At 35.9% G+C, this 127,148-nt stretch overlaps 10 protein-coding genes, 8 non-coding genes and 1 pseudogene across 26 annotated transcripts; 5 read left to right on the top strand and 14 right to left on the bottom strand.

Moving 5' to 3' along the window:
- The first annotated feature begins 6,901 nt into the window (after window positions 1-6,901).
- On the top strand, window positions 6,902-9,184 carry LOC109794106 (Tetratricopeptide repeat (TPR)-like superfamily protein). Of its 7 annotated transcripts, none has more exons than XM_020353571.3 (3): window positions 6,913-7,064; window positions 7,149-7,403; window positions 7,888-9,184. In XM_020353571.3, exons 2-3 carry the CDS (start codon window positions 7,320-7,322, stop codon window positions 8,860-8,862), a joined length of 1,059 nt encoding a protein of 352 aa, XP_020209160.2. In that variant the 5' UTR covers window positions 6,913-7,064; window positions 7,149-7,319; the 3' UTR covers window positions 8,863-9,184. The 7 variants fall into 7 exon arrangements, with proteins under 7 accessions (XP_020209159.2, XP_020209160.2, XP_020209162.2 ...); XM_020353573.3 differs by having other exon boundaries at window positions 6,914-7,064; window positions 7,294-7,403; XM_020353572.3 differs by having other exon boundaries at window positions 6,915-7,064; window positions 7,156-7,403.
- Window positions 9,185-12,332: 3,148 nt separating this feature from the next.
- Window positions 12,333-22,969, top strand: LOC109794827 (vacuolar sorting protein 18). 3 transcript variants are annotated; one of them, XM_083066066.1, is made up of 24 exons: window positions 12,333-12,442; window positions 12,548-12,710; window positions 13,007-13,219; window positions 13,333-13,472; window positions 13,565-13,660; window positions 13,940-14,007; window positions 14,186-14,287; window positions 14,496-14,640; window positions 14,755-14,898; window positions 14,992-15,111; window positions 15,235-15,291; window positions 15,833-15,892; window positions 16,244-16,351; window positions 16,674-16,816; window positions 17,832-17,910; window positions 18,052-18,114; window positions 18,279-18,409; window positions 18,567-18,711; window positions 19,688-19,876; window positions 20,365-20,592; window positions 20,822-20,977; window positions 21,154-21,315; window positions 21,830-21,949; window positions 22,488-22,969. In XM_083066066.1, the coding sequence occupies exons 2-24, from the start codon at window positions 12,548-12,550 to the stop codon at window positions 22,656-22,658; spliced, it is 3,003 nt and encodes a 1,000-aa protein (XP_082922192.1). In that variant the 5' UTR covers window positions 12,333-12,442; the 3' UTR covers window positions 22,659-22,969. The 3 variants fall into 3 exon arrangements, with proteins under 3 accessions (XP_082922192.1, XP_082922191.1, XP_082922193.1); XM_083066065.1 differs by having other exon boundaries at window positions 12,337-12,710; XM_083066067.1 differs by having other exon boundaries at window positions 12,337-12,710; window positions 18,567-18,672.
- A 3,787-nt stretch (window positions 22,970-26,756) lies between these two features.
- Window positions 26,757-29,914, bottom strand: LOC145952666 (QWRF motif-containing protein 3-like). Its single transcript, XM_083065543.1, has 6 exons — window positions 28,592-29,914; window positions 28,256-28,375; window positions 28,045-28,161; window positions 27,866-27,955; window positions 27,669-27,779; window positions 26,757-27,419 (listed from the first exon to the last, which is right to left on the bottom strand). The coding sequence occupies exons 1-6, from the start codon at window positions 29,534-29,536 to the stop codon at window positions 27,324-27,326; spliced, it is 1,479 nt and encodes a 492-aa protein (XP_082921669.1). The 5' UTR covers window positions 29,537-29,914; the 3' UTR covers window positions 26,757-27,323.
- Window positions 29,915-32,076: 2,162 nt separating this feature from the next.
- LOC109817625 (putative galacturonosyltransferase 10) lies at window positions 32,077-35,948 on the bottom strand. The gene is made up of 2 exons (XM_020382939.3): window positions 35,374-35,948; window positions 32,077-34,029 (listed from the first exon to the last, which is right to left on the bottom strand). The coding sequence occupies exons 1-2, from the start codon at window positions 35,521-35,523 to the stop codon at window positions 32,578-32,580; spliced, it is 1,602 nt and encodes a 533-aa protein (XP_020238528.1). The 5' UTR covers window positions 35,524-35,948; the 3' UTR covers window positions 32,077-32,577.
- Window positions 35,949-43,943: 7,995 nt separating this feature from the next.
- Window positions 43,944-44,060, bottom strand: LOC114914931 (small nucleolar RNA Z278). Its single transcript, XR_003802758.1, has one exon. It is a non-coding gene; the product is annotated as a small nucleolar RNA Z278 (small nucleolar RNA).
- A 195-nt stretch (window positions 44,061-44,255) lies between these two features.
- LOC145952575 (uncharacterized) lies at window positions 44,256-46,935 on the top strand. Its single transcript, XM_083065141.1, has 2 exons — window positions 44,256-44,937; window positions 45,621-46,935. The coding sequence occupies exons 1-2, from the start codon at window positions 44,864-44,866 to the stop codon at window positions 46,615-46,617; spliced, it is 1,071 nt and encodes a 356-aa protein (XP_082921267.1). The 5' UTR covers window positions 44,256-44,863; the 3' UTR covers window positions 46,618-46,935.
- Window positions 44,282-44,371, bottom strand: LOC114914929 (small nucleolar RNA Z223). Its single transcript, XR_003802756.1, has one exon. It is a non-coding gene; the product is annotated as a small nucleolar RNA Z223 (small nucleolar RNA).
- LOC114914926 (small nucleolar RNA U36a) lies at window positions 44,451-44,538 on the bottom strand. The gene has a single exon (XR_003802753.1). It is a non-coding gene; the product is annotated as a small nucleolar RNA U36a (small nucleolar RNA).
- A 552-nt stretch (window positions 46,936-47,487) lies between the features above and the next one.
- LOC109794500 (external alternative NAD(P)H-ubiquinone oxidoreductase B1, mitochondrial-like) lies at window positions 47,488-52,622 on the bottom strand. Its single transcript, XM_083065142.1, has 10 exons — window positions 52,514-52,622; window positions 51,716-51,986; window positions 51,271-51,474; window positions 50,818-51,068; window positions 50,111-50,330; window positions 49,808-49,912; window positions 49,084-49,347; window positions 48,849-48,970; window positions 47,836-47,955; window positions 47,488-47,736 (listed from the first exon to the last, which is right to left on the bottom strand). Exons 1-10 carry the CDS (start codon window positions 52,591-52,593, stop codon window positions 47,649-47,651), a joined length of 1,725 nt encoding a protein of 574 aa, XP_082921268.1. The 5' UTR covers window positions 52,594-52,622; the 3' UTR covers window positions 47,488-47,648.
- A 7,963-nt stretch (window positions 52,623-60,585) lies between these two features.
- LOC109817624 (vacuolar sorting protein 18) lies at window positions 60,586-71,609 on the top strand. The gene is made up of 24 exons (XM_083064998.1): window positions 60,586-60,745; window positions 61,206-61,368; window positions 61,664-61,876; window positions 61,990-62,129; window positions 62,222-62,317; window positions 62,593-62,660; window positions 62,839-62,940; window positions 63,147-63,291; window positions 63,413-63,556; window positions 63,650-63,769; window positions 63,893-63,949; window positions 64,486-64,545; window positions 64,900-65,007; window positions 65,331-65,473; window positions 66,480-66,558; window positions 66,727-66,789; window positions 66,954-67,084; window positions 67,242-67,347; window positions 68,332-68,520; window positions 69,007-69,234; window positions 69,464-69,619; window positions 69,796-69,957; window positions 70,472-70,591; window positions 71,120-71,609. The coding sequence occupies exons 2-24, from the start codon at window positions 61,206-61,208 to the stop codon at window positions 71,288-71,290; spliced, it is 2,964 nt and encodes a 987-aa protein (XP_082921124.1). The 5' UTR covers window positions 60,586-60,745; the 3' UTR covers window positions 71,291-71,609.
- LOC114914927 (small nucleolar RNA snoR134) lies at window positions 60,783-60,921 on the top strand. The gene has a single exon (XR_003802754.1). It is a non-coding gene; the product is annotated as a small nucleolar RNA snoR134 (small nucleolar RNA).
- Window positions 71,610-74,577: 2,968 nt separating the features above from the next.
- On the bottom strand, window positions 74,578-79,088 carry LOC109817650 (QWRF motif-containing protein 3). Its single transcript, XM_083065577.1, has 5 exons — window positions 76,976-79,088; window positions 76,769-76,885; window positions 76,590-76,679; window positions 76,393-76,503; window positions 74,578-76,140 (listed from the first exon to the last, which is right to left on the bottom strand). Exons 1-5 carry the CDS (start codon window positions 77,003-77,005, stop codon window positions 76,045-76,047), a joined length of 444 nt encoding a protein of 147 aa, XP_082921703.1. The 5' UTR covers window positions 77,006-79,088; the 3' UTR covers window positions 74,578-76,044.
- Window positions 79,089-84,121: 5,033 nt separating this feature from the next.
- On the bottom strand, window positions 84,122-86,701 carry LOC145952509 (uncharacterized). Its single transcript, XM_083064881.1, has one exon. The coding sequence runs from the start codon at window positions 86,699-86,701 to the stop codon at window positions 84,122-84,124; it is 2,580 nt and encodes an 859-aa protein (XP_082921007.1).
- A 3,332-nt stretch (window positions 86,702-90,033) lies between these two features.
- On the bottom strand, window positions 90,034-92,522 carry LOC145952647 (putative galacturonosyltransferase 10 pseudogene; annotated as a pseudogene).
- Window positions 92,523-97,553: 5,031 nt separating this feature from the next.
- Window positions 97,554-102,878, bottom strand: LOC145952510 (uncharacterized). Its single transcript, XM_083064882.1, has one exon. It carries the CDS (start codon window positions 102,876-102,878, stop codon window positions 97,554-97,556), a length of 5,325 nt encoding a protein of 1,774 aa, XP_082921008.1.
- Window positions 102,879-121,087: 18,209 nt separating this feature from the next.
- Window positions 121,088-121,204, bottom strand: LOC114914930 (small nucleolar RNA Z278). The gene has a single exon (XR_003802757.1). It is a non-coding gene; the product is annotated as a small nucleolar RNA Z278 (small nucleolar RNA).
- Window positions 121,205-121,427: 223 nt separating this feature from the next.
- Window positions 121,428-121,517, bottom strand: LOC114917088 (small nucleolar RNA Z223). Its single transcript, XR_003805826.1, has one exon. It is a non-coding gene; the product is annotated as a small nucleolar RNA Z223 (small nucleolar RNA).
- Window positions 121,518-121,599: 82 nt separating this feature from the next.
- LOC114917089 (small nucleolar RNA U36a) lies at window positions 121,600-121,687 on the bottom strand. Its single transcript, XR_003805827.1, has one exon. It is a non-coding gene; the product is annotated as a small nucleolar RNA U36a (small nucleolar RNA).
- A 243-nt stretch (window positions 121,688-121,930) lies between these two features.
- LOC114917090 (small nucleolar RNA snoR134) lies at window positions 121,931-122,070 on the bottom strand. Its single transcript, XR_003805828.1, has one exon. It is a non-coding gene; the product is annotated as a small nucleolar RNA snoR134 (small nucleolar RNA).
- Window positions 122,071-127,148: the final 5,078 nt, after the last annotated feature.

Below are 127,148 nucleotides of genomic sequence, written 5' to 3' on the forward strand. Positions count from 1 at the left end.
ATATAAGATGTCTGCCGAGCTTCCTTGATCAACCAACGTCTTCTTAACCACGCAATTGTTGATTTCGACACTGATGACCATTGGGTCATCCTGTATCGGGTCTACCCCTTTGAAGTCTCGGTCGGTAAATGTGATAGGAGGCATGTGAATGGTTGCTCTTCCCACGGCATTTATCGACTTGATAGCTCTCAAGTGCCTTCTTCGGGCGGAGGACGTGCTTCCTCCTCCCGCGAAGCCTCCGGCAATTGTATTTATCACCCTCCTGGGTTGACTTCGTTCAGGCTGCCGGTCACTTCTTTCGGGGGTCCTGCTTCTTTCCCTAGATCGATGCCTTGGGGGTGTTCTATCACTGTTTCCTCTCCTTTCCCGAGAGTTGTGGTATCTCTTCCTTCCCGACGGCTGGGTGAAGTTCTGTAGATGGCCAGACTTGACAAGGTCCTCAATGCGGTCTCGGAGAGCCGTGCATTCTTCGGTGGTGTGTCCCCTGTTCCTGTGGAAATGGCATGTCTTGGTTTTATCCGCGTGGGGCGGAGTCATGGCTCGACGTGGGACTGCTAGGATTTCTGTGGCTAGCGCCTGCTCTAACACCTTAGCTCTGGTGGCGTTGAGCGGTGTGTACTGCGTATACCGGGGCCCCCTGTGGGCTCTTTCCCTGTCGAGGACGTCCTTCGGGCGTGGTTTTGGGTTGAGTTCCTTCTCAACTTCCTTCCTTCCTAGAAAGGAGTCGGATCGGTTCTGGTTTCGGAACTCGGCCAACTCTTCCATCTGCATGTACTTCGTGGCTCTCTGTCGAAGCTCATCCAAGTCTCTAGGTGGTTTTTTGCATAAGCTGTTCACGAATGGGCCTGGTCGCAGCGTTGTGGTGAGGTGGTGCAAGGCCACCGCGGGATCTAGATTTCGAATGGACAAAGTCATCTTTCCGAACCTTTTCATGAAGGCTCTGAGGGGCTCCTTCTTTTCTTGGCGGATATTGATCAACGCAATGGACGTGAGTTGGTGAGGTCGGCTTGTAGCGAACTGTATCACAAAGCGGGAAGATAGGGATGTGAAAGAATCTACCGTCCCGGGTGGAAGCCGAGTGAACCAATTGAGTGCGGGTCCTTTCAAAGAAGTAGGAAAGACTTTGCACATGATTGCGTCGTCATCGGTGTACAATCCGACCTGTGTGACGAATGCATCGAGGTGCTCTTCAGGGTCGGCGGTTCCATCATACTTCTCCAAGGTTAAGTTTTTCCAATTGTCGGGTAATCGAGACCCGGCAATGTCCGGTGTGAATGGTGTTCTTCCCTGCCTTCTTTGTTGATCTTGCGTTGCGGTGGTCGGCACTCCAGACGGCCGAGGAATACTAACTTCCTTGTACCATCCCGAGGATTCGCCGTGTTCCCGGGTTGACTGATTTTGCGCGTCGTGCGTGGGCTGCCACGTCCGGTTATCGCTCCTAAGCTCGGCGTTCTCTCTTCTTAAAGCTGATAACTCGTGAGCGTCCTTTTCTCGGAGCCTCCTGAGTTCCATCATTTCGGCCCTTAACTGTTCGAGGGCCGAGGAGGGATTAGGTTGCTGGGATCGGTCCACGTATGATTCTTCCATTCCGTCGTTCTGACCGGTTCGCCGTATGGGAGTACCTCGGGGCATCCCGTAAGGGTGCTCGGTGGCTACGTTCTCTTGCTGACTTCTCGTAAGTACCATCTTGCTCCAGGGTCGAAGACCGTTCCAACTTCGGGGTCGAAAACCGTTCTAACTTCGGGGTCGAAAACCGTTATAGCTTCGGCCCCACGGTGGGCGCCAAAATGTTCCGGGGTCGAGAACACTTGTCTCCTTACTCCTTTCTTAGCTGTCTTCCAGTCTTTCCGAGTCTTCCGTGCCGACCGAATCACTAACTCCGAATGGTGGGGAGGGTACCTGCAAAGGCACTCCGACGATCAAGTCAGTGTTCGGTTTAGAGCAATAAATGTGCTAGTGGGAGTAGTAACGTACCTCATTTATGTCATACTACCTGTATATTTATAGTGACACAATTGGGCCTGGTGGGCCTTCAGTCTTGGGAGACGGGTAACCCTTGAATTAGTCTTAATCTCCTCTTAATCTGTCATGGTAATCAGTGCATAATAAGTATCTTACTCGCCACGTGTTGTTTGTGACCTACTTGTCGAAGTCCTCGGCTAGGCGTAAGGCCGAAAGGGTGTTCGGCTTCCCCTGAGGCCGAAAGGGTGTTCGGCCTAGGTCAATGCCGAGGTGTTTGACTCGTCCTTGATGGTCGATTTGTGGAAGTCCTCTGCTAGGTATGAGGCCTAAAGGGTGTTCGGCCTCCCCTGAGGCCGAAGAGGTGTTCGGCCTCCCCTGAGGCCGAAGAGGTGTTCGGCCTCCCCTGAGGCCGAAGAGGTGTTCGGCCTCCCCCGAGGCCGAAGAGGTGTTCGGCTTGGGCACCCCTCTCGGCCTATTGCCTGACCGAAGGGGTGCCTCCTACGCCTCATGGTATGACCCTTCGGTTCGGGGCCCCCCCTTCGGCCTATCGTCTGACCGAGGGGGTGCCACACGGTATATTCCTTCGGTTCGGGTACCCTTCTCGGCCTGTTGCGTGACCGAAGGGGTATTCACAGGTACAAATATAGTTAATCAACTTATGTAAAGAGTCTAATCTCCCTTTTCTAGGCTATCAATTCACTTCTAAATTCTGTTATGTTCCTTCACTTTACTGTTTTCCACTCGTTCCTTATTCATGTTTTTTATTTTTAACTTTCTGAACATTGCATAAAATATATATAATTCAAATCTTCCACATAAATAACCTCTTGAAAATTACATTAAATATAGTTATGCCAAATGAAACAGAGAAAACAAGGCTAATTTCTATGCTAAACCTTTCAGTTATCATCACCAATTCACTATTAAAAAATTGCATTGAATATAATTTTCATAACCTGGTTTTAATTCTATTATGATCACAACTTGGTATGGGTATGGAAAATGAAATCCAATAGGCTAGATTCAACTACACTGTCCCCACAAAAATATCTAATAACATTTTATCCAAATTGTTCGATTTACAACACAGTTACTAGTATCTAGACCTTTCCCATATTAAGGGACTGTTGCTTGAAATGTAGAGGCAGTCATATGGTTTGTTGAAGTTCAAAAGCATAAATTATTAGGCAATCTTGTTTCCTCTACTACCTTTTATTTCAATGTTTACTATTGTTATTTTTATGTTTTATGTTGGAATTTTTTATTTTGGTATGCATGTGGCACTGTGGATATGAGATATGATACCCTTGATTTGATATGAGGGAGTGGCATAAGCAAGATAGAGTCAAGTGTGCATGAAATTCGAGGAAGTACTATGTTGTTGTTCAAGTGTTCATTGACATTGTAACAACTCATGATCCAAATCCTTTGAACTAGATGCTACAACCCCAGATGTTATTACTATCTTTAAATGCTACTTTTTTAGTCCGATATAAGTGGAAATATGAAGAGTATATTTTGTCACTATATTACTACTATGTATCATTTGTCACTTTTATCCATGTATCATTTGTCACTTTTATCCATTAAATTTGATTGATGTATTTTGTAAGTGTTTATTGAATCACAATTTCATTAAAGACAATCCATCCTTTTAGATATCATATACTTTTGTGTGATATTACTTTATTTGCATATTATTATTCGTTCTTCATTGTACTTCTAAATGAAGATAAATGGTATAATATATATGATGACATCATGTTCTGAGCTTAATTTTGAAAGAATCAAGATGAATGGGTTAGATTTGAAGAAAGAAAGTCTAAGCTCTTATCGAGTCTTAGGTCCCTTTTTAGCTTGTTTTCTCTTTCCATTCTTTATGTATATGTTTCCTAGTAAATATTTTTCTTTATTTTGATTTTATATCTTAGATCGAGTGCATGGATTTTTGTCCTTGTATTAATTCTTAGATTGGGGTGTAATTAGTAATTTAAGAAATGTGTAACTAGAAAATGACCATTTGTTAATCTTGGGCTTGGATGGGTCGAATGTTTTTTACACATGGTCAAACATGGCTTGGTTATAGATGTATGCATGGTTGGTCCAAGTGGATTAGATGACCAAGATATGTGGGGACCACACGTCTCCTAGTTCATTCAAGTGACCAACATGTCACATGATCTTGTCTAGTCACATCAAACACATGTGTCACTAGAGCTGTCAAGGCCCACCTTGATCTACTTTAAAAACGAGCCAACCCAACCTGACTCACTTTTGATTTTTTCAAAAAAAATTTGGCCCAGCCCGGCCCACTATGGGTTGGTGGGTTATACAGGCCAGCCCACCAGCCCACCAAAAATTAAAAAAAAATTATCAACAAGATTCAAAATTTTAAATTAATTATAAATTAACATAATAATCATAAAATTAGCATCATTAATAGTCATAAGACATAATTCATCATACAAAATTAAATACAATTCATGATAAAAGTCTAAAATAAAAAATTTTCAATATCCCATTATATAAAATTAACTACAAATCATACTTAAATTTTTATTGCAAAAAAAATGGTGGATTGGTGGGCTACCCGACCCACCAAGGGTTTAGCCCGGGTGGGCCAGGTTGGCCCACGGATCCCGGCCCACTTTGACAGCTCTATGTATCACATGTCAAGTTTTTATTGACTCACCTCGATCTAGATGTTGGCTTGTCCACATGGCAAGCCTCTATTGGCTACTTTAGATCTAGATATTGGCCTCTGGTTGGCTTATTTGGATGAAATTTAGTTAGCCATAGTTAAGGATTAGTTAGCTTAAGTATACACTAAACTAGCTTGGCTTATTTTTTAACTTAGGTTAGCTTAGTTTTCACTATAAGCTACTAATTCCTAGACAAGTCTTTTAACTTGTGTATTCAAATCACTTTTGAGTTTATATGATATTGAATTCATAAATTCTTTCTTCTCAAAGTCTTTGTTTTCTCTTGATGAGTAACTTCTCTTTAAGTTCTTTTATCAATGAATCTTTCTTGTGGCAAGAATAACCTTTTAGCTTATCTTTCTCCATAGAAAGTGGCATAGACATTTTTGTCCTTTTCCATCATTTTTTTTGAGTTTGAAGCTTCAAAAAATCATGAAAGAAGATATGGAGTTTAATGGAGACTAAAAGAGAAGAAACTACAACCACTTCTCCACTAATTTTCATCAACACATATAATCAATTTTTTAGAATGATATTAGGCCTACAAATATATATATATATATATATATATATATATATATATATATATATATTATTTTCCTCAACTAAAATAGTTGCTATGACCAAGCAACTATATAAATTTTGGCATATTTCTAATCGATTGAGCCTTACCTAGCCATATCTTTATAAATTTTTGGTCAGTTTTGGAATTAAATTGTTAAGTATATTGGATTGATACGTGTGATTGAATGATTAAGTATCTTTCATGTTAACTTGAGTAGTTTCTAATTTTCTATAAGCATCTCATAATGAATGTGGGGGATGATATAGATATGCACAAATTAAATTAATTTGCTTTGTGTCAAATGACTTTTTTTTTCTTTTATCCATGTGTTAAATATGGTTGATTTATTCGGTAGAAACTAATTTACGCCATCACTTTAATTTAGGCCATCACTTTGATCTTATTAAATTTGATTGATGCATGTTGTCTAAATCATGAAATAAAAATTATTTAAATATGTTTTAAGTCTTTAAAATTTAAAACTGATATTTTTAGTTTTTGTAATTTTAATTGATGTTGTATAATTTTTTTAATTTGTCACTTTTAAATATATTATTAATGACTTAAAGGATTAAAACAAAATTTTAAAAAATTATATAAATTAAAAAAATTATTTTAAATTTTAAAAAATAAAAATAAATTTATCTTAAATTTAAAAAATTAAAAATATATTTTAGCCGATAAAAATTCTGTTCATGAGAAAATTGAATGAGATAATGTAATGCTGATTAAGATTTTCTCATGATTTGTTAACTCTAGCGAGAATTCCTCTCATGAATAATGTTTTTTAAATAGTTGCTAGAGGGACCAAGCTACGTTGCTGGTATTTCATATACTGTAATTATGTAACATTATTAATTTTGTAGGTTTTGCATTTTTAGAAGGTGAAGATATTTGGCCTTGAAATCAAATATTATCCTATTTGTCTTAGTAATCAAAATGAATTTGTGATGTTGATATTTTAGATAAACTATTTTTAAATAAATATATATATTTTTATCTTATCTTGATATGAAAATACATGCAATTAAAATACCTATGATGTTTATTTTGAAATTTATGTGATATTGTTATTTTCAACGATTTATAATCAAAATTGATTTTTTTAATTTAAAATAATCATTTCGTATTATGAATGTATTATAGTAGTTAATGATATTTTGTAGGTTTTAAATACATTGTGAATTAAAAATATCTTGTAACTTTATTGAGGAAAAAATAATTAAATACAATGTTTAGTACTATTTCTGAATGATTAATTTTTTTTTAATATTAAAATTAATTTCAATTATTTAATATTTTTTAGTAAATTAAATATTAAAAGTTTAATTTCTTAATAAATATTTAAAAATAAAATTTTGCTTAGATAAAAGTTGAAATATTATATCTAAATAAAGTAATTGAAATGTATTAAAATTACTCTATCCAAATAATTTTTTTTAGAAAAGAAAAGAAATTTAATTGAAAGTAATTTAAATTTTTAGAATTTAAAATTATCTGAATCATTAAAATGCCTCATGAATTCAACGGTTTGATTCACTGTTCAGAGAATTCCTCCGGTGCACAAATCGGGATTGAATAATGACGTGTTCTTCTCCGCACCCAAATTACGAGGTTTAATACAGGGGCTTTTCTGTAAAAACACAAACATAAACAACATTATTTCTTGGGTTGTTTATGTGTGCACCCTAAAACGTAAAAAACACAAACGAGGTAATCTGATTTGATCTGCGAATGATGTTAGGAGGTGCAACAGTGAGGTGCTTTTCGCTGATTAAACTTTCTCTTTTCCGCTTTCGATTCAAACTCTGCTCTCCTCTTTCGACAACCATTCGGTACCTCTCTAAATCTTTTTTTTTTTCTTTTTTTTTTTCTCTCCATTTGTTTCTTCTAATTATTTACTCTGCTTTGAATGAAAGTATATAGAGTTCCTATGGTGGGTGGGTCTCAGAACCTCCGATCGTGAGTGATGATTATCAATATATTACTTACTGCCTTTGTAATTTGTTATGCACAATAACTTTGGATTTTACTGTAAGTTGAGTGGTTATTGTTGTTGTTGAGGTTCAAACTTGTTTTATCATGAAGAAATGACCAGTGTGAGAGTTGAGGAAGCATTGAAAATATTGTTTCATATGTTAAGGAGTGCAAGAGGACACAAAACTGTCTCTAAGGTGAGGTTGTCTATAAGTTCCACAGATAAAGGTGTATATATATATATATATATATATCACTTTGATATATAAATGAATTTTGACATATAGTATACTTCAAGTTCATGCCTAGGTCTACACTATGGCAAGTGGCAACTTATTTTAGTTTAGCTTTAGCCCCTAAATAGTTAATACTTGGCTTACTTTTTTATGGTCTCATGTCATTTTTTGAATGTTTGGCATTTGGCAGCATTATACAAGTAAATGTCTTTTGGATAAGCAGTTTTCAGTCACAGCTGTCTTGGATTATCATTGATTTAAACTTCTTTATGAAGAATGCACAATTAATTAACTCAAAATTTTTTTAGTCTAAATGATTATGATTTATGATTGCCGTTACAATATTGATCTGTATCATTCCCATCACAACCAAACTATTTTAAATACGACTGTTTTTAAATTTTAACCAGTAAAAGTTAATTCATTGGCACTTGGCAGTTTTCAGGTTTATTCAACAGAGGTGTCCCCTGGCATAGAGAGAGTGACAGATGAAGTCCTGAAAGAATTTCTTGCCACTGTTGAAAATGCACCAGCACCCAGTGTAAAAGTCTATTACACATATATCAATAAGATGTGCAAGGCTGGAAATCTTTCAGCTGCCAGTAAAATGCTACAAACTTTAAGTGATAAAAACATTTTTGTTACTCCTGATGTGTATAATCTCATATTAGTGGAGACAAGTCAGAAGAATGACATTGACCTTTCTTGTCAAATTTTCAAGAAATTATTGTTGTCATGTAAATCTCCAAGTGCAACTTCATGCCTTAAGTTTGCCCAGGCTTTCACAAAAGTAAATGATTGTGTGGAGCTTCTCAGGTTTCTTGAAGAAATATCAGAAATAACCACATCATCCTTCATCAACAATATCATTTTTGCCTTTGCCAAATGTGGACAGAAAGACAAGTCCTTAGTGCTATTTGAACATCTTAAAAGGCAGAGTTATGGTCTGGACTTGGTCACATATAATATCGTTCTAGATATCTTGGGTCAGACAGGCCGTGTGTATGAAATGCTTGATGTGTTTGCATCCATAGAGGAAACTGGTTTTATTCCGGATACTGTTTCTTACAATACGCTAATAAATGGCTTGCGGAAGGCTGGAAGATTTGATATGTGCTTTGCGTATTTTAAGGAAATGACTGAGAATGGGATTGAACCAGATCTGCTTACATATACTGCAATAATTGAGAATTTTGGCCGATCAGGAAATGTTGAGGAATCATTGAAATGCTTTAGGGAGATGAAACTGAAGGGGGTTCTTCCTTCAACATATATCTATCGATCACTAATCCATAATTTAAACAAAACAGGGAAGGTTGAGTTGGCAACAGAACTTCTAGAGGAGTTGAATTCACCATCAACTTGTCTGGCTGGTCCAGCGGATTTCAAGCAGAAAAGAAGGCAAAGAAGCACTTTATAAGTCAGAGTTTTTAGTTTCACTTGTCTGAGGTATTCAAGTTCCCAAGTTTACATTGGTATATCCTTCTCTGCAATGTCTTAGTTGGAACATGATGCTGATCATCGTGTGTGTATGTATGACTGTTGATGATAGAGACGTGCGAGGGATGGTTATAGTAATGATCAATTGAATTTCATCATTACTTCCAAGTTCCAAGCTATATAGGAATGATTAGCTAATTTGTCGAGGCATTCTTTGAATTTTTTCATCAAATAGAGACTGCTCAGTGTATAATTGTTGTTCAGTGTCTAGTGGGGAAAATGCATAGCATGGTAATTACTCATCTTATTGGCTCACTGGATTCATATCAAATGATGTTAAAATTCGTTGTTGAAACCACCTACTTTTCAAATTTCACTCTTTTTGTATAAAAAGAAAAAAGACACATTTGGTTATCACTCTGCGATGCTAGAACATGAACATTATGGGTATACTTGGTTGAGGAAGTTAAATTTGAAAATTAGTGACATGATTTTCTGTCTAGAATGATTACGAAGTAATATTCTTTTCTATATACCTGTGTTTTCGATACAAAACTTGTGCAAAGTGATTTTTATTCTATAATTTTCCGTCTTCAAACTTTTCACTTTCACCTACTCAACCAAGCACAACCGGCTTCTGCCAAAACTTTTTCTTGATGAATACACATACAATTAGTGAAGATGATGGATAGTTATCAAGAAATTTAAAGAAAAAATTAATACATCAAAAGACTTTTTTTTTTTCTTTTTTTTTTTTTACTTTTATTTATTATTATATAGTTTTATAAATGGTTAAAATTGTCCAAAATAAAGTGTACACAAAAATGAACAATTGTCTTTATATATAAGTATAGACAAAGAGTTAAAATTGTCCAAAATAAAGTTTATACAAAAATAAGGAATCACGTTTATATATAGATATGATTTACAAATTTAATTTTCTTGTATATATGAATTTTAACATTATTATAAAAATGAATATGATTGTGATAATATATATAAGAAAAACACATTGTAAATGTATTTTTAGTTAAATCATAAAAAAATATTTTCTTTTCTTGGTAATGCATGTTAATGATTTCAAAATTTTATCTAAAAATTAAGATTTTTCATTGTATTATATTTTAGTTATTATTGAGTGTATAGATCAATGATACAAATTTCAGATTAACTAATAGTATCGAGGTGAAATCTTGAATATATAGTTATATTAAATATTTATAAGTCATCTATAATGATATTACCATCTCACTCAAGCATAAATGTTTCATGTCCATAAAAAATATTATATTTTAGTTTATTTTATGTTTTTAAATCAAATTATATAATACTTTTTAGATGCTATTAATCCGGATTAATTGCTTATGTATTTAGTTTTTATTTATTTAAATAAGTAACGAGTTTGGTACCTTAATTATTACAAATTTTTGTGATTTTTTTTAATTTTAGATTGAATGTATTAATTTTTTTTGGTTACAAAATGTGCTAAGTTTTGTAAATAATAGTAATTTGTGAAAGACTAATGTTATATGTATAATAAAAAATTATACAAAAACTTTACAATATTATTTTTTATCTATTTCTCTCTATCATTTTATTTATTATGAACAGAAATATTGTTAATAATAAAAAAATACAAAAATAAAAATAATTATTAAGCATATAATATTACTTTTTATGAAGTTATGCACTCATATGTTGCGACAAGTGACAAAAATGTTTATGATCAAATAAGTTTAATGCCAATCAAAATACCATAAATTAAACTCTTATAACACAAAAATTTACATTATTCTTTAAAAATCGTAAATATCAATCATATTACTGTTTTTTCTTAAACAACAGACATATTAGTCTTAAAAAAAACTCGTGTAATGACATTGGCAATTCTTTGAAGTTATATATATATATATTTTAAAAAAATGTGTTTGTTATAAAAAATTTTAGGCTAAAAATCTATTTTAGTCCCTTATAATATTTGTTTGTTTCAATTTAGTCTCACTTTAATTTTTGGTTTCAATTTGGTCTCTAATAATTTAAATTATTGCAATGTCGGACTTCCGTCCAAATTATTTAAACGGAGTTAACTATTGGCCACGTGGATGCCACGTGGATGCCACGTAGATGCATAGGTGGATGCCACGTAGATGCATAGGTGGATGCCAAATTTTTTGAATGCACCTGGAACCAGAACGGTCCATTCTGATTGCACATGTTGTGTGTTAATTTTGCATCTGGAACAGGTTGTTCCAGATGCAAAATTAACACACCACGAGTACAGCAGAACAGACCGTTCTGGAACCATAACGGGCCGTTCTGGTTATAGAACGGGCCGTTCTAGATTCAGAACGGGTCGTTCCAAAACGCTAACCACATACATATGTTTAACAAAATGTCGCAATGTGATTCAAAAATTGAAAATAAAAATTCATAACATAACATAAATTCAAAAACAGAAATATGGTTCAAAGACTGAAAACAAAAATTTATAACATAACATATACTAAGAAAGTTCAAAAAAATTATTGAGAAGGGAAATCATCTCGATAATGTTGAAGGTGCCAATAATACATCTTATCCACCATATAACACTGAATGACTGATAAGATATCAACATTATATACATGTACATGTGGTTGTGTGGTGAAATGTTGGTCCTACGTGTCCTCTTTCTCTACTTCAGGTTGTACCTCTTTAAGAACAGATTGTTGTTGTTGTTGGGGTACATCGATCAATGACTTCAAGGGAAAACACCATGTCGTTTCATCCTTGACTGTATAGTGTCAATTTGGTAGTAAGTGATTCACTCCAGTTTGCCTAACAATGAAATAAAACCTGCTACCATTGTCCTTAGTGATACACTGCATTGTCTTTAATGATACACTGTATAGCCAAAATGTTTAGCAATTGAAGTTCTCAATCCCCATTGACAATATTACCAAATTTAGTATTTGAAATGCTTTGTACCTTGGGTCTTTTTCCTTGCACGATTCACAACCGTGAACTATAATCATCGACCGTTTGTGTTTGACATTCTAGAACCAGAACGACCCGTTCTGAAACGGGAACGGCCCGTTCTAGTTGCACTATTAGTGTGTTAATTTTGCATTTGGAACGACCCGTTCCAGGTACAAAATTAACACACCAAGAGTGCAACCAGAACGTCTCATTCTAGTTTCAGATGCATTAAAGAAATTTGGCATCCACCTATGCATCTACGTGACATCCACGTGACCAATAATTAACTTCATTTAAATAATTTGGACGGAAGTCCGATATTATACTAATTTAAATTATTAGGGACCAAATTAAAATAAAAAATTAAAATAAGACTAAATTAAAACAAATAAATATTATAAAGGATGAAATTAGAGTTTTAGCCATTTTCTTATAACCAATTTGAAGGTTTCTTATAAAATAATTTAGAGGGGCTTAATTTACAGAAAAGCTCCTGTATAAAACCTCGTAATTTGGGAGCCGAGAAGAACACGTCCATTATTCAATCCCAATTTGTGCACCGGAGGAACTTCTCTGAACAGTGAATCAAACCGCTGAATTCCGTAAAATCTTTCGACTATCAATAACAATCAACTGTGCTCCTTTTGCGAAACTCAAAGACTTCCATTTTGTGACCACTTTTTTTTCACCAAAAAAAAAATTGATAGATGGATCAAGGGAGGCAGGTATTCACAGTGGACCTTCTAGAACGATATGCGGCAAAAGGGCATGGAGTTATCACTTGCATGGCTGCTGGGAATGATGTCATTGTCATTGGAACCAGCAGAGGATGGGTCATCAGGCATGATTTTGGGATTGGCAATTCATTTGGTAAAGTTTCAATTTTTCAGCTTTTTATTCCTTCGATAACAATACGCATTTTCCATGAATTTCCATTTGACATCCCATTCATATGGGTGTTTCAAATTCAGGAACTTTTTTACATTTTGAATGTCAATTTCGGGGTTTAATTGTAATTCAACACAGGTATAGAATATGGATCACTGTTCGAATGTTTTGTTTTAGAATTCTTGATAGTGGTGTATGCTTGAGCTTAATCCGGGATTTGTAGCTGTTTCTTTCGTTTTGATATCCTGAGTCTGATATCTTGTCTGTTTGGAGTATAGAGATTGATCTCACTGTGGGTCGTCCTGGGGACCAGTCAATTCATAGGGTTTTTGTTGATCCTGGAGGGAGTCACTGTATTGCCACTGTAATTGGTCCTGGAGGTGCTGAAACTTTCTACACTCATGCCAAATGGACCAAGCCACGAATTTTGAGCAAGCTGAAAGGTCTTGTTGTAAATGCTGTTGCATGGAACAAGCAACAGATAACAGAAGGTAGTTAGTTGATCACTTATTTGGATATGCCCATTGCTTGTTGATTTATTTACAACCAATACTTTCTCATATTCATTTCTGCTTGAGGTTTTGATTAAACCTTTTAAATGCAGTTTCCACAAAGGAAGTTATCCTTGGTACAGAAAATGGTCAACTTCATGAGCTGGCCGTGGACGAGAAGGACAAGAAAGAGAAGTATATCAAGTTTCTCTATGAATTAACAGAACTTCCAGAAGCTTTTATGGGCTTGCAGGTATATCTTTTGCTGTTTACTGTTATAGGTTCTTTTTTCAAGTGTGACTAAGGCATTCAATTTCTGTTCTGGTTCTTGTCCTTTTTGTTTAGATGGAAACAGCTAGCTTGATTAATGGGACTAGATATTATGTGATGGCCGTTACTCCTACTCGGCTTTACTCTTTTACTGGCTTTGGCTCACTGGAAGTAAGTCAAATGCTATAAATTTCCACTTTTTTTTTTCTTTCTCTACTTTATGTTTTAGTATTTGAGTAACCTATCCATACTACCACTTTTATAACTAAAAAAATGTAATGAATATAATATTTATGAACAGGTGATTACTGTTATATTGTGTGTCTATTCTGAAACACAATGTCTTTTTCTAGCACATTATTGAAGATTAATCTTGGGATCTATCTTTTTTCATTAAACCCTCCATTATATTTCAAAGTTTCATTTTTACTGATTGTTATACAAATGTAGACGGTTTATTCAGGTTATTTAGATCGTACGGTGCACTTTATGGAACTTCCTGGTGACATACCAAACAGGCAAGTAAGCTCTATGTCTCTCTAAAATAATAAATCTAGTTTTATATCATGGAAACATCAACATAAAATGTAAGTGGTCTAAAGGCTGAAAATTACTTTATTTTTTACATTCTTTCACATTTGTTGTTTGTGTACAATCTATCCTTTCTAAGACTTAATTTTGTTGTTTATCTTCCAGTGAATTGCATTTTTTCCTTAAGCAACGAAGAGCCGTACATTTTGCATGGCTTTCTGGAGCTGGTATTTACCATGGTGGCTTAAATTTTGGAGGACAGCAGAGGTAGTAGAGAATGTTTTGACTTTGTTGTCTTTTTCATCAATAATGGATATAGATTCTTAACATGTTCACTTTGTGGGTCATGATTCTGCAAACCTCATTCCAGAACATGCTATTTGTACTTCATGAATGGTTCTTATTGTTGTTTTGTGAATCCTTCCACATTGTTTTCTTAGCAACTTATTCACCTTTCTCTCACACTTTTTGACAGCTCTTCAAGTGGAAATGAGAATTTTATTGAGAACAAGGCTCTTTTGGACTACTCCAAATTGTCTGAAGGAGCTGAAGTAGTTAAACCAAGTTCAATGGTGTTGTCTGAATTCCATTTCTTGTTGCTTTTAAGGAATAAGGTCAAGGTGTGTATGCATTTTTGTATCATAGTTTTATTCAGATCACTGTGCCCCTGCCATGCACAATCTCAGTTTTAAAGAGTTTTATGTGTGCTTGCTAAATTATTTGAACATTTGTAGGTTGTAAATAGAATTAGCGAGAACATCATTGAGGAACTTCAGTTTGATCAAACGTCTGATTCAGCATCAAAGGGTATTCTAGGATTATGTAGTGATGCCACAGCTGGTTTGTTTTATGCATATGATCAAAACTCCATATTTCAGGTTTGTGCTCTCTGACTACTGCAGCATTCTGAATTTTGGATCTTACTGGCTTGGTTGTAATTGCTACTGCTGCTGTATTTGATAATTTAGTAGGTTTCTATCAATGATGAAGGCCGAGACATGTGGAAAGTATATCTTGACATGAATGAATATGCTGCTGCTTTGGCAAATTGTCGTGATCCTTTCCAAAGGGACCAAGTATATTTAGTGCAGGTACTGTTCAATTGCTTTTGTTGTTCTGCCCAAAAAATAGTTTGTCCAGTGACATAAATTCATGGATTTTTTTTTGCCTCAAGATCAAAGTTTGGTGTTTGATTGGAATAATTTGTGGTGCAGGCTGAAGCTGCGTTTTCTTCTAAAGATTATTTTAGAGCTGCATCATTCTATGCCAAAGTAATTCCTCTTTTTAAGTTCACTATTTTGGTGTATTTAGTTTGATATATTTTAGCAAAAACTTCTGTTTCTTTTGTTACATTTGATTACGTAAAAGTACTTGTGCCACCCATGTGATTTTGATTTGCTAATTTTTAGTGGTGGACTGGCCTCTCACACCAAATCGTAGTCCAATGATACTGAAAATGACCCAAATCATAATATATAGATATCATTATACATCTTATCCCTGTGAATCTTCTTCAAACTGGGAGATCAATATGTAATAGTTTAAAACTGCCATGACTTTTTTAACTGAGAAATGTCACTTGCCGAAGATAAGGTGAAGAATATTGAGTTCTGTTTGTAAATTTGAACTTTGGAGCTGTAGAACCATTATTTTTATATGAATTGCTCAATCAGTCAATCTGATAATTTGGTGATAAATGCTGGTGTTTTGTATTCAAGTAATGTGCCTATCATGTTTTCAAGTAGTAGCACTGAGGATTTGGTTTTGATAATCCAAAAGAAAAACAAAATCTGACAGGATTATGATTTGCAGATCAATTATATTTTATCATTTGAAGAGGTCACTTTGAAGTTCATCAGCGCTGGTGAACAGGTACTTTTCATGTTGCTGGTCCTTAATACTCTATGAAGCTAAATAGATAGCCCTTTTTTATTCCTTAATTAAGCATTATGCAGCTGCATTGTCTGTGTGTGTATTTCTAGAAGAATTTATTTTGTAATGTTGTTTAACAAAAATAAAATCTTTGATTGTAATGGTAAATTTATGTTACATCATAGCATTTTCTTATGTGCATATAATCTACGCAGTTATCATTTTCAGTTATTGTTTTCCTATGTAATTAAATGCAAAATGTTTATCTTAAATTTAGTTTTTAAATTCTTGGATTTGAAGTTTGCCTCGTGCTTATACAAATTCACTGGTTTCTCTTTTTTCTTTTTGTAGGATGCTTTGAGAACTTTCTTATTGAGGAAGCTTGATAGTTTAGAAAAGAGTGACAAATGCCAAATAACAATGATATCTACCTGGACAACTGAATTATACTTGGACAAGGTTCTACATTCTCAACACTTGGAAGGAAAATTTAGTTTCCTATTTTTATTCATTTTCTCTGTTAGAAATATAAAACTGTAACTATGAGGATATGTTACACTTTATATTTAATACTCTGTAATTATAAATACAGTGTTTGTGGTCTGCATTAGATGCACAATTCCATTAACCTTAACCTTCTGTTTTACATGATATCAGTACTCTTCTATGGCTTTAGACAATTACGTTACTACTTCAGTTGTATTCTTTAATCTTTGTCCTGTGAGTTTATAGAAAATTTTTGCATGCAAATTAATTTGGGTTTTCTATCTTGATCTTTTAGATAAATCGACTGCTCTTGGAAGATGACTCTGCATTGGAGAAAAGCAACTCAGAGTACCAATCAACTATTGAAGAGTTTCGTGCTTTTCTCAGTGACAGCAAGGATGTATTGGATGAAGCAACTACAATGAAACTTTTAAAGAGGTAGTAATTGATACTAGATATGCCAGATCTGCGTGTTTTTTGGCTGGACATTAATTCTTGGTGCATACCTGTTTTCTTAAATTTTATTTATAAAGTTCTGGTAGTTTTTGTATACAAAATTCTCCCAACCACAAGTTATTTTGTACAGTTTAATTCAACAAAAAATGTAAGAGATAAAAGATGTCCTTTGAGGGTAGAGTAGGGGTCCAGGTCCATGTTTGTTTGGTTCGATTAGTTTTGTAGTTTTTTGAGATTTTTAGATGTTAGTTATCATAATAAACTTTTCATTAATTCTATTCTAGATCTTCTACTACATCAATATAAGTTGTCAAATGTTATTTATCCATGGGTAGAACTTACAAATTTTGTCTTTTAATATGACAAGCATCCAGCATTTGGGGAATCCTTCCTTAAATGATAGCTGTCAGGGGGAAGGGGAGAATCAAATCAGTTAAGTACTCCATCCTCCATCGAGCATCCCATACTACTTGATGTGGGAGTTAGGCCCCCATAATACTCAAGTCCCTATCATAACACTGCCTCTAAGAGCTGACATCCAGATGGCTGCATTCTACCATGCTTCACTTGGCCTTTCTGGTCAGCCCCTCGTTAAGTAACCCTTTTCAAGACACTAAAAATCAATTCTGCTACCAATTGATAAGCACTCAAGTTCTAGTGGAACCCTCACTTAAAAGCTAGTTGTCAAGGGGGGCGAACCATGCCACTTAAGTACTCCATTGAGAACCCATTGCTACTTAATGTGAAACTTAGACACCCCCCATAATGCCCAAGTCCCTATGACAATAGCATAATATTTTATTGCTTTTCATATCAATCCAAACAGAAGTAGCACTCCAATTTACTTAGTAATTTATCAGTTGGAACCAATTTTGTGGGGTTGAGTTAGCACATAAGCCTAAATTCCAAGAATTTCCTTGTCATTTATAAGTTTGACTAGAGTTAGTTAAATACAGCCATTAATCTTTTATAACTTTGCCTTTACAATTTTCAACAGTTATGGAAGGGTTGAAGAATTGGTTTATTTTGCTAGCTTAAAAGGGCAGTATGAGATTGTAGTTCACCATTACATTCAGGTTCTCTGGTTCCACTTATGTTTCATTCCATGTCATTAATAAAGACCTTCATTTTCAGATCTCTACTACTTTATTGAAATATACTATCTCATATTGGGTTATATATCCTTTTCATTGTTCTTTCTGGTTTTTTTTTTCCAGCAAGGAGAAGCAAAAAAAGCATTGGAAGTTATTCAGAAGCCTTCTGTACCTATAGATCTTCAGGTATGATTCAACTTTTAGGATTTGGGATGTGATAATCTATTATCCTCTATTGTATCTCTTTCTTCCTGACCTTTTTCAGCTCTTAATTTTGTTTGAGACTGTATTCTTTCAATCTCTTGTGAGAAATATTACAAGTAATGAAGAATACTGAATGTTGTATGCAGTATAAGTTTGCTCCGGACCTTATTGCCCTTGATGCATATGAAACCGTGGAATCATGGATAGCTACAAAGAATCTGAATCCAAGGAAACTGATTCCTGCAATGATGCGTTATTCAAGTGAACCACATGCAAAGTACTGCACATTTGTTTTTGCATTTTCAATCAGTTAAATGTTTTAGTCAGAATTGTGTTCATCAATTTATATTTTTATTATTTTTTTGTGTGTTCTGTGTCTCCCAATTTATTTATATTCTGTTTGGGAATTATAAATCAACTGTTTTCACATGCAGGAATGAGACACATGAAGTCATTAAATATCTTGAATATTGTGTTCATCGATTACATAATGAAGATCCTGGAGTTCATAACCTGCTACTTTTGTTATATGCAAAACAGGTTGCTTTATACATCCATGATCCATGTACTTCTGATATGGTGATTATTAAGGGTGTTTCACATTCCTACTATATTATGATATTTTATATATATATATATATATATATATATATATATATATATATATATATATATATATATACACATGTATTATTTATAGATTAACATGTTACCTGCATGTGAACAAATGGATGCTATCAATCATCCTTGCTTGGGCAATTTTCACAAGGAATTGGTAATCTTTGCATAGTTCACACTATGCATCCTAAGTCCCATTTGGATAAATATCTTAATAAGCACTTATAGAAGAAAAAAATAAGGTAAAATGAATTGAGCTCTTTCATAAGCTAAAATCAACTTATGCACTTAACTTTTGTAGAATTTCTTCTCATCTAACTTGTCCAAAAGCTAAGAAGCATGGGTTAATTTTATCTCATGGAAAAACTCGATGCATTTTACCTTCTTATTTTCTTCTTCTCTAGTGTTTATGAAGAAGTTTATCCAAATTGAACGCCTTTTAACTATTTAACATCAGTTTACCTATTTTTTCATTTATCATGTAAATAAACAGGAGCTACTATTTACTGTATAGTGCATTCACTAAAACTGAAATGACAAATTTGAACTGCAATTTAAGCATGTTTGAATCTCCTAAGATCAAATCAAATTGCCTGTTTTTCCACTGATGTATGAAGACATATTTACTTTATGTTGTCTTTCATTAAAAATGACATGTGATGATTAGGATTGAAATTGTATATGTAAATTGAACAACAGTCTTCAGGGGAGATATTTTATGGGAATTCTAACATGTGCCCTTTTCATTAAAAGTAAAACATGGAGAAATCAGTTGAGGTTTGATTGAGTTTTAAAATTGTCTCATTTCTTGCAGCTGATGCATGGAAAAAGTGGTTTATCTTAATTAGATTTGAAGGAATTTAGACTTTCAGGATATGTCTGATGTTGACAATAGAGCCTATTTATGTATTTGTTTCCTTTTTTCTTGTCTACTCAGGAAGATGATAGTGCACTTCTACGTTTCCTACAATGCAAATTTGGGAAAGGACCAGAAAATGGTCCTGAGTTCTTCTATGATCCTAAGTATGCTTTGCGTCTTTGCCTCAAGGAAAAACGAATGCGTGCATGTGTTCATATATACAGCATGATGTCTATGCATGAAGAAGCAGTTGCTCTTGCCCTACAGGTGAAACTAATATGATGGTTGTTGTGTTACAACTTTACCACTGCTTTAATACAAAAAAGGTGCAACCTAATTAGAATACATGCTTTGCTAATGTTCTACATTGGTGATATTTTTCACCTGTAGTTATATCTTATGGGGATGCTGCAAGAGCAACCAATTGTAACACGGATGCTTTTATTCTTTATGCAATAGAAGTCTTGAGCTAAGGAAAATTCATTGATGAGGCCCAAAAGTGCCTTCTAGCGGGGATTTTTCTTCCCTTTCTCATCCCTTCTCCGTTGTGTCTTGGAAAAAGTTAGTGGCCTTGTAGAATATTTAGTTCTATTTTGAAAAGTAGTTCAACATATCAGTTAGAAGTTTTTCAAATCTTCAACATTTTTAGATCCTAACAACGAAATAAAAATAAGCCTTTAAATATTTTGAAGGGATTTTATTTTTTCATTTTTTTTAAAATAATTATTTCATGCTAACTCACTTTTCTATACTAGGTTGATTCAGAGCTTGCTATGGCTGAAGCTGATAAAGTTGAAGATGATGAGGATTTGAGAAAGAAGCTCTGGCTCATGATTGCCAAACATGTTGTTGAACAAGAAAAAGGAACTAAGAGGGAAAACATAAGGAAGGCAATTGCATTTCTTAAAGAAACTGATGGCCTGCTAAAGATTGAGGATATATTACCATTCTTTCCGGATTTTGCCCTGATTGATGACTTCAAGGTACAGTTGTTTTTGCTCTGATTTTGTCATCTTGATTGACAATTTTCAACTCTGATCAATCAATTTATCTATCAATACTTACTAGCTCAATTTTTTTTTCCCCTGCTGACATTTACATATAATATTCTTTTTCAAATATTAACTAAATGTTACATGTGAAGTCATTTGTCTACATGCCTTAGATAATTGGAATAAACTTCCATTGGTGAATTTGTCTAAATTTATGCAGGAGGCTATTTGCTCATCATTGGAGGATTACAATAAGCAAATTGAAGAGCTGAAGGAAGAGATGAATGATGCAACCCGTGGTGCTGACAACATCAGAAATGATATCAGTGCACTTGCTCAAAGATGCACTATTATTGATCGAGATGAGGAATGTGGGGTATTGCTCTTCCTGATATGTTTGACAAAACTGCACATGCAGTTTTTAAATTGTGTAGTTGTTTACTTTTGTATTAGTGTACCATAAATAGGTTAAGATCAATCTGTTTTCGTTCTTCTGATTTCATATGCAGAATCTATGCCCTCATTTAAAATGATTTTAATCTGACTCCCTAGGTATGTCGGCGGAAAATTCTAACTGCTGGCAGAGAGTTCGGCATGGGTCGTGGTTTTACATTAGTAGGACAAATGGCTCCCTTTTATATCTTTCCATGTGGACATGCCTTTCATGCACAATGCCTGATTGCCCATGTGACTCGTTGTACAGTTGAGGCTCAAGTAAATATACTACCTTTTTCTCATAATTGTCATCTCATTTTGACTATTTCCCGTTATGCTACCTGAGAGTTTATTGTTTTCAGAAGTCTCTTCAATAATAATAATAATCAAAACCATTAAGTTGTTTTATTCAAAGTAAAGATACCAGTGAATTGCACATTGTTTCAGATGAGTTGAACACTGATGTGAGTGTGAGATGCCAATGTAACGTTAACAAAGTTGAAAGGATACGATTATCAGATTTTTAGATGCCAATGCAAAAATCGGAATAGGATCATTTTAAATGTTACATGCAGCAATTTGTTACTACATTGGTCATAAATTGACAATTTTGTGCTACATCTTAAAGAAAGAAGTTGTATTGATTAATTTTATTCTCAAGTATAGTTCTAATTGTCAGAACCTCGTTTGCATGCTGTCAAATCAAAACGTTGTTGTCACCATCTCAAATCAGCATATTCTTATTATTTTCAATACTGCCATTCGGATTGAATCTGTTGGGAAAATGTTGCAGGCTGAGTATATACTGGATCTGCAGAAGCAACTTACTTTAATGGGCAGTGAAACAAGGAGAGAATCCAATGGTGCCCTTTCTTCAGAGGAGTCCATTCGTAGCATGACCACCGTAGACAAGGTTTGTACAGAACTTTCTTTCATGCACCAGGTTACATGTATCAGCAGGTGACGGGATAAATTTGTTCCTTGAAATTGCTTTTTTCTTGCATTGAAATTTAGGCTTCGAATTCCTTTTCTTTTGTTGACAACTTTGACTTTTGAGTTTTCATTTCGTTTGCATTGAGCATGTAATAATTCAGTGGTCTATTACGTATACTTTAGCTGCTGGAATTGTTCTTTTTACAAGCTTATATGTAATTAATAATTATTAAGTTCATTAAACATGAAAAAAATTATGTGTCAGCATCTTGGACAGAGAGTCAACCTGGTGTTTTTAGAATCAATTTCTATCAGTGTTAAAATAGTTTTTATTCAATTGAAGTCACGTTTTACAAATACAAATTAATTTTTTATTATCAATTTTGAAGTAATCAGTGGATTATATCTATAAAAAAAAATAATAATAAAATCTTGGTGGGCTTTACATTGTGGTGTTATATGCTTGTATTTTGAGGGATATGAACTATGCTGAATAGCTTATGTCAAATTATGTGCAGCTCCGACAACAACTGGATGATGCTATAGCTAGTGAGTGCCCATTTTGTGGCGACTTGATGATCCGTGAGATTTCTTTGCCCTTTATCCATCCCGAGGAACAGCAGCATGTGCTATCTTGGGATATCAAACCAAACGTTGCAAGCCAGAGAAATATCTCGTTACCTGCATGAGTTTCTATATGCTAGCTTGCGTTGTGTGAATAACATTGCTATGTACAAGACTATTGTCCCTGTTCCTTGCAGTGTGTAGAATCCATATTGTATTGTTTTTATTTACATTTTGTTATGCGGTCGGCTCTGGTTTTCTGATTGCCTAGGAATTTGTTGCCTCAATCGCCACTGTAAATCATGTACCCTGTTGCAACTTACGGTTGCCTCCATTTTTGTTCCTGGGAGGCATTGTCGAAAGTTTATTTAATTTCTTATCTATATAGTGTTCTTCGTTTCTTTTACTGAATAAAACTTGCATCAGTTGCGTGCAATTTTTTACGTGTTTTGATACTATTATTTAATTAAACTACAATGCATCTCAATAATCTATATTGATGTTTAATGTAGATTTTTATTACATAAATCATCAAAATAAAACTTAAAGATCAAAAGCACCCTTTTAAAATGCACCCACTTTCTCTTTATGCCAAATATGTGCTCAAGTGAAAACAAGGAAGTCAGACCCTGACTGCACCTTGCATTCAAATACAAAGTGATCAATCATCATTTAATTATTAATCTTATTTTAATTGATGCCAGAATTAGAACACTGACTTTGCTAAATTTTAGGCCTTGGTATCATTTATAAAAATTTATTGTACTTGGACTTTTTTTAAGCACACTCAAGTCTTTGAAGGAACTCAAGGTGGTAAATGTCTAAAGAATTTGAGATTCTTAGTAGCATACTCAAGTCTTTGAATACTCAGATTTTGCTTAAAACTAATGTGCCAAGGGCCTTTTCTTCAACCCAACTTCTGTTCTGAGAAATACAACATACTTCAGAAATTTCAAAAGCAAACACAATGCTCTAGAAATAATTGGCAAAGGCATGACTTTAATCGGAAGTGATTGTGTTAAATTTTAGCCCAAAGTTGATTATAATAAAAGGGAAGTAGAGTTTGCATAATTTTAGGAATTCTTTATTTATTTAATATTTTTGTCATTATCATCCATTTTTAGAGTGAGAAAAATCCATTACATATACATACGTACATAACCAATTTATTTATAAGATTAGAACATTTGAATATTTCTCTCCAACTGTGTCACTCGATGAAGGCCAAATTGGATCCAAAAACTAGATTAGAGAAGAGGTAGCTGACAAAAAATGTATCAAAAAATGATATGAAAATCATGTTCATATAATCCTGAACATTGTCAAAGCATTGATCACACCAAATGGTACAATCACATACTCATAGTGATCATACCTAGTTTTAAAAGTAGTTTTTAATATGTCACTTTCCTTTATCCTTATTTGATGATATCCTGATCTCAAATCTATTTTTGCAAACACGGATGCTTCCTTAAGCTTATCCATCAAGTCATTTATCTTAAGTAATGAATATTTGTTCTTGATGGTCAATTTATTCAACTACCAGTAGTCCACACACGACTAGACACCACCGTCCTTCTTCTTAACCAACAACACTAAAGCACCCCATAGAGACACACTCGGTCTCACCATTTGTTTCTCCAACAACTCTTCTATGTGCTTCTTCAATTTTACCAACTTAACTAGAGTCATCCTATAGGAAGCTATTGATACTAGTCATATACCTAGCACCAAATCAATAGTGAACTCGACATCTCACAAGAGGTAATCTAGATACCTCATCCGAAAACACCTTTAGAAAATCCCTAACTACATCAATCTCATTGACCAACTTCTTTGACTCCACACTCATAGTAGCCAACAAAATCAAGCACTTAGCTCCTCCCTTCAATAATTCCTCAACTTGTCTAGCTGACACTAAGACCTCATTCTCCACTTGAGAAAACACCAACTTCCTTTAAGGACAATCTATATGAATGCGATTGACAGATAGTCAATCCATCCCTAAGATTATGTCGATCTCTACCATGGACAAACAAATCAAATTCACCCCATACCTCCTACTAAAAACCCCTATCGAGCATCTCACACACACCCTAGAAGCAACAACAAACAAAACAACAAGAGCAGTAATAGATAGATCAATATACAAGTCACTCATAGGCAAACCTAATCTCCCTACACAATTAACAGAGATGAAGGAATGTGTAGCTTTTGAATCAAAAAGGATCAAAACATCCTTACCAATTGCCTTGCTTGACACTTTTTATCCTACATACATAGATAGATTTAAAACTTCTTAACACACATATAAATTAATCCAAATCAATGCATAAATAATCTAAGTGAAATCCCTAACATAGGGTAAATAGTATCATATAACAAACTCTTTAAAAAAATTTATACTAATGCAAAAAATATAAAACTAAATACAATTCTTATACTAGAAATTAAATCAAAATATCCCTAATCTAAGTTTCAATGTCACATATCTTATCAGAGCACTCTGAAGATAAGGATTAAATCTCATCACTAGCATCATCAAGATCCTGATGAACATTACCCGTAACCACATACATATAGCAAAGACGTGGAAACAAAAGAGGGTGAGAAAACTTTTCACTCTAGCTCATGGCATGAAATAAAAGATAAATAGCCAAACACAATTCATACATTATTAATATAATAACATGACAATAGCAATGGTTATCATTATCAATAGCTCACATATCTCCATCATACAATCACTTATTTATAATACATCAATTATAAATAATTTAGATGCAAGTATGGAATACAATAGACACAGATTCTTAATTTGCATGCAAATGGTACAAATCTCAAGATATGCACAATGCATATAAAACAATTTATATTTGCGTGCATATGATCCATGTTACACATACTCTTTATATCATGAAATAAATAAATATATATATATATATATAATATAATATATATATAAACACTCAACAATTTGCCATTCATCAATTTTCCTCACATACAATTTGTCATATTCACAATTGTAATCAATGATACATACACTTTACCATATACACAATTTGCTAACAGGAAACAAGTATCTCATTCAAGCAATCTATCAGGCATACATATTCACTCCACATCAATATTCAAATTACTCCTAACATCCCTTAGCTATCATAAGGAACCATCATTTTATATATAGTCGATGTCTGGTGGAAATTCATTTGCGCCTGGCACAACTTGTCCAAAAAGTACTCATAACTCTCAGGATGACTTACGCTCAGAATAACCTATATGAGATAGTAGCAAGGACTCCCTTGGAACCCCCATGCCTGGTAAGGCATATCCCACACCCAACACCCAACACAAACATAAAAGGGAGTGAACCCTGCTCTTAGGCATCCTAGCACCCTGTAACACAAGTAACATCTAGTGTCATATTAAAAACTAGAAACCTACATAATCGCGATTTGCAAACAGCAAACCCAACACGTACATTTATAATTTCAATTAGTAAAACACTCTATTTTACTCATGCAATACACCATAAGATACGACTTTCACACAATTACAACTTCCAATTATTATATTTATATAATGACCATTCACTCACATATTCTTAGGGTTCTCACAAAGACCCTCAAGCAATTCAATTCATATAAAAAATGACTCAATGCATGAGATTAATCATATATGATCACAACTCATATCAATCTAAGAGCAATAGAATCACATGGAAAAATAATAAATGAGAACAGAAAACAATTGGGATTTTCCCTTTCAACATATGATATACAGTGGTTGGGAGTCAATCTTACTACCCATTAGTTACCCTACATCTTAAAGCGAGAATTCTCACTGCCCCTTACCTCTATCAGCAATAGTGAAGAAATGTGGACCTTCAGGATGATATCATCCTATTTCCTCTCCTCCTGCTTCAAAGTGTAAAAGAAAAGTGAGAGCAAATGCATCTCTCTTTTAAAATTTAAACCTAGCTTAACTTCTCTTTGACCCATCCACGATTTGTCCATCTTAATTTTGATTATAAACTCTTTCTCTCACTTAATAATAATAATAATAAAACAATAATAAATATTATATTAAAATATAATTCTCATAATTTAATCAAAATAAATATAAAATATAATTTCAACCTAAAAATACTCTCTAATATCAATCTTTTAAATTTCAACCGTTAAAGTTTTTTTTCTTTTTTTACTGAGACGAAATAAATTGTCATTAAATGGTCTAATATTCTTTATATTGATCATTGAATATTTTTACTCAACCAAATTTTAAGTGAAACAAAATATTTCCGATCAAAGGAAAACATTTATGTCACTCCCTTCTTTCTTGGGGTGTGAATATATAGGTTAAAGAAAAATAAAAATAAAAGAACAAAAGAGATAAAAAAAATGGAAAATATCGAGATATAAGAAAATGAATAAGTGAAGTGTTAAAAAAATCATAATTCACATTATATTCGCCAAACACATTTAAAAAAAAACGAGAGATAAAAAGAATAAAAAGATAACTGTAGACTAAGATAAATTATATGTTGAAGAACAAACTATGAAAAGAAAATTTGTGAGATCTTTAAAGGGGAAATAACTTTTTTTTTTTTTCTTCTAGAATACATTATTAAATTGGTATTTGCTCCGTGAAGTGACATTATAACATGTAAACTAATGGTACATGCTTGTTAAAAGAATAACAATTATAGTTTCGGGGACCATGTAAACAGTTACAATATTAGCAAAATTCGTCAATTAATCAACACTTGTATTTCTCTGAATATCCATCATCTAAATAGAAATCTCCGGTGGTAATTGCTGCAGTTGATATTTTTGTTGCCAACCTTCAAGTTGAACGAGATTGCACTTAACACTTTTTTCTTGAAGCTGTCAACATATATTATGATAAAATTAACGATAAATAAGCCAAAAAATGATTTTATTTTTAAGCAGCACGTAAGATCTGAGTACAGATTAGGATGAAATTTAATAGTGAATCTGAATTTAAGCATGACAAGCATTAAAGTGATCTATAGTTTGACAAATTTGAACAAAAATATTTATTTTTGCGTACTTAAATGGAACGATAAAAGTTTAACTTTCTCTCCTTTATGTGATGATGCAAAAATTAGTTACCTCAAAGACATATAAGGTCTGGAAAAGATCGTAGAACTCTTCTAACAGTTGTTTCTCTCGTGCAACAATTTTAGCTAATTCTGATAGCATTGCAGCGATCTTATCAACCTCCTGATGAAACAATATTTCGATTTCAATTTAAGTCTTCATATATAATAGCAACAGCACTAAAAATATAGCAGTGTTAACAAACATACTGAAGATGAAAATGTAATTAAAATTGACTTGATTGAAGCTGTGAGATCAGATGCATGGCGTAGAACAATGGATGTTGATTGCATGTTCACCTGTTCCATTAGAATTATTTAGTCAATACACGTTTCCTACCTCTACTGAAACGAATGTTTCTAGCAAACCTAGTTAATTAGTTACCTACCCTAGCACCTTCCAAAAGAGGAACCCTGCAAACAACCGAATGCAAACATTCCTTGATGGAAGTAATTGCTTGTAAGTGTTGCCTTTCCAGACCACCCCAAGCTTCCAATAGTTTCATCTGCCAAAGCAACACATGAGATGGAAAATGAAATCACTGAAATAATAAGTTTAGCAAATCTTAATATATAAACTGAGATTTACTACAAACTTACTTGAGAATACAGTACAAAAGCGATTTTCATTTCAAGTTTCTCTCTGACAAACTGTATCTTCTTTTTCAGAACAGATTGCCGTAACTTTGTAAGACCATCCCAAACACATATCAAATTGCTCTAAACACATTCACAAATCAAGAGACCATCAATTCTTCATTTCTCATTCGTTATATATCAGATAATATTGAGGGAAATTATAAAGTGTGATGCATACACCCGACTCATATATAAACAACATATCTAAGGAGTTTTGTTTCTCTTAACAAACTTGTCTATAAGTGCGAAATATTCACTGTGAAAAGCAGTGATTAAAATATATTGATGCATGCATACCTGAGCCTTGTGAGAAATGTTTGCACTGACAACGTGTGCCCTAGCATTAGCAAACCGCCATTGCATGAAACGATTATCAAGCAAGCGAAGGTTATGAGCAACCTCGGAGTTATAAACTCCAAAAGAAATGTTTGGCGAAGAGGTAACCCCACTTTTCTTACCCTTGAAGAGATCAAAACCCATGTTGAGAAACCCTTTGGCCTTGGTAGGACTTGTGACTTGGTGCTTGAAGCTCGAAAACGACATCGGTTTATCCATGCTCTCAACCGACATAGCCGGTGACTCGGACCTCCCTGGAGACAAAGCCCACCAAGACTTGGAACTCTTGTACGATCCAGTTCTCAGCGTGAACCGTTTCAAAACGGAGAAATCTCCACCGTTCAAGTTCGCCACGTCGGAATCCGAAGTTCCTCTCCGAGCCCTTCCTTTTCTCTCCACGTCAGGTTTTGATTCAAGAGAGTTTCTCCGCGAGGAGAAGGGTTTAGCGTTCTCATCAAATGACAATCTTCCCGGAACAATGCTATAGGGTTTCTTAGAAGAAGAAGAAGAAGAAAATGGTGATTCTGCCGTTGTTGTTGCCACGTGTCTCGGTGAACCGTTGGTGTGATCTATGATTCTGTCTTGGGTGATGTGGTCGGCGAGGGTGCCGGAGTTTCGCTTGGCAGTGGCGGAGGAAGGCCATAGTTGGTGGCGCGTGAGGCCCGGCTCCTCCGTGGGACGGTGACTTTTGGCGGGGCTCGACGATTTGCGACGGAGCGGGGAATGGCATTCGGAGGAGTGTGTCGTTGAGTTGGGAGGGGAATGAAGAAAGCGTGAAGTGGGTTCGCGGTTTCGGTGCTGACGAGGTTTCGGAGACGGACTAGAAACCGGCGAGGCATTTGGCGTTTTCATGGGAAGGTGTTGGAGGCGTGATTTTGGGATGTTGCATTTGCATGTAAATAGCATGAGTTGACGCTTCCAAATGGCGCGGGAAATTATGTTAATAATGTTGCGCCGGCATGGGTGAAATTACTTGATTGACCTTCTCATTAATACTTACAGTAATCATAGCCGAGAATTCGGTTCTTCGTGTTTGAAGAGTGAAGAATGAAGAATCTCTAATAGTGTGCCACATGTTTCAAAATTCTTCAAAGTTGAAATGAAATGGCCTTTTACTCTCATGCTTTCTGTTTGGTTGGTTTGAATTGAAGTTTTTATTTTATTTTATTTTTTTAAGTAATGTTGTATGATGTGACCTACCCGGATCAATCAAAATATTAAAAGAAAGTTATATAAACTAATCCATGGCTATGGCCAGGCCAACTTGTGTCCCATGAGCAGAGTGATGATTGATGAATTCATCTTCCTCTTTACTTTTTTTTACCCAGGAGAGAAGAAGAAAAATAAAGACAGTGAAGGTAAGTGTGCGAAAAAAAAACGGAAAATAAAATAGTGGAATGTATCTTAGACATCTTGTACCTTAACAATGACTTTAATCTACGGCTGTAATTTGAGCCTCAAATATTTTGGGCCGAGACAGAATATTAGTATAAGTGTGTTTGGTTGTGGGTGCTGTGAACAAAGAGTATTTATATTTGATGATGAAAGATTGATCATGCACTATGCAGGCGGGTTCCAGAACTACTGTAAACAAAAAATAAATAGTTTTCGATGTAAGCTGATGATATTTTTCTTCTAATATTTATAGTTTTACAATAATTAAATCATCGATGATTTAATTTGTGGATTATCACAAACATTTGAAACAACTTATAACAATTATTTTAACTTAATGAGTGATCTTAAATTTAAGTTTTGAATACGTAACTGTATTAAATTTTTAGAATAAGGCCTTTGTCCTTTATAGTTTAGCTAAAATAAATCAAGAAACTCTTGCGCTATCAACTACTTATTGAATCAAGAAAAAAAAATCTGAAATAAAATAATATTTTTTTCAAATACATAATTACCATTAAAGATATTTTAAATTACTTCTCCGAAAGACCAAACCACACTTAATATTTTCTTCTGCAATGTATATCAAAATCAGCTAAAAGCCTTTCGAAAAGCTAATACAAACAAGATCTGCCCTCAAGGCATTACAAATGAAAAGTGTGGAGGGACTACTAACAAAAGTTTGAAATAATTGCTACAACACCAAGAGACAAAAGATAATTGCCACATTTTGATTGTTTACTACCGTGAAATTTAAAATCCAGCTATGTTATATTAAAAAGAATGTATAAATATAGTAAATTAAATAGTATTCCTTCCATTTTTTTTTCATAGTCGTTTTGTCAAATTTTTTTATTATTATCACTTTTCTAAAATCAATGATTTATTAATTTTTTTTTCCATTTTTACTCTTGATAATTAATGCATGTTTACTGAATAATGTGTCTATTTATTTTCTAATGTACCTATTTCTTCTCCAACCACCTAAAGGGTATAACAGGAAAATATGTAATAAATACTTTAAAAAATTAAAATATCAATCATTGTCTTAGTTCTTGTGCATAACGTTAAAGGCAATGAAAAAAAAATAGAGGGAGTGAGTTATTAGGTATCAACTCAAAACAATTTGTAAAACATGAGAAATTTGTTTATGGGAATAATACAATCACATTTAAATAACGTGTCACTCTTCATTTCTTGACGATAGAAGTTATAAGTTTGAAAGATAAAAATGTGGGAAATGGTAGAGGCACCTTTGGAGAGGTAGATGAGAGCAAGAGTTGGCATGTGTATGGTGGATCGGTCCAATCCTGAGTTTAGAATGACTGGGCAAACAACCTTTAGATTGAACAAAATATAAATGCAATGCAAATTTATTCCCTTTGACCAAATATAGAAATCTATAATAAGCCAAGAAGCAATTTTATTCTTTCGTTGCTCGTTCTTACCATATAAGCTTCCTCTTAACGTAACATTCTAACTTTGTCATACAACACTTGCACCTTTTAAATAGTTCCCCCCTTAAACAAAGTGATGAAATGGACTGAAAATGATAAATGAATACGACAAAAATGAAGTCATGGTAAACGTATTTTTAATTCTCCAAAAATCGATCCCCATTAAATGAATGAAATAATATTACTAAACTACCCTTTCTTAAAAACAATCAAGTGCATAAAAATGTTACGAGAAGATTTGTACCTTCACTGCCTAGTAAAATTTTCTTTTCATTTATATCATCACCCCAAGCAGAAAACAAAATCTTTTAATTCCTTATTTTTATTTCTTCTTTTTCTTTATTTCTATTTTCTAAGAATATTTTTAAAGAAAAGACAAATATGCATCGATGACCAACATTACATTGGTTCAAATATAGCTCAATTCAAAGCATTTAACCGCCATGCTGAACACGTGCTACTTTGAATTAACAATCATAGATTTTATTAATAAGCTAAACCAGATCTTTGGAATATTGATATGAGGTACAAAATATCCGTAACATACTTGTACACAAGCATGCGAGAGAAACATTCTCCATAAAGGACAACAAATGCAACTGGAATCTGTTTCTGAAATAAATAAACTAGGTAGTTTTGTGATACATGAGAACTATAATGACAGTAATTTCTTTTGAAAAAATGGCAACAAGAATAGCAGGATAAAGTTTCAGCAAATGAATGCCATGGGAAAGAACATCTGGTCTTGCACAGGACAGTAGTGAACAATAAACAGTTTGCAGCTGATCTCATCCTTTGACTACACTTAAAAACTATGGACTGATATAGTCTAATACGTGACAAATAAACATCTATATGCTACAACAGAAGATCCAGATTCAATGAAGGCACCAAGTTAAAGCCACCACACATGCTTGACCATTTAAAATTGTACAAGCATTTCTGACTACGAATTAAGACCTCAATTTGCATCTCCAGTGGGGATCACCAAGCCTACCAGTTCCATAAACAGCTAGTGACACATTCTCCTACCCCAACAATAGGGGCTACTACTTCTGAATCTGAATCTTCCACCAAGGTTTCAAGTATTCAAAATCAATGAAAGTTACACTGTTGCAATAACGGATGAGAGTATTCAACATATTTTTCCCACAGGGGCTTGTACTTCTCAATCCCAATCTTCAACCATGGTTTGGAGTTCCCATTGAAGTGAAGTACAGCTCCTCTCTCTATTAACTGAGGATCAACATTGGTGTAGCCAAAACCCAAAACATGCCATGATGGGTCCAAGGGCTCAGTTAATCCATAAAATGTCAATAATCCAGGAGGCAAGGTACCGAGTTTCCACAATGTCCGGTCTACATTCTTTTCCTGCCAGTAGTGGTAGATGCCAGTTACATTCTTTTTCCTCCATTCAACCAAATCAAACACATTCATCCCAAATGCCCAACCGCAAGCATCAGGATCAAAATGTGTGCGTATAAGAGGATGGGAATAGTTCAAGTATTTGTGGTATCTGTGAAATGTTTCCATGCATGTTTCAACAGCTCCATTTACATTCCCATTCAAATCAATGGAGAAAAGACCAGAAAGATCCTTCTGAACCACAACATCATCGTCGAGGAACACCACCTTCTTTAGTGCAGGAAAAACTTCAGGGATGTAGAATCTCAGGTGATTAAGCATGGAAAGATATTTAGGGTTTCGGAACTTGATAGGTGTCCTTCCCTCATCACTATTGCCAGAAAAGTAGTAGCTCTGTATTTCTGAATCTTGAAGTTGCTTGAGCACAGGAACATATGAAGCATTTAACCAACTAAAGTCTTCAAACTTCTGAACTTCAACTGTCACCCCACGGAAATCATTCATAGTGAACCATGCCTTCATTGCAGCATAGTTTATTTCATCAGTGACAAGGTGGAAAACAATCATATTAGGGTTTTTTGAATTCATTGCAGTTGAATTGACCACAACTGAAGTTGCAAGAATGTTATCAGAGAAAACACAAAAGTGGTAAAGATTGTTATCCTTAAGCTTCATCTCCACATGCCTTTTGTCCTTCAATTTCTTTTGCAAATTAAAGTTTTTGAACCATTCTGTTGTCAACCGGACACCAAGACAATACAGGCTTTTTGGGACTTCTTCAGCAGCTATTTGTCCATATTTTGAACTCTTTTCACTAACAGAATTCATCTGTTCCTCAAGAGCTTGAATCTTTGCTTTGAATCTCATGATCATGTTTGCACTATCATAATGGAGCTGCTGGGCCTGGTATAACAATAATGCCATATCATGGATAGCCCTATCTGTTTCCCTGGTTGTTAAAGGAACACGCCTAGTGGCAGCATTTGAGAGGAGCATCTGCGAATTGTGGATCTGGGCACTTAATTCCCAAGCAAATTGGAGATTGTTACTTTCTTTTGCAATTACAACAAAAGCTTTTGCCAGGGATATCTGATCATTAAGTTGTCTTGTGACTGAGTTAGAGCTTAACATCTCTTCAGTAATATTAAGGCTTTCCATAATCTTATCATGCTTGTAAGGTCTCTGAATAACAGGATACAAGTTATTATTAGTTAAAAAAGGATGACAAGGACCTAATCTACACTCACCATCCCCATTAATAATAATATAATATTCTGATTTTGTAATATAAAATAAAGCATGCCATGTAAGCTGCATTTAATAACTTATCAAGTTCAAGTATTGTTTTCATGATCCACGCATTATCCTTTCTGGAAAAAGATGACCATTCCGTTACAGTTCTAATATTAGGGGGAAAAAAGTATAATAAATACCTTTATAGATTAGGGAAATGGTTTTTCTCTGTAATAAGAATATGAAATGTAAGTGAAAACTACGGCAAGAGCAACATCTGCAAAAATCACTATTCTGCCTATTGCAAAACAAGATTTAAGCTTTTCCTATGATTATAGTAATTATAAACAAATAATAACAATGTGAGCATAGGGTAGTAGCATGGTATCGGTACGGACAAGGATCCTCTCCAGTGAAGAAAAAAATTGGGATGGTGAAGTGTGATTATCTCACTCTTAATTTTTAAAAAATATTTAATTTGTAATAAAAATATACTATTTTAATAAAATTGATTGAATGGTTAGAATTTCATTCAATGATAATGTTACTAGAGATTTCCCAACATGGCATGGATTAAAATCCAATGAACTTCCAAAATCAATGTCAGTGAATTGTGCAGGTGTTGATGTCTAATAAAATCAGCAGTTTAAAACATCAGATCTAGCATACCACTGCAATTCCAAATTAATAAGCATTCAAGTTCTGATTGATGTAAAAAAAAAAAAAAAAAGTATGTAGTGTGCGACTGTTACTGAATGGAAACATACAAATGTTTTTTATTCAATCTAGCACTTGATTCGACTCATCCCTAAACTTCCGATATACAATACAGAAAAAACACAAAAAAGAGCAGTCAATACTGTCTAAACACAAAAATCTGACATAGTCGAAATTTGCCCCCCATTATATACCTGAATGATGAACCAATCTCATAAACCGAGATAACCTTTCTCCTATACAGATTATATTAGGCATGCATCAACCAAATGAGCCCAAGAACAAAAAATTACAAACAACCATCCCATGAATTACAAAACAACCCCCCTTTCACATCCCCAAGAATGAAAAATTATCCAAAGCAAAGCAGTGGAAAAGCCAAATCACACAACCTCCTTGACACACACAATTCCAAAATCTCAAAATCAGTTTCCAGCATCATATTGACAAAACCAAAGCACAACAATCACTCATTCACCCCAAAATAAAACACACTGTTTCATTTGGCACATTTTTTGCAGCACCCCAGAAGGACAAATCTATGAAAAATTGAAAAGCAAATGGTTAAAACATTACCTTTGTCAAAGCGGGTCTGGACTCAATTTTGTTCCCTTTGCTGAGAATATAGACAAAGAGAAGAATCACTGCACAGCACAATGCCCACCACAACGCATCTGGAACCCTCCTACGCACTGGCCTACGAAAATCCGTCGTTCTTCGCCTCATCTCCCAACTTTCTCCAAACCCCAATTGCGCCCTTCCTTCACTTATTTTCCCGGAAACCGTTTTCCGGGAAAGCAATGCTCAGAGCAAAACAAAAAACAATACTTCTGGATCACAAAGGTATACCCGAGATCTGAAGTTTCCGGATTTGGAATATCAGGGGCCAAAAGATTCAGACTTGGAATAAATATTTGGCTTTGCTTTGGTGGGCATGCGCTCGTGAAGTGCTTCGTGAGCACTACAGTATGCTTAAGGAGGAAATGAATGGAAGTGGCTTCATGTTACGCAGTTCTTTTTTGGCACTTCATTTTCAGTGACATTGACAAACGGTCCTGATCGTGCCATGTCAGCTTGTGATTAAGGCTTCGATGACCCATTAAGAATGGTCGGTTCTCAATTTTGCGTTGTCTTCTCAAACTCAATGAGATCAGAAACAAACCACTAACCAGCCAGAAAGAGAATATATATATAAAATGGTGTTTTATTCTGAGGTAGATTACAACATAACTACATAACATACGGGAAAACAATAGTACTAAAACATTGTAAATGTAAGTTTTTTGTGTATTAAAATCTCTATCTTGTTTTATTAACATTTCTTGGGTTGGTTCTTCCGTCGTTAATATGACAAAATCGGGGAATTGGGCAATTTATTGTTCACATTTAATTTTCATTTGATACGTCAATTGCACAAAGTATTTGAGTTTAACACGCAACATTATCAATAACCTTTTCTTTTCCCTCAATATAGGTAATAGGTTCGTGGTAACTGTGTTCTTTTATAGTAAAAGTATTGAGCAATTAAAACATACTAAAAATCGTAATTTTTTCCTTGTTGAAAGTGAAACAATTTTCATAATAGTAATACATTAAGAGAATGGTACATTACATGGATGAACATGATACGATTTTCACTGAATTTATATTATTTTTTATCTTATGTGATTAAATTTAATTGGACCTCTTTGGATTGAATTTTTGAATGTTTATTTCTCAATTTGAAAGAATAAATTCGATTATGATTATATTAATTTCAATCCGATTATTGAACTTATCATTTAAAAAAAATAAGGTGAAACATGTAATTTTAGTTGTTGTAAGTTTTCAATTTGATTTTTATATGTAAAAATTTATTAAATTTGTCTCTATACTTATTAAATGTTATCAAGTTGATTTTTAACATTAACTTCATTACACATTATTAATTTAATTCTTATATATGTAACACTCTTAATTTCATTTTTACACATGTAATATATTATTGATTTGGTTCTTACATATTGAGATCAAATGTATTAATCTTATAGTGACCAAATTAAGAATGGCTATATGTATAAAAAAAAAACAAAAAAAAAACAAAAAAAAAAACAACAACAACAAATTAAGAATATGTGGAGGAATTAATAGTTTCAAGGACTAAATAAATAACATTTATATGCATAGGAACCAATTTAATATTTTTTTTATACATAGGAACCAAATTGAGAATCCACAACATTTATATGGACTAAATTCTATATTCAATAAAAAAAATAAATCAATCTTATATTCATTCTCATATAATATAATATGAGTAACTATAACAAACATACACATAAACTCTAACCCTGAGAAGAGAATAAAAATATAATATTATAAAAATTGTGTTGAATTGTGGGATTTGGCTAGATTGATGTGTTATAACATTAACAATGAGTAGAAAGTTTTACTAAACTTTTAGTCCAAATTCTAAACATTTTTTATCCATAAATTTTAAATCTTTATAAAAATATAGGAAACAACAATATATAATAATTGATTAATTTGAATCAAAATGAATTGGATTTTTATAAGAGATAAATAAAATTCTTTAGTTATCTAATTTTTAACATTAAATTTTGTATTCTAATTAAAATTTATTGGATTTGCATTCTATTTTCAACCTAATATGAATGAATCCAAATTTTTGGGTTTAGATTGATTTATGTTCATCAATTTTTTGGACTGATTTGGATTCATGGCCACTCTTACTACTTTTTTTTTGTTCATAAATATAGTATCCAAAAAAGCTGATAAACAATTAATAATTTGTGCTCAAGGGTAGTACTCCTAGTATATTATCTCATAAGTAAATGTTTAAATGAAAAATTAATATTAAGTAAAGATTGTGAAAATTTTAACACTAAAAATGTGTTTGCAAAAGTTGTGAAAATCATTTTATTTAGATAATTGATTATATGAATTATTGATTATTCCTATAATTAATTATAATCAAAATGAATTAACTTTTTTTTAGGTGTAAATCAAAATAAATTTTTGTTGGAACAAATTTATTAAAAAAAATGATTTGAAAATGTTTAATTTGGTTTGAATACAATAAAAAATAGTTTTTACATAGTATATTAACTTAAAAAATTATTAATAAATATTCATAAATTTCAAATCTTCAACTTCATAAAAATATCTTACTTTTAAAAAATATATTTATAAATTTAAAGGTTAAAACTCTTATTTAGTCCTTTATAATATTTTTTTTGTTTCAATTTAGTCCTATTTAATTTTTGGTTTTAATTTGGTCCCCAATAATTTAAATTATTGCAATTTGGGACTTCTGTCCAAATGATTTAAACGGAGTTAACTGGTGGCCACGTGGATGTCAGGTAGATGCCACGTAGATGCGTAGGTGGATGTCAAATTTCTTGAATACACCTAGAACCAGAACGATCCGTTCTGAAACCAGAACGACCCGTTCTGGTTACACTCTTGGTATGTTAAGTTTGTACCTAGAACGGGCCGTTCTAGATGCAAAATTAACACACCAATAATGTAACCAGAACGGGTTGTTCGGGTTTCAGAACGGACCATTCTGATTCCATAATTTCACGAAAAAAAACCCAAGATAAAAAGCATTTCAAACACTAGATTTGGTAATATTGTCAATGGAGATTGATAACTTCAATTGCTAAACATTTGGGTTATATAGTGTATTATTAAGGGCGATGTAGTGTATCACTAAGGACAATAGTAGCAGGTGTTATTTCATTGTTAGTCAAACTGGAGTGAACCACTTACTACCAAATTGACACTATACAATCAAATATGAAACAAAACGGTGTTTTCCCTTGAAGTCATTGACGATGTTCCCCAATAATAACAACCTGTTCTTAAGGAGGTACAACCTGAATTTTTATAGTTTAGGGTTTCCCTTCAGCGTTACCTAGATGATTTCCTTTCTCAATAATTTCTTTGAATTTTTTTAGTATATGTTATGTTCTGAATTTTTGTTTTCAGTTTCTGTCTTTGAATTTATGACATGAATTTTTATTTTTAATTTTTGAATTACATTGCGGTATTTTGGTCAACGCATGCATGAAGTTGAGATTTTAGAACGGGCTGTTCTAAATCTAGAACGGTTCGTTCTAACAGCAGAACGACCCGTTCTGGTTTCAGAACAGCTCGTTCTATTGCACTCATGTTGTGTTAAATTTGCATTCGGAATGTCTCGTTCCAGTTGCAAAATTAACACATAACATGTGCAAGCAGAACAGGTCGTTCTGGTTTCAGAATGGGTCATTCTGGTTCCAGGTGTATTCATGAAATTTGACATCCACCTATGCATCTACGTGGCATCTACCTAGCATCCACCTGGCCAACAGTTAACTATGTTTAAATCATTTGGACGGAAGTTCCAAATTGAAATAATTTAAATTATTGGGGACCAAATTGAAACAAAAAATTAAAGTGAGACTAAATTAAAAAAAAATATTACAAGGGACCAAAGATTTGAACTAAATTTAAATTATTATTTCAAATATACCATTTATTTTTTATACAACTTTTTTTTAAAAAAAAAGAGGTAAAGTAAAGCATTATAATCAATTCCAGGCACACTCTAATTATCAGCTGAAATAAAGATAATTTCATACGGTTGGTATTTGTCCGTCAATAATTATCAGCAGTCTAATAATGTACATGTTAATCCTTAGTAGTTCAATGTAAACTAATTTATTAACCGTGTGTGTTTTGAAGGTGTATTCACTAAAATCAATTCAGTTTTTTCATGTTAAAAATGAAGCAGTTCTTAATCACTTAAAAATCTGCATTTTTTTTATGTGTAGTATGTGGTTTCGACACAAAACTAAACAAATTGATAATTTCACTTTTATAGAATGAATATAAAAATAAAATAAGCAATTTGAATAAAAATCCAATTTAACCATTTAAACGAATTCATTTTAATAAGAATTTTCAACGCATAATTGATTGTTAATATAGGCATTAAAAAATTACGGTTTAAATATATTTTTATCCCTTAATTCTTAAATTTAAGATAAATTTATTTTTTAATTTAAAATTAATTCTTTTTATGTGTATAAGTTCTAAATATCTTATTTTAGTATTTTTAAAATTTGTTAAAAAATATGTTAAATATTATCACATAAAATCTATATTGATGTCTTTATTAATGAAAACATCGTATTAAATCCAGTTGATATTGTATAAATGTCATAACTTTTATATATGTTATTGGTAACTTAAGAGATTAAAATTTTTGAAAATTATTAGAATTAAAAATTATAATTTTAAATTTCAAAAATTAAAAAATATTTATCCTAAAATTGATAGACTAAAAATATATTTAAGATAAAAAAATATTTATTATTTACAATTTTTTTACGTAATCATGTTTTTATTTTTTAATCATGATATTAATATAAAGTTAAAATATTTATTCTACAATTTCTCACCTAAATTCGACACATGAATTCCTACCTTAAAAATTTTTATTTTTGCAGGTTTGATGTTCAAAATGTCTTTATAACAAATGGCATTATAGGTTGGAATAGTGCATTATATCCTTCGGTCACTCAGCTATACCAAAAGTAGAAAGAATTAGTAATGAAATGTACGTGGGATTTATTATCACCAAAAATAATAATGTACATCTTATATGTGGTTTTATGAATTAATCTACATATAAATCAATGGGACAATTTTAGTGATATTAGTGAAAGTTTGGATAGAATACACAATTATAAATTCAAATTTTATTGTTATTATGTAAATTTTATGGATAAAAAAATAGTAACACATTTTTATTTAATATAACTTCAAAGCAAAGATAAAAAAGATAAAAGACAATTTTTATTATTTAACAATTAAACCAAATTTACAATGTTAAGTACAAATAAGTTTGACACAAAAATGAAATAATTTTAATTTTTACTTTATCTCCTTTGCTTAAAAATTAATATTATACATGTTTATATTATAAATTTGTTGACATTGTCATGATTATTGTGTTCGAAGTATTATTTGTTTTAACATTTATTGAGTTGTCACGGTTTTATGTTTGAAAAGACATTTTAATGTGTTAAACAATGAATGTATTTATAAATTATCTTTAGTCTCGATTCTTAAATAATATGAGACTTTTAGGTATATCAAAACAAACTTTTCAATCGAGAATAATGGGTAAGAGTGATTTGGACCTTTCTTCTGATGCTAATATTTTGACCGTATGTCTACTAACATCGTTAGAATCATCGCATTTGAGGTATTATTTTGATATATCTAAAAATCTTATATCACTTAATAATCGAGATTAAGGATAATTTATAAATATTTTCTCTCTTTTATCTATCAAGGTGCTTTTTCAAGGATAAAATCGTAATGATCAAGTAAGTACCAAAACAAATAATACTTCAAATACAATGATCCCGATTTACTGTGAAAATAATATGTTAACATTTTTTTTATTAAAAGAGTAATATTTCTTGAATTTTGACATAATACATATGTTTTGAAATAGTAAATAATAATTATGTCCATTATAGCATAAGCCAAAACATTTTTTTTATATGTCATTTAAAGTTGACATAAATGGTATAGGCTTTGGTTTGAACTTAAATTTTATATGATGCAAGTTTGACTTTGGTCAACATACATGCTTAAAGAGATCTATTGACACTTGAGATAAAATTCCTATGATACTTGATTTGAGGCTCTTTAGCATGTTATTGCTCATTTATCTACCATTTTTAATGATAAAATAAGACCTTCTTCTATATAGGCATTAGGGATGTAAGTAGGTGATGACTCATCCACGAACATGACCTACCCGAACAAACTCAATTATATTTTAGGAATTAGGTTAAATATTTTTTATGTTATCCGATTCTAATTGGGTTAGATAACAAATAAAAAAGTTTACTATCCAATAAATTTGAATCAACTCAACGCATGATACTCCTTTGTATATATTTAATTCTATTTTTTTCTATTAAATATTGTAGTGATGAGTTGATCGACTAAATTGAAAACATGGAGCAAGAATAATGATTTAATTCTACTTATCATATAATTCAAAGGTTGTTAGTTAGTAATCTAACTTTTGTTTGTTCGGGATATTTATAATTTTTCATGTATGATTATTTTAATATTGTTTATACTTTAAATCATGTATTAAAATTTAAATTATCTTTTTATTTTCGTTTTTATAATTTTTTTTAAAATATATAGTTTTTTAATTATTCAATCCAATGATCCCAACTTAATTCAACTTGATTGTAGTCAAGTTAGTTAAAAAAATAATTCACAAATCCGACTCAATTTAATACAATTAAATTTAATCGAATTAGATACTAAAATACTTAAACCAATTTATTTACTAGACATTAATAAATTTTGAGTAACTGCTAAAACAATTAATTAATCTAACTCCTTGACTCTCCTATCTATCATTTTTAAAGATTAAAAAAAAAAAAAACCTTCTATATACTCCCTTCCCCCAAAATATCAGATGTCCACTTACGTAGTTGAAAAAAAGTGTTTCCTTCTCATTACTTACACAGATTTCCATTATATGTCAGCCAATTAGGCAATTTTTTCTACCAATGCTATGTATGATTATCTTAGGTGTTTGTTTCAAATTATCAATTTCCATCCTCAAAAATAGTATTCTTAATATAATAACGAGAATGATATTTTTGGTATAATAGTAATAATGTATTTACTAAAAAATTTTAAAATAATGTGTTCAATTTGTGATATGAATACTTTTGTAGAAATAATTAAGAAGAAAATTAAAATGAATAAAAATAAAAATTTTAATTATCACGTCATAGAAATCCACTTACTTATCTCTTTCATCGAGAATAAGAACGTAAGAATATAAAGGCTATTTTATTCCCAAAAATAATCTATACCGAGAATAAATTTTGTAACTTCGTAAAATGATGTGAAAAAATGTATTCTTGAAAACGTCTCAAAACAAAATTTTCCTTAGCCAAAATGATTGATTTTCTTATCATTAAAATAATAATGAAAAAATAATAAGCATGTTCTTTGATGAATCCAAAGATGTCAACATTTTAATAGTGTTTTATAGCTGATCAAATTAAATATGTTGTTGGGAAATTTTCAACGACGTAACTCAATCGTGGTTGAGAAAGCAAGCAAGTCACTAAGCTTGAAGAAGGGTGATAACGACATGCCAAGTCACATAGCTTGAAGAATGTGATCAAAGATAAGCCATGTCTTGAAAATGCAAAATTGAAGTTGCCCTACACTAACTCTAATCAGTAATCACCCTTTCACTCCATGATATCTACGAATCTAATACGATTTAGTAGTCTCTACTCCACATGTGGAAGAAGGATTTGGATCCGTTGGGATTCTGCAACATATGCAAACAAGGTATGACTGTAGAGCACCATAACTCGTACTGTTCGCAAGGTAGCCTTGAATTCTGCTCAGAGGCTCTACATGATGTTACTAAGTTGATCGTAGTATTCTGTATACAGGATGAAACTACCGGTTCTGCCCTGATTATTGAACTCATTTCGAAGAAAAATTCTTTCCACCATTCCAGAGAAAGTTCTATTACCACATGTTCATGCATTTAAATTGGCTTCAACTTCTACAGTAATTCTAGATACAATATTCATGTAGTCCATAAACCAAGGTCATGTTACTTGAAAAATTAGGCATCATTTATTAGTATTTGGGAAGTTAATTGAATATAATTGAATATAATTACTTGAAGTAGCTTAGTAATGTACCATGTATTGTAAATGTAATTATTTAATCCAGGTACTGATGTCTTGCAAACCATTGGATGGGATGGAGTAGTTCACAGTTATTTCTAACTTTCTACAAGGCACTCTTCATTAGAGGTTTACAACCCCACAAAATTAGAAGTTCGTAATTCAAATCAAACAAATTACTAATTGCCTTTGGAAATAGATTGAACAATAATTAGACAACACATTTAAACCCAGCATCAAAATCATTACAATGATGTTAAGATGAAGCTTGAGTGCAGCACAAAATCTTCTAGTTAATCAGACTATAGACCTATTAAAAGAAAATGTCACAACGCACAATTCCTTACTATAAGGCCTTAATTCAAAGATAGATGGCACAAAATACAACAGTACCGAACCTCAGTTTAATCTTTTCTGCCATAGGAAATGTAGCAACACCAAGAAGGTTCTCCCTCAGAAGAGGGACTTGGCTAAACTACAATCCGGGACAAGTTGGATTGTAACATCATTGGTTCAAAACAAAAAATTGTAACAAACAAATGACAAAATAATCCCTATGAATGATAATCCATAAATGACACATAACAATCACAATTTGAATATAATTACCAAGGCAAGTAAAGCAGACAGTTAACAAGGATTAATACAAATACAACATTTGATGATCAAAAGTACTTTGAAGATTCACGCATCAACAACAAAAGAAGATAATTGTTTCACAAATTCGTGAATGGGGGCTCAGATTAAATTACAGCTCTATCAATCACGATTTCTCAGAAGCAGAACTGGCATTTAAAGCTGAATAGTAATCCTCACAGCTAACCATTACACTAAAATTGAAACAAATAAAATAACATACAACATTCTCTTTTTAAAAAAGAAAAACATTTTCAAATTAAAACACGGCTCATATCAAGAAATTCAACCATTTATTTCCGTTATGCTTCATCGAAGAAACCTCAGAAGCGCGGATAATATGTAATCATCGCCGACTGGTCACAAAATGGAAGTCTTTGAGTTTCGCAAAAGGAGCACAGTTGATTGTTATTGATAGTCGAAAGATTTTACGGAATTCAGCGGTTTGATTCACTGTTCAGAGAAGTTCCTCCGGTTCACAAATCGGGATTAAATAATGGACGTGGCCTCCTGCGCACCCAAATTACGAGGTTTTATACAGGGGCTTTTCTGTTAAAACACAGACTTTGAGTCCCTATTGTGAAATCGGTCAGAGGACTAAAAAGCAATATTTCTTGAGTTGTTTGTGTGTGCACCATAAAATGAAAAATACGAACGAGGTAATCTGATTTGATCTGCGAATGATGTTAGGAGGTACAACAGGGCTCTTCCGTTTTCACTTGAAACTCTGCTCTGCTCTTTCGACAACCATTCGGTACCCCTCCTAGATCAATTTCTTCACTCCATTTGTTTTCTAATTCTTTTCTCTGCTTTGAATGAAAGTATATAAAGTAAAGTTCTTATGGTGGGTGGGTCTCAGAATCTCCACTCATGAGTGATAATTATCATTATACTACTTACTGCCTTTGTAATTTGCTATGCATAATAACTTTGAATTCCACTGTAAGTTGAGTGGTTATTGTTGTTGTTGTTGTTGAGGTTCAAACTTGTTTTATCATGGCATTTTGCTTTAGTTTTTTTTAATAGGTCTTTACAGATTTTCTTATTTTTATTGAGCCTGACTTATCAAGTTCTACACTGTGGCAACTTATTTTAGTTTAGCTTTAGCACCTAAGTAGTTAGTTGTACATAGTCGGCTTACTTTTTTATGGTCTAATCTCATTTTTTTTAATGTTCGGCATTTAGAAGCAATATATAAGTGGATGTCTTTTGGATAAGCAGTTTTCAGTCACAGGGAGCTGTCTTGTATTATCATTGATTTAAACTTATTTATGAAGAATGAACAATTAATTACCTCAAAAAATGTTTTTTTAGTCAAAATGATTATGACTGTCAATACAATACTGAACTGTATGATTCCCATCACAACCAAAGTCTTTTGAATCTGATTGTTTTTAATTTTTAACCATTAAAAGTTAATTGATTGGCACTTGGCAGTTTTCGGATTTATTCGACAGAGGCATCTCCTGGCATAGAGAGAGTAACAAATGAAGTCCTTAAAGAATTTCTTGCCACTGTTGAAAATGCACGAGCATCCGGTGTGAAAGTCTATTACACATATATCGATAAGATGTGCAAGGCTGGAAATCTTTCAGCTGCCAGTAAAATGCTTCAAACTTTACGTGATAAGAACATTGTTCTCACCCCTGATGTGTATAATCTCATACTAGTGGAGGCTAGTCAGAAGAATGACATTGACCTTTCTTGTCAAGTTTTCAAGAAATTATTGTTGTCTTATAAATCCCCAAGTGCAACTTCATGCCTCAAATTTGCCCAGGCTTTCACAAAAGTAAATGATTGTGTGGAGCTACTCAGATTTCTTGACGAAATATGGGAGATAACACGTTTTGGCAGATCAACCTTCATCAACAGGATCATTTTTGCCTTTGCCAAATGTGGACAGAAAGAAAAGTCCTTGGTGCTATTTGATCATCTCAAAAGACGGAGTTTTGGTCTGGACTTGTTCACATATAATATGGTTCTAGATATCTTGGGTCATACAGGCCATGTGGATGAAATGGTTAATGTGTTTGCGTCCATAAGGGATGCTGGTTTTGTCCCAGATACTGTTTCTTACAATACTCTAATAAATGGCTTGCAGAAGGCTGGAAGATTTGATATGTGCTTTGTGTATTTTAAGGAAATGACTGAGAATGGGATTGAACCAGATCTTCTTACATATACTGCAATAATTGAGTATTTTGGCCGATCAGGAAATGTTGAGGAATCGTTGAAATGCTTTAGGGAGATGAAACTGAAGGGGGTTCTTCCTTCGATATATATCTATCGATCACTAATCCATAATTTAAATAAAACAGGGAAGGTTAAGTTGGCAACAAAACTTTTAGAGGAGTTGAAATCATCATCAATTTGTCTAGCTGGTCCAGAAGATTTCAAGAAAAAAAAGAAGGCAAAGAAACACTTTAAAAGTTAGTTTTATCTTCACGTGTCTGATGTATTCAAGTTCACAGGTTTACATTGGTATGTCATTCTCTGCAATTTCTTAGTTGGAACGTGATGCTGATCATCATGTGTATGACTGTTATATTAGAGACGTGCAAGGGAAGGATATAATATTGATCAATTCAATTTCATCATTAGTTCTTCCAAGCTATATAGGAATGATTAGCTAATTTGTCGAGGAATTCTTTGTATTTTTTTCATCATATAGAGACTGCTCAATGCATAATTTTTGGTCAGTGTCTTGTGTGGAAAATGCATATAATGTTAATTATTCATCTTAATTGGCTCACTGGTTTCATATCAAAGATGTTAAAATTCATTGTTGAAACCACCTGCTTTTCAAATTTCAGTTTGTTTATATAAAAAGAAACAATAAATAAAGACGCATTTGGTTATCACTCCACAATGCCAGAACATGAGCATTATAGGTATACTTGGTTTGAGTTAGTGAAATTTGGAAAATAGTGACATGATTTTCAGTCTAGAATGATTACGAAGCAATTTTCTTTTCTATATCCTTGTGTTTTCAGTACAAAACGAGTGTAAAGTGGTTTTTATTCTATAATTTTTCACCTTCAAACTTTTCATTTTCTCGTATACAACCAAGCACAACCTGCTTCTACCAACACATTTTCTGACCTCAATCTATCAAAAAAAATGTACAAAGCTAATTATAAAATTTTGATGACATTATACAGAAATAGTTATAAATTTTATATAGTTTTGTATGTATAAAATATTATTTTATAGAAATTTCTATAATACTTCTTTCACTTCCAGGTTAATAATATTGACAGTTGCAATATTTTCATGTTTCAACTGGGAAATTGCATAATGTATTTGGCAGAGAAAAAAGTTATCCCTTGAGGCTTTTATTCTCAAACTCTCCAGCTGAAGATATAACTTCAAGTCATCATAATACTACATGATGGATATTTGGTACAAGAAATAACAGAAACATATCAACTCAAATATATTGTAATCTTATCTGCTTCTGGTGACTTATATACGACTAGAATCTCTACCAAAGACGAATCTTCTTGTCCAATCTGAGATGACTAACACCCTTGTGCGCCAGCTCACTTGTTTGCTGAGAGTGGAACAAATATATTAAAGAAGGCATTATACACAAATATTGAGGCCAATTATGTGAACTTGACAGCATTGATCATTAGTTATTACTCATTACCTTGCATATATAGAATACCAGAGCCATTGAGTGCTGTGTCCCATGGAAACCCAGTCTCCAGGAAGTTCTGCAGCTGCCTGCTCTCCACCAAGAGGAGCAAATTGCCCAAAATGCTTATACCTTTATGGTAATATGCAACCAAAATTTCAGGTACATTTTTGCACTTGATACCATTTTAATGTTCATGAACATTGGTGTTGGATTGATTCCCTCTACAAACGATGCTCTAACATTTTAAGACAGTATCTCATTGTAGGAATGGGTGGATAAGTATTTTCATGAGGATGTCATAACATCTATGATGCACCGATACGATATGGCAATACGATTATTTTAAATATATAAGATACGATACTTATAAGATACGTGTCATCATATGTATCAATGTTCATACAATATAATAAATGTGTACTTGTAATTTTAATCAAAATTCATAAATAATAAATATATAATTACTATTTTACAAATTCAAATTAAAAACATATTTATTGTACATTACTAAAAATAAATACATTATAAATCATTTCATCATAAATTACTTTTTATTATTTAAAAATAGAAATAATATTACTAATTTCATTCCTTTCTTAAAATGATCTATATAGAAGACAATTTTCTTTTACAGATCATCAAGGGCTAATATTTTTAAGTTACTATATTAAACATGTTTATATATCTTATTTAGCTATAATGGATATTTCATAATTTTTAAAAAATTTGAATAGTTTATCAATATGTATCACCAATAAGTATGGGTAAAATATCTGAGAATATCTAAATTAAATAAAATTTTCATAATATTTTTAAAGGTTAGGATCCTTCATTGGCACATATCGGTGAAGTATCTAAGAGTATCGTATCGAATACGGATACGTGAAACAAACTGAAGTATCAGTGCTTCGTAGCATAACATAAATCTACTATCTAAGCACTTTCTTGATTTTATCAGTCACCATAAAAGACACTAAAATAGTTGATATTGTGATGTTATCGTTATATACAATATGGTTTACCTGAAGGGACGAAACTTATGGCGTCCGGATTTTCCAAATCTTATTGGACCTTCAGGATTCTCTGCACACTGATTCCTGCTGTTAAAGCATCTAGCCAGATATGTACCCTGTTGTGCAGCAACCTGGACATGCCAACACATCAAAACTTCCTCACCATGCATAACATATTCGACTACAAAGGAATGTGCACTAGCAAGCTTTCAGTTACTGGTGAATGCTCATGGGCATAGCAAACCTGTGCGGTTGCTGGAAGACTCTTCAACTGTGAATCCACATGAAAAAAGGCCATCTTAAACTCTTCAATGTCTATTTCTTCCTTAGCAGTTCCTTGGGAATCTTTCCACAGAACAGACCAATCAAACAGATGTTGACTCTTCTTATAGACTTCCAATTGCGGATATCTTAAGATAATGTCATCTATCACATCCCTGAATTCTTGAATACTTAAGGTGCCTGATTTGTCCTTGTCTGCGGCTTCAAAAATGGCCAAGCAATCATCCTATAAACACAGGTGAATGAGTTAAATGTGACGGTATAATTTTAGCAACAATGGTCCATGCATGAGATTCACTATAAATTGTTGTTATATAATCTCTTATTATTAATTTTTTTTATATAATAAATATTACGTGTACTGATCTTCATACTGTAATAAGTCATCTAATCACAAATATGTTGAATTATGTACGTAGACTTTTATAACAACCGCTTTAAAATTCATATTAAAGATGATTTTTTATTGACTAGCCGTGTAAAAACTTTTACATTGAAAATACATATTTATGAAACTCTTTATTATATTACAAAATATAAAATTTTATTTAACTTGATTGTTTTTTTATAATTTTATTCTAGTTTATTACTTATAATACTATGTAATATTAAAATTACGTACTTAATTATCACTGGTTCAATCAAACCCGAAATCAAGATGATCAAATAACTTGGATAAGAGATACCATGATTTTACGTTGATTTATTGAAGAACAATCACCAATAGCATACACAGATTCACATCCCTTCACTCGCAACCACTCATCCGTTGCTAGGACATTCCTTTTACCCTGCACATAGAGCAATCCTAGCTTATACAGATTACATAAATAGTAGTTAATAATAGTTATCTTAAGCTAAGGGAACAGAAGCATGTCCAAGAGAAAACTACTAAATAAACATTTGATCTGACAAAGGATATACACACAAAAGAAATGAATGACCAAGGGGAGAACTGTGTTATAGAAATGCATGGAATTAAGCAACACCTGACCAATTTGTTCCATAAAATCTCTCACAATTGGACGAGTTGCAATTCCAGTGGACCATACAACCAATCCATGGGGTACAGAGCAGAACTCTCCTGTTGATTTCACTTTTACTGTGATTTCCTTGTTATTAACATTCACAACTCGGCATCCAGTTTGAACTTCTATACCATCTCTTCGAAACTTATGCTCCGCGAATGAACTAATTCTTTCATCAAACCTACAAAATTGAACATGACATTGCAATTAAGTTGCGACATTTATTATAGCCTGTGTGATGGGAGATGAAAATGTAGTTGGACTTGCTCAATGATTGGTTTTATTTTATGAAATTTTATATACTAGAAATTCAAGGAAAAAATTCTAGTATTTTAGAACGATTAAGTTCACGATCTAACTTGTCAATTCCACTAACATTGCAAAGTTAAAAATGTTATTTTGTGAAAAAACCTCAAGTCTTGAAAGTAATATAAAATCAAAATTGATATTAGTTTTTTTTGTCCATACAAATGATTTACACAGAATTTCAAAATTAACGATCAAAGATTAATCTACCTTCGCAGGATGTAACTGTCGTTGATGAAAGATTATTTTAACACTACAAAAATCGATTCTGGGAGCTAACTTTCAGTATTTCAAAACAGGCCTTATAATTATTAGAGCAAGAAGTTTGATTTTCATTATTGACACAATAAATGCTTTCTTACGTGTTCAAGATGTGTTCTCCTGATTGAATCACTGTTATCTTCACCTTATCTTTCACAGATGGGTATAAATTGACTAAATCCTCTTGGACATAATCATGAAGCTCAGCTGCAAATTCCACACCAGTTGGACCCCCTCCAACAACTATAAAATGTAGATTCGTCCTTCGTTCTTCCTCAGAAAGAGATGGAAGCACAGCCTTCTCAAAGCAATCTATCACAGTCTGTCTGATCTTCTGAGCATCCTCTACCTCCTGCATGATGATTTAGTACATTCTTGGATGTTGGATTAGTGGCAGACTGATTAATGAGTAAAATTGTTCTATGTTTTCCTTGCCTGAAGTTCAAGCTTTCAATGAATCACATGATAAACAGAAATCCTAAACAAGTATAAAATTTTTTAAACATTGAATTTTTATACATTACATGTTGTGTTCCAAACAAAAATGTGTGTACCTTAAGAAAATGACAATTCTCGATGACACCAGGGGTGTTGAATGTGTTTACTTGTGCCCCTATTGCTACAACCAAGAAGTCATAATCCAAAGAAAAATCATCATCTCCCACTAAGTTGTTGTTAATGTTGGAACGACATAAAACCTTTTTGTTTGCAGAGTCAATCTTAAGGCATTCTGCCTCCCAATATTTAATTTCTCCTTTCTCTGCAATAATAGGGTGATGGAAACAACAGAATAGTGTGATAACAACAATCTCAAGACTATACATTGTCATGACTCTAGCAATCCTATTTTATAAGTTGGCCTCAGAAAAAAAAAAATACTAACACCACTAGATTTCTCCTTATATTACAGTTACATGCACATATGTGATCATTTTTTATTTTAAAAAAGTCACATATAGTTTATTCTATTTGTTAGAGCTTTTGCCTTGTATTGTTTACCTTTTTTATGATGTTTCGGACTGGCTCTACTATGCTCCGTGCTTCAACTGTCCCACAAGTAACACTGGGTAATAAAGGAGTGAATGCAAAGTAGTTTCGAGGGGAAACAACCTGAACATCATATAAGGAAGCATCGAGATCCTTAAGGAAACTGGTACCAGCCCATCCTGTTCCAAGAACCACCAATTTCTTTTTCTTGGGTTCATTAGTATCAGCAGCAGGAGGTTTAGGATCTGATCGTGATTCTGAGTATGACACCACACCTCCACCACTGCAATTTTCACGTGTAGGTAAACTCATCCATACAGAAAAATTCATTACCTTAAAACTATCAAATACAATATAAGCTGCATGCAAGGCAAGAAGCAAGAGACACTGATGCATGTATTGCATAATACATAGATATGATGCATTATTGTTCCATCTTTGCAATTATAGACATTATAAAGTTCTAATAACCTGCGTACATTCCCTCAAGAGCTCTCTCTCGAGATTATTGTCTTCCTAATCTTTTACAATCATATTCTCCGCATCAACATTGATATTTTTTCTAGATCCTACTTCATTTTCATACTTTCACCTATTGTTCCTATATGGTGTTAATTAATAAACATAACCACTATGACATACATATATATCATGTCAAACATGCATCGTATAGCAATTTCCATTTCTTTGAAATTGTTCCAGTTTTCATCAACCCATTATACATTGGTGATAAAAGAGTACGTCATAATAAAAAAAACAGACAAAGGCAGAAAATAGATTGATTTGTAATAATGATGATATGATGATAACCTTAGAGTGCAGAGTAGCACAAGCTTGTAGCATGAAGGGAAGCTGTGGAAAGCCTTGGTGAAGATGGAAGTAATCTTCATTGAGGTGATGAGATTCGAGAGAATCAGAGGTGAAGACTTGGCAACAGAAAAATATTCGGAGCTTCAACTTATAAACTGAATTTCTGTTACAATCTCCCACAGATTCAGTTGTTTACCTTACACTTGGACAGTTAAGATTAACGACAATATTAACACGTGGAATTATATATGGTGTTTCAGTTCTTCATGTAAGAATAATGACTCTGCAGTGCATAGCAATGTCCTTCTCAATTAAAGTGCTTGATAAAGAAGTGTCTTTAATTTTCATGATTGATATTATCAATAAATTACAAATTTAATTTCCTTGTATATGATTTGTAACGTTATTCTTATAAAAGTGAATATGACTGTATCATAATATATATATATATATATATATATATAGAGAAGGGTTCAAACGACACCGGTGTAATTTTTACTAAGTGTTACACTTACACCACTCAATAACTTTATATTAATTTTGAATTTTGAAAATCCAACCGTTAGATTGAAAGTTCATATATCTTAAATCATATATACAAAATTTTGTTAAATTTGAACAACAACTTGAAGGTGATCAAAGTGTTCATATTTTAGTGTATTTTGAAATGAATATATTACGTCAATTTTGTTTTATGAAAATGAAGTATCAAATCATCTTGGATTAATATAAAATTTTGTATATATGATCTAAGAGATATGAACTTTCAATCTAACGGTTAGATTTTCAAAATTCAAAATTAATATAAAATTATTGAGCGGTGTAACACTTAGTAAAAGTTACACCGGTGTCGTTTGAACCCTCCTCATATATATATATATATATATATATATATATATATATATATATATATATATATTATTCATTGTAAATGTATTTTAGTTAAATCATAAATAAAAAATTACTTTCTTTTCTTGGTAATACATGTCAATGATTTCAAAATCTTATTTAAAAATTAAGATTTTTTATCATGTTATATTTTAGTTATTCTTGAATGTATAGATCAATAACATAAAATTTTTCTAATACAATTAATAGTATCGATCGTTAAAGACTTGAATATATAATTATATACGTTAATTATTTATGGGTCATCCATAATTATCTTACAACCTCATTCAAATTGTTTCATGTCCATAAAAATGCTATATTTTAGTTTATTTTGTGTTTTTTTAAAATCAAATCATATCATACATTTTAGATGCTCTGGATTAATTGTTTATGTATTCAATTTATTTATTTAAATAAGTAATGAGTTTGGTATCCTTAATTATTAGTAGATATTTTTGCAATTTTTGTATTTAGATTGAATGTGCTAATTTTTTTTTTACAAAATGTGCTAAATTGTATAAATAACAATTATTTATATGAAATTATGCATGCATGTGTTGTGGCAGTGACAAAAATGTTTACGATGAAATCATCAAGTTTAATATTGATAAAGATCATACAAATTAAACTCTTATAACACAAAATTTTACATTATTCTTTAAAAATCATAAACATCAATATATTACAGTATTTCTTAAACAATAGACATATTAGTCTTTAAAAATAAATTAAAAAAATTCGTGTGATTAACATTTGCAATTCTTTGAAATTTTATGCTTTTAAAAAGAAATGTGTTTGTTATCAAATTTTTTCTAAAGAATTTGAAAGGTTCTTAAAATGTTAAATTTGAGTTAAGCATATAGAAAAAGACCAAAGTTTTGGTGAAGGTAACAAGTGTACTTACTAGCTAGTAAAGGAAGGAGCAACTTTTGTTACTAATATTACTACTTGGCCTACATGGCCCATGCTTTGTTTTCTCTTGTATCAACTGATTCTATGGATGATTTTTATCCTGAGGGAATCTAAGCCTTTGTTTCTTCTTTGTTTATTTATTAGTTTTTTGATTTGTGGAGAAAAGATGGACACTGAAAAGAATTGAATAGTGTCAAGTCTAATAGTGAAGTAGTAATGCTAACAATAAAAAGTGTTGGAGATGGAATAGGTGAAAACACATGATATTTTTATATTATTTCATCTCAACCACTAAGATTACGTCCAATTCTCAATTCAACCAGATTGAGTTTTACTATCTTAAATAAAATACAAATATTCTTTCAATAAATTACTTCTGACTCAAATCTAAGTACTCCTTGAATTACTTCTTCAAACAATCTACCTAAGTATTCTTTTCACATATAACTTCTCCAAACTTTAGTAACAAGTATTCTTTTATAGTCAAATCTCTCTAGATTCAAACAAGTATTCTCCATGATTTGAGAAATTTGTTTGTTCTTGATTTTTGCACAAAACATAACTTTATTCACATTAACAAATTTGTGAGTTCCAAAGAATCTTTTTTAGTTAGATCTGTTAAGTAATCAGTTAGAGATGCAACAAGTAGTCATCAAACATTAGGAACTTAAGATCTTATGAAATCACTGTATGTTTTGTCTAATAACATCGTCTATCTAACATTTTGTGTTTTATGCTTTGTCTGATTTATATTTTATAAAATATCTTAGAAAAATATTTTGTTTGTTAATATTAAAACTTAAAAGCTTAAAGGATTCAAAATTATCTTTTGACTTAACATGATTTATTAAAAGAATAGAAAAAAAATAAGAAAAAAAGTATTAGTACTAGACAAGGTGTCACTAATGAGTAAAAATCATTTTCATTTCTTTTTCTCTCCATTTCTTCCGAAACTAAAGTTTTAAAAGTATAAATGTCACACTTTTTTAAAGTATGTATCAACTTTATTTTATTAATTTTTTCAAAAAATTTAAAGAATGGAAGAAATGGAAAGAAAAGAAATGGAATAAATCCATTTTCGTCATAACATATTTAGACTGTCAGACCACTTCTGAGCCTTACTTAATCTAAGATATTTTAATTTAAACTAAAGAGACAAAAGTCTTGATGAATGTTCTAAGAGTGCCACAACATCATACAAAATATTATAGCAAAATATATACTTGACAATAAAACATTAAAATATATAAATATTAATGGAATTTTCATTTCGTGATACATCAACAAGTTTTTAATTAATATCTTCTTTAACTTTTTTTCTTTTTCTTCCTATTAACATTTCTAAGTTCATAATATCTTCGAGCATCCTTTTGACTTTGATAAACAATTTTCCCTTATCAAAAGGTTAAAATTACCCTTTATAAGAATCAAATTAGACAAATATCTTCTTTGTCAAAAAGGGGTATTATTGTATCTTAAACATTCAACTTTTAACCATTATTTGAAAACTAAAAGATTTCCTACTTTTTTTCCTTGCCAAATTAAATCATTCAACAATTATATCAAACTCATTGCATTCGGAGTCATATAACAATATAGCAATTAAAATGCACTCGTCCCTTACTTTTTCACTCACATGACATTAATATGAGCATGTCTTGTGAAGCAAGAGCATTTAAGTTTAAGATGTCAAAATGAAAATCATAGTTTTAAAAATTAATTTGGATTAATTGTTGTTGAGATTTCTATTGAAATTAATTTTTATTTTTGTTATAAATCATTTTAATTTTAACAATAGACTCAAACATGGTAAGTATATCAGTCGTACAAGTAGTAAATTTAAATCGTATCCACAAGAACTAGTTATAAAATAAGCATTAAATGACTATTCGTGACTAAAGAATAATTCCAAGTTTTTTCATAGATTGTATTGCAATTGAAATAAAGGTTATGATTTGTTGAAATTTTAAGTCTATGAAACTATTTGTGTGTGTGTGGAAAGGATAGAAAATGATATTGTGAATTTGTGAGATTGTAGAGTTAGATATCACCGAACTTCACTCTGATGGATCATTGTTCTCTTATTGTATTCATTGCCTAGTCAACTCATAAGTCTACTCAAATTTAATCCCTTAGAGCAAGAGCCTAGGTGCATATATTGAATATCAATTCCTTGAGTATTCAATATATATACTTGCATTACGGGTTATGGTTTAAGACTACTAATGTGCTCCATTGCTAGATACATTTCTCACTAGGTATTTTGTTTCAGAGCTAGTTTCAAAGGCTATTTTCCAATACCCAATGGACTCTATATCAAGCAAAGAAGAATCAACCCAAAGAAAACATTAATAATAGAAACATAACACAACAATGAATGAAACAAACATATTATCGTTGATAAGGTGAAGATTACACAAGATTTAAGTTGATTACATCTAACCTCACAAAATATTGGGTAGAACCGCTCAAAAAAATGAGGGTAAAACAAAAATAGAGATGGAAGAAAAGATGGAAGAACCGAAGGAAAGACCCACACACAGCACGGTCCCAAGCACCGGGAATCACTTTCACAACTCCTAGAAGTCACCCTATGTGTGAATGAGGAAGGAAGCCTCGAAGATTTAATCAAATACGAGCTGGGTGAGTCAAGATAGGGTTTACATGCCCGACGCAAGGTCTTCCAGAGAGGTAATTACTCTTTGTCTCAAGGCACGCCTGACGCGAATACTCTTGTGCCCAACGTGATGTCTTCTAGAGAGTTTAGATGCTCTCTGTCTCGAGGCAGGCCTGGCACGGAGACTCTAGCACTCGACGTAGTGCTGAGTTACAGAGTGTGTTGCTCTCTGTCTTGAGCAAGCCTGACGCAAGTACTCTTGCGCTTGGCGTGATATTACTTCTCCTGCTCCTTAGCTCTTTTACTTTCCAATCCAATGAGTCTTCAATCTCAACTCTTCAACTTAATACCTGCACAAAAAATGAAGTGTATCAAGGTATTGCCAGATGATTTTTGGGTTAGCTATATATGCACAAAATTGAATCAAAAGAGAACAATTATATTGTAATAGTGCATAGGGTGAGTAGAATTGTTTAATATTTCCTATCTAAAAATAAGTATAAATGAGACTTAACAATTTCCTAACACATATACTATATTTAAGATTTCATATTAAAAAAATGCAAGATTTCCAAAAAAATAATAGATTTTTTTAGTGTCATGGAAATTGAATCCTATTGTGCACCCAGGGTTCACATACACATGTTTTTACATTAGTATGATATTGTTCACTTTGAGTTTAAAACTTTCATGGTTCTATTTTTAGCCATCTCCCAAAAAGTTTCATATTAATGGAGATTATGTATGTTTTATAAACTTTTTTTTTCTCATGATCTAATAATATGGAACTTTGTTTGTACCCCGAACAAACCTCCCCTTAAATAAAGGATCATAGTTTAACCTCCCCTTCAATGAAAATCTTTTTATCATCTATAAGTATTCAATAGTGGTTCTTAGAGCTTTTTAATCACACCTACCAGTTCTAGATACTTGCATTAATGTTAGCTCACATCAACAGGACACATTATTTAACCTCCACACTGCTAGGAAGACGAGATCCCACACTTGAATCAACCACCTCTCATTATCAAATATTCATCTAAGATTCAAATACCATTGTTCAACACTTGAGATTCACACACACATATCTTCAAATTGGTATAATATTGTCTTCTTTAAACATAAACTCTTATAATTTTATTTTTTATCATCTTTCAAAGAGTTGCATACCAACAAAAATTATATATACTTTTATAAATCTTTATTTCTTCTCAATATGAAACTTTGTTATTTAAGAAGGTAGTGACCGCTGAATTAGCATATTTTTGTTAATACTTATTTGACTTAAATAATTTATACATATATTAATTTTAATTAATATATTTAATCACATATTAATTCATACATTTCAACAAGTAACTTATTAGTCCAACAATTTAACTGGGTCGATTACCAACCTGAACATTAAAATACTACTCAAAATCCTACACGACATTCCTATAAATGTTTTCACGTAAAATAATTATTTCAATTATTTATTTTTTATTTATATATGATGAATTAACGGTTAATAAATTAAAAATATCATTATTCTTTAAATACTTTAATTTAAAATTTTAAAAATACTTTAATTTAAATTATTCAGTTTTCTTAAAAATATTCAAGTTGAAACACATAGCTTCGGGATGGTGCAAAGTGCAAACTGGCACACAAACGAGATTTTGTTCAAAGTGAAAGAACTCCTTGCAAATTAGATCCAGGCATGTCAGCAAAACACTGCTTGCCCCACTAGCAATGCAACGTATAGACCAACTCCCAAACCTGATATCCTCAAGTCAATACCAGTCATGATATTTTTATAGCTCATAAACAAAATAATAAATTAGAGTCCCTAAAATAAGTATTAAAATATAAAAATATATTTTATAAAAAAATAGACACGTAATTTTATTAAAAAAAATTGTACATCTTATTATATTAAGTGAATAATATAAGTTAACATAGAGGGTGATCGATAAAGAGAAAACTTGCACATTCTTATGAATTAGAGTGATATGAGTAAATCTCCTCTAAGAGAATGCTTTTTATAAGAATCGAGTCACGGATATCTTGAATGGCAAATTTTTTTAGAGTGCATTTTTTATTTATTAAAAAACAACTTTTTTAATAAGATCTTTTTAGAATTATTGTTTAATACAAAATTGAATGAATGCTCTTTTTCATAATAAAAAAAACAAATAAATTGAATGGTAGTTAAAGTACAAATGTGCAATCTTATTCTATTTTGCGGTAAAGTCTATCTCCGATTATTTAACATAATTGCATATTTAAGATGTAATCCTATTTTCTAAAAATATTTAAAAAATATAAAATAAATTCAAGGTGTTAATGTGAATAAGAAAATAAAATTGGAAGTATTTTCTCCTTTAACTTTTCTTGAAATATGATAGATTAAAAAAATTAGACCTCTCTCAATTGACACAATCATTCTTGAAATGGATTGCCAAATAATTGTTCAGAGTATCAATAGGTCCCAAAGAGATTTCTCTAAATGTGGTGATACTATTCACTAGCGTAGAGCATAGCTAGACAAACAAATTCAGTTAACAGGTTAGGACAATTGAATTATAGGTTGGTGTTAGCGACTTTAGTTACATCTCGTGTTATATTATTTATTCATTCAACAAATTATCAATAAAGTGAATTTTTTTTAAAAGATAAATAATTACAAAAATGGTCGCAATGAGAATTGAATATAAAGTTTATGCTTCTAACTACCACAATATTTTCTCACTCAATTACTACACTAATCCTAGTGGTTATTAATAAAGCGAGTTAAATTTGTTTCTATAAATAAATTAATAAAAATTTACTTATATATTATATGGTTTAAAATATTTTTTGTGTTTAAAATTTAAGATCTAGAATTTTGTGCTGTTGAAAAAAAAGTTGTTTAAAATATTAATTTAATAGTACATGTAGTTTTTTTTAAAGTAATAGTACATATAGTTAACATAAATAAATTAAAGATTAGATATATTTTTAATTTTTTAAATTTGACACATTTTTTTACTCTCTCAAATTTAAAGTTTGTATTTTTAATTTAAAATTATTTGTATTTTTAATTTAAAATTTGTTTAAAATATTATTTTAGACCCTCAAATTTAAAACTTATATTTTTAGTCTTTAAAATATAAAAAAAATTATTATTTGACTCTCTCATAGTTTATCATTATCAATTATATTATTAAGGACAAATAATTTTTTTAAGATTACAAAAATTAAAAAGATTAATTCTAAATTTGAAAGACTAAAATAATAAATTTTAATATTTTAGAAATAAAAGATATAAATTTTAAATTTGAAATATATATATATATATATATATATATATATATATATATATCCAAGTTTAAAAAACTAAAAACATATTAAACCATAAATTAAAATTTGAATTGACTCATATTAACAAACTTACATACATATATAATATTGGTTAATCAATAAAAATATAAATCTTGAATATTTAATTCTAAAAATTTACAATGAAAGATATTTTATAAACTTTTAATTTGTAAAAAATTATAACACAAACATATTTTCAATATTTTTATTTCCAAAATAAGACATAAAGAAATACATATTTTAAGACTTTTTCAAAATATCAAAATAAAAGTTAACACATGTACTTTTTCAAAACGTTAGAGATAGATGATAGATCTTAAAAAATCCGTTAGAGATAGAAAATTGTAGGGTTTTGTGCTCCTATATGTATAACCATATGCCGCATCAATTTCTCAGAAGCAAAGCCACAGTGTAGGGTTCTGCCATGGCTGCCACTGTTATCAGCCGTTGCAAACAGAAGTAGCATTGTAGGTTCAAAATTTTCCTTCTTTTTTGATTAATTCTCTGCACGATGTCTCCCGGGCTTCTCTGATTAACCTATGACGCGAAAGCCCCAATACACGTGCGAAATCGCCGCCGTTCGTGTTGCAGTTTAGCCCTAATTTTTTCATAGCTGAACTGTGTCAAAGCAACGGCAAAATCCCATTTTTCTCATTATGTTTTTTTCTTTCGTTTGTGTGTTTCGCCTCACTACACCTTTAGCTTGTTTTCGAAATTTGCCATGAAATTAAAGCTAGTCATAGAGGCGCAAATTGAATCGGCGTTTTTCACGTGGGGGTTTAACCTTTCAATGTTTGTGCCTCTAAAAATGTCCGCTACATTAGGTTTCAGTTTTTTTCGTTTTTAAAATTGCAATTTTTTTTGGGTGTTTTCAACATCTTAGTTGTCGGCTGACCACTTTTTTTTCACCAAAAAAAAAATTGATAGATGGATCAAGGGAGGCAGGTATTCACAGTGGACCTTCTGGAACGATATGCGGCAAAAGGGCATGGAGTTATCACTTGCATGGCTGCTGGGAATGATGTCATTGTCATTGGAACCAGCAGAGGATGGGTCATCAGGCATGATTTTGGGGTTGGCAATTCATTTGGTAAAGTTTCAATTTTTCAGCTTTTTATTCCTTCGATAACAATACGCATTTTCCATGAATTGCCATTTGACATCCCATTCATATGGGTGTTCAAATTCAGGAACTTTTTTACATTTTGAATGTCAATTTCGGGGTTTAATTGTAATTCAACACAAGTATAGAATACGGATCACTGTTCGAATGTTTTGTTTTAGAATTGTTGATAGTGGTGTATGCTTGAGCTTAATCCGGGATTTGTAGCTGTTTCTTTCGTTTTGATATCCTGAGTCTAATATCTTGTCTGTTTGGAGTATAGAGATTGATCTCACTGTGGGTCGTCCTGGGGACCAGTCAATTCATAGGGTTTTTGTTGATCCTGGAGGGAGTCACTGTATTGCCACTGTAATTGGTCCTGGAGGTGCTGAAACTTTCTACACTCATGCCAAATGGACCAAGCCACGAATTTTGAGCAAGCTGAAAGGTCTTGTTGTAAATGCTGTTGCATGGAACAAGCAACAGATAACAGAAGGTAGTTAGTTGATCACTTATTTGGATATGCCCATTGCTTGTTGATTTATTTACAACCAATACTTTCTCATATTCATTTCTGCTTGAGGTTTTGATTAAACCTTTTAAATGCAGTTTCCACAAAGGAAGTTATCCTTGGTACAGAAAATGGTCAACTTCATGAGCTGGCCGTGGACGAGAAGGACAAGAAAGAGAAGTATATCAAGTTTCTCTATGAATTAACAGAACTTCCAGAAGCTTTTATGGGCTTGCAGGTATATCTTTTGCTGTTTACTGTTATAGGTTCTTTTTTCAAGTGTGACTAAGGCATTCAATTTCTGTTCTGGTTCTTGTCCTTTTTGTTTAGATGGAAACAGCTAGCTTGATTAATGGGACTAGATATTATGTGATGGCCGTTACTCCTACTCGGCTTTACTCTTTTACTGGCTTTGGCTCACTGGAAGTAAGTCAAATGCTATAAATTTCCACTTTATTTTTTCTTTCTCTACTTTATGTTTTAGTATTTGAGTAACCTATCCATACTACCACTTTTAGAACTAAAAAAATGTAATGTATATAATATTTATGAACAGGTGATTACTGTTATATTGTGTGTCTATTCTGAACCACAATGTCTTTTTCTAGCACATTATTGAAGATTAATCTTGGGATCCATCTTTTTTCATTAAACCCTCCATTATATTTCAAAGTTTCATTTTTACTGATTGTTATACATAGACGGTTTATTCAGGTTATTTAGATCGTACGGTGCACTTTATGGAACTTCCTGGTGACATACCAAACAGGCAAGTAAGCTCTATGTCTCCCTAAAATAATAAATCTAGTTTTATATCATGGAAACATCAACATAAAATGTAAGTGGTCTAAAGGCTGAAAATTACTTTATTTTTTACATTCTTTCACATTTTTTGTTTGTGTACAATCTATCCTTTCTAAGACTTAATTCTGTTGTTTATCTTCCAGTGAATTGCATTTTTTCCTTAAGCAACGAAGAGCCGTACATTTTGCATGGCTTTCTGGAGCTGGTATTTACCATGGTGGCTTAAATTTTGGAGGACAGCAGAGGTAGTAGATAATGTTTTGACTTTGTTGTCTTTTTCATCAATAATGGATATGGATTCTTAACATGTTCACTTTGTGGGTCATGATTCTGCAAACCTCATTCCAGAACATGCTATTTGTACTTCATGAATGGTTCTTATTGTTGTTTTGTGAATCCTTCCACATTGTTTTCTTAGCAACTTATTCACCTTTCTCACACTTTTTGACAGCTCTTCAAGTGGAAATGAGAATTTTATTGAGAACAAGGCTCTTTTGGACTACTCCAAATTGTCTGAAGGAGCTGAAGTAGTTAAACCAAGTTCAATGGTGTTGTCTGAATTCCATTTCTTGTTGCTTTTAAGGAATAAGGTCAAGGTGTGTATGCATTTTTGTATCATAGTTTTATTCAGATCACTGTGCCCCTGGCCCCTGCCATGCACAATCTCAGTTTTAAAGAGTTTTATGTGTGCTTGCTAAATTATTTGAACATTTGTAGGTTGTAAACAGAATTAGTGAGAACATCATTGAGGAACTTCAGTTTGATCAAACGTCTGATTCAGCATCAAAGGGTATTCTAGGATTATGTAGTGATGCCACAGCTGGTTTATTTTATGCATATGATCAAAACTCCATATTTCAGGTTTGTGCTCTCTGACTACTGCAGCATTCTGAATTCTGGATCTTACTGGCTTGATTGTAATTGCTACTGCTGCTGTATTTGATAATTTAGTAGGTTTCTATCAATGATGAAGGCCGAGACATGTGGAAAGTATATCTTGACATGAATGATTATGCTGCTGCTTTGGCAAATTGTCGTGATCCTTTCCAAAGGGACCAAGTATATTTAGTGCAGGTACTGTTCAATTGCTTTTGTTGTTTTGCCCAAAAAGTAGTTTGTCCAGTGACATAAATTCATGGAGTTTTTTTTGCCTCAAGATCAAAGTTTAGTGTTTGATTGGAATAATTTGTGGTGCAGGCTGAAGCTGCGTTTTCTTCTAAAGATTATTTTAGAGCTGCATCATTCTATGCCAAAGTAATTCCTCTTTTTAAGTTCACTATTTTGGTGTATTTAGTTTGATATATTTTAGCAAAAACTTCTGTTGCTTTTGTTACATTTGATTACGTAAAAGTACTTGTGCCACCCCATGTGATTTTGATTTGCTAATTTTTAGGGGTGGACTGGCCTCTCACACCAAATCGTAGTCCAATGATACTGAAAATGACCCAAATCATAATATATAGATATCATTATACATCTTATCCCTGTGAATCTTCTTCAAAGTGGGAGATCAATATGTAATAGTTTAAAACTGCCATGACTTTTTTAACTGAGAAATGTCACTTGCCGAAGATAAGGTGAAGAATATTTTGAGTTCTGTTTGTAAATTTGAACTTTGGACCTGTAGAACCATTATTTTTATATGAATTGCTCAATCTGATAATTTGGTGATAAATGCTGGTGTTTTGTATTCAAGTAATGTGCCTATCATGTTTTCAAGTAGTAGCACTGAGGATTTTGTTTTGATAATCCAAAAGAAAAACAAAATCTGACAGGATTATGATTTGCAGATCAATTATATTTTATCATTTGAAGAGGTCACTTTGAAGTTCATCAGCGCTGGTGAACAGGTACTTTTCATGTTGCTGGTCCTTAATACTCTATGAAGCTAAATAGATAGCCCTTTTTTATTCCTTAATAAGCATTAGGCAGCTGCATTGTCTGTAAGTGTGTGTATTTCTAGAAGAATTTATTTTGTAATGTTGTTTAACAAAAATAAAATCTTTGATTGTAATGGTAAATTTATGTTACAACATAGCATTTTCTTATGTGCATTCAATCTACGCAGTTATCATTTTCAGTTATTGTTTTCCTATGTGATTAAATGCAAAATGTTTATCTTAAATTTAGTTTTAAAATTCGTGGATTTGATGTTTGCCTCGTGCTTATACAAATTCACTGGTTTCTCTTTTTTGTTTTTGTAGGATGCTTTGAGAACTTTCTTATTGAGGAAGCTTGATAGTTTAGAAAAGAGTGACAAATGCCAAATAACAATGATATCTACCTGGACAACTGAATTATACTTGGACAAGGTTCTACATTCTCAACACTTGGAAGGAAAATTTAGTTTCCTATTTTTATTCCTTTTTCTCTGTTAGAAATATAAAACTGTAACTATGAGGATATGTTACACTTTATATTTAATACTCTCTAATTATAAATACAGTGTTTGTGGTCTGCATTAGATGCACAATTCCATTAACCTTAACCTTCTGTTTTACATGATATCAGTACTCTTCTATGGCTTTAGACAATTACGTTACTACTTCAGTTGTATTCTTTAACCTTTGTCCTGTGAGTTTCTAGAAATTTTTTGCACGCAAATTAATTTGGGTTTTCTATCTTGATCTTTTAGATAAATCGACTGCTCTTGGAAGATGACTCTGCATTGGAGAAAAGCAACTCAGAGTACCAATCAACTATTGAAGAGTTTCGTGCTTTTCTCAGTGACAGCAAGGATGTATTGGATGAAGCAACTACAATGAAACTTTTAAAGAGGTAGTAATTGATACTAGATATGCCAGATCTGCGTGTTTTTTGGCTGGACATTAATTCTTGGTGCATACCTGTTTTCTTAAATTTTATTTATAAAATTCTGGTAGTTTTTGTATACAAAATTCTCCCAACCACAAGTTATTTTGTACAGTTTAATTCAACAAAAAATGTAAGAGATAAAAGATGTCCTTTGAGGGTAGAGTAGGGGTCCAGGTCCATGTTTGTTTGGTTCGATTAGTTTTGTAGTTTTTTGAGATTTTTAGATGTTAGTTATCATAATAAACTTTTCATTAATTCTATTCTAGATCTTCTACTACATCAATATAAGTTGTCAAATGTTATTTATCCGTGGGTAGAACTTACAAATTTTGTCTTTTAATATGACAAGCATCCAGCATTTGGGGAATCCTTCCTTAAATGATAGCTGTCAGGGGGAAGGGGAGAATCAAATCAGTTAAGTACTCCATCCTCCATCGAGCATCCCATACTACTTGATGTGGGAGTTAGGCCCCCATAATACTCAAGTCCCTATCATAACACTGCCTCTAAGAGCTGACATCCACATGGCTGCATTCTACCATGCTTCACTTGACCTTTCTGGTCAGCCCCTCTTTAAGTAACCCTTTTCAAGACACTAAAAATCAATTCTGCTACCAATTGATAAGCACTCAAGTTCTAGTGGAACCCTCACTTAAAAGCTAGTTGTCAAGGGGGGCGAACCATGCCACTTAAGTACTCCATTGAGAACCCATTGCTACTTAATGTGAAACTTAGACACCCCCCATAATGCCCAAGACAATAGCATAATATTTTATTGCTTTTCATATCAATCCAAACAGAAGTAGCACTCCAATTTACTTAGTAATTTATCAGTTGGAACCAATTTTGTGGGGTTGAGTTAGCACATAAGCCTAAATTCCAAGAATTTCCTTGTCATTTATAAGTTTGACTAGAGTTAGTTAAATACAGCCATTAATCTTTTATAACTTTGCTTTGCAATTTTCAACAGTTATGGAAGGGTTGAAGAATTGGTTTATTTTGCTAGCTTAAAAGGGCAGTATGAGATTGTGGTTCACCATTACATTCAGGTTCTCTGGTTCCACTTATGTTTCATTCCATGTCATTAATAAAGACCTTCTTTTCAGATCTCTTCTACTTTATTGAAATATACTATCTCATATTGGGTTATATATCCTTTTCATTGTTCTTTCTGGTTTTTTTTTTTTTTTTTTTTTTTTTTTTTTTTTTTTTTACAGCAAGGAGAAGCAAAAAAAGCATTGGAAGTTATTCAGAAGCCTTCTGTACCTATAGATCTTCAGGTATGATTCAACTTTTAGGATTTGGGATGTGATAATCTATTATCCTCTATTGTATCTCTTTCTTCCTGACCTTTTTCAGCTCTTAATTTTGTTTGAGACTGTATTCTTTCAATCTCTTGTGAGAAATATTACAAGTAATGAAGAATACTGAATGTTGTATGCAGTATAAGTTTGCTCCGGACCTTATTGCCCTTGATGCATATGAAACCGTGGAATCATGGATAGCTACAAAGAATCTGAATCCAAGGAAACTGATTCCTGCAATGATGCGTTATTCAAGTGAACCACATGCAAAGTACTGCACATTTGTTTTTGCATTTTCAATCAGTTAAATGTTTTAGTCAGAATTGTGTTCATCAATTTATATTTTTATTATTTTTTTGTGTGTTCTGTGTCTCCCAATTTATTTATATTCTGTTTGGGAATTATAAATCAACTGTTTTCACATGCAGGAATGAGACACATGAAGTCATTAAATATCTTGAATATTGTGTTCATCGATTACATAATGAAGATCCTGGAGTTCATAATCTGCTACTTTCTTTATATGCAAAACAGGTTGCTTTATACATCCATGATCCATGTACTTCTGATATGGTGATTATTAAGGGTGTTTCACATTCCTACTATATTATGATATTTTATATATATATATATATATATATATACACATGTATTATTTATAGATTAACATGTTACCTGCATGTGAACAAATGGATGCTATCAATCATCCTTGCTTGGGCAATTTTCACAAGGAATTGGTAATCTTTGCATAGTTCACACTATGCATCCTAAGTCCCATTTGGATAAATATCTTAATAAGCACTTATAGAAGAAAAAAATAAGGTAAAATGAATTGAGCTCTTTCATAAGCTAAAATCAACTTATGCACTTAACTTTTGTGGAATTTCTTCTCATCTAACTTGTCCAAAAGCTAAGAAAAGCATGGGTTAATTTTATCTCATGGAAAAACTCGATGCATTTTACCTTCCTATTTTCTTCTTCTCTAGTGTTTATGAAGAAGTTTATCCAAATTGAACGCCTTTTAACTATTTAACATCAGTTTACCTATTTTTTCATTTATCATGTAAATAAACAGGAGCTACTATTTACTGTATAGCGCATTCACTAAAACTGAAATAACAAATTTGAACTGCAATTTAAGCATGTTTGAATCTCCTAAGATCAAATCAAATTGCCTGTTTTTCCACTGATGTATGAAGACATATTTACTTTATGTTGTCTTTCATCAAAAATGACATGTGATGATTAGGATTGAAATTGTATATGTAAATTGAACAAGGGTCTTCAGGGAGATATTTTATGGGAATTCTAACATGTGCCCTTTTCATTAAAAGTATAACATGGAGAAATCAATTGAGGTTTGATTGAGTTTTAAAATTGTCTAATTTCTTGCAGCTGATGCATGGAAAAAGTGGTTTATCTTAATTAGATTTGAAGGAATTTACACTTTCAGGATATCTCTGATGTTGACAATAGAGCCTATTTATGTATTTGTTTCCTTTTTTCTTGTCTACTCAGGAAGATGATAGTGCACTTCTACGTTTCCTACAATGCAAATTTGGGAAAGGACCAGAAAATGGTCCTGAGTTCTTCTATGATCCTAAGTATGCTTTGCGTCTTTGCCTCAAGGAAAAACGAATGCGTGCATGTGTTCATATATACAGCATGATGTCTATGCATGAAGAAGCAGTTGCTCTTGCCCTACAGGTGAAACTAATATGATGGTTGTTGTGTTACAACTTTACCACTGCTTTAATACAAAAAAGGTGCAACTTAATTAGAATACATGCTTTGCTAATGTTCTACATTGGTGATATTTTTCACCTGTAGTTATGTCTTATGGGGATGCTGCAAGACCAGCCAATTGTTTCACGGATGCTTTTATTCTTTATGCAATAGAAGTCTTGAGCTAAGGAAAATTCATTGATGAGGCCCAAAAGTGCCTTATAGCGGGGATTTTTCTTCCCTTTCTCATCCCTTCTCCGTTGTGTCTTGGAAAAAGTTAGTTGCCTTGTAGAATATTTAGTTCTATTTTGAAAAGTAGTTTAACATATCAGTTAGAAGTTTTTCAAATCTTCAACATGTTTAGATCCTAACAACGAAATAAAAATAAGCCTTTAAATATTTTGAAGGGATTTTACTTTTTCATTTTTTTTTTAAATTATTTCATGCTAACTCACTTTTCTATACTAGGTTGATTCAGAGCTTGCTATGGCTGAAGCTGATAAAGTTGAAGATGATGAGGATTTGAGAAAGAAGCTCTGGCTCATGATTGCCAAACATGTTGTTGAACAAGAAAAAGGAACTAAGAGGGAAAACATAAGGAAGGCAATTGCATTTCTTAAAGAAACTGATGGCCTGCTAAAGATTGAGGATATATTACCATTCTTTCCGGATTTTGCCCTGATTGATGACTTCAAGGTACAGTTGTTTTTGCTCTGATTTTGTCATCTTGATTGACAATTTTCAACTCTGATCAATCAATTTATCTATCAATACTTACTAGCTCAATTTTTTTTTCCCCTGCTGACATTTACATATAATATTCTTTTTCAAATATTAACTAAATGTTACATGTGAAGTCATTTGTCTACATGCCTTAGATAATTGGAATAAACTTCCATTGGTGAATTTGTCTAAATTTATGCAGGAGGCTATTTGCTCATCATTGGAGGATTACAATAAGCAAATTGAAGAGCTGAAGGAAGAGATGAATGATGCAACCCGTGGTGCTGACAACATCAGAAATGATATCAGTGCACTTGCTCAAAGATGCACTATTATTGATCGAGATGAGGAATGTGGGGTATTGCTCTTCCTGATATGTTTGACAAAACTGCACATGCAGTTTTTAAATTGTGTAGTTGTTTACTTTTGTATTAGTGTACCATAAATAGGTTAAGATCAATCTGTTTTCGTTCTTCTGATTTCGTATGCTGAATCTATGTCCTCATTTAAAATGATTTTAATCTGACTCCCTAGGTATGTCGGCGAAAAATTCTAACTGCTGGCAGAGAGTTCGGCATGGGTCGTGGTTTTACATTAGTAGGACAAATGGCTCCCTTTTATATCTTTCCATGTGGACATGCCTTTCATGCACAATGCCTGATTGCCCATGTGACTCGTTGTACAGTTGAGGCTCAAGTAAATATACTACCTTTTTCTCATAATTGTCATCTCATTTTGACTATTTCCCGTTATGCTACCTGAGAGTTTATTGTTTTCAGAAGTCTCTTCAATAATAATAATAATCAAAACCATTAAGTTGTTTTATTCAAAGTAAAGATACCAGTGAATTGCACATTGTTTCAGATGAGTTGAACATTGATGTGAGTGTGAGATGCCAATGTAACGTTAACAAAGTTGAAAGGATACGATTATCAGATTTTTAGATGCCAATGCAAAAATCGGAATAGGATCATTTTAAATGTTACATGCAGCAATTTGTTACTACATTGGTCATAAATTGACAATTTTGTGCTACATCTTAAAGAAAGAAGTTGTATTGATTAATTTTATTCTCAAGTATAGTTATAATTGTCAGAACCTTGTTTGCATGCTGTCAAATCAAAACGTTGTTGTCACCATCTCAAATCAGCATATACTTATTATTTTCAACACTGCCATTCGGATTGAATCTGTTGGGAAAATGTTGCAGGCTGAGTATATACTGGATCTGCAGAAGCAACTTACTTTGATGGGCAGTGAAACAAGGAGAGAATCCAATGGTGCCCTTTCTTCAGAGGAGTCCATTCGTAGCATGACCACCGTAGACAAGGTTTGTACAGAACTTTCTTTCATGCACCAGGTTACATGTATCAGCAGGTGACGGGATAAATTTGTTCCTTGAAATTGCATTTTTCTTGCATTGAAATTTAGGCTTCGAATTCCTTTTCTTTTGTTGACAACTTTGACTTTTGAGTTTTTCATTTCGGTTGCATTGAGCATGTAATAATTCAGTGGTCTATTACGTACACTTTAGCTGCTGGAATTGTTCTTTTGACAAGCTTATATGTAATTATTAAGTTCATTAAACATGAAAAAATTATGTGTCAGCATCTTGGACAGAGAGTCGACCTGGTCTTTTTAGAATCAATTTCTATCAGTGTTAAAATAATTTTTAATCAATTGAAGTCACGATTTACAAATACAAATTAATTTTTTATTATCAATTTTGAAGTAATCAGTGGATTATATCTATAAAAAAAAATAATAAAGTCTTGGTGGACTTTACATTGTGGTGTTATATGCTTGTATTTTGAGGGATATGAACTATGCTGAATAACTTATGTCAAATTATGTGCAGCTCCGACAACAACTGGATGATGCTATAGCTAGTGAATGCCCATTTTGTGGCGACTTGATGATCCGTGAGATTTCTTTGCCCTTTATCCATCCCGAGGAACAGCAGCATGTGCTATCTTGGGATATCAAACCAAACGTTGCAAGCCAGAGAAATATCTCGTTACCTGCATGAGTTTCTATATGCTAGCTTGCGTTGTGTGAATAACATTGCTATATACAAGACTATTGTCCCTGTTCCTTGCAGTGTGTAGAATCCATATTGTATTTTTTTTATTTACATTTTGTTATGCGGTCGGCTCTGGTTTTCTGATTGCCTAGGAATTTGTTGCCTCAATCGCCACTGTAAATCATGTACCCTGTTGCAACTTACGGTTGCCTCCATTTTTGTTCCTGGGAGGCATTGTCGAAAGTTTATTTAATTTCTTATCTATATAGTGTTCTTCGTTTCTTTTACTGAATAAAACTTGCATCAGTTGCGTGCAATTTTTTTACGTGTTTTGATACTATTATTTAATTAAACTACAATGCATCTCAATAATCTATATTGATGTTTAATGTAGATTTTTATTACATAAATCATCAAAATAAAACTTAAAGATCAAAAACACCCTTTTAAAATGCACCCACTTTCTCTTTATGCCAAATATGTGCTCAAGTGAAAACAAGGAAGTCAGACCCTGACTGCACCTTGCATTCAAATACAAAGTGATCAATCATCATTTAATTATTAATCTTATTTTAATTGATGCCAGAATTAGAACACTGACTTTGCTAAATTTTAGGCCTTGGTATCATTTATAAAAATTTATTGTACTTGGACTTTTTTTAAGCACACTCAAGTCTTTGAAGGAACTCAAGGTGGTAAATGTCTAAAGAATTTGAGATTCTTAGTAGCATACTCAAGTCTTTGAATACTCAGATTTTGCTTAAAACTAATGTGCCAAGGGCCTTTTCTTCAACCCAACCTCTGTCCCGAGAAATACAACATACTTCAGAAATTTCAAAGCAAACGCAATGCTCTAGAAATAATTGGCAAAGGCATGACTTTAATCGGAAGTGATTGTGTTAAATTTTAGCCCAAAGTTGATTATAATAAAAGGGAAGTAGAGTTTGCATAATTTTAGGAATTTTTTATTTATTTAATATTTTTGTCATTATCATCCATTTTTAGAGTGAGAAAAATTCATTACATATACATACGTACATAACCAATTTATTTATAAGATTAGAACATTTGAATATTTCTCTCCAACTGTGTCACTCGATCAAGGCTAAATTGGATCCAAAAACTAGATTGGAAAAGAGGTAGCTGGCAAAAAATGTATCAAAAAATGATATGAAAATCATGTTCATATAATCTTGAAAATTGTCAAAGCATTGATCACACTAAATGATACAATCACATACTCATAGTGATCATACCTAGTCTTAAAAGTAGTCTTTAATATGTCACTTTCCTTTATCCTTATTTGATGATATCTTGGTCTCAAATCTATTTTTGCAAACACGGATGTTTCCTTAAGCTTATCCATCAAGTCATTTATCTTAAGCAATAAATATTTGTTCTTGATGGTCAATTTATTCAATTACCAATAGTCCACACACAACCAGAGACCACTGTCCTTCTTCTTAACCAACAACACTAAAGCACCCTATAGAGACACAGATGGTCTCACCATTTGTTTCTCCAACAACTCTTCTATGTGCTTATTCAATTTTACCAACTTAACTAGAGTTATCCTATTGAAGCTATTGATACTTGTCATATACCTAGCACCAAATCAATAGTGAACTCAACATCTCACAAGAGATAATCTAGACACCTCATCCGAAAACACCTTTAGAAAATCCCTAACCACGTCAATCTCATTGACCAACTTCTTTGACTCCACACTCATATTAGCCAACAAAATTAAGCACTTAGCTCCTCCCCTCAATAATTCCTCAACTTGTCTAGCTGACACTAAGACCTCATTCTCCACTTGAGAAAACACCAACTTCCTTTAAGGATAATCTATATGAATGCGATTGACAAATAGTCAATCCATCCCTAAGATTATGTCGATCTCTAACATGGACAAACAAATCAAATTCACCCCATACCTCATACTAAAAACCCCTATCGAGCATCTCACACACACCGTGGAAGCAACAACACATACAACAACAAGAGTAGTAATAGATAGATCAATATACAAGTGACTCATAGGCAAACCTAATCTCCCTACACAATTAACAAAGATGAAGGAATGTGTAGCTTTTGAATCGAAAAGGATCAAAACATCCTTACCAATTGGCTTGCCCAACACTTTTTACCCCGTATACGTAGATAGATTTAAAACTTCTTGACACACATATAAATTAATCCAAATCAATGCATAAATAATCTAAGTGAAATTCCAAACATAGGGTAAATAGTACCATATAACAAACTCTTTAAAAAAAATCATACTAATGCAAAAATATAAAAACTAAACATAATTTTTATACTAGAAATTAAATCAAAATATCCCTAATCTAAGTTTTAATGTCACATATCTTATCAGAGCACTCTCAAGATAAGGATTAAGTCTCATCACTGGCTTCATCAAGATCCTTATACATATAGCCAAGACATGAAAACAAAAGAGAGTGAGAAAACTTTTCACTCTAGCTCATGGCATGAAATAAAAGATAAATAGTCAAACACAATTCATACATTATTAATATAATAACATGACAATAGCAATGGTTATCATTATCAATAGCTCACATATCTCCATCATACAATCACTTATTTATAATATACATCAATTATAAATAATTTACATGCAAGTGTGGAATACAATAGACACAGATTCTTAATTTGCATGCAAATGGTACAAATTTCAAGATATGCACAATGCATATAAAACTATTTGTCAATTTACGTGCATATAATTCATGTCACAAAGACTCTTTATATCATGAAATAAATAAATAAATAAATAATATATATATATATATATATATATATATATATATATATATACACATATATACACTCAACAATTTGCCATTCATCAATTTTCCTCACATACAATTTGTCATATTCACAATTGTAATCAATGATACATACACTTTACCATATACACAATTTGCTAACAGAAAACAAGTATCTCATTCAAGCAATCTATCAGGCATACATATTCACTCCACACTCATCAATATTCAAATTACTCCTAACATAAGGAACCATCATTTTATATATAATCGATGTCTGGTGAAAATTCATTTGCGCCTGGCACAACTTGTCTAGAAAGTACTCATAACTCTCAGGATGACTTATGCTCAAAATAACATGTATGAGATAGCAGCAAGGACTCCCTTGGAATCCCACGCCTGTCAAGGCATATCCCACACCCAACACCCAACACCCAACACAAACATATCAGGGAGTGAACCCTGCTCTTAGGCATCCTAGCACCCGGTAAGACACAAGTGACATCTAGTGTCATATTAAAAACTAGAAACCTACGTAATCGCGATTCGCAAACAGTAAACCCAACACATACATTTATAATTTCAATCAATAAAACACTCTATTTTACTCATGCAATACACCATAAGATACGACTTTCATGCAATAACAACTTCCAATTATTATTTATATAATGATCATTCACTCACATATTCTTAAGGTTCTCACAAAGACCCTCAAGCAATTCAATTCATATAAAAAATGACTCAATGCATGAGATTAATCATATATGATCACAACTCATATCAACAAAGAGCAATAGAATCACATGGAAAAATAATAAATGAGAACAGAAAACAATTGAAATTTTCCCTTTCAACATATGATACAGTGGTTGGGGGTCAATCTTACTACCCATTACCCATTAGTTACCCTACATCTTAAAGCCAGAATTATCATTGTCCCTTACCTTTATCAGCAATTGTGAAGAAATGTGGGCCTTCAGGATGATATCATCCTGTTTCCTCTCCTCCTGGTTCCAAGTGTAAAAGAAAAGTGAGAGCGAATGCAACTCTCTTTTAAAATTTAAACCTAGCTTAACTTTTCTTTGACCCATCCATATGATTTCTCCATCTTAATTTTGATTATAAACTCTTTCTGTCACTTAATAATAATAATAATAATAATAATAATAATAATAATAATAATAATAATAAAACAATAATAAATATTATATTAAAATACTCATAATTTAATCAAAATAAATATAAAATATAATTTCAACCTAAAAATACTCTCTAATATCAACCTTTTAAATTTCAACTGTTAAAGTTTTTTTTTTACTGAGACGAAATAAATTGTCATTAAATGGTCTAATACTCTTTATATTGATCATTGAATATTTTTACTCAACCAAATTTTAAGTGAAACAAAATATTTCCTATGCAAATACAATATTTGCACAAAACTGCACGGATTTGACACGAGAATGATCAAAGGAAAACATTTATGTCACTCCCTTCTTTCTTGGGGGTGTGAAATATATAGGTTAAAGAAAAATAAAAATAAAAGAACAAAAGAGATAAAAAAAAATGGAAAAGATCGAGATATAAGAAAATAATAAGTGAAGTGTTAAAAAAATCATAATTCACATTATATTTGCCAAACACATTTAAAAAAAAATTGAGAGATAAAAAGAATAAAAAAAATAACTGTAGACTAAGATAAATTATATGTTGAAGAACAAACTATGAAAAGAAAACTTGTGAGATCTTTAAAGGGGAAATGGCCGTTTTTTTTTCTTCTGTAATACATTATTAAATTGGTATTTGCTACCGCGAAGTGACATTATAACATGTAAACTAATGGTACAGGCTTGTTAAAAGAATAACAATTATAGTTTCGGGGACCATGTAAACAGTTGCAATTGCAATATTAGCAAAATTCGTCAATTAATCAACACTTGTATTTCTCTGAATATCCATCATCTAAATAGAAATATCCGGTGGTAATTGCTGCAGTTGATATTTTTGTTGCCAACCTTCAAGTTGAACGAGATTGCACTTAACACTTTTTTCTTGAAGCTGTCAACATATATATTATGATAAAATTAACAATAAATAAGCCAAAAAAGGATTTTATTTCTAAGCAGCATGTAAGATATCTGAGTACAGATTAGGATGAAATTTAATAGTGAATCTGAATTTAAGCATGACAAGCATTAAATGATCTATAGTTTGACAAATTTGAACAAAAATATTTATTTTTGCGTACTTAAATGGAACGATAAAAGCTCAACTTTCTCTCCTTTATGTGATGATGCAAAAATTAGTTACCTCAAAGACATATAAGGTCTGGAAAAGATCGTAGAACTCTTCTAACAGTTGTTTCTCTCGTGCAACAATTTTAGCTAATTCTGATAGCATTGCAGCAATCTTATCAACCTCCTGATGAAACAATATTTCGATTTCAATTTAAGTCTTCATATATAATAGCAGCAGCACTAAAAATATAGCAGTGTTAACAAACATACTGAAGATGAAAATGTAATTAAAATTGACTTGATTGAAGCTGTGAGATCAGATGCATGGCGTAGAACAATGGATGTTGATTGCATGTTCACCTGTTCCATTAGAATTATTTAGTCAATACACGTTTCCTACCTCTACTGAAACGAATGTTTCTATCAAACCTAGTTAATTAGTTACCTACCCTAGCACCTTCCAAAAGAGGAACCCTGGAAACAACCGAATGCAAACACTCCTTGATGGAAGTAATTGCTTGTAAGTGTTGCCTTTCCAAACCACCCCAAGCTTCCAATAGTTTCATCTGCCAAAGCAACACATGAGATGGAAAATGAAATCACTGAATAAGTTTAGAAAATCTTAATATATAAACTGAGATTTACTACTAACTTACTTGAGAATACAGTACAAAAGCGATTTTCATTTGAAGTTTCTCTCTGACAAACTGTATCTTCTTTTTCAGAACAGAGTGCCGTAACTTTGTAAGACCATCCCAAACATATATCAAATTGCTCTAAACACATTCACAAATCAAGAAACCATCAATTCTTCATTTCTCATTCGTTATATATCAGATAATATTGAGGGTATAGTCAAGTGTGATGCATACACCCACTCATATATAAACAACATATAGAAGTGCGAAATATTCACTGTGGAAAGCGGTGATTAAAATATATTGATGCATGCATACCTGAGCCTTGTGAGAAATGTTTGCACTGACAACGTGTGCCCTAGCATTAGCAAACCGCCATTGTATGAAACGATTATCAAGCAAGCGAAGGTTATGAGCAACCTCGGAGTTATAAACTCCAAAAGCAATATTTGGCGAAGAGGTAACCCCACTTTTCTTACCCTTGAAGAGATCAAAACCCATGTTGAGAAACCCTTTGGCCTTGGTAGGACTTGTGGGTTGGTGCTTGAAGCTCGAAAACGACAACGGTTTATCCATGCTCTCAACCGACATAGCCGGTGACCCGGACCTCCCCGGAGACAAAGCCCACCAAGACTTGGAACTCTTGTACGATCCAGTTCTCAGCGTGAACCTTTTCAAAACGGAGGAATCGCCACCGTTCAAGTTCGCCACGTCGGAATCCGAAGTTCCTCTCCGAGCCCTTCCTTTTCTCTCGGCGTCAGGTTTTGATTCAAGAGAGTTTCTCCGCGAGGAGAAGGGTTTAGCGTTCTCATCAAATGACAATCTTCCCGGAACAATGCTATAGGATTTCTTAGAAGAAGATGGTGATTCTGCCGTTGTTGTTGCCACGTGTCTTGTGGAACCGTTGGTGTGGTCTATGATTCTGTCTTGGGTGATGTGGTCCGCGAGGGTGCCGGAATTTCGCTTGGTGGTGGCAGAGGAAGGCCATAGTTGGTGGCGCGTGAGGCCTGGCTCCTCCGTGGAACGGTGGCTTTTGGCGGGGCTCAAAGATTTGCGACGGAGCGGGGAATGGCATTCGGAGGAGTGTGGCGTTGAGTTGTGAGTGGAATGAAGAAAGCGTGAAGTGGGTTCGCGGTTTCGGTGCTGACGAGGTTTCGGAGACGGACTAGAAACCGGAGAGGCATTTGGCGTTTTCATGGGAAAGTGTTGGAAGCGTGATTTCGGGATGTTGCATTTGCATGTAAATAGCAAGAGTTGACGCTTCCAAATGGCGCGGGAAATTACGATAATAATTTTGCGCCGGCACTGATGAAATTACTTTATTGCCCTTCTCATTAATACTTAACAGTAATCATTGCCGAGAGTTCGGTTCTTCCTGTTTGAGGGGTGACAAATGAAGAATCTCTAATAGTGTGCCACATGTTTCAAAGTTCTTCAAAGTTGAAATGAAATAGCCTTTTACTCTCATGCTTTCTGTTTGGTTGGTTTGAATTGAAGTTTTTATTTTATTTTATTTTATTTAAGTAATATTGTTTGATGTGACCTACCCAGATCAATCAAAATATTTAAAGAAAGTTATACTATAAACTAATCCATGGCTACGGCCAGGCCAACCTGTGTCCCATGAAAGTGATGATTGATGAATTCATCTTCCTCTTTACTTTCTGTTCCTGTGTTAGGATACACATTCCAATTATCCTTGTTATAGTAGGTCTGGTCTTGAGTCTCGGTCTTCTCGTTCAATCCGGGCAGTCCGAAGCGAGAGGGTGGAGTGCCTGCAAAGACACTCCAACGCTCAAGTAAGTACTCGGCGTAATAAATGCGGTAGGTCAAAAGTAGTTACGTACCTCTCAGGAGTTCTATTTATAGGTGTTCGTGTTGGGCCGTGATTATGGGTTGGGCCCCGGGAAATTAGGGGACTGATCCGAAGTTTATGCTAATTAATTTATCCGTAATTAAGCCGGTAATGACGTTGACCTTGGCCGACCGTACCGATAAGTTCCGTACATTCGTGTGGGGTCGGTGGTGTCGGGTACTCGGCGTGTTCGGGTACGCAAAGCGTTCGGATTGCTCGGCCTAGTCGGCACCATACGGTATACAACCCCCTCAGCGTCGAGGATAGAAAAGATGAAGACGATAAAGAAAACTTAGCCATTGAACGCCTGGCGTTTGGGTAGCTCGGCCTTATTTCTCGTGAGGCCTGAATTCGGGGGGGGGGGGGTTTAATCTCCTGAAGTAACGCTGCACCGAGCTCTCGGCGTCGATGAGCCGAACCCTCCTTGGATTACGCGTTGTGAAATCGACGCGTGGACTCCGATGGAGGGTTCCTAGAGTTGACAAGGTGGCCTGGAAATCATGCCGAGATTTCTGATAGAAGTGGCCTGAAAATGCCCAAATTTGAGGTCGTGCCGTGGCCTTTTTAGATGTTGGGAGCCGATACCGAGACCACCGAGATGAGTGGGCCTCAAATGTTGGAATTAATTGTTGTGCCGAGACCTCATTGTGTGTTGAAGGTCATGCCGAGGTTGAAACGAGTGTGACTTGCCACGTTGGCCTTGGCGGTTACAGGCCCAACGATTATTTAATCTGGACCATTGGATGTTCTAGATCGAACGGTCCCGGTCTTGCTGAGGCTTTTCACCTTCCCCGTTTACCTCACCTATAAATAGGGGGGGTGTGAGAATTTACTTGCTGTAAATTCTCCGAGCTCTCTCGCAATCAGATTCGACCGAGCTAACCGAGTAAGGTAAATTTTGTATTCGTTATTTTTTAGCAATAAATGGATAGGGGATATTCCTCGGCAAGGAGTTGGACGTCCTCGGAGAGTTCGGACACTAATTCAAGTAGAGAGGGGTCGGGGTCAAGTGAGATATCTAGGTTGCCGCCTCTGCAGTGCGAGGTAGTGTTTCCTTCCGACCGCCCCGAGCCAGAAGATAGTGGGGATGAGGTGGTTGAGATCTCGACACCGCCGAATCTAGGTGTAGCTCTGGCACGAGTTGTCGAAGTTGACAAGAGGGGGGTGAGTTCGGTCGGGGTAGAGCCTGCCGACGTGGAGATTCAGGGGGGTGTAAGGGAAGTGATCGGTGGCGGTCGAGGTAAACGTAAGGTCACTTCGAGACCTAAGCCGAGAGCGAGGATTGAATATGGCTCTCTGGAGATGTTGGGGTATGAATGGGTAGACGGAGAGGTCGGCATATATTTCTCCAAGTGGTCTGACCAAGCCATGCTAGACACCTTTGTTTCTTTGGAGAAGTGTTTTGGCAGCGGAGACGGAGAATTTCCTTTGCTTGCCAAGGCGTGCGAGGACGATGGGCCGAACACTGATTTCGTCTTTCTGGAACCAAGTGACGACGAGGCCGACTACTTCTACGCCTACATGTGCTGGTTCGAAGATCTCGGGGTCCAATTGCCGTTTGATGATTTCCAGATGGGTGTGCTCCGAGTGCTAAATGTTGCGCCGACCCAATTACATCCGAATGCCTGGGCGGCAATGCAGGCATTCCGAAACCTCTGTCTATGCTTAGGACTCACGCCTCGGCCGTTAGCGTTTCTATATTTTTATACGTGTCGGCCGAGTAAATCGGTGAAGTGGGTATCGTTGTCTCGGGTGCCGAAGCGTGGGTTTCTTCAAGCCTTCACCTCGTCCTACAAAGGTTTTAAGAGTGGGTTTTTTAAGGTTCGTTGGGGGTCGGACATGAGAGATTGTTTCTATGATCGCGAAAACACTCCCCTATTCCCCTTCTACTGGACGAGGCGTCCGACTCGTTACGAGGCTATATCAAAATCAAAACTCCCTGCCGAGGACATAGAGATTGTAGAACTCCTCGACCAATTGCCGAAGGAACTACCCGTCCGAAGCCTCCTGGATATTTTCGAGACGTCTCATTTCGAGATGGTCTTGCTAGGTATGTACCTTAGGCTTCGGTAATGTAGCACCGTTTTTAATTGATGTTAAAATTTGCTTTGTTGAAGGATTGATGGCCGGAGGCAAACTTGACGTGGTCGCGATGCTCGCCAAGAGGGCGAAGGAAGCAAAGGAGAGCGGAAAGGTGCCGCCGGCAAGATCGGCCCTCAAGGCACAACGAGACAAGCCTCCTCACGTCCTGATTCCGATGTCCGATCCCAAAAAGAAAGGGGGGTCGTCTAGGGTTCGGGCGGCCGAACAAAACCTTGAGTCGGAACGACCGAGCACTTCCTCCAAGCGGCCGAAGCAGCTATCACTGGATCAAACAGGGTGTGGGGCCTTCGCCATTCCTGCTGTTGTTGCGGGGTCCAACTTCCTGGCTTCGGACGTGCAGGTCGAGAACTTGGTCAGTCTCGACGTTACTACCGGGGGAGGACTTCAATACTTGGAGGGGATGTCAACGGAGGCCGAGTACAAGCTATTCTGTGAGCTTGATGCTCGGACTTCCCTCGTGGCCAAGCATGTGATGATGAGGTCGGCGGTCTCGGCCGAGAGGCTCCAAAGCCGTTTGAAAGATGCTAAGGCGACGGTGAAAGATGCCTTGAGTGCTAATGCCAAGGCCACTGAATCGGCTGAGGAATTGAAGAAAGCCGCCGATGCGTATCGCAGAGAGGCCGATGACTTGAAGCTGACCGTGCAAAAGATGAAGGTCGACGCCGCCGCTGCTGCAAACGAGATCACCCGGCTTAAGGAGTCGGCTGCGCAGTTCGAGGCCGAGGCCACCGAGCAAATTCTCTCCCAACGTGACGCCGGCTTCAATCATGCTGTTCGGCAGGCTTATCACTTTTGCGACGTCCCGGCTGACTTTCAGTTTGATGTTAGTCGGGACTTCTTGGGTGGCAAGTTTATGAGCTACGCCGAGTTCCCCCAAGGGGCCGAGCCAGATGCCGAGGCCCCGCGCCAAAATATGTCCAGTCGGGCCCCGGTGCAATCAACTGGGGAGGATGACCAAATAATTGATGTTGTCGGAGACGGGAACCCGGTGGAGCCGGCGGTTGAATAGGATCGGCTTGTATAGCCTGCTAGGGTTAGGGATTACTTGTAATTTGGCCGGTAGCGCCTTTTGTTAGCTCGGCCTTAGGTGTCGGGGGTGTAGGCTGATTTAACTTTTTGTAAGTAGCCATTTTGATCGGCACTGATTAAATAGAAATTTTTATTTCAAGTTAAGATGAACCGAACACGCCTCAACCGAGGGTTTTTTCACAACGCGATCGAAACGAACCCTGTGCGAGCGATCGGCTCAATCTGCCATTATTAATAATGAGACTGCATTTGATTGCTAAGTTAAAATGAATCGGCCTCGGCTTAACCGAGGGTTTTCCCTTTCTCAACTCGGTGGAAATGAAACCTTTTCGAGAGGTCGGCTTAATCGGCCATTATTAATAATGAGACTTCATTTGAATGCTAAGTTAAAATGAATCGGCCTCGGGTTAACCGAGGGTTTTCTTTTGTGAGAGGTCGGTTAGATCGGCCATAAGTGATGACACCGCCATGTATGGTGCGTAGCGGGTTCTTGTTCTACTTACGCGAGTAGGAGGTAGCTTGGCCAAAGCGTGATGGGCCCGACCCATTGGGAGTCGGGGCGTTGTGCTGGGTTTAAATGCTGGTGGTGTATACTACTCGGACTAGATGCGTTCTTAACCGAGGGGGTACTCGGCAGGGAAACCTGTCGGGCTCGGTAGAACGTCGAGGTGGTCGGCCGAGGATTGCTTGGCGTTGGTACGTGAGTAACGTTTGGCCTAGGTGCATCCTTAGCCGAGGAGGGTACTCGGCAGGGAAACCTGTCGGGCTCGCTAGAACGTCGAAGTGGTCGGCCGAGGATTGCTCGGCGTTGGTACGTGAGTAACGTTCGGCCTAGGTGCATCCTTAGCCGAGGAGGGTACTCGGCAGGGAAACCTGTCAGGCTCGGTAGAACGTCGAAGTGGTCGGCCGAGGATTGCTCGGCGTTGGTACGTGAGTAACGTTCGGCCTAGGTGCATCCTTAGCCGAGGAGGGTACTCGGCAGGGAAACCTGTCGGGCTCGGTAGAACGTCGAAGTGGTCGGCCGAGGATTGCTCGGCGTTGGTACGTGAGTAACGTTCGGCCTAGGTGCATCCTTAGCCGAGGAGGGTACCCGGCAGGGGAACCTGTCGGGCTCGGTAGAACGTCGAAGGGGTCGGCCGAGGGTTGCTCGGCGTTGGTGCGTGTCGATCGAGATCGAATTCTGCATCATTGCGGTCTACACATGCATAATATTGGATGAGGAAAAATAATGAAATAAGTTTTTTATTAATTAAGTGCCTCGTTAAAAACCTTGCCGACCCAAAACCCTCCTTAGGGACAAAAGAGTCGGTCAAGGAAAAGAGTGCACTAGTACATCAACTGTAATACATCTTTAGGTGAGTTGAGTTCCAAGTTCTAGGGATAGGCTTTCCGGACAGGTGCTCCAGCTTGAATGCTCCGTTATTCAGGTTGTGTCGGACTCGGAAGGGCCCATCCCAGTTTGGGGCGAGCTTCCCTTGCTTCGGATCTTTCCTCGCTTCGCCCGTGGCTCTCCAAACGAGATCTCCTTCTCGGAATGCTCGAGGCTTCACCTTGCTGTCGAACCTTCTCTTGTATCGTTGTTTGGTGGCCTCGGCCACAACCAGCGCTCGGTCTCGAACCTCTTCTATCGCGTCTAGGTTTGTTCGGAGTTCGGCTTCGTTGTTTGCCTCATCAAAGTGGGTTCGGCGGAATGACGGTTCCCCGATTTCCACTGGGATCATCGCATCGGACCCATAAGCCATGCGAAAAGGGGTCTCCTGCGTAGTCGATTGGGGGGTACATCGGTATGCCCAGAGCACCTCGGGTAGTTGCTCGGCCCATGCTCCCTTTGCCTCCCCTAGCCGTTTCTTTAATTCTGCCAGGATGACCTTGTTGGCCGACTCGGCCTGCCCGTTTGTTTGTGGGTGTTCCATCGAGGTAAATTTGTGTTGTACTCCTAGGCCAGCCAGGAACTCGTTGAGTTTTTGATCGGTGAATTGAAGGCCGTTGTCGGTCACTAGTGTGTGAGGGACACCGAAGCGGGTGATGATGTTTTTCCATAGGAATTTTTGAACCTGGAGGGCGGAGATGCATGCCAGGGGTTCGGCCTCAATCCACTTGGTAAACAAATCCACAGCTACGATGAGGAACTTGCATTGCCCCTTGGCGATCGGAAATGGTCCTAGTATGTCGGCTCCCTAGGTAGCGAATGGCCATGCGGGGGGGATGCAATGTAGTTGCTCGGCCGGCTGGTGGATTAGGTTCCCATGCTTCTGACACGGTAGACACTTCTTCACAAACGCTGCACAGTCGGTGCTCATGGTCGTCCAGTAGTATCCGGCCCGTAAGAGCTTGGAGACAGTTGTCCTCGCTCCTGAGTGCAGGCCGCAGATTCCCTCGTGCACCTCTCTCGTCACATAATCGGCTTCATGGAGGTCGAGACATTTTAGCAACGGGGTAGAGAAACCACGTTTGTACAGTTGCCCGGCAATGATAGTATATCTACTGGTTTGGGTTCGCAAACGTTTGGCCTCGGCCGGATCGTCTGGTGTGACCCCGTCAATGATGAAAGCTTTGATTTCGGCTCGCCAGTCTGGGGGATCTTTTGGTGCGGTGTGGTCGGCATCGACATTTGCTATCAATTCCGTGTCAACACTGGGGTGGTCGATCTCCTGTTGGATGATGGTACTCAAGTGACCTGGTTTTTTGGTTGTGGCCAACCTAGCCAACCGGTCGGCTCGAGTGTTGTTCTCTCGTGGGATGTGCTCGACCGACACCTCCTGGAAGTTTGACTTCAGCCCTTGATAAGTGTGGTAGTATTTCATCATCACGTGGTCCTTGACCTGTAAATTACCACCTACTTGTTCGGCCACAACCTTAGAATCGGTCAGACATTTGATTCTCGTCGCGCCCATGTCTTCGGCTAATCTGAGCCCGGCTATCAGGGCTTCGTACTCAGCCTGATTGTTGGAGGCTTTGAATCGAAAACGCAGGGATTGCTCCAATGTAATGCCCTTCGGCCCCTCTAAGATTACACCTGCTCCGCTCCCCTGGCTGTTTGAGGAGCCGTCCACGTGGAGGGTCCACCATTGTTCTTCGAAGTGGCCATGGGGGTGTAATTCGTTCACGAAGTCGGCCAGGCATTGCGCTTTGATCGGCCCTCTCGGCCTGTACGCAATGTCAAATTGCGAGAGTTCGACAGCCCATGCCATCATTCTCCCGGCGAGTTCGGGTTTGCCTAGGACTTTGGAAATCGGGCAATCGGTGTGCACGACCATTCGGTGGCTCTGAAAGTAGTGTCTCAAACGTCGGGAGGTATGTACCAATCCGAGAGCGACTTTTTCAATAAGTTGGTATCGGGTCTCGGAATCCTGAAGAAGTCGGCTAACGAAATAGACGGGAACCTGAGAGCCTCCCTTTTCTTGTACCAGAACCGAGCTGATTGCTTCGTCTGATACGGCTAAGTATGCCAACAGCGGATTCGAACGGTCCGGTCTCGTCAGGGTCGGAGGGGTCGCCAAAGCTGTTTTCAATGTTGCGAAGGCCTCTTCGCATGATTCGTTCCAGGCGAAAGTCGACGCCTTTTTCAAGAGCTTCGTCATCGGACTGATTTTGTCGCCTAGCCGAGGGAGGAATCGGGACAGGGCAACCAGTCTTCCAGAGAGGCGCTGCAATTCCTTCAGGCTGCTCGGGCTCCGCATATCTATTACAGCTTGGCATTTGTCTCGGTTAGCTTCTATGCCTCTCGATGATAGCATAAAGCCAAGAAATTTACCTCCCTTAACCCCGAAAGTGCACTTCTCGGGGTTGAGTCGCATGTTATGTTTACGCAATGCTCCGAATGCTTCGGCGAGGTCGGCCGCGTGATCTTCCATGGAGTTAGATTTCACCACCATATCGTCCACATAAATCTCGATGTTGCGGCCGATTTGATCTCGGAATACCTTGTCCATCAACCTCTGATAGGTTGCCCCAGCGTTCTTCAACCCGAACGACATTACCTTGTAACAAAAATTGGCGCTTTCGGTGATGAACGCCGTTTTTTCCTCGTCGGCCGGGTGCATTTTTATTTGGTTATAACCTGAATATGCATCCAAGAAGCTGAAGATTGCGTGCCCTGACGCACCGTCTACAAGCCGATCAATACAAGGGAGCGGGTATGCATCCTTCGGGCAGGCTTTATTGAGGTCGGTGTAGTCGGTACACATTCTCCATTTGCCATTTGACTTCTTGACCAAAACTACATTTGCCAGCCACGTGGTGTACATAACTTCTCGGATGAACTTTGCTTGCAATAGTTTTTGCACCTCAACATTTGCAGCCCTTCGTTTCTCGTCTCCCATTTTCCTTTTCTTTTGGGCTATCGGTCGGGCGTCTCGGCACACTGCTAATCGGTGACACAAGAAACCAGGGTCTATCCCAGGCATGTCTGACGCCGTCCAAGCGAACAAGTCTTTGTTGTCTCGGACAGTTTGCTTGACTCGGTTTGCATCAGTTTCGCTCAACTGGGATCCTATTTGGGTGATTTGTTCGGGTGATCGGCCGAGCTGGAAAGGGACGAGGTCTTCGGCGACCTCAATTCGTTCCACTTCCCCTAGACGAGGATCGAGGTCGATGCTCTCGGCTGTCTCCTGTCTAACCACGTTTACCCCTCTTGCTGTCGCGGGTGGCTCGGCCAGAGGCTGCACCTTCAGACTAGAGAGGTAACACTCCCTTGCAGTTTTTTGGTCGGCATGCACGGTGATCACCTCCTGCTTATCCCTCGATGGAAATTTCATGCACAGGTGGGGGGGTCGAAACAATGGCCCCCAACGTGTTGATCGAGGGTCGGCCCAGTAGAACGTTGTACGACGTGTTGGCGTGCACCACGATGTATCGGATCTTGATCTCTCGGGAAGTCTTTTGGTCGAACCCGAAACGGGTATACAGGTCGATGCACCCTCTTGTCATCACTCTTTCGCCAGAAAAACCGACCAGGGGTTCGTGATATGGCTCTAAGCTCTCCTCGGGAATCCCTAGCTGCACAAAAGTATTCCAGTACAAGATGTCGGCGGAGCTCCCTTGGTCGACCAGGGTTTTCTTCACGATGCAGTTGTGCATCTCGACTGAAATCACCATGGGGTCGTCTTGGATGGGGTCGACACCACGAAAGTCTCGGTCCGAGAATGTGATTGTCGGCATCCTCGGTGCTTTCTGTTGGTTCACGGTATTTAGATCTCAGACTGCCCGGAGGTGCCGCTTTCTAGCCGAAGAGGTGGAGCCTCCTCCGGCGAAACCCCCGGCGATCGTGTTTATTATCTTTCTCGGCCGAGTGCTGTCTTCTCTTGAATTTCGTGAATGGTCTTTCCTTTCGGCCGAATGGGACCTGTGACGTCGGTCTCTTGGTGGTGACGTTCGCCGACTGTATTCTTCGTCTCTCCCTCTTGGCCGGTGGTCTTGCGGTGAGACAAAGTTCTTCAGGTGACCTTGCTTGATAAGGTCCTCAAGCTTGTCCTTTAGCGCCGAGCATTCTTCCGTCGAGTGCCCCCGGTTTCGGTGGAATCGGCACGCTTTCGCCTTGTCCGCTCTTGGGGGCGTGTTCGCTCTTTTTGGTATTATCAAGATTTCCGACGAGAGGGCTTGCTCCAATACCTTAGCCCTGCTAGCGTTGAGGGGAGTGTACGTTGTGTATCGTGGTCCTCTCGGGGGGCGGGAATTTGAGGGGTCGGCATTGATCTTTTTTGTTGGTTCCCGGCTAGATTCCTTCCGGTTGTAATTCTCCTCGGCTCTAGCTTGATTTCTTGTTTCGGCCAACTCCTCCATTTGCATGTATTTTTCAGCTCGGCGTCGGAGATCATTCATGTCCACAGGTGGCTTTTTGCATAAGCTATTGACGAACGGTCCCGGCCTGAGGGCAGTGCTCAACCGGTCCAGCGCCACGGCGGGGTTGAGATCACCGATCTCCATGGCAATCCTGTTGAACCGGTCCATGAAACAACTCAGACTCTCTTTCTTCTCCTGACGCACTCCCGCTAAAGCCAACAAGGTCGTCCTGTACGGCTTGCTCGTCGCAAATTGCAAAGTGAACTGGGATGACAACTCGCCAAACGAGTCGATGGAAGAGTTCGGCAACCTGGTGAACCAGTTTAGAGCTCTTCCTTTCAGTGAGGTGGGAAATATTCGGCACAAGGCCGAGTCGTCTTGGGTGGAGAGAGTTGCCTGCGTCAGGAAAACATTTAGGTGTTCATCGGGGTCGGAAGTTCCGTCATATTTCTCAATTGGGAGGTTTTTCCAATGATCCATGAGGGTTGTTTCCATTATTCTCCGTGAAAAGGGATGTCTTAGGGAATGGACGGTGGTTTCGGCCCTGTTGGCTACCAATGAGGTGCTCGGCATTCGAGTTACCGGCTCAGTCGGGGCGTGATAGGCAGATTCTTCCACGGCTGTGGGGGTGGACGACACACAAGTTTGGTTCAGGTTCCGGAGTTCGGCATTCTGCCGCCGTAACTCGGCTAGCTCCCGGGCGTCGGCTTCTCTTTGCCTGCGTATGGTGGCCATTTCTTCCCGCAACGCGCGGAGGTCATCTTGTAAATTTGGTTGGGTTTGATCAGTATTCGGCTGGACCTGCTGTATCACGGGTTCCGGTTGAGTTTGGGGCATTCCGTACGGGTAACGCTCTTGGTTAGTCATGGCGGGATTGGCTTCGGTATTAACGTTGTGAGTCGGTTGGGTCGTTGTTGATTGTCCTTTACGGGTCACTACCATATCTCGGTCTCAGTCGTAGAGTTAAGAAAGGGGCTGAAAACGTCTCTTCGGCCCCACAGTGGGCGCCAAATGTTCCTGTGTTAGGATACACACTCCAATTATCCTTGTTGTAGTAGGTCTGGTCTTGGGTCTCGGTCTTCTCGTTCAATCCGGGCGGTCCGAAGCGAGAGGGTGGGGTGCCTGCAAAGACACTCCAACGCTCAAGTAAGTACTCGGCGTAATAAATGCGGTAGGTCAAAAGTAGTTACGTACCTCTTAGGAATTCTATTTATAGGTGTTCGTGTTGGGCCGTGATTATGGGTTGGGCCCCGGGAAATTAGGGGACTGATCCGAAGTTTATGCTAATTAATTTATCCGTAATTAAGCCGGTAATGACGTTGACCTTGGCCGACCGTACCGATAAGTTCCGTACATTCGTGTGGGGTCGGTGGTGTCGGGTACTCGGCGTGTTCGGGTACGCAAAGCGTTCGGATTGCTCGGCCTAGTCGACACCATACGGTATACTTTCTTTTTGCGAAGGGAGAGAAGAAGGAAAATAAAGACAATGAAGGTAAGTTTGCGAAAAAAAAAAAAGGAAAAAAAAATAATGAAATGTATCTTAGACATCTTGTACCTTAACAATGACTTTAATCAACGGCTGTAATTTGAGCCTCTTATTTTGGGCCGAGACAGAATATTAGTAAAAGTGTGTTTGGTTGTGGGTGCTGTGAACAAAAGGTATTTATATTTGATGATGAAAAATTGATCATGCGCTATGCGGGCGGGTTCCAGAACAATTACTTTAAATAGTTCCCCCCTTAAACACAGTGATGAAATGGATTGAAAATGATAAATGAATACGACAAAAATGAAGTCATGGTAAACTTATTTTTAATTCACCAAAAATCAATCCCGATTAAATGAATGAAATAATATTACTAAACTACCCTTTCTTAAAAACAATCAAGTGCATAAAAATGTTACGAGAAGATTTGTACCTTCACTTCCTAGTAAAATTTTCTTTTCATTTATATCATGACCCCAGGCAGAAAACAAAATCTTTTAATTCCTTATTTTCTTTCTTCTTTTTCCTTATTTCTATTTTCTAAGAATATTTTTAAAGAAAAGACAAATATGCATCGATGACCAACAAACATTACATTGGTTCAAATATAACTCAATTCAAAGCATTTAACCGCCATGCTGAACACGTGCTACTTTGAATTAACAATCATAGATTTTATTAATAAGCTAAACCAGATCTTTGGAATATTGATATATAAGTTACAAAATATCCGTAACATACTTGTACAAGCATGCGAGAGAAACATTCTCCATAAAGGACAACAAATGCAACTGGAATCTGTTTCTGAAATAAATAAACTAGTTTTGTGATACATGAGAACTATAATGACAGTAATTTCTTTTGAAAAAATGGCAACAAGAATAGCAGGATAAAGTTTCAGCAAATGAATGCCATGGGAAAGAACATCTGGTCTTGCACAGGACAGTAGTGAACAATAAACAGTTTGCAGCTGATCTCATCCTTTGACTACACTTAAAAACTATGAACTGATATAGTCTAATACGTGACAAATAAACATCTATATGCTACAACAGAAGATCCAGATTCAATAAAGGCACCAAGTTAAAGCCACCACACATGCTTGACCATTTAAAATTGTACAAGCATTTCTGACTACCAATTAAGACCTCAATTTGCATCTCCGGTGGGGATCACCAAGCCTACCAGTTCCATAAACAGCTAGTGACACATTCTCCTACCCCAACAATAGGGGCTACTACTTCTGAATCTGAATCTTCCACCAAGGTTTCAAGTATTCAAAATCAATGAAAGTTACACTGTTGCAATAACGGATGAGAGTATTCAACATATTTTTCCCATAAAGGCTTGTACTTCTCAATCCCAATCTTCAACCATGGTTTGGAGTTCCCATTGAAGTGAAGTACAGCTCCTCTCTCTATTAACTGAGGATCAACATTGGTGTAGCCAAAACCCAAAACATGCCATGATGGATCCAAGGGTTCAGTTAATCCATAAAATGTCAATAATCCAGGAGGCAAGGTACCGAGTTTCCACAATGTCCGGTCTACATTCTTTTCCTGCCAGTAGTGGTAGATGCCAGTTACATTCTTTTTCCTCCATTCAACCAAATCAAACACATTCATCCCAAATGCCCAACCGCAAGCATCAGGATCAAAATGTGTGCGTATAAGAGGATGGGAATAGTTCAAGTATTTGTGGTATCTGTGAAATGTTTCCATGCATGTTTCAACAGCTCCATTTACATTCCCATTCAAATCAATGGAGAAAAGACCAGAAAGATCCTTCTGAACCACAACATCATCGTCGAGGAACACCACCTTCTTTAGTGCAGGAAAAACTTCAGGGATGTAGAATCTCAGGTGATTAAGCATGGAAAGATATTTAGGGTTTCGAAACTTGATAGGTGTCCTTCCCTCATCACTATTGCCAGAAAAGTAGTAGCTCTGTATTTCTGAGTCTTGAAGTTGCTTGAGCACAGGAACATATGAAGCATTTAACCAACTAAAGTCTTCAAACTTCTGAACTTCAACTGTCACCCCACGGAAATCATTCATGGTGAACCATGCCTTCATTGCAGCATAGTTTATTTCATCAGTGACAAGGTGGAAAACAATCATATTAGGGTTTTTTGAATTCATTGCAGTTGAATTGACCACAACTGAAGTTGCAAGAATGTTATCAGAGAAAACACAAAAGTGGTAAAGATTGTTATCCTTAAGCTTCATCTCCACATGCCTTTTGTCCTTCAATTTCTTTTGCAAATTAAAGCTTTTGAACCATTCTGTTGTCAACCGGACACCAAGACAATACAGGCTTTTTGGGACTTCTTCAGCAGCTATTTGTCCATATTTTGAACTCTTTTCACTAACAGAATTCATCTGTTCCTCAAGAGCTTGAATCTTTGCTTTGAATCTCATGATCATGTTTGCACTATCATAATGGAGCTGCTGGGCCTGGTATAACAATAATGCCATATCATGGATAGCCCTATCTGTTTCCCTGGTTGTTAAAGGAACACGCCTAGTGGCAGCATTTGAGAGGAGCATCTGCGAATTGTGGATCTGGGCACTTAATTCCCAAGCAAATTGGAGATTGTTACTTTCTTTTGCAATTACAACAAAAGCTTTTGCCAGGGATATCTGATCATTAAGTTGTCTTGTGACTGAGTTAGAGCTTAACATCTCTTCAGTAATATTAAGGCTTTCCATAATCTTATCATGCTTGTAAGGTCTCTGCATAACAGGATACAAGTTATTATTAGTTAAAAAAGGATGACAAGGACCTAATCTACACTCACCATCCCCATTAATAATAATATAATATTCTGATTTTGTAATATAAAATAAAGCATGCCATGTAAGCTGCATTTAATAACTTATCAAGTTCAAGTATTGTTTTCATGATCCACGCATTATCCTTTCTGGAAAAAGATGACCATTCCGTTACAGTTCCAATATTAGGGGAAAAAAGTATAATAAATACCTTTATAGGGAAATGTTTTTCTCTGTAATAAGGATATGAAATGTAAGTGAAAACTACGGCAAGAGCAACATCTGCAAAAATCACTATTCTGCCTATTGCAAAACAAGATTTAAGCTTTTCCTATAATTATAGTAATTATAAACAAATAACAACAATGTGAGCATAGGGTAGTAGCATGGTATCGGTACGGACAAGGATCCTCTCCAGTGAAGAAAAAAATTGGGATGGTGAAGTGTGATTATCTCACTCTTAATTTTTTAAAAATATTTAATTTGTAATAAAAATATACTATTTTAATAAAATTGATTGAATGATTAGAATTTCATTCAATGATAATGTTATTAGAGATTTCCCAACATGGCATGGATTAAAATCCAATGAACTTCCAAAATCAATGTCAGGGAATTGTGCAGGTGTTGATGTCTAATAAAATCAGCAGTTTAAAACATCAGATCTAGCATACCACTGCAATTCAAAATTAATAAGCATTCAAGTTCAGATTGATGTAAAAAAAAAAAAAAAAATAAAGTATGTAGTGTGCGACTGTTACTGAATGGAAACATACAAATGTTTTTTATTCAATCTAGCACTTGATTCGACTCATCCCTAAACTTCCCATATACGATACAGAAGAAACACAAAAAAGAGCAATCAATACTGTCTAAACACAAAAATCTGACATAGTCGAAATTTGGCCCCCATTATATTTCTGAATGATGAACCAATCTCATAAACCGAGATAACCTTTCTCCTATACAGATTATATTAGGCATGCATCAACCAAATGAGCCCAAGAACAAAAAATTACAAACAATCATCCCATGAATTACAAAACAACCCCCCTTTCACACCCCCAAGAATGAAAAATTATCCAAAACAAAGCAGTGGAAAAGCCAAATCACACAATCTCCTTGACACACACAATTCCAAAATCTCAAAATCAGTTTCCAGTCAAATCTTCTCGTACTCTGAAGGCCGAACGAGTGGTCCAATCCAATGCGAGTGAAGGGTTGGTACCTGCAAAAGGCACTCCAACGCTCAAGTCAGGACAAGCACCAATATCGAGGGTAATTAATGAACAGTGACGTTACCTTTTGACTTGAGCTATTTATATTGACATTTATGGGCTTTGGGCCCCATGGGCCCTGCAACGTATTTACCGTATTAGGTAATACACCTTAATCAACTAATTAACTCCTAATCATGGATTAAGGGCCATGAGAGATGATGGGCCGATCCAGGTGGCCGAACGCCACTCGGTCACTTGGTTTTGCCTTTTGGCAGCCGACCGGGTGGTGGCCGAACGCCCTTACCCGTACACTGCCCCCCAGCCTTGAAGAGAGACATGACTTTCTTTAAGGGTAAACTGAAGATGGCGGTTAGGGTAAGGTGAAGGGTCATGTATTAAATAACCGTTAGATATGGAAGATCTAACGGTTACAACTTTTCGATACTTTAAATTTTCGCGCCTTTTTTCATTCCTATAAATAGGTTAAACGGTAGGGCCATTCATACACTTTATCATAATCCGTGTTGAGTTATTCCGAGACCTCAGAAGCCGACCCGGTTATCCTTCGTTTAGAAAAATTGGTAAGTTCTTGTAACCATGGTTGATACTTCTTCTAGTTCTTCGGCTAGCAGCTCTCGGTCCTCGTCTTCCGAGGGGTTCTCGTCCAGTATATCAAGTCCTAGGTTATCTCAATCTCCCATGCATGCCGAAAGGTCAGGTGAAAGCAGTGCCGCAACCGACGAAGCTTCTACTAGTGGCGGTGAAGAGGTTCAAGAGAAAAGAACACGAGCGTCTAACCGTCAACGATATGGTCCGTCTGATGTGCCTGGATATGAATGGGTAAACGGGGAAGTGACTTCATATTATTCGCGCTATCAAGACACCAAAATGATCACAAATCTCCTTGATTACACCAACTGTTTAAATTTTGATACTAAAGAGAATCCCTACCCGATTGGGATTCGGTCATGCCGAAACAATGCTTTTGTTAATCCTGATTTAGTTTGTCTTGATCAAAGTGATGGCAAAATGCCATCATTCTATATGTATGATTGTCTCCTCCGAGATCTCAAGGTTACGTTGCCGTTTGACGAGTTCACGATGGGAGTGCTACGAGTGTTGAATGTAGCTCCTACTCAATTGCACCCGAACAGCTGGGCACAACTGCAGGGCTTCAAGCACTTATGTAAATGTCTTCATATTAAGCCTTCCCCTCTTCTCTTTCTGTATTTCTACTCGTCTCGGCCAACGATTTTAGCAAAGTGGCATTCCCTAAGCCGAATAGGGGATCGGCTTTTATTAAATAGTTTCACTTCATCGTATAAGAATTTCAAAACTGGATTTTTCCGAGTGACCATACGGCCGAATGGGCAACGTTTCTTTTTTGATGGTAATGGGCAAAGTTTATTTCCGTTATACTGGACTCGTACCCCTCGGCCCTATGACGTGGTACCGAAGAAGATGCTGACAGCTGAAGAACGAACAGATTTGAAATTGTTAATGCGCCTTCCTCGGCGATTGCCGACTAGGTCATTAATCAATTTAATTGTATCGCCCCGTTGGTGGACCGACCTGATAGGTATGCTATTCGTCCTATTTTTTTCTAACAATTTAAATCCTATTGATGTTTACTTAACTCATCGTGCAGGAATCATGGTCAAAAGTGGTGCTGCTGACTTAGACATTCGTAGCTTGCTTGCCGCAAGGGTGAAGCAAGCTCGGCGATCCGGGGAAATAGGTACTTCAACTGTTGCTTCCTCTCCCCGACCCAATACGGACGACCGGTTGCCTCCTCATCCCGAACGCAAGAAGAAGAAAAAGGAAAAAGAGACCAACCGAGAGCGCGTAAAGAGAAAAGGTTCTGACGATCAACCAGAAGTGTCCAAAAAGGCGAAGTCATTGCCTGAGTCCTCTCCAAACCGAACCGTCATTGTGGTGCCTCCTCCACTGATGTCTCGTGCGTTTCTAAGCGAGGATACTCCCTCCGAGTCAGTGATTCGGTCTGATCTTGTCTCTCCATTCGGGCAAGAATTTTTATCATCCTTGGATGGGAAAACAAAGTGGAGACTTTTTTGCGAGGTTCAAGCACGCTCTTTGGCTCTGGCCCATCACCTTGCTATGGAACCTCTTGGCGAGGTTCAGTCTTTGAAACAAAATTTAGAGGAGGCTGAAAAGACTGCAGCCGATGCAATTTCAGTCAATGAAGAGGTGACTGCCAAGAATAGGGATCTCGCTGCCGAGTTGGATGCTGTTCGGCGTGATAATGATACCCTTCGTCTGGAACTTCAAAAAATAACCAATGAAGGGCGTCGCCGACTGGAGGAGGCTGAGACTGCCTATGACACCCTCAAAAAGCAAGCTCAAGAAAAGATCGTTGCTCAACATGAGGCTGGGTTCAAGCAGGCCATTCGTCAGGCTAAGCATTTCGGTCAATTTGAAGAGGGCTTTGAATTTGATATGACTAAGGATTTCTATCAAGGGTCCTTGATATCTTATGCCGATCTGCCTGAAGGAGCTGAATTGGATGATGATCCTGCCCCCCAAGCTGAAGATGATGTGGAGACCTCCGAGGAAAACACACTGGATGAGGGACACCATGATCCTACCAACGATACTGAGGGAAACCCCGATACCGTTATGGGAGATGAATCCGTCCGGACGCCGGAAGAGTAGTTAATTATACTTGTAATCAAAATGCCCTTTTTGTTGTAGTTTGGAGGCCGATAGAGCTTTCTTATCTGAATGAAATCGTTTTTCTTAAGCAATCTGTTTTGACTTGCTGTCCATTAATGATTAGTTAAATAAAAATCATCATTCTTGAGTCCTGATAAAGAGCCGAATGGATTAACCACTTGTATGTATATATCTAGGACCGAATGGGTAACCATTTGAACGCCTGAATAAAAGCTGAACAAGCCAGTTTCATCTTTCAGTTAAATAAAACCAAAGATAGGAAATAAACCCCCGATTTGGTAGCTGTCTTTTGGGTAAAACTAAATCAACTTTGACAAATCCGAAAGGACCTGCTTCAGTTGGTAGCTTTCTTTTGGGTAAAACCGAATCAACTTTGACAAATCCGAAAGGACCTGCTTCGGTTGGTAGCTTTCTTTTGGGTAAAACCGAATCAACTTTGACAAATCCGAAAGGACCTGCTTCGGTTGGTAGCTTTCTTTTGGGTAAAACCGAATCAACTTCCTTCGGCTAGTGCTTGCACGTTTTATGTAAGACCGAAAGAACACGTACCGGTTTGTAGATCTTGAATAACACCGAATGGGTTGCCTCGGCTTGTACTTCTGTTTTATGAAAAACCGAACGAACAAGCCTCGGTTTCTAGAACATTTGTGAATAAAACCGAACGAATTGCCTCGGCTTGTACTTCTGTTTTATGTAAAACCGAACGAACAAGCCTCGGTTTCTAGAACATTTGTGAATAAAACCGAACGAATTGCCTCGGCTTGTACTTCTGTTTTATGTAAAACCGAACGAACAAGCCTCGGTTTCTAGAACATTTGTGAATAAAACCGAACGAATTGGCTCGGCTTGTACTTCTGTTTTATGTAAAACCGAACGAACAAGCCTCGGTTTCTAGAACATTTGTGAATAAAACCGAACGAATTGGCTCGGCTTGTACTTCTGTTTTATGTAAAACCGAACGAACAAGCCTCGGTTTCTAGAACATTTATGAATAAAACCGAACGAATTGGCTCGGCTTGTACTTCTGTTTAATGTAAAACCGAACGAACAAGCCTCGGCTTGTAGAACTTTTATTAATAAAACCGAATGAATTGCTTCGGCTTGTATATCTGTGATGGAAGCATATTTGTTAAGGCACATCCTTGGCCGAGTTGAACAACTCGGGAGGGAAGCCTGTTGCGAGACTTTGAGGCACATCCTTGGCCGAGTTGAACAACTCGGGAGGGAAGCCTGTTGCGAGACTTTGAGGCACATCCTTGGCCGAGTTGAACAACTCGGGAGGGAAGCCTGTTGCGAGACTTTGAGGCACATCCTTGGCCGAGTTGAACAACTCGGGAGGGAAGCCTGTTGCGAGACTTTGAGGCACATCCTTGGCCGAGTTGAACAACTCGGGAGGGAAGCCTGTTGCGAGACTTTGAGGCACATCCTTGGCCGAGTTGAACAACTCGGGAGGGAAGCCTGTTGCGTTGATTAAGTAACAGAATCGAAAATTGAGCTGTAAGAATGGAAGAACTGCATAGATTTTTATTAACAGGTGCCTCGTTAAAAACCTTATCGGCCAAAACCCCTTTTCACTTTTTTACAAGGGGAGAAAAGACCGAATAAGGAAAAGAGTACACCATCTATGTATACAAGGTCTGATTTACAACAAACATTAACTATAATATGTCTTCAGATGGGATGCATTCCAAGTTCGCGGAATGACCTTGCCTGAAAGCTCTTCCAATTTATATGCACCGTTCTCCAAGCTATGCCGAATCCGAAATGGGCCATCCCAATTAGCAGCCAACTTTCCTTCTCTCGGATTACGCCTCGCCGATCCTTGTGCTCTCCATACTAGATCACCTTCTTTAAAACTTCTTCTGATAAGATTGGAATTAAATCTGCGAGTCATCCTTTGCTTGCAAGCCTCAGCCGTGATTTCTGCTTTGAGACGAACCTCGTCCGCCATATCCACTTCAGCTTGGAGAGACATATCATTGGTATTTTCATCAAAATGCATTCTTCGAAAAGAAGGTTCTCCAACCTCCACAGGTATCATAGCTTCGGTGCCATATGTCAGCCGAAATGGTGTTTCTTTAGTCGTGGATTGGGGCGTGCACCGGTAAGCCCATAGAACTTCCAACAATTCCTCCGCCCAAGCTCCTTTAGCGTCTCCCAACCGTCTCTTCAGTTCGCCAAGTATGACTTTGTTTGCTGCTTCGGCTTGCCCATTGGCTTGTGGATGTTCAACAGAGGTAAATCTGTGCTTGATACCGAGATCTTGTATGAACCGATTGAGTTTCTGATCGGTGAACTGCAGCCCATTATCGGTAACAAGTGCATATGGAATGCCGAAGCGAGTAATGATGTTCTTCCATAAAAATTTTTGGACATTGGCAGCTGTGATACTTGCAAGCGGCTCGGCTTCAACCCATTTTGTGAAGTAATCCACAGCTACCAGTAGAAACTTGCACTGTCCTTTGGCTATCGGGAAGGGGCCTAGAATGTCCATACCCCACATCGCAAATGGCCACGGCGAACTTATGCCGTGCAGTTCTTCAGCCGAAGCGTGGATAAGGTTACCATGTCGCTGACATGACACACAATGCTTCACAAAGTTTACACAGTCGTCCTTGAGAGTAGGCCAGTAGTATCCGGCTCGTAGCACTTTTGTTGCTAAAGTCCGTCCCCCCGAATGAAAACCACATATCCCTTCATGCATTTCTCTCAAAATGTAGCTAGCTTGTGCTTCATCAACACATTTCAACAATGGAGTCGAGAATCCTCTCCTATACAAATCTCCTCCAAGAATAACATATCTAGCGGCCTGCGTTCGGAGTTTTTTAGCCGCTGTTGGGTCCGATGGTAGTGTGCCCTGCTCAAGATAATCCATTATCTCGGTGATCCACGTACGAACGGATCGCTCCACTGCCAAACATTCGGCGGCTACCACACTTGGCGATTCGAGGTCCAAGTGAAGTGTGGTTCGTAGTTGTCCAGGCTTTCTGGTGCTGCTTGCCAACCGAGCCAATTGGTCCGCTCTCGTATTGTGTTCCCTTGGTGTGTGTTTTACTTGAACTTCTTCAAACGTATCGCGCATTTTTTGGAATAAATGGTAATATTTCAACAAGTTTGCATCTTTTACCTGAAAATTATCATTCACTTGTTCGGCTACGACCTTTGAATCGGTCCAGCACTCCAGCCGGTTGACACCAATTTCTTGCGCGAGTCTTAAGCCAGCCAATAACGCTTCATACTCGGCCTGATTATTTGAAGCTTTGAACGCAAACCGTAAGGACTGTTCTATGATTAATCCTGTTGGTCCCTCCAAAATTATACCTGCCCCACTCCCTTGATTGTTTGAGGAACCATCCACGTGTATCGTCCATACAGTATTAACAAAATATCCTTTCGGTTGCAATTCATCAACGAAATCCACCAAGCATTGGGACCGGATGGGTCCCCTAGGTTGAAAACAAATATCAAACTCCGATAACTCAATTGACCAAGCCATCATCCTTCCTGCTAACTCGGGTTTGCGTAACACTTTGGCTATCGGGCAATCAGTTCGAACAATAATCTGATGACTCTGAAAATATTGCCGAAGGCGCCGAGCAGTGTGAACAAGCCCGAGTGCCACTTTTTCTAAAAGCTGGTACCTTGTTTCGGCTTCCTGTAACATACGACTGATGAAATAAATGGGCTGTTGTCCCTCTTTTTCTTGAATTAAAACCGTACTTATTGTGTCATTCGAAACACACAAGTAGACCAGAATTGGTACTGCCGGATCGGGCTTAGAAAGGATAGGTGGAGAACCAAGACGTTCTTTTAAAGTCTGAAAAGACTTCTCACATTCGGCAGACCATTCAAACTTGTTCGCTTTTCTCAGTAATTTTACCATAGGTTTGGTTATTTCAGCCAAACACGGGAGGAATCTTGACAACGCTGTAAGCCGACCTGCTAACTGCTGAACTTGCTTAAGATTCTTAGGGCTGATCATTTTGACGATTGCCATACACTTATCGGGATTAGCTTCGATCCCCCTAACCGAAAGCATGAAGCCAAGGAATTTTCCTCCTGATACTCCAAACACACACTTCTCCGGATTAAGCCTCATATCATACTTGCGCAACTGTTTGAATATTTCAGAAAGATCCATTGCATGCTGATCAACATTTCTGGATTTTACCACCATATCATCCACATATACCTCCATGTTCTTGCCTATCTGATGTTGAAAAACTTTATTCATTAACCTTTGGTACGTTGCTCCAGCGTTTTTCAACCCAAACGGCATTACCCGATAGCAGTAATTAGCCGAATCGGTAATGAAGGCCGTCTTTTCCTCATCCCGAGCATGCATGGGAATTTGATTGTATCCCGAATAAGCATCCAGGAATGTCAACATTTCGTGTCCCGAGGCTCCATCGACTAATCGATCTATGTTTGGAAGTGGATAGGCATCCTTAGGGCATGCCTTGTTGAGACTTGTATAATCTGTGCACATTCTCCACTTTCCATTTGACTTTTTTACCATGACCACATTCGCCAACCAAGTGGTGTAATGAACCTCTCGAATGAATCCGGCATCAAGCAATTTGGCAACCTCTGTTTCAACTGCCAGCTTTCTTTCGGTCCCCATTTTTCTCTTGCGCTGCGCGATTGGTTTTGCTTCGGCACAGACTGAAAGTTTATGACACATGACTTTTGGATCCACTCCTGGCATATCGGAGGGTGTCCATGCGAAGAGATCTCTGTTCTTCTTTATAACCTGACATAAGGCCGAGTGGTCATCTTCAGAGATTTCGGCACCGATGTACGTGACCTGCTCGGGACGTGAGCCTATCTGGAACGGCACTTTAGACTCAATTGGTTCCACCCTTTCTTCATTATTCATTCTTGGATCAAGATCCAACACAGCCTCTTCTACTAGTGCCGAAACGTTCACAGCATGAATTTTGTTGGATTTGGATTTTCTTTCCTCCCTCGGCTCAACACGCAAACTAGCGTAATAACATTCCCTAGCAGCCTTTTGATCAGCGTGAATTGTAATGATATTTCCTCTGTCTGACGGGAACTTCATTGCCAAATGTGGCGTTGAAACAATAGCTCCTAATGCATTTAGGGATGGTCTACCGAGTAGGATATTATACGAGGTATTAGCTTCAACGACAATGTACTTTACTTGGATCTCTCTGCTCTCCTTTTCGTCGAAACAAAACCTTGTAAAAAGTTTTATGTATCCCTTGGTGCTGACTCTCTCTCCTGCAAAGCCAACCAACGGATCGTCATAAGGAAGCAACTCTTTTTCCGAGATACCCAACTGTTGGAATGTGCTCCAATATAGTATGTCCGCCGAACTGCCCTGATCAACCAGTGTTTTCTTGACAATGCAGTTGTGAATCTCAACACTAATGACCATCGGATCGTCTTGTTCTGGGTCAATACCCTTGAAGTCTGCATCTGTGAAGGTTATCGTTGGTAATCGCCGAGACGACTGTCGGTGAACAGCGTTGACCGACCGGATAGCTCGGAGATGTCTCTTTTGGGCCGAAGAAGTTGTGCCCCCACCTGCAAAGCCACCAGCAATGGTATTGATAATCCTTCGATGCGAGGGTGCCGAATCATCTTTTCTTTCACGTGACCTGCTTCTCTCGCGTCGACCTCTATCAGAGGTTTTATCAGAACGGTCTTGCCTGTGCCGATCCTGATACCTGGGTTGGTATGAACGATTTTGAGACGAACCAGACCGGTCCACAAAATTGTGCAGTTTCCCTTGCTTAATCAGGTCTTCGATCTTGTCTTTGAGGGCCGCGCATTCATCAGTTGAATGTCCCCGATTCCTATGATACCGACAAGATTTGCTAGTATCTGCTCTTGGCGGAGTAGATGCTCTCTTCGGGATCGTTAACACTTCAGATGCCAAAGCCTGTTCGAGGACCGCCGCGCGATTGGCATTAAGGGGAGTATACTGAGTATACTTCGGTCCACGAATAGGCCTCTCCCGAAGGGATATTTCTTTGCCTCGCCCCCTGTATGATGGTTCAACTGGTTTCTCGGATTTAGTGGACTGCTCGGCGCGGGCCTGATTTCTAAATTCTGCCAACTCCTCCATCTGCATGTACTTATCTGCCCTCCTACGTAAATCATTCATGTCCGAAGGAGGCTTTTTACAAATGCTGTTGACGAATGGGCCTGGTTTTAAAGCCGTTGTGAGATGATGCAGCGCCACGGCTGGGTTGAGATCTCTGATCTCCAAAGTAGCCTTGTTAAACCGATCCATAAACGCCCGAAGAGACTCTTTTTTATCCTGCCTAAGACTAACCAAAGATAAAGATGTTAGACTGTGAGGGCGACTTGTCGCAAATTGGATAGTGAACTGGGATGATAATGTATTAAAGGAATCGATTGAGTTAGGTGGGAGACGAGTGAACCAGCTGAGAGCTCTGCCTTTGAGGGACGTAGGAAAAATCCGACACAATGCAGCGTCATCGGTCGTACTCAGAGTTACCTGTGTCAGAAAAACATCTAAATGTTCATCAGGATCAGTGGTACCATCATACTTGTCAATAGGTAAAGCCTTCCAGTTGTCCATCAGGGGGAGTTGCATAATGGAGGGAGTAAACGGATGTCGGTGTGATCCGATAGTGGTTACATCTGCAGGACGAACTACAGTAGGTAAAGCCGAAGGGAATCTCTCAGGGGCTACTGCTGAAGCGTGGGGGACCGATGTATGGACCGCATGAGATTGGTATGACCCCTGAGTTTGTGTGTTGGTGGCATGGGTAGGCTTCCAAGAAGTATCCTGACTTCTCAACGCTTCATTTTCAGCCCTCAAGGCTGAAAGCTCCCTTGCATCTTTTTCTCTTTGTTGTTTCATCAATTCCATTTCTTGCTTGAGTAGTCGTACTGTTTCGGTAAGATCTGTTTCATCCACCATCTCCACATGTTCTTCAGTAGGGCGGTCTTGCGTGTTTGTTCTCCTAGTTATCGGCATCGTTCTTAGCAAACTTTCAATCACTTTCGTTCGGCCCCACGGTGGGCGCCAAAAATGTACCTGTCTGGAGGATACACCAAATCTTCTCGTACTCTGAAGGCCGAACGAGTGGTCCAATCCAATGCGAGTGAAGGGTTGGTACCTGCAAAAGGCACTCCAACGCTCAAGTCAGGACAAGCACCAATATCGAGGGTAATTAATGAACAGTGACGTTACCTTTTGACTTGAGCTATTTATATTGACATTTATGGGCTTTGGGCCCCATGGGCCCTGCAACGTATTTACCGTATTAGGTAATACACCTTAATCAACTAATTAACTCCTAATCATGGATTAAGGGCCATGAGAGATGATGGGCCGATCCAGGTGGCCGAACGCCACTCGGTCACTTGGTTTTGCCTTTTGGCAGCCGACCGGGTGGTGGCCGAACGCCCTTACCCGTACAAGCATCATATTGACAAAACCAAAGCACAACAATCACTCATTCACCCCAAAATAAAAACACTGTTTCATGTTACGCAGTTCTTTTTTGGCATTTCATTTTCAGTGACATTGACAAACGGTCCTGATCGTGCCATGTCAGCTTGTGATTAAGGCTTCGATGACCCATTAAGAATGGTCGGTTCTCAATTTTGCGTTGTCTTCTCAAACTCAATGAGATCAGAAACGAACCACTAACCAGCCAGAAAGAGAATATATATATAAAATGGTGTTTTATTCTGAGGTAGATTACAACATAACTACATAACATACGGGAAAACAAGAGTACTAAAACATTGTAAATGTAAGTTTTTTGTGTATTAAAATCTCTATCTTGTTTTATTAACATTTCTTGGGTTGGTTCTTCCGTCGTTAATATGACAAAATCGGGGAATTGGGCAATTTATTGTTCACATTTAATTTTCATTTGATACGTCAATTGCACAAAGTATTTGAGTTTAACACGCAACATTATCGATAACCTTTTTTTCCCCTCAATATAGGTTCGTGGTAACTGTGTTTTTTATAGTAAAAGTATTGAGCAATTGAAATATACTAAAAATCGTAATTTTTTCCTTGTTGAAAGTGAAACAATTTTCATAATAGTAATACATTAAGAGAATGGTACATTACATGGATGGACATGCTACGATTTGCACTGAATTTATATTATTTTTTATCTCATGTGATTAAATTTAATTGGACCTCTTTGGATTGAATTTTTGAATTTTTATTTCGCAATTTGAAAGAATAAATTCGATTATGATTATATTAATTTCAATCGGATTATTGAACTTATCATTTAAAAAAATAAGGTGAAACATGTAATTTTAGTTGTTGTAAGTTTTCAATTTGATTTTTATATGTAAAAATTTATTAAATTTGTCTCTATACTATACTTATTAAATGTTATCAATTTGATTTCTAACATTAACTTCATTACATATTATTAATTTAGTTCTCATATATGTAATACTCTTATTTGATTTTTACACATGTAATATATTATTGATTTTGGTTCATATTGAGGATCAAATGTATTAATCTTATAGTGACCAACAAATTAAGAATGGTTATATGTATAAAAAAAACAAATTAAGAATATGTGGAGGAATTAATAGTTTAAGAACTAAATAAATAACATTTATATGCATAGGAACCAATTTAATATTTTTTTTACATATAAGAACCAAATTGAGAATCCCAACATTTATATGGACTAAATTATATATTTAATAAAAAAATTAAATCAATCTTATATTCATTCTCATATAATATGAGTAACTATAACAAACATAAACTCTAACCCTAGTGAGAAGAGAATAAAAGTATAATATTATAAAAAATTGTGTTTAATTATGGGGTTTGGCTAGATTGATGTGTTATAACATTAACAATGAGTAGAAAGTTTGGCTAAACTTTTAGTCCAAATTCTAAACATTTTTTATCCATAAATTTTAAATCTTTATAAAAATAATAGGAAACAACAATATATAATAATTGATTAATTTGAATCAGAATGAATTGGATTTTTATAAGAGATAACTAAAATTCTTTAGTTATCTAATTTTTAACATTAGAATTTGTATTCTAATTAAAACTTATTGGATTTGCATTCTATTTTCAACCTAATATGAATGAATCCAAATTTTTGGGTTTAGATTGATTTATGTTCATCAATTTTTTGGACTGATTCATGGCCACTCTTACTACTTTATTTTTGTTCATAAATATAGTATTCCAAAAAAGCTGATAAACAATTAATAATTTGTGCTCGAGGGATAATACTCCTAGTATATTATCTCATAAGTAAATGTTTAAATGAAAAATAAATATTAAGTAAAGATTGTGAAAATTTTAACACTAAAAATGTGTTAGCAAAAGTTGTGAAAATCATTTTATTTAGATAATTGATTATATGAATTATTGACTATTACTATAATTAATTATAATCAAAATGAATTTGTGAGGACCTTATTTTCTTTCATTACCCATTTTCACCCTTACATTTTTTTTTCTCTCAGCCTCACTCACCCTTCCCCGCACAACTCATTTTCTCTCCAAATACTCACTTCTCCTTTTCTCTCTTTTGCTGGTGGCGATTCTTGGCAGCTGAAGGTGCTTAGGGGGTGTGAACTGATTCCTCCAGCTGATTTCTTCTCCGTTCACTTCCAAGCTTCTCTTCTCCTTCATTCTTTTCCACCCGAAGCTCGGAATCTTAGGCCGAGGTAAGGGAAGCTAGTAATTTTGTTTCTTTTTCGCTGTTCTTGACTGTGGACGAGTTCTATAAACTCGTTAGATGCTTGTTGGTGTCTGATTCATGGCTGGATTTGAAAGAAAGCTTGTTTTCTTTGGGGTTTCGGGGTTGTTGAGAAATTTTGGGGAAAATCCTTGATTTGTTGTTGCATGTTGAAAAAGGTGGTATTTTTGGACTCTTGGATGAAATTGTAGTGATTCGAACCGATTGCATGTGAAGTTTCTGGTTGTTTTGCAGATTGTTTGAAGAGTTTTTTGAAAATGGTTGGCTTCTGCTGAGCTTCGCGCTGAGCGCGGTTCTTCGCGCCTGGGCGCGTGGCCACCAGGAGACCCCATTTGGCCAAGCTCGCTGAGCGCAATGATGAGTGCGCTGAGCGCGCTTGAGAATGTGGGTCTCTGGCTGGCCCGCGCTGGGCGTGACTTAGACCGCGTTGGGTGCGATACCAGTTGTGGCAAGTTTTGGTTCTTCTTTTGGGCGTTGAGCGCGCCCCTTGTCGCGCTGGGCGTGAGACTCCTCAGGAGTCTCTGCCTTGTGGGCGCTGAGCGCAATTTAAATTGCGCTAGGCGCGAGACCAAGGGAGGTCTCTGCCTTCCCCGCACTGGGCGCGGGTTTTGGTGCGCCGGGCGTATGAGACTCCTTGAGTCTCTGCCCGGCCAGCGCTGGGCGCAAAGACTATTGCGCTAAGCGCGAGATAGTCTTGGGTTCTCTGGTTGAGTCCCGCTGGGCGCAGGCATACATGCGCTGGGCGCGCTGGCCCCTTAGTGCTCTTTGGTGGCGCTGCGCTGGGCGCAGCCATGTGTGCGCCGGGCGCGGAGAAGGGATGTTTATGTATGAAGTTTTGTGCTGAGTTGAATTGAAATAGAAGGTTATGAAATGATGTCTAGCAGATAGAGTTATTATTGATATTAAATTGTGTCTGATGAATGTGTTGAGAAGTGAGGTTATGTTGTGGCTGATTTGTTGAACTGTGAGTTGATATGTTGAGATGTATAAGTTATGTTGTGCTGGAATATTGATGTGAGTTGTTGTAGGCCGCAAGGCTGAGTTGTTGTAGGCCGCAAGGCTGAGTTGTTGAAGGCCGTAAGGCTGAGTTGACGTAGGCCGAAAGGCTGAGTTGTTGTAGGATATCTCCGAGTTGATATGCGTGACGACGCATTGTATGCTTATTGATGATCATGTTGAAAAACCGATGGGATGTATGTTGATGAAGTGTTGATAATTGTAGTTGTTTATATTACTTAAATCTTTCTACATGCTGTTTCTTTTTATGCTAGCTTACCCTTTTGTTGTTTCCATGTGGTTGGACTGCAATGATCATACTATGTATGGGAGCAGAGCAGGGATAGGTGGTGGATAGTGGTGAGTCTGCAACTGGTAGGCGGAGCTGACTCCTATGGATGTTTTGTTTTGTTTTGTTACGGCTACTTGATATAGTGGTTTTGGATGCATTTTGTATTCTACACTCTAACTCTAGTCGGATGTAGGACATTGTATATACTTATATTCTAGACACTATATTTATATACTCGTTCTATTCTGTCTCGAGTTTCCGGTGTACTGTGATGGTGAGTGTAGTGACCTGCTGGGTCGTTACACTTTAGTGGTATCAGAGCAGGTCGAGTCTAGTGGAAACTCTTTGGGGGTGGTTCCTTTAGGCTTTTGTTGTGTTAACTCTGTGATGTGTTGCCTTGTTGTGTTGCTTGTTGTGCTAATTGATGTGATGAATTACTGTGTTGATAGTTGTTGTTTGGGTGATTGGTAGTGTACTAAAGATACTGTTATTTTGTAGACAATGACTAGAACCAACGAACAGATAGCCCGTGCCATAGAGATGATGGCTATGGCTATGCAACAGCAGAATGCATATTTTGCTAGGATGGAAGCTGAGAGAGCTGCAGCTGGTGCAGCAAGGCCCACGGGGTCACAGGAGAGTCGGGACCTAGCTGAGTTCCGGAAGTGTCATCCCCCGCAGTTTACGGGTGAAGCGGATCCAGAGGTAGCTGACCGCTGGATACGTGAGTTATAGAAGATCTTTAATGTTATGGGGTGCTCTCCAGAAAAGAGGTTGGCATATGCTGTGTATATGTTGGTAGGAGAGGCAGAGCATTGGTGGAGAAACACTTACCAGATGCTTACTGCTCGGGGAGTTACAGTTGATTGGGAGTGTTTCAGAACCGTATTCATGGAGAAATACTATCCGGAGAGCGTGAGGCACGCCAAGGAGGCCGAGTTTTTGCGATTGATTCAGGGTGGGTTGACTGTATCAGAGTATGCATTGAAGTTTGAGCACTTGGCTCGTTTCTATTCACAGGCTATTTCTGAAGCCTGGAAGTGCAGAAAATTTGTGGAGGGGCTGAAGTATGAGTTGAAGAAGGTGGTGGTGCCTATGGCCATCACCGAGTTTCCCGCCTTAGTGGAGAAGGCGAAGATTGTAGAGAGGTTGGAAGGGAGTAGCCGGGTGATCAGAGCTGCTGAGGGACCATCTGGGTCCAAGAGAGGAAGTGGAAGTCAGGGGAATCCGTATGATAGGCCCCAGCCACAACAAAGGGGTCCTGTTATTAGGCAACCTACTGAGACTACCAGAGGGGGAGGACAGGGTGGAGGTGCTGCCCTTAGGTGTTACAGATGTGGTGGATCCCATTTGATCAGGGATTGTCCACACACTGAGAGCAGGTGTTTCAGATGTCAGCAGATGGGACATGTGTCTTTCAACTGTCCCACCAGGGGTAGACCGGATAGGAGTACTCAGAGGAGCGATGCACAGAGAGCCGATACTCAGAGGAGTAGCGTTCAGAGGACTGAGACTCAGAGGGGTGACCGACCCACTACAGTTGGTAGGGTGTTCGCTTTGACTGGTGCTGAGGCTTCGACTTCTTCTGACCTAGTGAAGGGGAAGGGCAAGGCTACTGGTAAGGATGTGATGCTTTTGTTTGATTCTAGGGCTTCCCATTCTTTTATTTCCTATGCTTGTGTTGCTATGTTGGGAGTGTCTGTGTCTGATTTGGGATTGAGACTGCTAGTGTCGACGCCCGCTTCTGCTTCAGTAGTCACTTCTGAGCTGTGTACTGGCTGCCCCATTGTTGTGAATGGGAAGAAGTACAAGGTAAACTTGATTTGTTTGCCTTTGATTGATATTGACATAATCTTGAGGATGGATTGGTTATCTGCCAATCGTATTCTTATAGATTGTGCCAATAGACGGTTGATCTTTCCGCAGGAGGGAGATGAGTTATTGATTTCAGCTGGTCAAGCTGAATCATGGTTGAGGGATGGAGCAGAAGGTTGCCTTCTGTTTGCTATGATGAGTGAGGAGACTGAGAGAATCATTTCTGAGATAGATGTGGTGAGAGACTTTGCTGAAGTATTCCCTGATGAGGTGCTGGGTTACCTCCTGTTAGGGAGATAGAGTTTGGCATTGATCTGGTTCCAGGTGCGGGGCCAGTGTCGGTGGCTCCCTACAGGATGGCTCCTGCCGAGCTGAGTGAGTTGAAGGGTCAGTTGGAAGACTTATTGGAGAAGCAGTTGGTGCGGCCGAGCGTTTCACCGTGAGGTGCTCCTGTGTTGTTGGTGAAGAAGAAAGATGGGGGCAGTCGTCTTTGTGTGGATTACCGGCAGTTGAATAAGTTGACCATCAAGAACAAATATCCTCTTCCCCGGATAGATGACTGATGGATCAGCTAAGAGGAGCATCGATGTTTTCTAAGATCGATTTGAGGTCGGGGTATCACCAGATTAGGGTGAAGGAGGGTGACATACCGAAGACTGCTTTCAGGACTAGGTATGGTCACTATGAGTACGTCGTAATGCCGTTTGGTGTGACCAACGCCCCTGCAGTGTTCATGGATTACATGAACAGGATCTTCCGGCCGTTCTTGGATAAATTTGTGGTGGTGTTCATTGATGATATTTTGGTTTATTCAAGAATCCGGGAAGAGCATGGAGAGCATTTGAAGATGGTGCTAGAGGTTTTGAAGGCGAAGCAGCTATATGCTAAGCTTTCTAAATGTGAGTTCTGGTTGGATGAAGTGAAGTTCTTGGGCCACGTGATTTCAACTGAGGGGATTGTTGTTGATCCGGCTAAGGTGGAGTCGGTGTTGCAGTGGGAGTGTCCGAGGACTGTCACTGATATTCGGAGCTTTGTGGGATTGGCGGGATACTATCGTCGGTTCATTGAAGGATTCTCTAAAATAGTAGCGCCTCTAACCCAGTTGACGAGGAAGGAGCAGCCGTTTATTTGGACAGATGTCTGTGAGCGGAGCTTTGAGGAGTTGAAGAGGAGGTTGACTACTTCCCCTGTGTTGGTGTTGCCGGATTCTGGTGAGCCCTTTGATGTATATTGTGATGCTTCTCACCAGGGTCTTGGGTGTGTACTGATGCAACATGGGAAAGTGGTGGCCTATACTTCAAGGCAACTGAAGAACCATGAGAGGAATTACCCCACTCATGACTTGGAGTTGGCAGCTGTTGTTTTTGCCTTGAAGATATGGCGACATTATTTGTATGGAGCTCGGTTCAGTGTCTTTAGTGATCATAAGAGTCTAAAGTATCTATTTGATCAGAAGGGGCTGAACATGAGGCAGAGACGATGGATGGAGTTCCTAAAGGACTATGACTTCCAGTTGATGTATCATCCTGGTAAGGCCAATGTTGTGGCGGACGCGTTGAGTAGGAAATCCATCCACATGTCAAGCATGATAGTGAGGGAGATGGAACTAATTGAGAAATTCCGAGATTTGAACCTCGGTGTGGAGTTAGCTCAGGATCACATTAGTTGTGGGACAGTCACCATAACTAGTGAGTTCTTGAGGCAGGTTGGACTTAAGCAGTTGCAAGATGCCGAGTTGGTGAAGCTTCTTGGGTTGTTGGGTACCGAGAAGGCTGTTGGCTTCGAACTAGGAGGAGATGGAATCTTGAGGTTCAAGGGCAGAGTCTGCCTACCTTAGGATGCTGAGTTGAAGAAAGCTGTGTTGGAGGAAGGCCACAAGAGTAGACTTAGCATACATCCGGGTATGACTAAGATGTACCAGGACCTCAGGAAGACTTTCTGGTGGCCTGGCATGAAGAGGGAAATAGCTGAGTATGTGGCGGCCTGTTTGACTTGTCAAAAAGCAAAGGTGGAGCATCAGAAGCCGAGTGGGTTGATGCAGCAGATGGAGATTCCGGAGTGGAAGTGGGATAGCATTACTATGGATTTCATTGTCGGGTTACCTAGGTCAGCTAGGAATAGTGATGCTATCTGGGTGATTGTAGACCGGTTGACCAAGTGTGCACACTTCTTGCCTGTCAACATCAAGTGGTCCTTGGAGAAGCTGACGCAGTTGTATGTGAGGGAAATAGCACGGTTGCACGGGGTGCCTTCCAGTATTATTTCAGACAGAGATCCGAGGTTCACTTCAAGGTTTTGGCAGAGTCTCCACCAGGCCCTAGGCACGAAGTTGAAGTTGAGCTCTGCTTATCATCCACAGACGAATGGTCAGTCAGAAAGGACAATTCAGTCCTTGGAGGATCTACTTAGGGCTTGTGTGTTGGACCACTTGGGTAGCTGGGAGGAGGTCCTACCATTGGTTGAGTTCACTTACAACAACAACTTTCACGCAAGCATTGGGATGGCACCCTTTGAAGCATTGTATGGCAGGAGATGTAGGACTCCTTTGTGCTGGTACCAGGATGGTGAATCAGTGGTGGTAGGCCCGGAGCTAATCCTACAGACCACTAAGAGGGTAAAGATAATTCAGGAAAGGATGAAGACTGCTCAGAGTAGACAGAAGTCGTATGCTGACAAGAGGAGGAAGCCTTTGGAGTTCGCCGAAGGGGAGCATGTGTTTCTGAAAGTGACTCCGACCTCTGGTGTGGGAAGAGCACTGAGGGCAAGGAAGTTGACACCAAGGTTTGTGGGTCCCTATCAGATCATACAACGTGTAGGTCCAGTCGCTTATCGGTTGGCCTTGCCACCGTCTCTTTCAAACCTACACGATGTATTTCATGTATCTCAGTTGAGGAAGTATATTCATGACCCGAGTCATGTGGTGGAGCTAGACGATGTGCAAGTAAAGGAGAACTTGACGTTTGAGAAGTTGCCGGTAGCGGTGATTGATCATAAGTTGAAAGAGTTGAGGGGCAAGTCCATTGCTCTGGTGAAGGTGTTATGGGATGCAGCTACTGGTGAGACTACTTGGGAGGTGGAGCAGCAGTGCAGGGAGCGATATCCGTTTCTATTCCCAAGTAAGCCTGTTTTCGGGGACGAAAACTTTTGTTGTCGGGGAGGTTGTGAGGACCTTATTTTCTTTCATTTCCCATTTTCACCCTTACATTTTTTTCTCTCTCAGCCTCACTCACCCTTCCCCGCACAACTCATTTTCTCTCCAAATACTCACTTCTCCTTTTCTCTCTTTTGCTGGTGGCGATTCTTGGCAGCTGAAGGTGCTTAGGGGGTGTGAACTAATTCCTCCAGCTGATTTCTTCTCCGTTCACTTCCAAGCTTCTCTTCTCCTTCATTCTTTTCCACCCGAAGCTCGGAATCTTAGGTCGAGGTAAGGGAAGCTAGTAATTTTGTTTCTTTTTCGTTGTTCTTGACTGTGGACGAGTTCTATAAACTCGTTAGATGCTTGTTGGTGTCTGATTCATGGCTGGATTTGAAAGAAAGCTTGTTTTCTTTGGGGTTTCGGGGTTGTTGAGAAATTTTGGGGAAAATCCTTGATTTGTTGTTGCATGTTGAAAAAGGTGGTATTTTTGGACTCTTGGATGAAATTGTAGTGATTCGAACCGATTGCATGTGAAGTTTCTGGTTGTTTTGCAAATTGTTTGAAGAGTTTTTCGAAAATGGTTGGCTGCTGCTGAGCTTCGCGCTGAGCGCGGTTCTTCGCGCCTGGGCGCGTGGCCACCAGGAGACCCCATTTGGCCAAGCTCGCTGAGCGCAATGATGAGTGCGCTGAGCGCGCTTGAGAATGTGGGTCTCTGGCTGGCCCGCGCTGGGCGTGACTTGGACTGCGTTGGGCGCGATACCAGTTGTGGCAGGTTTTGGTTCTTCTTTTGGGCGTTGAGCGCGCCCCTTGTCGCGCTGGGCGTGAGACTCCTCAGGAGTCTCTGCCTTGTGGGCGTTGAGCACAATTTAAATTGCGCTAGGCGCGAGACCAAGGGAGGTCTCTGCCTTCCCCACGCTGGGCGCGGGTTTTGGTGCGTCGGGCGCATGAGACTCCTTGAGTCTCTGCCCGGCCAGCGCTGGGCGCAAAGACTATTGCGATAAGCGCGAGATAGTCTTGGGTTCTCTGGTTGAGTCCCGCTGGGCGCGGGCATACATGCGCTGGGCGCGCTGGCCCCCTGGTGCTCTCTGGTGGCGCTGCGCTGGGCGCAACCACGTGTGCGCCGGGCGCGGAGAAGGGATGTTTATGTATGAAGTTTTGTGCTGAGTTGAATTGAAATAGAAGGTTATGAAATGATGTCTAGAAGATAAAGTTATTATTGATATTAAATTGTGTCTGATGAATGTGTTGAGAAGTGAGGTTATGTTGTGGCTGATTTGTTGAACTGTGAGTTGATATGTTGAGATGTATAAGTTATGTTGTGCTGGAATATTGATGTGAGTTGTTGTAGGCCGCAAGACTGAGTTGTTGTAGGCCGCAAGGCTGAGTTGTTGTAGGCCGTAAGGCTGAGTTGACGTAGGCCGAAAGGCTGAGTTGTTGTAGGAGATCTCCGAGTTGATATGTGTGACGACGCATTGTATGCTTATTGATGATCATGTTGAAAAACCGATGGGATGTATGTTGATGAAGTGTTGATAGTTGTAGTTGTTTATATTACTTAAATCTTTCTACATGCTATTTCTTTTTATGCTAGCTTACCCTTTTGTTGTTTCCATGTGGTTGGACTGCAATGATCATACTATGTATGGATAAGTGGTGGATAGTGGTGAGTCTGCAGCTAGTAGGCGGAGCTGACTCCTATGGATGTTTTGTTTTGTTTTGTTACGGCTACTTGATATAGTGGTTTTAGATGTATTTTGTATTCTACACTCTAACTCTAGTCGGATGTAGGACATTGTATATACTTATATTCTAGACACTATATTTATATACTCGTTCTATCCTGTCTCGAGTTTCTGGTGTACTGTGATGGTGAGTATAGTGACCTGCCGGGTCGTTACAGAATTAACTTTTTTAGGTGTAAATCAAAATAAATTTTTGTTTGAACAAATTCATAAAAAAATGATTTGAAAATGTTGAATTTCGTTTGAATACAATAAAAAATAGTTTTTAAATAGTATATTAACTTAAAAAATTATTAATAAATATTCATAACTTTCAAATCTTCAACTTCATAAAAATATCTTACTTTTAAAAAATATATTTATAAATTTAAATTATTATTCCAAATACACCATTTATTTTTTATACAATTTAAAAAAAAAACAGCTAAAATAAAGTATTATAATCAATTCCAGGCACACTCTAATTATCAGCTGAAATAAAGATAATTTCATACAGTTGGTATTTGTCCGTCAATAATTATCAGCAGTCTAATGATGTACATGTTAATCCTTAGTAGTTCAATGTAAACTAATTTATTAACCATGTGTGTTTTGAAGGTGTATTCACTAAAATCAATTCAGTTTTTTCATGTTAAAAATGAAGCAGTTCTTAATCACTTACAAATCTGCATTTTTTATGTGTAGTATGTGGTTTCGACACGAAACTAAACAAATTGATAACTTCACTTTTATAGAATGAATATAAAAATAAAATAAGCAATTTTAATAAAAATTCATTTTAACCATTTAAACGAATTCATTTTTATAAGAATTTTCAACGCATAATTGGTTGCTAATATAAGTATTAAGAAATTACTGTTTAAATATATTTTTTATCTCTTAACTCTTAAATTTAAGATAAATTCATTTTTAATATCTTAAATTTAAAATTAATTATTTTTTATGTGTATAAGTTCAAAATATCTTATTTTAGTACTTTCAAAATTTGTTAAAGAATCTGTTAAATATTGTCGCATAAAATCTATTTATTGATACCTTTGTTAATGAAAATATCGTATTAAATCTGGCTGATATTACATAAACGTCTTAACTGACTACTTTTATAATGTTATTGGTGATTAAAATAAAATTTTTAAAAATTACCATAACTAAAAATTATAATTTTAAGTTTCAAAAATTAAAAGATATTTATCCTAAATTTGATGACTAAAAATATATTTAAGATAAAAAATATTTATTATTTACAATTTTTTTACGTAGTCATATATTTTATTTTTTAATCATGATATTAATATAAGATTAAAATATTTATTCTATAATTTCTCGCCTAAATTCGACACATGAATTCCTACCTTAAACAATTTTTATTTTTGCAGGTTTGATGTTCAAAATGTCTTTATAATAAATGGCTTTATAGGTTGGAATAGTGCATTATATCCTTCGATCACTCAGCTATACCAAAAGTAGAAAGAATTAGTAATGAAATGTACGTTGGATTTATTATCACCAAAAATAATAATGTACATCTTATATGTGGTTTCATGAATTAATGTACATATGAATCGATGGGACAATTTTAGTGATATTAGTGAAAGTTTGGATAGAATACACAAATATAAATTCAAATTTTGTTGTTATTATGTAAATTTTATGAATAAAAAAATAATAACACATTTTTATTTAGTATAAATTCAAAGCAAAGATAAAAAAAATAAAAGACAATTTTTATCATTTAACAATTAAACCAAATTTACAATGTTAGGCACAAATAAGTTTGACACAAAAATGAAACAATTTTAATTTTTACTTTATCTATTTTGCTTAAAAATTAATATTATACATGTTTTTATTATAAATTTGTTGAGATTGTTATGATTATCGTGTTCGAAGTAATATTTGTTTTGATATTTATTGAATTGTCACAGTTTTATTTTTTGAAAGATATTTTAATGTGTTAAGAAAGGAAGGTATTTATAAATTATCTTTAGTTTCGATTCTTAAACAATGTGAGACTCTCAAGTACATCAAAACAAACTTTTCAATTGAGAATAAGAGGTAAGAGTGATTTGGACATTCCTTCTAACGCTAATATTTTGACAGTATGTCTACTAACATCGTTATAATCATCGCATGTGGGTATTATTTCAATATGTCTAAAAATCTTATATCACTTAAGAATCGAGACTAAAGATAATTTATAAATATTTTCTCTCTTTAATTCACTGAGGTATGTTTTCAAGGACAAAATCGTAACGATCAAGCGAGTGCCAAAGCGAATAATACTTCAAATGCAATGATCCCGATTTACTGTGAAAACAATATGTTTACATTTTTTATTGAAAGAGTAATATTTCATGAGTTTTGACATAATATATATGTTTTGAAATAATAAATAATAATTATGTCCATTATAGCATAAGCCAAAACATTTTTTTATATGTCATTGTAAGTTGACACAAATGGTATAGGATTCGGTTTGAACTTACATTTTATATGATGCAAGTTTGACTTTGATCAACATACATGCTTAAAGAGATCTATTGACACTTGAGATAAAATTCCTATTGTACTTGATTTGAGGCTCTTTAGCATGTTATTGCTCACTTATCTACCATTTTTAATGATAAAAAAAAAAAAAAAAACCTTCTCCTATATAGGCATTAGGGGTGTAAGTGGGTGATGACTCATCCATGAACATGACCTACCCGAACCAACTCAATTATATTTTACGAGTTAGGTTAGATATTTTTTATGTTACCCAATTGGATAACAAATAAAAATGTTTGCTATTCAATAAATTTGAATCAACTCAACCTATAAAAAATTATTAAGTTAAATTAAATATATTATGCACAATACAACACATGATACAAAGGTTGTATATATTTAATTCTATTTTTTTCTATTAAACATTGTAGTGATGAGTTGATTGACTAAATTGAAAGCATGGAGCAAAATAATGATTTAATTGTACTTATCATATAATTCAATGGTTGTTTGTTAGTGATATAATGTTTGTTTGTTCAGGATATTTATGATTTTTCATGTATGATTGTTGTAATATTGCTTATACTTTGAATCATGTATTAAAGTTAGAATTATCTTTTTATTTTTGTTATTTTTTTAAATTTTTTTTTAAAATATACTTGTTTTTATTTTTTTAATTATTCAACCCAATGACCCCAACTTAATTCAACCTGATTGTAGTCAAGTTGATTAAAAAATAATTCACAAATTCAACTCAATTTGATCCAATTAAATTTAATCAAATTAAATACTAAAATAGTCTAAATCTAACTTAAACCAATTTATTTACTAGACATTAATAAATTTTGACTAGCTGCTAAAACAATTAATTAATCTGGCTCCCTTGACTCTCTTATCTATCATTTTTTAAAAATAAAATAAAAAAACCTTCTATATACTCCCTTCATCCAAAATATAAACCCTAAACCTTCTATATACTCCCTTCATCCAAAATATCAGATGTCCACTCACGTAGTTGAAAAAAAAAAGTGTTTCCTTCTCATTACTTACACAGATTTCCATTATATGTTAGCCAATTAGACAAATTTTTCTACCAATGCTATGTATGATTATCTTAGGCGTTTGTTTCAAATTATCAATTTCCATTCTCAAAAATAGTATTCTTTAATATAATAACGAGAATGATATTTTTGGTATAATAATAATAATGTATTTACTAAAAAATATTAAAATAATTTGTTCAATTTGTGATAAGAATACTTTTGCAAAAGTGATTAAGAAGAAAATTAAAATGAATAAAAATAAAAGTTTTAATTATCACGTCATAGAAATCCACTTACTCATCTCTTTCATCGAGAATAAGAACGTGAGAATATAAAGGTTATTTTATTTCCAAAAATAATCTATACCGAGAATAAATTTTGTAACTTCGTAAAACAATGTGAAAAAATGTATTCTTGAAAACGTCTCAAAACAAAAATTTCCTTAGCCAAAATGATTGATTTTCTTATCATTAGAATAATAATAATAAAAAATATTAGCATGTTCTTCGATGAATCCAAAGATGTCAACATTTCAATAGTGTTTTATAGCTGATCAAATTAAATATGTTGTTGGGAAAGTTTCAACTACGTAACTCAATCGTGGTTGAGAATAAGCAAGCAAGTCACAAAGCCTGAAGAAGGTGATAACGACATGCCAAGTCACATAGTTTGAAGTTTGTGATCAAAGATAAGCCATGTCTTCAAAATGCAAAATTGAAGTTGCCCTACACAAACTCAGATCACCCTTCCACTCCTTGATATCTACGAATCTAATACGATTTAGTAGTCTCTACTCCACATGTGGAAGAAGGATTTGGATCGGTTGGGATTCTGCAACATGTGCAAACAAGGTATGACTCTAGAGCACCATAACTCGTACTGTTCGCAAGGTAGCCTTGAATTCTGCTCAGAGGCTCTACATGATGTTACTAAGTTGATCGTAGTATTCTCTATACAGGATGAAACTACCGGTTCTGCCCATTATTGAACTCATTTCGAAGAAAAATTCTTTGCACCATTCCAGAGAAAGTTCTATTACCACATGGTCATGCATTTAAATTGGCTTCTGTAACATTGTTTAAAAAAAAAACAAAAAAAAAAACAAAACAAAACAAAACAAAACAAAAAGAAAAAAACAAAAAAAAACAAAAAACAAAAGGCTGATTCAGTAGCCCAGAACGGGCCGTTCCCAAACTGGAACGGGCCGTTCCAAGCTACTGAATTGAACTACATATTGTAGTTGAGAACGGACCGTTCTGGAGGGAGAACGGGCCGTTTCGGAGGGAGAACGGGCCGTTCTGGATGAGTCCCGGAATGGGCCGTTCTGATTTCAGAACGGGTCGTTCTAGGCGTGGATTTTTGGCGTGTTTTGGCAGTTCAGAACGGGCCGTTCCGGTATTGAAACGGGCCGTTCTGGCCCCTCCGGATTGCCTATAAATAGGGGTGAGGGGGCCGTGAGGAGAATCAGAAGTTCTAGAGAGAAGTTTTAGAGAGAAGGTCTCTGGGTCAGTGAGCTCCTTTCTCTCCCAAATTTCTCTGTTTAACTCCTTTTCTCCTCTAGATCAATAACTTCTTCTGTCTTTTCTTGAAATTCAGATTAGAAAGCTTGATTTGGGTGGATTGAAGTTTCGAGTTAAGCCTCGAAGAGAAATTTTACTTTTGTTCAGTTTTTGGCTATCTGAGCCAACCTTCAGGTAAGGGAAGCTAGAATGTTTGTTGTGTAGGTTGCATGTGAGTTTAGAAACTCAATAGGTGCGTGAATGTTGAGAATCCATAGACGATTGAAGAAAATCTCATCTTTTGGGGTTTTGAGAGGATTTTGATGATTTTGATGCATAGGTTGGATGCATGTGAGATTTGAGTTTATTTTGAGTTGTACGGAGCCTATGTATTGTGTTTTGTATTTGCATGTGACTGGATTTGTTGATTTGGATGAGAGTTTCTGAACTCTCTGACTAGGATTAGGCTAGGCGCAGGTTGAGTGCGCCAGGCATGGAAGAGCTTAGGGCTCTCAAGTTGGGATTAGGTTGGGCGAGCTCAGGCTACGCCGAGCGTAAATATGTTAAAAGTTAAAATGTTAGATCATATATGTGTGATATATGATGTATGGTGCGGTGTGATTCATATGTATGTTTTGTGATGATACGTATGAATGTTTGAATATGAGTATGACTGTTGATCATAATGGTGGGTAGACCATATATGATGTATGATACATTATTGCATGTGATGTCTTATGACATGTGTATGATTGTTGATCATGATGGTGGGCAGACCATTATGATGTATGATGCATGATTGCATGTGATGCCTATGGCATGAGTCTAGCCTAGGACTTGAGGAGAGGAAAAATATTTTCGAACTGGAAGAGCTCACATAGAGTCTCTTGAGAGTGGTGCTTGGATAGGCCACTGATATATGAGAGTGGTGCTCTGGGAGGCCACTGGATTTGGGAGAGTGGTGCTCAGATAGGCCACTGGGTTGGGTGAGTCTCCTCTAAGTCCTTAGCCAGTGTTGGAGCGGGGTATGAGGTCGAGGGTTATTCCCTTAACCAAGTACTCGGGAAGGTGCGTGGATCCTTGCGGATAGTCGGTGGGCGAACTCCACTATTGACTTGGTTAATGCATGCCAAGGTCGTGGTAAGCCCGTACCCAGCTGTGCTATACCTGACGGTGGATCTGGACTTCCAAGTGTGTAAGTGACATCATCCGAGTAAACCCGAGGGAAGATTATATCCTGTTTAGCTGTGACCGAGCGGGCGCTTTGGACGTGAAAACGGTTGGAGTGGTTTCGGTAGGATGGAATGTCACTTATACAGCTCTATTGTTATGGAGATCTCCTAGGTGTATGCGTGACGACGCATTAGATGATTGATATGCATTGATATCTGTCATGAGATGCATTTACTGCATGATTATTAATATGATGAAGTGTGGTGTTTGACTTCATGATTGGTGCATTGTATGTTATGCATAAGTAGTATTGGATAGAGTGTATGGTGAGACTCTATGAACATGATTAATGGTTGGATGATTGTGTAGTATAGATTATAGTTCTATACTTGTATGATTGATTTGTGAATTCTAGCTTACCCTTCTGTTTTCCATGTGGTGGAACTGCGATGATCATAGGTATGAGAGCAGGTCAGGGCTAGCTTGGAATTGAGGTGTCCGCTGCGAGACGGGGAGCTTTGATCCTCGTGTTAGGGTTACCATTTTAGGTAACAATTTTGTCTGTTTGACCAGCACTAGGAAATATTATTTTTGGGATGACTGTACATATATGACATTTTATTTTGTATTTGAAGAATTTGGTTATTTTTTTTTCTTAACTATACCTGTATGTATGAATTATCCAATTTAATATTTTCCTTAGTTCACTAGTAGTAGTGCGATTCCACTAAGTGTAAAGACCATGACGGTTCGTTACAGCTTCAACTTCTACAGTAATTCTAGATACAATATTCATGTAGTCCATAAACCAAGGTCATATGTTACTTGAAAAATTAGGCATCATTTATTAGTATTTGGGAAGTTAATTGAATATAATTACTTGAAATAGCTTAGTAATGTACCATGTATTGTAAATGTTGTAATTATTTAATCCAGGTACTGATGTCTTGCAAACCATTGGACGGGATGGAGTAGTTTACAGTTATTTCTAACTTTCTACAAGGCACTCTTCATTAGAGGTTTACAATCCCACAAAATTAGAAGTTCGTAATTCAAATCAAACAAATTACTAAGTGCCTTTGGAAATAGATTGAACAATAATTAGACAACACATTTAAACCCAGCATCAAAATCATTACAATGATGTTAAGATGAAGCTTGAGTGCAGCACAAAATCTTCTAGTTAATCAGACTATAGACCTATTAAAAGAAAATGTCACAACGCACAGTTCCTTACTATAAGGCCTTAATTCAAAGATAGATGGCACAAAATACAACAGTACCGAACCTCAGTTTAATCTTTGCTGCCATAGGAAATGTAGCAACACCAAGAAGGTTCTCCCTCAGAAGAGGGACTTGGCTAAACTACAATCCGGGACAAGTTGGATTGTAACATCATTGGTTCAAAACAAAAAATTGTAACAAACAAATGACAAAATAATCCCTTTGAATGATAATCCATAAATGACACATAACAATCACAATTTGAATACAATTACCAAGGCAAGAAAAGCAGACAATTAACACGGATTAATACAAATACAACATTTGATGATCAAAAGTACTTTGAAGATTCACGCATCAACAACAAAAGAAGATAATTGTTTCACACAAATTCGTGAATGGGGGCTCAGATTAAATTACAGCTCTATCAATCACGATTTCTCAGAAGCAGAACTGGCATTTAAAGCTGAATGGTAATCCTCACAGCTAACCATTACACTAAAATTGAAACAAATAAAATAACATACAACATCATTCTCTTTTTAAAAAAGAAAAACATTTTCAAATCAAAACACGGCTCATATCAAGAAATTCAACCATTTATTTCCGTTATGCTTCATCGATTAAACCTCAGAAGCGCGGATAATATGTAATCATCGCCGACAAATAAGATGTTGAAAACACCTAAAAAACTTACAACTTTAAAAACTACAAAAATTGAAACCTAATGTAGCGGACATTTTTAGAGGCACAAACATTGAAAGGTTAAACCCCCACGTGAAAACCGCCGATTCAATTTGCGCCTCTATGACTAGCTTTAATTTCATGGCAAATTTCGAAAACAAGCTAATGGTGTAGTGAGGCGAAACACGCACACGAAAGTAAAAAAAATATTGAGAAAAATGGGATTTCACCGTTGCTTTGACACAGTTTCAGCCATGAAAAAATTAGGGCTAAACTGCAACACGAACGGCGGCGATTTCGCACGTGTATTGGGGCTTTCGCGTCATAGGTTAATCAGAGAAGCCCGGGAGACATCGTGCAGAGAATTAATCAAAAAAGAAAGAAAACTTTGAACCTACAATGCTACTTCTGTTTGCAACGGCTGAGAACAGTAGCAGCCATGGCCGAATCCTACACTGTGGCTTTGCTTCTGAGAAATTGATGCGGCATATGGTTATATATATAGGAGCACAAAACCCTAAAATTTTCTATCTCTAACGGATTTTTTTTTTTAGATCTATCATCTATCTCTAACGTTTTGAAAAAGTAAACTTTTATTTTGATATTTTGAAAAAGTCTTAAAATATGTATTTCTTTATGTCTTATTTTGGAAATAAAAATATTGAAAATATGTTTGTGTTATAATTTTTTACAAATTAAAAGTTTATAAAATATTTTTCTTTCTAAATTTTAAAAATTAAATATTCAAGGCTTAATTTATATTTTTATTGATTAACCAATATTATATATTATATATGTATGTAAGTTTGTTAACATGAGTCAATTCAAATTTTAATTTATGGTTTAATATGTTTTTAATTTTTTAAATTTAATATATATATATATATATATATTCCAAATTTAAAATTTGTATCTTTTATTTCTAAAATATCAAAATTTATTATTTTAGTCCTTCAAATTAATCTTTTTAATTCTTGTAATCTTAAAAAAAAATATTTTAATTCTTAATAATATAATTGATAATGATAAACTATGAGAGAGTAAAATATTAATTTTTTTTATATTTTAAAGATTAAAAATATAAATTTTAAATTTGAGGGTCTAAAACAATATTTTTAAAAATTTTAAATTAAAAATACAAACTTTAAATTTGAGAGAGTAAAAAAATGTCTCAAATTTAAAAAATTAAAAATATATCTAATCTTTGATTTATTTATGTTAACTATATGTACTATTACTTTAAAAAAAAACTACATGTACTATTAAATTAATATTTTGAACATAATTTTTTTTCAACACCACAAAACTCTAAATCTTAAATTCTAAACACAAAAAATATTTTAAACCATACAATGTATAAATAAATTTTTATTAATTTATTTATAGAAACAAATTTAACTCACTTTATTGATAACTATTAGGGTTAGCCTAGTGATTGAATAGGAAAGTGTACGAGTAGTTAGAAGCATGAGGATCTAAGTTTAATTCTCATTGTGACCATCTTTATAATCTTTCTTATCTTAAAAAAAAAACTCATTTTATTGATAATTTGTTGAATGAATAAATAATATAATGCGAGATGTAACTAGAATTGCTAACACCAACCTATAATTCAATAGTCCTAACTAATTTGTGTTAACTGAATTTGTTTGTCTAGCTATGCTCTACGTTAGTGAATAGTATCATCATATTCAGAGAAATCTCTTTGGGGCCTACTGATACTCTGAACAACTATTTGGCAATCCATTTCAAAAATGACTATGTCAATTGAGAGGTCTAATTTTTTTAATCTATCATATTTCAAGAAAAAATAAAGGAGAAAATACTTCCAATTTTATTTTCTTATGCACATTATTAACACCTTGAATTTATTTTATATTTTTTAAATATTTTTAGAAAATAGGATTACATCTTAAATATGCAATTATGTTAAATAATCGGAGATAGACTTTACCGCAAAATAAAATAAGATTGCACATTTGTACTTTAACTACCATTCAATTTATTTGTTTTTTTTTTATTATGAAAAAGAGCATTCATTCAATTTTGTATTAAACAATAATTCTAAAAAGATCTTATTAAAAAAATTGTTTTTTAATAAATAAAAAATGCACTCTAAAAAAAATTGCCATTCAAGATATCCGTGACTCGATTCTTACGAAAAGCATTCTCTTAGAGGAGATTTACACATATCACTCTAATTCATAAGAATGTGAAGTTTTCTCTTTATCGATCACCCTCTATGTTAACTTATATTATTCACTTAATATAATAAGATGTACAATTTTTTTAATAAAATTACGTGTCTATTTTTTATAAAATATATTTTTATATTTTAATACTTATTTTAGGGACTCTAATTTATTATTTTGTTTATGAGCTATAAAAATATCATGACTGGTATTGACTTGAGGATATCAGGTTTGGGAGTTGGTCTATACGTTGCATTGCTAGTGGGGCAAGCAGTGTTTTGCTGACATGCCTGGATCTAATTTGCAAGGAGTTCTTTCACTTTGAACAAAATCTTGTTTGTGTGCCAGTTTGCACCATCCCAAAGCTATGTGTTTCAACTTGAATATTTTTAAGAAAACTGAATAATTTAAATTAAAGTATTTTTAAAATTTTAAATTAAAGTATTTGAAGAATAATGATATTTTTTATTTATTAACCGTTAATTCATCATATATAAATAAAAAAATAAATAATTAAAATAATTATTTTATGTGAAAACATTTATAGGAATGTCGTGTAGGATTTTGAGTAGTATTTTAATGTTCAGGTTGGTAATCGACCCAGTTAAATTGTTGAACTAATATCACTAGTTGGACTAATAAGCTACTTGTTGAAATGTATGAATTAATATGTGATTAAATATATTAATTGAAGTTAATATATGTATATAAATTATTTAAGTCAAATAAGTATTAATAAAAATATGTTAATTCAGCGGTCACTGCCTTCTTAAATAACAAAGTTTCATATCGAGAAGAAATAAAGATTTATAAAGTATATATAATTTCTATTGGTATGCAACTCTCTGAGAGATGATAAAAAATAAAACTGGAAGAGTTTATGTTCAAAGAGGACAATATTATACCAATTTGAAGACATGTGTGTGTGAACTCCAAGTGTTGAACAGTGGTATTAGAATCTTAGATGAATATTTGACAATGAGAGGTGGTTGATTCAAGTGTGGGATCTCGTCTTCCTAGCAGTGTGGAGGTTAGGTAATGTGTCCTGTTGATGTGAGCTAACATTAATGCAAGTATCTAGAACTGGTAGGTGTGATTAAAAAGCTCTAAGGACCACTATTGAATACTTATAGATGATAAAAAGATTTTCATTGAAGGGGAGATTAAACTATGATTCTTTATTTAAGGGGAGGTTTGTTCGGGTACAAACAAAGTTCCATATTATTAGATCATGAGAAAAAAAAGTTTATAAAACACACATAATCTCCATTAATATGAGACCTTTTGGGAGATGACTAAAAATAGAACCATGAATGTTTAAACTCAAAGCGAACAATATCATATTAATGTAAAAACATGTGTATGTAAACCCTGGGTGCACAATAGGATTCAAGTTCCATGACACTAAAAAAATCTATTATTTTTCTTGAAATCTTGCATTTTTTTGATATGAAATCTTAAATATAGTATATGTGTTAGACAATTGTTAAGTCTCATTTATACTTCTTTTTAGATAGGAATTATTGAACAATTCTACTCACCCTATGCACTATTGCAATATAATCGTTCTCTTTTGATTCAATTTTGTGCAGATATAGCTAACCCAAAAATCATCTGACAATACCCTGATACACCTCATTTTTTGTGCAAGTATTGAGTTGAAGAGTTGAGATTGAAGACTCATTGGATTGGAAAGTAAAAGAGCTAAGGAGCAGGAGAAGTAATATTACGCCAGGCGCAAGAGTACTTGCGTCGGGCTTGCTCAAGACAAAGAGCAACACACTCTGTAACTCAGCACTACGCCGGGTGCAAGAGTCTCCATGTCGGGCGTGCCTCGAGACAGAGAGCATCTAAACTCTCTATAAGACATCATGTTGGGCACAAGAGTATTCGCGTCGGGTGTGCCTTGAGACAGAGAGTAATTACCTCTCTAGAAGACCTTGCACCGCACAAAGTATAACGCGCCGGGCGTGTAAACCCTATCTTGACTCACCCAGCTCGTATTTGATTAAATCTTCGAGGCTTCCTTCCTCATTCACACATAGGGTGACTTCTAGGAGCTGTGGAAGGGATTCCCGGTGCTTGGGACCGTGCTGTGTGTGGGTCTTTCCTTCGATTCTTCCATCTCTATTTTTGTTTTACCCTCATTGTTTTGAGCGATTCTACCCAATATTTTGTGGGGTTAGATGTAACCAACTTAACTCTTGTGTAATCTTCACCTTATCAATGATATATATGTTTGTTTCATTCATTGTTGTGTTATGTTTCTATTATTAATGCTTTCTTTGGATTGATTCTTCTTTGCTTGATATAGAGTCCATTGGGTATTGGAAAATAGCCTTTGAAACTAGCTCTGAAACAAAATACCTAGTGAAAAATGTATCTAGGAATGGAGCTTGGCCCATTAGTAGTCTTAAACCATAACCCGTATTGTAGGTATATATATTGGATACTCAAGGAATTGATATTCAATATATGCACCTAGGCTCTTGCTCTAAGGGATTAAGTTTGAGTAGACTTATGAGTTGACTAGGCAATGAATGCAATAAGAGAACAATGATCCATCAGAGTGAAGTTCGGTGATATCTGACCCTACAATCTCACAAATTCACAATATCATTTTCTATCCCTTCCACACACACACAAATAGTTTTATAGATTTAAAATTTCAACAAATCATAACCTTTATTTCAATTGCATGACAACCTATGAAAAAACTTGGAATTATTCTTTAGTCACGAATAGTTATTAAATGCTTATTTTACCTAACTAGTTCTTGTGGATACGATTTAAATTTACTACTTGTACGACTGATATACTTACCGTGTTTGAGTCTATTGTTAAAATTAAAATGATTTATAACAAAAATAAAAGTTAATTTCAATGGAAATCTCAACAACAATTGGTCCAAATTAATTTTTAAAACTATGATTTTCATATTGACATCTTAAACTTAAATGCTCTTGCTTCACAAGACATGCTCATATTGATGTCATGTGAGTGAAAAAGTAAAGGACGAGTGCATTTTAATTGCTATATTGTTATATGACTCCGAATGCAATGAGTTTGATATAATTGTTGAATGATTTAATTTGGAAAGGAAAACAAAGTAGGAAATCTTTTAGTTTTCAAATAATGGTTAAAAGTTGAATGTTTAAGATACAATAATACCCTTTTTAACAAAGAAGATATTTGTCTAATTTGATTCTTATAAAGGGTAATTTTAACCTTTTGATAAGGGAAAATT

Source organism: Cajanus cajan, chromosome 10 (assembly GCF_000230855.2).
Source record: "Cajanus cajan strain Asha chromosome 10, NIPB_CcT2T_4, whole genome shotgun sequence".
Taxonomy (NCBI): Eukaryota; Viridiplantae; Streptophyta; class Magnoliopsida; order Fabales; family Fabaceae; genus Cajanus; species Cajanus cajan.

Excerpts from the sequence above, each read along its gene's own strand:
- LOC109794106 (XM_020353570.3), top strand. The coding sequence starts at position 6,964 with ATGATGTTAGGAGGTGCAACAGTGAGGTGCTTTTCGCTGATTAAACTT. Across the intron at positions 7,065-7,880 it reads CCTCTTTCGACAACCATTCG|TTTTCAGGTTTATTCAACAG; the intron begins GTACCTCTCTAA and ends GGCACTTGGCAG.
- LOC109794827 (XM_083066066.1), top strand. The coding sequence starts at position 12,548 with ATGGATCAAGGGAGGCAGGTATTCACAGTGGACCTTCTAGAACGATAT. Across the intron at positions 13,661-13,939 it reads CTGGCTTTGGCTCACTGGAA|ACGGTTTATTCAGGTTATTT; the intron begins GTAAGTCAAATG and ends ATACAAATGTAG. Across the intron at positions 14,288-14,495 it reads AATTTTGGAGGACAGCAGAG|CTCTTCAAGTGGAAATGAGA; the intron begins GTAGTAGAGAAT and ends ACTTTTTGACAG.
- LOC145952666 (XM_083065543.1), bottom strand. The coding sequence starts at position 29,536 with ATGCTATTTACATGCAAATGCAACATCCCAAAATCACGCCTCCAACAC. Across the intron at positions 28,376-28,591 it reads ACATTTCTCACAAGGCTCAG|AGCAATTTGATATGTGTTTG; the intron begins GTATGCATGCAT and ends GAATGTGTTTAG. Across the intron at positions 27,780-27,865 it reads TAATTACATTTTCATCTTCA|GAGGTTGATAAGATCGCTGC; the intron begins GTATGTTTGTTA and ends TTGTTTCATCAG.
- LOC109817625 (XM_020382939.3), bottom strand. The coding sequence starts at position 35,523 with ATGAGGCGAAGAACGACGGATTTTCGTAGGCCAGTGCGTAGGAGGGTT. Across the intron at positions 34,030-35,373 it reads CCAGACCCGCTTTGACAAAG|AGACCTTACAAGCATGATAA; the intron begins GTAATGTTTTAA and ends CCTGTTATTCAG.
- LOC145952575 (XM_083065141.1), top strand. The coding sequence starts at position 44,864 with ATGATGTTAGGAGGTACAACAGGGCTCTTCCGTTTTCACTTGAAACTC. Across the intron at positions 44,938-45,620 it reads GCTCTTTCGACAACCATTCG|TTTTCGGATTTATTCGACAG; the intron begins GTACCCCTCCTA and ends GGCACTTGGCAG.
- LOC109794500 (XM_083065142.1), bottom strand. The coding sequence starts at position 52,593 with ATGAAGATTACTTCCATCTTCACCAAGGCTTTCCACAGCTTCCCTTCA. Across the intron at positions 51,987-52,513 it reads GTGCTACTCTGCACTCTAAG|TGGTGGAGGTGTGGTGTCAT; the intron begins GTTATCATCATA and ends TGAAAATTGCAG. Across the intron at positions 51,069-51,270 it reads AGAATTGTCATTTTCTTAAG|GAGGTAGAGGATGCTCAGAA; the intron begins GTACACACATTT and ends ATCATCATGCAG.
- LOC109817624 (XM_083064998.1), top strand. The coding sequence starts at position 61,206 with ATGGATCAAGGGAGGCAGGTATTCACAGTGGACCTTCTGGAACGATAT. Across the intron at positions 65,474-66,479 it reads ACAATGAAACTTTTAAAGAG|TTATGGAAGGGTTGAAGAAT; the intron begins GTAGTAATTGAT and ends AATTTTCAACAG. Across the intron at positions 69,958-70,471 it reads GTTGTACAGTTGAGGCTCAA|GCTGAGTATATACTGGATCT; the intron begins GTAAATATACTA and ends AAAATGTTGCAG.
- LOC109817650 (XM_083065577.1), bottom strand. The coding sequence starts at position 77,005 with ATGAAAATCGCTTTTGTACTGTATTCTCAA. Across the intron at positions 76,886-76,975 it reads CTTTTGTACTGTATTCTCAA|ATGAAACTATTGGAAGCTTG; the intron begins GTAAGTTAGTAG and ends TTGCTTTGGCAG. Across the intron at positions 76,680-76,768 it reads CTCTTTTGGAAGGTGCTAGG|GTGAACATGCAATCAACATC; the intron begins GTAGGTAACTAA and ends CTAATGGAACAG.
- LOC145952509 (XM_083064881.1), bottom strand. The coding sequence starts at position 86,701 with ATGAAATTTCCATCGAGGGATAAGCAGGAGGTGATCACCGTGCATGCC.
- LOC145952510 (XM_083064882.1), bottom strand. The coding sequence starts at position 102,878 with ATGCCGATAACTAGGAGAACAAACACGCAAGACCGCCCTACTGAAGAA.